The sequence below is a fragment of the Lonchura striata genome, chromosome 1 (assembly GCF_046129695.1).
Source record: "Lonchura striata isolate bLonStr1 chromosome 1, bLonStr1.mat, whole genome shotgun sequence".
Taxonomy (NCBI): Eukaryota; Metazoa; Chordata; class Aves; order Passeriformes; family Estrildidae; genus Lonchura; species Lonchura striata.
Genome location: NC_134603.1, coordinates 110,113,037 through 110,240,738, shown reverse-complemented (window position 1 = coordinate 110,240,738; position 127,702 = coordinate 110,113,037). Strand labels below are relative to the sequence as shown.

The following is a 127,702-nucleotide window of genomic DNA, read 5'->3' as shown; positions in this document are numbered from 1 at the left end:
ATCCCAAACGTCCTTGTGAGGTCGGGAAATGCTATTTTATAACCAGATTGGAGGCCACTGAATCACAAAGAATCACCAAATCACAGAATACTTTGGGTTGGAAGGGATCTTAAAGATCATCTGGTTCCAAGCCCCTTGCCAAGGGCAGGGACATCTTGCAGTAGGGTCAGGTTGTGGAGAGCCCCATCCAGCCTGGCCTTATAGCAGTACCCAGGATGTGGCATCCACAGCTTTCCTGAGCAACTTGTGCCAGTGCCTCACCACCTCCACAGTAAAAATTTTCCTCCTTGTCTGTTTCATCTAAACCTACTCTCTTTTTGTCTGAATCCATTCCCCCTTGTCCTGTCACTACATGCCCTTGTAAATAGTTCTCCATCTTTCTTGTAGGCTTCCTTCAGATACTGGAAGGCTGCAACGAGGTGACTCTAGGTTGAGCTGTCTCTTCATGCTGAACCAACCCCACCATCACCCATTTTTTCTGAGAGAGCTGCTCCATCCCTCTAATTAATTTTAGTCTTGATGGCCTCCTCTGGACTTGCTGCAACAGGTCCATGTCCTTCCTGTGCTGGGACCCGAGAGCTGGATGCAGCACTGCAGGTGGGGTCTCACCAGAGCAGAGTAGAGCAGAGGAACAGAATCCCTTCCCTTGCCCAGCTGTCCACGCAGCTTTGGATGCAGCCCAGGACACATTTGGCTTTCTGGGCTGCAGATGCACATTGCTGGGTTGTGTCCAGCCTCTCATCCATGGGCTCCCCAAAGTCCTTCTCCCCACAGCTGTTCTCTATCTGTTCATCCCCCAGCCTGTGCTGACACGGAGGGTTGCCCCAACCCAGGTGCAGCATCTTGCACTTGGTCTTGTTAAAACTCAGGAAATTCCTATGGGCCCACGACATCTCAGCATCACTCAGCTTGGTGTCATCTGCACATTTGCTGAGAGTGCACTCAGTCCCTTTATTTATATAATTAATGGAGATATTAAATAACACTTGTCTCAATATGGACCCCTAATGTTGCTCAAGAATTCTGTCTAAAACCATAAAATAAGCTTCTGAATTTCGAGGTATTTCCAGGTTAGCACTGCAAACTTTTAATCGTCAATGGGGTTTTTCAGTTGTTGGGAAGAAAAGGCTTTAAGGATAACCATCAAAGTGGATGGATAACATGACACTCAATAAGGGAAAAGTTCAGTTCATGATACTTCTACTGAATCTTTACAATAAACGTTGGCCTCATTAACTTGACAAAAATTTGGAAATGTTTATAAAACCCCAATTTGTCTCTTGAACAAACAAACAATGTTTCCTTCTATTCCCTTCTGTCATCAAACACTGTATGTAGCTACAGAAGGGTCAAGAATTTCAGACAGGTTTGATTTTTCCAGTAGATAGTGTCCCTTTAATGCCAAAGAATCAGACCTTTAATTAGGCTGGAGAGAGGCATGAAGAAGTTTGCTAATGAAGAGAGGACCATGAGGAACTCCAGCTTCTGAAGGGAAAGATAAAAAGAAAAGCCTGAAGGAATATCATTAGCCCCCAGGACCTAATTCTCCCATTTAAATAAAACACGGATGCAGACAGTTAAAGTTAGCATTTGCAGAAGCAGAGGAAACAGTCCTTATTTTTATGTTCATTGTCTTTTAATTACCTTTCTGTATGCCTTTGCAAACCTTATGGCTGAGATGGAACATGAGACCTCAGGTGTGTTCCTATAGCACCTGTTGCCTTTGAGATGGTTTATCAAATTGTGAATGTTGACAACTGGTACTTGACAGCGCCTTCAGCGACAATGCTTGACATGCTCATACCAGCTTCCCAGTTCCCTCCCTTGTTATATAGGAGCAATTGTTTGCTCTTGAAATTCTGATCATGCTGTTACTTCCAGAGCATGTTACTTGAAATTCCTGGGAGTCTCCAAGAATAAACTAGAGTTTCCAAACACTTGGCAAATATTTGTACATAAGGATCAGCTAGCTGGAAGGATTAACATGCAAAAATCAAGGCAAATAGTCCACAAAATTTTTCATTCAGAGTGGTTGAAATTTTATTGCTTGACAATTTGGTGTCGGTAAATACACACAGTATTTTGCCAGCACACATTTTAACTACTATACAAAATTTCAGACTTGGGATGACTGAGAAATCTCCTGAGTAAGAACCTGAGAACAGTAAGAGCTCTTTGGTGGTGACATTTTAGAAGCTGCATGGTGTGCCAGCTCTGTGAGCAGATCCCCGCACTGTGCACAGGCCCTCAAGTGACAGCGTGACACTTGCAACAATCTCATTTTAGGACTAAAAGTTAAAACCTTGTAAAAATGGTTCAGCATTAATTTATGCTCCAGAAAATCAGATTAATGGAATTATAGAATTATTTGGGTTGGAAGGAACTTTAAAGAAGATCATTCCAAACCCCTGCCATGGGGGCATAAATGTCTTATGAATATGTATTGTGAGGTATCATATGACACCAAGAGTCCATTTGATATTTTAACATGCAAGAAATTATGTCGTTATTCTTAATACTTGTCTGGCTTGACCTATCTTGACACATCCACAGTAATAATTTTGCATATTTGTATCATCTGTGACATCTCTGTAGTTCAGAAGAAAAATTATGGCAAATATTTAAGAATGCCAAAAATTTTCTTTTTTGTAAAGGAATTCATGCATTAAAATGTTACAAAAGACAGAGGGATAATCTTCTGACTCTTGAAATGTCTAAAGCAGGTACCTGATTTGACAATTGGGCCTTCTTCTACAGCCTCTAGCCTATCCATAAGGAAATTCATAGCCTACGAGATCCTGCATCTCCAAGCTCTTAACAAAGGCACAGAAGATACATGTGTGATTAAATTATTAGAGAACATCCAAAGGGGGCCATGATGATGGTGACCAGTCTAGAGAGGGAATTCATACAGAGTGGCTGAGGTCACTTGACTTGTTCAGCCTGGAGGAGACTGAGGAGAGCCCTGATTGCAGCTTCCTCACAAGGGGAAGCAGAGGGGCAGGCACTGTTCTCTTCCCTGATCAATGATAGGGCTTGAAGGAAAAGCATGAAGCTCTGCCAGGGGAGGTGTAGGCTGGACAACCACCAGAGGGTGGTTGGGCACTGGAACAGGCTCCCCAGGGAAGTGGTCACAGCACCAGCCTGACAGAGTTCAAGAAGCGTTTGGACAATGCTCTCAGGCACATGGTGTGACTCTTGGGGTGTCCTGTGCAAGGGCAGGAGTTGGAATCGATGATCCTTGTGGGTCCCTTCCAATTCAGGATATTCTGTGATTCTATTATTCCAGTCCATGCTGATATTCCTTTATCATGCTGGAATAGATCAAAATCTCAAGTTATTGGCAGTAAAATACCATCTCTGTTTCTTGATTATTTTTTTAAATTTATTTATCTCCTCATAAGGTAGTATAGTCTAAAAACTTGGATCGTTTCTTTCTTTCATTCCTCTGAAGAAGCCAACAGGGCACAACTTAGGCACAGTAACATGAAGTGAAATCACAGCAGTTGCAAGCTGAATTACAAGCTGAGTTGCAACTAACAAATTACAATCTCTGTTTCTTGATTATTTTTTTAAATTTATTTATCTCCTCATAAGGTAGTATAGTCTAAAAACTTGGATTGTTTCTTTCTTTCATTCCTCTGAAGAAGCCAACAGGGCACAACTTAGGCACAGTAACATGAAGTGAAATCACAGCAGTTGCAAGCTGAATTACAAGCTGAGTTGCAACTAACAAATTCAGCCTCTTCTGTTATTTATACTAATAGTAGGGGTCATGTGAAATGTCTGACCTGTATGTGGGATGACAAACAGAAAGAACTTGAGAATCTCTATGCTCAGACACATCAGATTTCTCCAAGACTTTTTAAAAACTCTGCCTTACCATGAAACAATCACAAGAATTCCAACATTTGTTTTCCAGAACAAATGAGTGAGAAAATCAGTATTTTAGTCCTTGCCAGATTTTTTCTTACAGATCACAGAATTTACATTTGAGTTAATGATTTGGAAAACTTGATTGATGGGGAAGAAAGAGTGTGTTTCTGCTGGTTTTGCTCCGTTCCATGCAGCCAGAGTGGTTTATTCCTTAAGAAAACTAAGGGAAAGGTCATGCTCACATGGGTTTTCTCACTCTGGAACTGTGTATCATCTCCTCAGTACTAGAAATATAACAATTCCCAATAGAACTATAGGAATTTCCATAATGGATTTCCGTCAGGAAAAATGTCTCTGTAATCCTTTTTGTTGCCATATTAACAACACTGACAAACAGGTTTGACTACATGTCTTTTGACAAGAAGTATGCGATTTGTCAGTGATATTTCTGATATTTCTGTAAGCAAACAAGCTGAAATGCATATGTTTTTAAATATAATAATGGGCTTCTCAGGATTTTTTTTTGGTCAGGACTTTTGCACGTATGATTTCTATATGTACCAGTTGATTCTTCCTCTAAACTTTTAACTCAGTGTCCAATTTCCATAAAACAAGGGGTACAGTCAGATATTACTTGAAGGCTGCAAGAATTACAGGGCTATTAGGAGAGAGAGAGAGAGAAACTTTACAAACTTGTTCACTGATAAGAAAGCTAATATTCTTTCTCCTTTCTAGCCAGCAGAGAATTCAAATGGAGCAGACTGAGAGGGAAATACAGAATTACTTTTTTTCACTTGCAAATAATGTAAAGAATGAGACCGTTTAAGGCCCCACAAGTCTGCAAGGGGTGGCAGTTGAAAATTTGACAACATGGAAATGGGCTTCTGAAAGAAAAAGAAAAATTATTTCAAATACTTAATTTAAAACACTGCTAAAATGGCCATGGGAAATCTATCAAAACTAGCTATTACCATGGGTTTTTTTAAAAGAGCATTTGTTTTTGTATAAAGTACTATTTCCATTTAGCAAATTCCTTGTCTTTTTAAATTTCAAATAATTCTAAGACACTATTAAGAAAAATCGGATTAAAATCAGCATTTCTACAAAGAACGGTCTCTTGCAAAGCAGTAAATACAGGAAAGTCTACTGATACAATTGATTTTTAACTTTCAAAACGCCTCTGACCTTACTGCCCACAAGAGGCTGCTGATGAGATCAGTGCTGTGATCCAGCTTCTGCTTCCATCAGTAGCATTCTTTACTCATGTGACACCCCATTAACATTAAGAGACCTGTCAGTCTGCCCACATGAAAGAAATTGCAGTCAGCTCCCACAAAGACACTGATAGGGTAGCATATGATAAAATGACACAGAGACCTGAAGAAGTGTTTCTCACTCTAAATGTTTCCTTGTTTTCTGCTACTTGCTCAGCTTCCTTTTGAGGTTTACAAGCTCTTTGGAGCAGAGATTATTCTCCACAGAGCCTGGCTGTAGACCAAGCAACGAGCTGGTTGTGCTTTATGGACATGTATGAAATGTGGGAGGTGCATAACTGTGTGCTGGAACTGGGGCTTCTTGGTGCATCATGGCACAGCCCATGCAGCCCCACAGTTCTGGGTCCATATCCATAGAAGATTAAACTTGAAAGGATCTCTCGTAATCTGAGAACAAAGTGATACTTAACTAAAATAAGAAACAAAGTGCGACCCTTTCTTTTTATAGTTCTTTTTACAACAGCGTATAATTAGTCTGTGAACGTGCCATGTAAAGATACTCCCAAGCCCCAGTTTTGAGGGCAGTGTCAGGAAGCATTTGATTAGGGAAAGGCATAGTTCATGGTAGGAAAGGAGTAATTTGGCCCCCAGCTAAGAACAGAACAAGTGGAGCCTGAAAAGGTGCCTGTTTAATTCTCCATAGCAAACAAGCTATGTTGAAGCATTGCCAACAAGAGTATAATCCATTTCACCTCCAGGAAGCAGTAATGGACTCATCTGAATCAACAGCAATGTAAAATTTACTGCCACTTAAAAGATCACTCCTTCCTATAGTCCTATAGTCTTATTTTTTTCTTTGAGTGTGTTCAGGGTTAAAAACCTAAGGGGAAAAAAAATCAAGAGACTTGATGGTAGCCAGAATTCTTCAGGCTCAAAAGAGAAGTTTCTCTGAAACCTGATAGGTTCCTGATTTACATTACAGGGGCTCTATCAGATATTTTAAAATTGTCTTACCTTCTCTTGTGTAAAGTTTGTGTCAGCATCTCTAATTTCAGCTCAGGACAACACAGGCAGAAAGAGATGCAGGCATCTCCTGGCACATGCTCAGATAACTGGCACCTGCACAGTACATGTGACATGCTCCAGATACCTTGGATTTTTATTCACTTCAAGTACAGTTGATCTATGTATGTGTGCTGGCCAGTTATCAGTTGATAACATCACTTGACCTGCACTACTGCACATCCACTGAGGTTGCTAGCTACACAGAAATTCCAGACATAAGACCAAACTCCTGGTTTTCTGTGTTAACAAAATTTCAGGAGTGAGGGCGAGAAAGGAAATGCATGGAAAGAATTAAGATATGTAGGTGAATACCCAGCTTTTCATGAAAGAAGGGATTGCTCTTTCACTAATCACTACAGAGGTGTTTGTTGCTGAGAGCCTCCCCAGCTCCCAGGACACTCAAGGGAATTATAAGGGTGGAGCAGTGCAGCACTGCCAGTTCCAAGCCTTCTTCACCATGCTCCATGCATGGTGTGGCCCAGCATCTTCTTTCAGTGGCACCTGTGGGACAAGGAATAGAATTAGGAGTGTGGTTATGGCAGAATTGTCATGATGAGAACAAGGTGTGGCAGGCTCAGTGATGAAAATGCTTTGAATTAGCAAGGCAGCTCCTCCCTGCTTGCAACTCTGGTGTATCCATTTCCTCCTGGAAGTATCCCTAGCAGCAATGCCCTTGGGATTTCTCTCTTCCCCTGTGCCATGTGCTCTGTGTGTCAGTGCCACACGGGTGAAAACAGCCACACAAGTAATTCATTAATCGGCAGAAGAATGTGAAATGCTGAGAATGTGTCTTTGTGAAGGGGCAATCTAATGATTATAAAATATCTCCATTCTTGTCTTTATATGCCTTATTATTATTTATAACAAAGATTACCAAATGCTTGCTAAGTTTTATCCAGTCCACAGAAAAGAAACCATCGTTCTTCAGAACAATTTACCATTTCTGAAGTTTCAGTTTTACAGGTTTGCAGATGTCACAGCACATGACTGGAAACTTACAGACTCTAACTAATAACTTTACTCATGAGCAGTCCCAGAAAACTTCATTCATCCATTTCAGTGCATAGGTATTTACAGAAACAAGATCCGGTTGTCCTGGAAATCCATATATTTTGTATATTTATATTTATTATGTCTGAGCCATTGTCTCATGTCTGTTGTAATGACACTCTCATATATTTTTGAGTGGAAACAAGCTGGTTTAGATTTTCCTTCCAAATATTTTGATTCCAAATGCTTTTCTATTCTTGTTTGTCTTTTTAGGTGTCATCCTGACATCTGTACTCTGAAAAATATAACCTTCTCAGTCTGAAATGCTGTTCTTGTAGCTAGAAGATTTTATAATAACATTTATCTCTGTCCAATAAATATCACACTCTTACTTAAAGAAAGATTTTGCAAGTTCTTGAATATCATAAGAAGAGTCTTGGGTCTGTTTAAAGTTTCAAAGGCTCCTTGCTCATATATGTGGAGCTTTACACTGTGTTCTGAGAATCTATAATCACGTCTCATTTACAATAGCAAGATACAATGAAATAACCTAGGAGGGATATTTTGCCTGCATTTCTTGATGTCTTGGCTTTTGTTTTTTCTAAAAATTGCAAAGGGTGAATTCAGCCTATAGGTTATGTAAGCAATAGGGATTAAACCTAGATATAATTTAATTCAAGCCATGCTGAAGTGGTTGCAAGAGGAAGAAAGACACAATTTCCTCATAGTGACACTTCAAAGAGAAGCCTTAGCCATGTAAATCTGGATGCTCCAGTTCTAGCAAGGAATCGTATGTGTGTGTGCAATCAGCCTTCTTCCTAGCAGAGCACTCAGAGCTTCCTCAGGAGCACTGCAGGTTACACAGCTCCTCCTATACCCACGGGGGATCGTGGGACTTCATGCACCATTTGTGGAGACCAGGTTCTACAAGCTGTCGTGAGGGTGCTTGGGCAGGGTCAGTTGCTCTGACCAGTCTTGATCCCTACAGTCATTTCATAACAATGCCAGACTTCCTATACTGACAGTCTCTTGTTTGACTGCATTTGCCTGAGTGCCTTTTGGACTGTTCAGACAGCTACTTGTGCAGTAAGTATGCCAGGTATTTTCTCAGTTTGCTGGCACAGACATTGTTGCTGCTGAACCTTATATGATTATTAACTAACAGAAGCTTGGTAAGAGGGAGCTTCTTGACATCTATTCAGGATCTAGATGTTACTGTAACACAAATGGTCTTTAAAATCAGTATTTCATGCACTTTCATTCCATTTTCACATCTGTCATTTTAAGTTGCATGAGCCTGAAAGGTTCTTTGTTTGTTTGCTTTAATGAGAGTCTTTGGCAAGACATGGACTTCCTGCAAGACTCCATGGTCCTAGGACATGCAAGCCCTCAGGTCACATAGCACCCAGGGTCTTGCATGTCAGGCTCCATTTTCAAACACCTGCATCAGCACACAGCCTACAAATAGCTCCTAAACACAAGTAAAGACCCTCAATAATTCTCAGGTCAAAGATTTCCATCCTCTTATTTTGCTAGGTTGCACCAATAACATTGTGTTGATGTCCAGAATGTTTCTCTGCCTTCTGCAAAGTAATCTGTGTTTGGTAAACACCAAGCTTGCTTCTCAACCACGAGATGTGTTTTCATCTCATGCTTGGGAAAATAAATGACACATGCTTAGGAGTGCTTATTCACACAGGTACCTAACCAGATGTCAAAGCGGTGAGTAATAGGGAGGCTCAGCAAGTTGCTAATCAGCTATTAACTGTGTGCTTCAGTAATTAGCTTCTGCTGAAAACCAGCTCTCCACAAGCCACAATTTTAGGATGGAAGTGGCAAGTTAAGTGAGAAGAGCACAGAGATGCTGTGGTTAACCTTGTCAGTCAGTAGATGGCTCTGTTGCTTCTAGCCACCTTCAGGGAACAACACTGCATTGCCGTGGCCAAGGACTGACAGTGCTCGCAGATCTTTTCACTTCGTTGTTTCCAAATGGTTCAATTTGCACACAGTATTGTCCATCTATTTATTTTTTGAAGGTATTTGTTAGTTGCACAAAACCTTTGTAACTCTCTGGTCGAGACATCTATGCACTGCTGTTTCATAGAGCTTAGCTTAAGTAATTATCTACTCTTGCCATTACCATAATTTCACAGCAACACGTTACAAATGCCCCACTGGGAAGGAACAGGTTATTTCAACTGTGTTTAGAAGTGAATTGTGAGTTTCTTCAGTTGTGTATTCATAGTCACTGTCCTGTTTCCTTCTCATTCTTACCTTGTGGCCTATTGTGCAAGTGATGGGCTTACTGTCGCCTTAAAACATGGCAACGCTCACATCACCAAAAAATTACAATTGATTCATTGATTAGCTCCAGTAGAGAGAATGAATAAATACAGAGTTCAAGCTACTCTTCCCTTCCAAAGAAACAGTCACACCAAATTGGAATTGCAGGGGACTGCCAGGGCATCAGGAGGAAACTTGGAGTGTTAGGCTCCTTCTATTCTGCAGATAAAAACAACATTTCAGTTACCCAGAAAATCTATTAATGAGTTTTCTCATGCATTAAATGACCACACAAAACCCTCTTCCCCTCTGTCCTAAAAACACAAGCCAGCATGATGCCAGAAGAGCTCAGTGGTGGCAGAATTTGCAATGGGCACAAGGAGATTATATTGGCTGCAGTGGAAAGAAATTAAAAAAGAGACAAGTTTAAATTTTGGCAGTTGTGGGAAGATACAGCAAAACTAGTAGCAGAGGTAAAAAGTTCAGGAAGAAATAGTTAACACTTTCAGATGCAGTTGGATTAATGTGCAAAAGGTGGTAATATTATCTGAGCTCCTGGAGCAAGGAAAGCAGGTTCTGTAGGCAGGATCTGCAGTCCTCTGGAAGCAGTGGGAATGTTTTTATGGGTTTCAATAGCCCATAGAGCTGCCAAGTGTTGTGCATTTCACTCAGGACAGTGAGGACCTTCTCACGCTGGCCTGGCTTTCAGCTGGTTTCTCAGGCACTCAGGATGGCAGTGGGAAAATGTGTCAGGCTTTTGGCTTGTAATTCTTTCTTTGGACTGTTAGGGGCCCCCATGGCTTTATTCCTGTGTAATCATGACCTGTCTGTAACCAGAGTATGGCCCTAAACAGTGGTCCTAATCCAGGACAAGGGTACCAGGATAAAGGTTCCAAAGCTGACACATCTATTGTCAGTGGTGGCAGGATCCCCAACATTTTGCTCCTCAGGTAAAGTAGCTTCTACCTCTGGAAAGCCCAAGTCAGAGTGTGGATTGATTTTCCCACACAGCAATGTCTCACCCATTCATCATCCTTCTGCACTCGTACCAGATGTACCAGTGGGTCTGATGTTCTCTGTGTTTCCTCCTGCTTGGTGACCATCTTTTCTCATTAATCCCCTTTCTACTTCCCAGCAGCATCCATCCAGTAGCCCTCTCCAGCACTGTACTACCCCACACCTCTGCTCTACACTGCTTAAAGTAATGTGTGTTGCCTGCTAGTCTGAAAATTGTTTGCAAACATGTAAAATTGCACACAGAGAGCATGGCATCTTTTGGAATCACTGTTTCAGTCCCAGTCTGGGGCAATGCAATGAGGACAATAATAATCACAAAATCAAAGAAACAAATTTTCAACTTTTGGAAAATGCCTGCAGTCAAGGAATGACTGCACAGCATGTGGAAATGAATGACCAAAGTCTGGAACAAGATAGGATTTATATTGCCATAGATTTCATACTGGATGGCAAAAAACATCATACAGATTGAAAGAGCAGTGGAATTTATGTAGAAAATGCTGCCTCACAGAGCTATAAGAACATGGAACGTTAAAAATTCGTATTCAATGAGGGGTCAAGGAAGACATTTAACCTTTCTTGGACTGTACACATACAAAAACTTGTGTTAGATGGTTACAAGCTTTAAAGACGGCTGACCCATTTTGCTGTTTAAAATATTCTGAGACTTCCATGGAGACATATCTGATGCCACCTATATATAATGACCTAGATTTTAAAAACAGTTGGGAAGCAGACGTCTGGAAATCTGCTGTGAATTTTAACATTTTCCATGCAAAGATGGAGTGTAAACTGGCAGTTTAATTTCACTTATGAAGGACCAAAATGTTTTTAGGGCTTCCCAATTATATAATTAGGAATGTCATGTTTGGAAGATGACCGTGAAGTGAAAACAGAGCCATCCTTTCCCTGCTAGATTCCTGTCCTAAAGGATGCTCAGGTAAGCACAGGTCTGAAGTCATTGCTATCTAATAACTGTATGGTTGTCTGTGTGCCATATCCTAATGGTTTATTAATAAATGGGTGTCAGTGGCACAAAAATCATGGGCAGCACTAGTGGCTGCTGGTTATGTTCTCGTAGTGACCGACTAATGGAGCAGTGAAGAGAATTAATTGCTTTGCCAACGTGAAGCACTCAGAATAAAACAGACGTGATGATAGAGAAGAAGCACTTTACAGGATACCTTCCCCTCTCCTCAGATTAACAGGCTTCAGGCTGCAGGTTTTTCTTCCCAGCTATATTCTCTGGAGCTCACTCAACCATTCATAGCGTGGACTATGTGAAGTGGCATTTCTGGAGTTCAGCAAGCAGGCTGCCAAAAGAATCTCTTCTACTGCTATTTTAAACTGAATTTCTATGAGTTGGGGAAACTAAATCAAGCAGTCATATGAAAGGGAATTGCTGGCAGAAAATATTTGGGGGAAAAAAATAAAGAAACTAAAATGTCCCTTTTCGTATTTTAAATAGGAAAAAATATCCCAGAGCCTTGTAGGCTCAGGGATCCAAAGGTCAGGAGAAACAATAAGTAGTAAGCCTTAAAAAAGCAAATAATCTAGTAGAGGGGAAAAAAGAAAATTTGTAAAAATAAGCAAAAGCAAGTTAAAGAGTAATTAGTGAGATAAATAATACTGATTTACAAAAAATATTTCAGCTGACAGCAAGGGGACACAAATATGTTTTTAGTGGAAGCTGACCAAAGATAACTAAAAATTGGTCTATGGGAGTATGATTGGCTTGATTGTCACAGCTCTTTAAATAAGAGTTTTGAGATTATGAAACAGTTGTGTGATACTACTGAAAGTGCTCATTAAAACAAAGCAGGCATTTCTGCAGGCTGCTAACAAAAAATTCCTATGAAAAGTTTTGAAACTCTCTGCACAGCTTTTGGAGGCCAGAATCTACATGGAGCCAGAGAAAAGTAGAATTAACTATGTACTTTCTCTCACAATTTCATCAAAACTTTAGTGAACAACATTATAATCACGTTATAAAATAAATGCTCATTTTAATCCCCTGAAAGTCTCACAAGTGCTATCCCTGTTACACAAACAAAGATGACTCCAGACACAACAGTTATGTCTTGAGAAATATCAGGATAGATCATCTTTCACCAGAGCAAATGAAGGCCAGAAAGATAAAATACTGTGAAATTATATGTTGTCCTTTTTTGCAGATGTGAAGGCAAATTCTGTTATAGTAGCAATACTGAATTAAGTCAGAGCTAAATACTAAAGTGATTATTGCTATGCAGACTGATACAATGGCAGACGTATGTGCTATGAATTGGAACATACCAGATGCTTGTTGAATCTTTGCAAAAATTGAGTCTAGTGCAATAAATTCCAGAGCTTCAGCTTCTCAGAACACACTTTTAATTATTTCTCATAAATACTTGGTGGTTACTCTTCCAACTCTTCTTATTTCCTGAGTGCAGTCCTGTCAGAAGGAGACGATGTTCCTCAAGTCTCTTGTAGTCCAGTATTAGAGGGGACTGCCACCTGTTTTATGCTGCCCTGTGGCAGAACAAACTGGTTTTGGATGGGGCAAACATCAAGAGCATTTGAATATCAACTGGAAGTACCAGGTGGAAACCCTGGGCAAAGGGAAGCTTGCAGTGGTGCAGCAGACACAAGGAACCTGAGTAGAAGGCAAGAAAAAAAGCTTGGGATGGACAGAGGACAAATGCTACCAGATGCTTTAACATCAGCTGAGTAAGAGCAAGTAATTTTCACTTAACTGCTCTTTCTTACAACTGCAACACAAAGAAGCTTTGCCAATGCCTCCCATTCTTAACTGCACTTTTGCAGCAGAGAATTTAAACCTCACAGAAGCCAATATGGTACTGCTGGCAGAAAAATGGATTTTGCACTTTTTTTTAATATACAAATTTGACTAAAGCTTTTTAGTGTATACTGTGATTTCCAGAAATTACTAGATTTCCAGAAATTGCCTATTTTTTATACCAACTTTAATTAAGAATAACTCAGGTAGTAAAAACCTATACCCACTTTATCATCTCATAGCTTGCAAAGTTTTCTTCTCAACAATTTTTAGCTCATGCCCTCCACAAACATGACAAGAGTCAATCCCCAGAAGTTAAATGAACCACATCCTCTGTGAATATACCATCCCCCAGCCATCTGCAGAAGGCCTGAGAAAATAGAGCTAGTAGTATAACCCAGAAGGTCAATAAACTGATTCTTTCAGATCTGCACTATTTTGGATTTGGAGATAAAAGCCAGCATGTGAGATTTCTGAGACTGTTGCTTCTATATGTAGAGTGTGTTCACAAACTTTCTAAAGACAATTCAGAGCTATGTTAGTCTTCAGCTTTTCACACTTATTTGATATTTCCTAATTACAATTCCACTCAGTGACAGGACAATTGAAATTCCTGTGATTCCTGTTGTAGCTATTTTGCAGGCTTCCTTTATCTACATAAACATTTCCTGTTCTGCTTTCTCATCCTCCCCCAGTGTCCTATAATGGCTTCCTATTGTAATTTTTACCCTTTCTTTCACTTGAGTCCAAATTGATTTTCACTGGTGACCACTCTGTCTGTGATATTTCTTGGGTTAGAAATACATCACAGCTCTCCCCAAGTGAAGAGGTTTTCTGTGTGCTACCTAATTATTTGGATAAAATATGTTGCATAATGTTTAAAATTCTTGACACATCCTAATTTGACCAGAGCTACAGCACAGCTAGTTCAAGTTCTGCATCTTTCCCTTTCATGATTTTAACTCCTGGGTGGTTTTTTATTTATAGGACACCATAGGTGCAATTTAGCTACTGTACAGGTGCTGTGTTTCTCTGTGATTTATACTTTAGCACTATAATGATTTACTATGGAGCCTGCAGTCTGACTGAGATAGTTACAGACCACATAGCAAAAAACAAGGGAAAGACCAGTGCTGAACAACAGTAGTATGGAAGCTAGTTCATTAAAGTCAAGTCAAAGTCAAGCCAAAAAAGAGGAGTCTTAAGGAGGTTCTTAAGTCTTTGTTATGTGGAATAAGAGTTACACCTCAGGAAGGTCTGGGAAAGGCACCTGAGTGATATTTGCCTATCCTCACCCCACTGCTGTGCTCTGACCAAAAAAACTTGCCTCCAGTGACTGTTTTGTCTCTCTCCTACTGACCTTAAATCATATTAGTCACTTTTATAGCCTTGCTTCTCATCATCTTCCTTTCCAGTCATAAAATTTATTAATATCCCCCAGATACCACCACTGGCTCTGTCCCCTTACTAGCTTTACCAGTCCCTTGTTTTTTCTGTGCCTCCCATTCTGGATATTACCATCACGTGCACTTAATCTGCAGAACATTTTGCTTCTAGTCACTCAAACCTGACCCTTGCTACAGGCCAAGGGATTCTCCCACTAACACTTAAGGGTGCTTTGGGCGCTCTTTGGTGCTTTTCATTTCAAAAAGTAGAAGCCTGGTTCTTTTCCTTTCCCTGAAGTCCCTTCATGAAATACAAGTGTCCTTCTCTGAGACAGGGAGTGACCCCATCCTGTACACCTGCAGATCCTGTTCCATTAGTGTGTCTCAGTTCTCAGGTTAGAGTGCTCCTCATTAACTCCTATGAATTCGCTCATAATTGTCATGATTGTGGATGCCCACCACATAAAAAAGTCTGCTTTACTAAAACAAGTGGGCCTTTCTTTAGGGTTCTGCATGTTGTTTAAGAGGAAGATGTTGTAAACACGGCTTCTCTTACATCCAAGAATTATGTTGGCTCATCCTCAGCTGGAGCATCTCTCCAATAGCTTTTGTGTTTTGAGAAATTAGTAGATATAAGGGAGGTAAGAGACAAGGAAGATAATTTAGCCTGCTTCTATTAAAGGAAAGTTTAGAATAGAATACAGAATATTTGATATAGAATATATAGAAGATAGAATAGAATAGTTCAGCTGGATGGAACCTAAAATTATCTTCTTGTCCAGCTGCCTGACCATTTCAGGGCTGACCAAGTTAAAGCACAGTATTAAGGGTTTAGTCCAAATAAATGCCTCTTGAACACTGACAACTGTGGCACATCAAGCATCTCTCCAGAAAGCCTATTCTAGTGTTTGACCACCTTCTTGGTAAAGAACTGCTTTCCAATGTCCAGACTAAACCTTCCCTGGTGCAACTTTAAACCATTCCCATGTCACTGCACCCCAAGGAGAAGAGATAAGCAACTCAAAGGATATGCCCTCCTAGGGATCTTCACATCCTTTTTAAGTTTCGGGGCCTAGAAATACACAATATACTCAAAATTAGGTTGCAGCAGCTCAATATAGTGGGATAATTATCCCTCTTGGCTGGTAGTTTGATGCACTCCAGGATGAGGTTTGCCCTGCTGGCTGCCTGGGCACATCCTACTGACTCCTTTTGAGCCCCCAGTCAATTGGCACCCCCAGGCCCCATTCCGTGGGGCTGCTCTCCAGCCACTCCTCTCCTAGGTTACACATGCTCAGAAGTATTCCCTCCCCAGTGCAGAATCTGGTATTTCAGGTGGCTAAATTTCATCCCACTAATCATAAACTAATGTTCTTGTCTATCCATATCTCTCTTCAAGGCCACTTGTCCTTCAAAACAATCAACAACACTTCCCAGTTCAGTATCATCAGCAAAATTGCTGATGGTGCATTCAACTCCTGCACCCAAATAATTGATAAATATATTGAACAGAACTATTCCCGGGATTAAGCCCTGAGGAGCACTGATGGTGACTGATCTCTATCTGGATGTAGGCTCGTTCCCTACAACACTCTCAGTTCTGTCCTTCAGTCAGTTAAAGCTTGAGTAAAAAATATGCACCTTGCCATCTTTTTTTAAAAAGCAAGCAATGATCTGCATTTTTTTTCCAGATGAATTTCTGCAGTAAATGTGTGTTCCTCACTCTAGTCCCCTCAACTGATCTGAGTTTCATTTCAGTCAAGACAATTACATCATCCCTTTTGAGCCAAGTATCCCTGGAGTGGTAAGGAGGGAAATACAGTCATTAATGGGGTTAAACCCTATCCTTCAGAAAGCCAAAAAGAAAAAGATAATTGTTCTAGTTTAAAGTAGTGACTGAATGGGGAATCACTAAGCTGCAGGGAGATACATTCTGAGCTGTATGTATTTGCCTTTACAGCTCAAGAGATACATAGCTGCACAGTGGATTGGCTAATGCTTCTGAACAGCTTTCTGGACATTTCAAAAGATAAAGCATTCCCATCTTCCATTTTAGACATAGATACAGGGATAAACGCCCCAGCCCCAGGAAGCAGGTTGGATTAAGACAGAAAGTGTGTAAGATGGCTTCATGGGTGTTCAAACCCTTATCAGAATTAAGTATTACCTGGGTGCTGGTATTCTTGATGCTCTCTTATATATAATCTCTCCTTAGCAACTGATGGAAGAAGGGGAAAATCGTGATTTCCTTGAAGTGCTGTACCATCTGTCAGCTCTACTCATCTTTTCTTCAAACTTATTTTGAGATAGCTTCGTTTCTCCTTCTGACATTCTCTATTCCCAGGCTTGCTATAGCTGGGTGATCGTTATGTTCAGTTACAGATTATGAGATACATACAGCTGTTCACTTTGGAAATCTGAGGTATCTCACCAAGTGACATCCCATTGACACAAATATTGACAACCAGTTTTCCACGAGGGGATGTGAAGCAAGAAGATAACCATTCTCTCAGAAGATTCTCTCAGATATTTCTGCAGGGAGTGCAGATATAGCACAACCCCATTGATCCCAGATAGCTTCTGCAGAAAAGCAGATGGATCTGAAGTTCATTTGTGTTGAGAGCTGATGACAAACCTTGCAGACTTTTACCAGAGGTAAAAGGATCATATTCTGTGATGGCCATAAACCATGCTTAGAAAGGTTTGCATTCCTGTGAAAGCTGCTAATTACTGAACCTGGCTTTTTCATATTTTTCTTGAACTTAATACAGTGATTATGCAACACAATAATTAGACTCTTTTATATTTAAATGTGATTCTTTCATTGAGTAACATCTGGATCATGTATGAGGGAAGAAATTATACATATTTTAAAACTTCATGTGTGTTCTATAATTTTAACCTTGCAAAGACTGGTTTTTTGCTTTTAAATTTTCTTCTTGCTGTTATTAGAACTTTATTTTAGGGTTTTAATTATTTTTACTTGCCCTCTGCAGTCTCTCTAATGGAGCATTAAGGCAGAAGAGGTTAAAATGACAAAAAAAGGCACATCCTTATACAATCTGGATGCTAAATCCAGCTGAGCAAAGCAAGCAGAGTGCAGATGTAAGACAGAAATAAAATATGCAGCAAACTCAGAAGTGAAAGAATAAAGAAGTCAGTATGGCAGATAGTGAGAAACTAAGCAAAGACACTGAAAACACAGCCCACGAAAGAAGCAAATATGCACCACGTATAATGAGGAAGGAAAAGTCAGGCTCAGGCCATCCCCGCTCGTTGGCAACACATGAAGAAAGTCAGCAAATGCAAGCTTTATGGGTTTCTCTGAAAACAAAGGCTTGATTTTCAGAAATGGAATTTTCTTCTTCTCATGAAGCAGCATATCACTTTGTAAAAGTCAGTCCCTCCAAAAAGTCAATGGGAATACCAGAATGTGGTTTAGGGTTTTGTCTTCTGGGGAAATGTTTATCCACACTAACTGGGGGTAATTGGAAAGGAATCATTATAAATTATCTGTGGGACTTTGAAATTTATCTCTTGCATTGTGTCATGTTCTGGCAGTAAAGTGAAAGTAAGTTAATGCTGGCGGTTCAGGAAAAAAGCTCTAACAGGAAATATCAGGAAAAGTGAAGGCAGTGAGTAGCTAGTCAAAGAATAATTTAAAATATGTGGATGCTACACACATACCTGGTGCAAGATATGCACATGTACACCTTTGCCATGCAGACACTGAGGCAAGAGGCCAAAAGACTGAAGCAGAAAAAAGCTTTAGTACTCTGAGCCCATGTTCACATGTGTTAGACCTCTGTCCCAAGCCCACCCACACCGAGCCCTTTTTGTTCACTTCGCTAGGCTTGAAAAATGTGACAAAGAGCCCTGGCATGTGGCTAGTGGTTTGCTAAAGCTCTTATGGGTTGGTCTGCTTTCTTTGTTAAATGTGATTGCAGCTCAGAATTCATCCTTTTTTATGTTTTACAAATTGGATTAAAAATAAATAAATAGCTAAAAATAGCTTGCTGGCAAATTTATTTTATCTCTGTGTTGTTATAACTCAGCTAGCAAACACCAAGTTTTTCAGAGGAAAACATCCAGGGCTCAAGGCCTAAAAGATCAAAAAGCAGAAACAAGGGAGCAAGGAACTACATCCTTTGCTACCATTCCAGCATCCATTACTAAGATTTTTATTATTAAGTTACACAAAGGCAGCAGTGACAAATTATGAGCTCAGGAAGATCTCATATATCACATTAATGGAACTAACAAAATTTTAAAATATGTGTAGTTTTAAAGGGTAATGAATAAAGATAAATGTGTCTTGTTCCATACTGCAGAAATGAGCAGCTATTCAGAATGGGGAACTGAATAAACCTATCGCTTCATGTCACTTTCAATTCTTCTAGCATAATTTTCAAAGCCAGAATAACTTAATCAGAAAGTGACAGAGGTCACCGATATAATAAAAAGCTGAATGTCAGATAGTGAGAAAAAATCCTCAGTGGTTTTAACAGAATCAAGAGTATCAGAGGCTTGGCTTTCCTGAAGTGAGGGCTATCTGCACCCAGCTCTCACAGCATGTGCGCTGGGGGAACTGCTGTTGCAAACCAGGCAAAGCAAAATGAAGTTCCAAGTAAAGACCTGTTTCTGAAAGGTGGAAAGGTCTACAACAGACGCCTCAGCTTGACAATGTAAATTCTGTAAGGATTCAAACAGAAAGGGGCAATTACTGCCTTATGCTCAAGGTCTAATCTCAAATTATAGGATAGTTTCCTAATGAGGGGGAACATTGCTGGAGACAGCCGTGGTGGATAGAAGGGAACACTGCTGTAATTACAGATCCTTGCACATCAGTGACAGAAGTTACCAAACTCCAAGGGGAAACACATTCATAATGTTTGTTTTTACAGAATCAAATATCATTCTAAGTTTGCAGTGGAATGGAAACATTCAAGTATGGGAGCTTTAAAAGTAGATTTCAGTCCTACAAGATATATGTTAGGAGCTGGACTGGATTGGCAGAGGTGAGTTAGTGTGCTGGGGTCTTAATTTGGCTTGGGTACGGTAACAATGGTCAACTAGAGAAATGCAAGACTTGCCAGTGACACTGGAGAGGGAGAAAAAAAGAAAACCAGCAGACAAGTCTTAGGCAGAACATCTGATATGGCATAATCAGAACAAACTTGTTCCCTTCTTTCAAGATGACTGCTAGCAGCAATGGCGTTGAATATTTCGTATGCTTTCTTATGACACAGAGCATGTTACTGGACCAACTGAAAATATGATTCTTGGTTTAACACTTTTTTTTTCCTTTGTGAGCTATACAGCCATAGACAGCAGTCTAAAACATGTGATCCGCAGACTCCCAGGGTTCCACAGATGACTTCCAAGGGCTGCAGCAGAAATAACTAAAGAACAAGTTGTTGTCTAGTCACTATTCAAGGATCTGCATGTCTCCAGTAAAGTTTACAGGGTCTACAGGTGAAGAAAGCTTCAAATCTTTGCATTTACACTATTACTATTACATGAGAAGAAATGGATTATATTTTTCCAATTAGTACTTCCATGGATGACTCAGCTCCTACTAGCATGATACACAACTATATTTTCAGAGTATCTTTGTTTCAGCCCGTACACAGAACAAGACCTGATTATGGAATTAGCAGCTACTTAATGATTTCTGTTCTACTGGTTGTTTAATGGGGTTTCAGACTTCACTTTGCTGTATTCTTTTGTAATGAAGGAAGGATTTTTTTGTTTCCCAAGATGCTTGTTTATTGGCATTTAACAGTATAAAATCTGAGTATTTCACAAATATTTTTTTAAGAAAACCTGTGAGGTGAGTGGATAAAAAAATGGGGGGAAAAATAAAATAATCTTGGCAACCAATGTGAGATATTAAAACCTGATCTTTTTAAGCACTTAATGTTTGGGATTTTTTTCCATATACAATAAACACAGCCCCCATTGACTTTGGTCACAGCTCTGAACACAGCACTTTCTCACTTTAGGAGTCACATTGACCACCAGGGAAATTAGGAGCTTCCGGGTAAACATATACAAAGTTTGCCTGGAATGCAAGGATTTCTGGAGCAGTGGGACAGAGTCCAAGGTAGCATTTAAACCCCGGGGGCCATTTATCCATACCGTATCTTCTCTTTGCCCTCTGCTTTAAGTCCTGTACTTCTGATTGATTCAGTCCTTACCTCCACTCTCCACCAGTCCTAATCTTACTGCACAGCAAAACCTAGGCCTTAGTAAATCCAAGAGTAATGGACCACAGACATCAGCCCCATGTACAGCTTGTTTCTTGGACCAGCACCGTTTCCCCTCTCCTTGTCTCAGCATCAGTTTTTCCATTGCCTTTCTCCCTTTCTCCTGTGTCAACTCAGCCAGGTTCAACCACAAGTTCTCTTTGTGGGTATTCCCAAGCTCTGATGGTCCCTTCCATCTTTTTCCTTCCACTTTACTTCATCACTAGTGTTCTCCCCCATCTCTGATTCTGGCTTAAAACTTTCATCCTTCCTCCTGCCACCTCCAGGATCACTTTCAACTATTTTGAGGGTTCTGCTGTGCAGCAGCTTCCCCTTTCCTCCATAGTGCTAGCCAGGGGAAGCTGGCTGAAAACCAGGCTGTGCCCCTCTCTCAGTTCAGATCTCAACATTATGTGTGACCTGCCATAGAGCCAGCCTTGTAACAGCTGTACTGGGGGAAAATTTATCTTAAATTTTGATTGGAGTGTGCTCTGGGAAGAAAAGACGTCTGGGAAGTAAGCTGCTAAAACCGTGAACATTTCTGTTGAATATTTGTGAGTAACAAGCCTTCAAGGGCCTCCCTCTGACTGAGTGAACTGTAGCTGTGTTTGCTGAAGGAGTGTAAAAGAGAGAGCTCTTTCAGCAAGACCACTTCTCCCTCCTTGCCCCAGCCCTCCTGACAGCAAAGGCCAAATCTCCATTCCAAACGCCTTTGACCTGACCAAGCCTTTTAGGCTGTGTCTGAAAATTACAGCCATGCGAACGTAGGTGTACCTAGTAGAGCCAGACAGTTCTGAACAGCTCAATTCTGGAAGCTGAATTCAGAAGAAATTCTAACTGGCTGTAAACAGGGCTTTGTGAGGTGTGCAGACAATTTTAATAATACCTGGAGCCACCAGACTCACCTACAATAACTGATTTCATTTAGAGAAATCTATACAAAAACTGTTTTGGTACAGCCTACAATAAACAAGCTTTTGTTTTATCTTCCTCCTCCCCATGTTAATTGTGACAGATACAGCCTGACATCATTGTAATCTGGGAAACAGATAGTTAGGAAAGGAATTGCAGCCACACCAACACCTAGCTTTCATCTGACTTCTTTCTGCTCTTTGATCTCTTAGCTGGCTAATTAAGAAGCTTGAATCAGCATCCTACCAAAATAGGTTGTGCCTTTTTTCCATACCTGTGACCTTCAGAAAGAACAACCAGTGTACTCATGTTCAGTGAAAAAGGCATTGCTTATGAGCCTTTCAGCTCTGTTCATTTAGATGACCATATAAATGTGTGCTGTGCTCTACTGTGTACCCTCCTCTTTCTGCATTTCCTATTCAAAGATTAATTGAGAGGGAAAAATACAAGCCTTGACATCACATTTTGCAAAGGAAGTGAATGTGCTCCTCCCTAAATCTAAATGAATGGCCTTTTAAGGTGACTGCTGAATTAAATTCCTGTATGATGAAATCAACAGGCATGAGAAAGTTCTTATTTCCAAAAAAGAAAAATGCAGCAGGGGAGAAAAAAAAAAAAAAATCAGCCAGTATGTGATTGCAGAGCTGAGAGCGGAATAGGAGCTGTTTACACTAACTTAGTAAAGATACTTTACTCAGCTTTGGTAGTAAGGCAGCTTCACAGGCTGAAGGGAAATGGGGATATACATATTCTGAGCCTGCTAAGCTTCTCTAATGTAAGACATGTGCATTTCACTGAAGTCCTGAAATACCTCACTTAGAAGAAAGATGATTGAAACCCCAAGCCCATCTTTCTGTTTATCATACATTACATATTTCTGACGTACTTTGAGCAGTCTGTATGTAACCAACACCAGTCTTTATATATGTATGCCTGTAAGGTATGCAGCTAAAACTTGACTTCTGTGAAGACCTAAAATACCCTTAAGACAGAGTAAAAATAATCTCATTAGGGGAATGGGGCACGTCTGGACATTCTCAGGATAGAAGCTCTACCCAAGCACAGCCTGTCACTTTACCCTTGCAAGGGGAAATCACAGGGAACCAAACCACCATGAAATGCAAAAATTAAACAGTCTCCTTGCAGTCTTGAAAAAAAGAGCCAGAGACCTCCATGAGGGCCATAAATTTTGTAGAGCTCAGGAGGTCAATAATGGTTAATTAACACTACTGAAGCACTTTTCTCTCATTTTTCACAGTGATATTGCAGAAATATGAGAATACAATGGACATGAAAATCTGGCTCCATTTTTTTACCTTTTCTTATACCTGCTTCCCCAATGGAACCCTAAAACTTGGGTCCTTCCTCCATGTCTTCTATTGCTGGGACTTCTCCTGTGGCTGCATTGTTGATAGAAATAATAGCTTTAGGGCAGAGAGGTCCTTTAAGGTGTTGGTATTTTTATTATTATTCTATCATCCAGACTTGCATTAAGTAAAGTTAGACCAAACAGTGATAAAACACCCGATTCTTATCTTAACTATTCTCAGTGTTGCTACAGGCAATGATGCTACAGTAGAGATAACTGAATGTTAGGGGAGAGTGGCTATTTTAGACAAGCTTACATGTGCAGGAAGGAAGGGAACGTGACACCTCGTTAGGGATTTAGTTTTAAGATAAATGAAGCAGAAAACAGTGATTTTCCTTTTTCGAATGCAATTCCTCCTCCTATCACAGATTTACAAGCAGTAAATTAATTACTTGGGCAGTACAAATAAGGAATGGAGAAGGAGCTGAATGATGAATTAAAGACCTTTCAGAGGTGAGTGATTTCTGTCACAACAGGCAGGGGTACACTGCAGTCAAAGCAACTTTCTGTGTCATAATCTGGAGCTAACCCTGAACTGGATGTCTCAGCAGGGGACATGACAGCACTACACCCTTTTAATTTCTCTTCTTCTTTGCTCTCTGTCTATTAAAAGAATTAATTCTGACTTTTGGACCCTACATATATCTTATCCATAGCAACGACAACATTTCCCTGGGATTTACTAAAATGCAAATCTTGAATTTAGATGGAAGAATATTGATCTTCCCCTGATACTCTAATTTTGAGCTTGATTGAAATTTAGAGGTAAACATCTTTGTCAGCATCAGGGCTTCCTGATGGCCCATCTTACAGCCTCCAGTCTCTGGCTTAGCAACCCATGACCTTTGCTAGCAATCAGTGGGAAAGCACTGAAGAAAAATTGCTGAGTGATGACTCACTCTACCAGAGCTCGGTTGCTCTATCATTTTCTAATTCTGCTGATGGGAAGGTATTTTCTATTGTGAGAGGCTTGTTTTCCTACTCCATAAGAACAATGATCCATAAGGATTTCCTGAGGAGTGACTTCTCCTTAGAGTAAGTATTCTTGTCTCTTAGCCTCTGGAAGACTAACTGAATTACCCATTACCCAGTTACTTATAACCTTCCTGTTCCCCCCTATGTTTTCAAGACCTGCTTTAATGTAGAGGACTCCTCATTGGACACAGGCAGTGGGGAACAGGGAACTAATGAAAAACTTCCATAAATCAGCAGAGAAGGTAGGAACATGTAGGACCCACAAGTGGAATTAGGGGATCCACTAGGGAATACAGCATGGGGGATTGTACTTAGAGTTGAGCAACACGGTTCTGGCAATGCTGGAGTGTGAACTCCAGCTTGGAACAGCTGACCCTGATGAGGGTCATGGCAGCAGACTTCTTTCTTCTCTGATCAGAAATAGCACTTGGGGCTTCTTAAGAAAGCAAAGGCACAACAGCAGTCAAAATTTATCTGTTTGGGCAGAAGTCCCAAAGCCACTACATTCTTCCCCTTTTATTTACAGCCTTTGGTGATGACTCTTCTCCTCTGATGGCTGCAGACTGTAATGTTTCACTGCAAGCACAGCTGGCTGTTTGGGGTGGCTGACATGCAGAGCTGCACCTGCTAGAATAGATGCTTAGACAAGAGATGTGTTCTGAGAGATACAAAGGCATTGTCTGACTCGTTATGGATTGCACTGGCAAAAGGGTTTGTTAAGACCATCCTGTGTGACCTCCTGCATTGACCATTTGCTGTCTCCTGGCTGGGTGACAGAAAGCCTTTCAAGATGCTACCAAACCAATAGAAATTACTCTGATTTGATGGTGAGTATGTGTGTGTGTGTGCCTTTAGATTGGAAGAGATGTCAGTCACACTGCATAGCTCACTATTGTCCCTTTTTCTACTCCCAGGAGGCTGGGAGAAGCAGCTGTACTGCAGAGATGCCAACCATCAGCAAAATACAGCAATTGTTTTATGAGTTTAATGCTATTTATCTTCTAATTTATTTACCAGAGATACATGTAATGTTCAATGAAAGCCAGTTTGCTGGGGAGAAAAGTCTTAAAAACACCCTTTCATTTGCTAATGTATTTTTCTTATTAAATAGATGTTTTGTTTGTTTTAGAATATTAAAAAAAAAAAAAGGAAACAAGCAAGTGAAGGTGGGGAGTTCAAGCTGAGAGAAGATGGGAGCAGGCAATGGAAAGCAGGCCAGACAGGTCTCATCTTCTTGTTTCTAATTACTTGCTGTAGCAAGGACAGGGCCCCCCGTTGGCCTGGAAGTGTTTGCTGCCTGCTCCAAAGGCTCACACGTTTAGGCGTGAATGGTCACTTTGTGTAACTGTGTGTCTGAAGGAGCTCACTCTGATCTCCAGACAAATGTGAGAAAGTTGCTGGCTTGGTATTTGCCAGCAAAGGTACTGCCATCTCCTCTGTGTTTACTACAGGTATTTGTAATTGCTGGGACTGCACTGCCAGCCTCTGCACCAAGTGGAATTAATTGCAGGATAGAGGCCCACTGAGGAACAGATAAGAGAGATCTAGAAAAATGATGGAGGCCAGACAGCATGAGATAAACAGTGGTGAGAAAGCCTGCATTAATAGCGGTAATGTAGCTGTGTTTCCTGAAAAGAGAGCAAGAAATTCCCCAGTGTGGACACACTTCTTGTTGGCCAAAACATTCTGAATTCCTCAATAATCAGGCAGGAAGTGGGGAAATCAATCAGACAAAATGAACAATATGTTATTTTTTCCAACATTAAAAATACATTTTAGGTCATAACTATTACAAAAAAAAAAAACAAAAACAAAAAAAAAACAACAAAAAAAAAACCAAAAAAAAAAACCAAAAAAAACCCCAAAAACATTTTATGGCCAATCAGATTTATTTTTTCTGACACAATTTTTCAGTGATGGATGTTTTAGTAGTTTCCCAGTCAAGTAACCAGAGAGAAAAGCAGAATTATAATAGCCATGAGTTTTGTGCTTTGTGTAAACAGCTGGAGTGAGATAATTTCCGATTTATTTTTGTCACTTTGTCTAGTTTGCACCATGACTGCAGCCAGTGTTCACTCTGTACCACAACAGGTCTACAGCCTTGTATCTACTTTGCCTTGGTTGGGTGTTCTGAGAACCTCCTACCAAGATTTCCTGTTGCCTCCATTTTAAAACATTTTCTCCAATGAGTGGAAGTTAGTAAAACCCAGCAGATGCTGCTGCCTGAGTTCAGTCAGCAGAGTAACACTGTGATTCCTTCCAGCTTCTTAGCTAGTACATCAAGAGGAAGGAGGATGCTAACTTTACAACTTCTCTCCATTGTGCCTCAGAGGTTAGGCACCTTGCCATATACAGATGTTATCAAAAGTGGAATCATTTTATAAATAAACTGTGAAATAACAACGGTCTACATAAACGTATGCTTTGGTTCAAGACCGATGTATTCCATTATTTGAAACATTCTCTAAATAAACGGAATGTTTTAATTTTATACCTTATTATGATTTATCACATTGTGGTTTATTTAAGGCTTTCAATGTTCTCTCCTCCATTTGCTGAACTATAGGTATGGAATTAAAATATGCTTGACTGCACAGTCTTCCTTTATATTCAAAGAAGAAGCCATGCAGCTATCACAATGGATTAAGACATCCTACTTTAAAACGTGTCACTTTTGCAACTGCATTTATGCAAGAAGACAACAGTAGCTAATGGGTCCATCTAAGACATTGAGTTGAATGGACAATTTTTCAGAGCTGAAAAAGGCTGCTTTGCCAGTAGTAGCCCAAGAAAATTGAATACTGTTCTCTTGCAAAAAATGGTCTGCAAGTATTCAGCCATCTTATTCCATTACATGCCATTACAAAAAACAGTGACTTGTTTATTCATTGGAAGTTCATGCACATACACTATATCTTTTGACAGTCCATAAATACTTCTTTAGCCTGCTTTCTGTCAGAGGCACAGGCTCAAGCTAAGAACTATTCCAAAGGATTACTTCTCCATTACTTCTCACGATGGACAGACCATAGCACTAAGAGATGCATGACCTCAAAATTAAGTGATCTGAATTCTTTCATACAGGTTCCAACAGCCAGCTGTGCTATCTAGGCTCAGGCACAACAGAGTTATGGGGTGATCCACCCATCTGCAGAGAAAGCTTTTCTTTTGGGGGACATCCCCTGAAACATCAGGACCAAATGTTCAAGTCTGTCCAAAACAACTCTTTCAAGAAGTAGGGGTTTCCAGGAGAAAATATTAATGGTGTTGAGGTATCTTCACAATAAACTTTCTGCTGTTACCAAACCAATTGACTTCCATTTGGTATTTAGTTGTGCTTAAGTCACTTATTTACTGTCTTGTAATGATTCATATAACTATATAGTGCTGCCAAGTGAATTCCATTACCATGGGGACATTTGCAGACATTTTAAATATTTGAGATAAATACAATAATTTAGAAAAAACACCAAGAAATAGATTGATATAAACTAAGAGATCACTGGCTCATGAACTGGCTGGAATGAAATATACTGCATTTTTGAACCAGCTAGGCAACACAACAGTAACTGCACAAGCTGCTTAATAATATACTACAGGTAGAACAATACTACATTCTTTCTGCAATAAAGAGACAAAACACTTTTTAAAGAAAGGTAATGTGGGCAAGTATTTGCTTCCTACACAATTGAACCCTCTTTTGATAACATTCAATTTTTCTAGGTATTATTAACTAGGTATTTCAAGAAAATAAAGAACACACAGGAACTGGCATGTAAGTGTCAGTCCAATAGACTATTTCTATCACAGTATCTTTGGTGAAAGTCAGCAATATCTGAAGACAGGCATGGCCATTACAAATAGTACTAAATTAATTTCATTTCAGGTCTGTCTATCTATCTATCTATCTATCTATCTATCTATCTATCTATCTATCTATCTATCTTTTATTTAGTATATTCTATAACAGAGGTGTTCCCATGCACTCCATCAGCACAAGATTAACTATCAAAAAGTGCTATCAGTGTAAAACCAAACAGTATATGCTTCTCATATATTTGACCACAGTTTTTTTACCATGGTTTTTACAGGACTTTGGGCATTATATTGGACTGTTGGGGAAAAAAAAAAAACCCAACAGAAGTGTTGGCAAGGAGTTTAGAAACATCCTGTGAGGAAGAGTTCATGCTGCCAGTTTATCCAAGAAGGACACTTAATGAGCTCATGACCCAGAAGTTGTTTCAAAAAATGTATTAGTGATATTATGCAAATAACCCCAACCCTTATTTTCCACACTTCCATGCAGATTATGTGTTTTGCATTAAAATTTACACACTGTAAGGAGTGTGTCTGAAGTCTAGCTCTGTAACAAACACATAGTTTCTTCAAAAACCCTCTAACACTCTAAGTTTCTGTTATTACAACAACACAAGAACTTTCCTTATCTGGAAGACTAAGGATAAGTTTTGGATTATGCTAATGGATCTACTTTAAAACAAGCTCTTGAAATATTCTTGGCGTATATAATGTATTCATCATCAAAAAGACCATTATCTCCCATTATGAATCCCAAATGTCTGTGTAACTAATTCTTTCAGAACTGTGCTCTATTTCTAGTATTGCTTAGTCATCATAGCAAAATCACTAAGTATTTTTCTCCTTATGTAAAACAGAAGTTCAGAATGTTGCAATTCAGAATATAAACACAAAGAAGTAATCTAAATTAAGTTGCAGCATTTTCCTTGTTCTATATTTCTAGTTTTTTTCCCCACATTATGCAACAATAATTTAACTAAGTGGATTGAACCATAATGTATAGTGAAATACTTTCTATGAAAGTTATATTCATATTTTAGCAGTTTGTGGTCTTCTTACAAAATACAGTTTTGAGATTTTTTTTCTGTTAATAATGAGCTTTGACTATTCAGGATTGAATAACCCTTAAATTGCAAAATTCTCACTATCACAATAGCATTCAGTGAGACCTATGTGCCAACTGTCACACATGGTTTAAGTAAAAATTAAAAAATAGTTTGTTTTTTACTTACTGCTAAGTATTCCATATCGCCTCTTGTTGCAAAAGACAAGTGAGTAGTTCTACTGGATTAACTGGAGCTATATGCATAGGTGTGTTCAGCTTAATGACTGCCACTAAATAAACTACCAGCAAAGCCCAAAAGACAGGGACAAATAAGTCATCCTCTGACAAAAGCAGGAGACAAAACCAAGCAGTGAACTATAAAAGCTTCTATTCATTTATTCTAGCCCAGGGATTCAATGGCTGGGTTTAGGCTGGAACCTAGAGATCACATGCATAAGGAGTACCTGAAATTTGCAACTGAGTGTCTGAAAAGTGACTTTCAGGAGGTTTTGTAAGGTTGATGCTCTGGTGCCAAGACACCAATAAGTTTGTTCATACAGGGCAGCTTCTCAGAAAAAACGGGAAGGACTGTCTGACTGCCTGGGACAAATTACACTGTGTGGTAGATTACACAGGAGTGGTGGTCCTATTCTGTGTGAAACCCTTTGCTCCTAAAAGTTGTGCCAAGCAATTAATTTTGCTTAATCAATTCATTTAAGTGCCAGGTGCAGCCTCCAAGGGCAGATCCGGGAGCCAAGTCACGTGCTGAGTAAGCACAGTGGCACAAGGGTTAAGTGCACTGGTGGACTCAGGACCTGCCTACCCAGAGGGAACAGAGTCCAGGCTGGTCCAACCTGAGGCACAAAGGGAGAGACTCATCACTTTGGAATGAATTTGCAGAGGATTCCAGATTGTAGGCATGGCAGAAACTAAAACAGAAACTACAGTCACATTTTTACAGGTAAAGGGAACAGAATGAAATGACAAAGTGATTAAAATGCCAGTAAGTGGCACAATCTGCAACACTTGGCTTCAGCTGTTCAGCATTTCTACCCAAGGTCTTGATGTGCATACTGCTACCTCAAGTCTAATGTCAAGTACTAGATGTACTGCTGCTTCAGTATGTGCAAAGACAAAGCCCAATTCAATGCTCCTAGGCTGATATAGATGTCCTTTAATCAAAATGGGACAGCTGCAAAACACAAAGCCGGACTGCTGGGGCCACAGTGGCACAGGTTACACAGTACTTGTTTCCCATCAGAACCTGTCATTCACTTTATTTTTTATAGAAACAATGTCCTGATATGAGTAAAGAGAATAACGAGCTGACTACTGTACATACAGAATTGACGTTTTAATTAGTTCTGTAATATTTGATTTATTCTCTAATATTTTCCTTCTGGAATTAAAAAAACCCACTGTCTAGCATTTATGCGGGAAATTAATTTTTAGCTCATTAATTTATTTTAAGAAAAAACACTTTTATTTGGGAAAGCATAACTCCTTTCCTGAAATTACAAAAAAAAAAAAAAAAAGGCAATAAAATGTCACATTGCATTGCATTTTAAGTATTTTTTTATCCCTAATCTAATATGCAAATTTTGACAGCACTGCCTTATTGTAGGCTAGGAAGCACTTGCTAACGTGAATAGGCAGCGAGCCGAGATGCCCAAAGGCCTGGCTCTCACAGCAGTGGCAGCCTGAGCAGCCCCTTCGTGTCCTGCTCAGACACAGCAGCCCATCAGCTGTGCACAGCTGCAGCACTGCTCATTAGCGATTACACATCTGGCTATAGGGAAAGCCTCACAAGCATCTACCCAGACCTGCCCAACCCTAGTGGGGCTTACTTATTAACAAATAATCAAATGGAGAACTGGAATTACAGGACACGTGGCACACACGATCACCTAGCTCCTGGTCATACCAGTAGTTGCTGCTGCTGCCTGCAAGCAGAGAGATGGAAGGGTGAGAGGGGCCTTTGCTCAAGGCTCTGGTTCCCTGATGTAGGAAATGTATTTTTCAATCTGTCAGCTCACCAGCTTGCATCTGTGACTTTTGTACAATGCATTAGATGGTGCATTTTTCAAACTGCTTAACACCACTGGAAACCTCCTATGTCTCCCAAGACACAAGTCTTTCACATGGATGAAGGAAACTGCCATGAAGGTTGTATCTCACCTCACTTAAGGAAGTAATCGTTGCTGGTGTGAGTGCGGGGCTAAGGGTTAGGCTGCCTTCCTTCTACTGAGCTATATTCCCTGCTACACCAATATAACTGCACAAAGCAGCCATTTTCTACCTTAAACAATAAGTGCATGTGTGTGCCTCTCACAAGGATCACATCATTGGGTCGTAATCTATCAAAGCCTCTTTCTTTAGATAATTGAAGTAATGGATGTATACCAGGACGATACAGTAAACACACTACAAAACAAGAGATGCTGTATTTTTCCTGTAGCAATTGTTCAATAGAAGCCTGTGTTCATAACTTTTACAGCATTCACTTGCTGGTGAATGTGGCTCTTTCTCATGGCTGCAGAGCACTTTTTAAAAAAGAAAATGGGAGAACTTAAAAAGGGGGCAAGAGGTGAACATTTTCTCTTTCTTCATTTGTGTATCTGCAGAATAATCTTGTAGGTGGAAGCCAAAGACGGCAGTCGTGATGCAGCAGTAATGATAGTTAGGGTAGAATAATAGAATGGCCTGGATTAGAAGAGGCTTTTAAAGATCATCTAGTTCTAAACGGCCTGTCATGAGCAGGGACATCTTCCTCTAGACTGGGTTGCTCAGAACCCCATCCAATCTGGCTTTGAACATTTCCAGGGATGGGGCAGCCATAACTTCCCTGGGCAGCCTGTTCCAGTACCTCACTACCCTCACAGAAAATAATTTTTCCCATATATCTAATCTAAACCTACTTTCACTTTGAAGCCATTCCCCCTTGTCCTGTCACTACATGCTCCAGTGAAAAGTCCATCTTTGTCCTTGCAGGCTCTTTTCAGGTGTTGAAAGCCTTCTCTTCTTCAGGCTGAAAAAACTCAATTCTCTCAGCCTTTCCTCACTGGAGAGGTGCTCCATCCCTCTAGCTGGTTACTGTGCTGCTTGTGAGTTTGCAAGGGTTGTTTCATGACAGTCCTCCGCCTCTGACAACAGAAAGGTGTCATAAATACAGGCCTGACTCTGGAAACATTTATTCAGGCAAATGACCATACTGTTCTTGGCATGTCCCCAACGGACAGGGTCGATGGACAAGACAGATGTGAAACCTAATGCCTCACATTACTGTAAGCATCTGTATTACTGCTGTTTCTTGTGCTAGAGAACTGAGAAAAATGGCAGCATTTACAAAGAGATCACCCAACAGGTGTCAAGGGGCAACACCTGTACAAGACACAAGTACAAGGACAAGAGACACTTCTGGTCAACATGACAAGCAGGGGTCAAAGAGGGGTCAAGATGCTGGTAGGCATTACTACAAATCTAAAATTTAAGGATGGGTTTGAAGGTGGATGCTGCATTCATTATTCCCCACTGAGTATCCTCAGCCTCCTAACTTGCAAGAGGTAGGCTGTAGACAGGAGCAGGAATCTGGGACTTCACCAGTTGATGTAAAAAACCTGTTTCAACAAGACATTGCTTGGTACACAAAGATCCTTGCATAACAGCTCCAAAGGATGCTGCATACTTTGGACTGACAGAGCAAGCATGATTCAGTCTGGAGATGCACCATGGGCCCTACCAACCCAGGAGGGACTGGAGTTGCCATGCAGGAGCAAGTCAGGAGACTATAAGCGCAGTTATTCCACCACATCTCATGCTGGAGCTAATGCTGTGTGCAAATTCACCTAGTGAGTCATGTCTGCTTGCATTAAGAGAAATACAAAAACAAAATAGCCTTCCTATGTCTCACTGGCAAGGAGAAACTGAAACTGGCTAGGCTGGTTGGAAACCAACTTGGAGGCAAGCCCAGTTAGTAGATTTTCTAAATAAGGTGAGTGGTTTTTGTTTCTATATCTGAAGACAAGAGGGACAGAGATGGGGGTTGAGTTATGGCAGGTAGCATCCTGCATTTGATTTGCAAAGCTTTTTATTAATTTCACAAAAAGCAGTCACAAAATTTTATCTTCTATATTTGAATCAAATAAATACAATCTGCAGAATCCTGAAATTTACTTGTTAAGTTTTTTAAAGTTAGTGACATATTTAATGAAGCCTTTGCTTTTGAAGGGGAGCAGCAGATCACCACAGGAATGAAAAAAGATTGGATTTATTATATTGTACACAGAACACAGTATTTTTCAAACCTCAGGGACCCATTTACATTTGCTTTATTTCTCAAAATGAACACAATTTTGCAGAATCTTCCAAAGCCTGTGAATTGCTGTATGAAAAGACACCCCCCACACTGCTATTCACAACCCAGAAAAATGGGACATTAACCTCACATAAAACCCATTGGGTTGCATCTTGCTTCCTCATTAACCCTGTGCCAGTTTTGCAGTAGGTTTCAAAGGTGCAAGCTCACTTTTTCCAACAATCAATCCACAAAGTACTGTTTTACTTAAAATTAAATCCCCCGAAATCATGATTTTCTACTTGAAGATATCCCCATCAGTTACATGCTATTTTCTCAACATTACATATCTGAAAACCAAGACAAAGCAATGTGAAGCCCTTACTACAAGAAAGAAAACAAGTATTACTCATATTGTTTGTTTTCCCACAATGTATTTTTATGGGAGAGCTGTGGGGACCATATTTTGCATTCAGTGAACAACTTCTGTGGTATAAAATGTCTCTCTTTGGTATTTGAATAACCACAAGAACAATGTAGCTCTATGTTATTGCCATGGACATTACCACCTAAACCAACCAGAATGAAAAAAAGGTTATTTCTTACATCATCCATTGTGAAAGACATGGATTTACGAGATAACATTTGGCAGTCCTGTGACCAACGATAACAAAAATCTCTTTCCCTTGGGCACCCAAGAACCACAGTATATTGTAACATTTCCAGTTCTTAAAGAGTGATGAACCACATTGTGAAGGGCTGCATACCTTTCTGAAAAGATTATGCATATTCCTTGTTGTCATAAAAAGTATTTGCTTATCAAATGCACACACACACAAAAAAATACTAGACAGGAAAGAATTGGATGGAACTCTGTGAGAAACAAAGGCAGACTTTGTGTCTTCACTGCTGCTCCTGCCTGCCTGGTTATGACTGCCTACAGAAATACTGCATTATTGAAAAATTTCCTTTGGCTGGTGAAATGAAAATTGCTATTTTCATCCTCCTGATACCAGGGCATGATGTTAAGATACATTTTTAATAATGGCAGTAACAAATTATATAATAAACAGTAAATTAATGTATTTTTACCTTTTTGCTAACCTGAATTCCTGAATAGAGAAGTGCACTGTGTCTCATGTGAAAGAAAAGGCCAAGAACGGACCATACGTGAAAATCCCTGACACAAAAGAAAGTATGCTAAGTTTCAAATCACACATCATAAATACAGGTCTCCACTATTCCAGTTTGAGCATAAAATATCCCAGATTTTAAAAGGCTCTTGGAGCCTTTGGACAGATAGCTCTCCAAAACGTAAAACAGAAATGCAACGTTGAGAGCTCTATTGGAACAGGAAAGGCAAAAGGCAAGTTTCTGCCTCTCTTGGAATCCATGTTTTCCCATGTCACTCCTGCACTGCAGTGGACGTTTATGTGTGCTGGCAGCAGCTTTTCCGAGGAGCCGATGCAGGCTCTCAGGGACGCACTAGAGCAGCCCAGGCAGCAGGGCACTGGCGTTCCCAGGGCACCCACGCATCCATCCCCTCGGCCCCCTGGACGGATTTTACCTAGAGCCTGCATTCAAATGGTTTGGTTGTGTTTTGGTCGGCGTTTTCTCACCGAGTCCTCATTCACTACGGGGCACTTGGGCACCCAATCACGACTATGCTGGGCGAGCAGCGAGCCGAGCGCCGCAGCCCGAGGCTCCCGGCGCTAAGCCCGAGGCCTCGCTCGCTCTGTCCATGCCGCGGGCAGCCGCGGGCGGCGCAGGCGCCCCGGCCCGCCCGGGCCCGCCCGGCGCGCGCGGAGCGGCGCCGCTCCGAGCACGGCCCCGGCGCGAGGCGGGGGCGGCGCGACCGCCGCGCCCCGCGCGTCAAGCCCGGCGGACATCTTTGATGCGGGCAGAGCCGGCCCGCCCGCCGCGCGGCCTTCGCGCTCCCGCAGCGTGCGCCCGGTTCCAAAATGGCCTCCCAGCGCTCCCTCTGTGCTCCGGCGCGGCGCGAGAGGAAATAACAGCGTGACCGACCCCGGGCTGGGAGGGGCGGGAGAGAGACGTGGGGACGGCGCCGGGCGGAGGGGCTGAGCCGGAAGCCGCTGTGTGCTCGGAGAGGCGGGCGGGGAGCGTGTGAGGAGCTGGGCGGAGGCGGCGAGGGAGAAGGAGGAGGAGCAGGCAGAGGCGGCGGCGGGAGCGGAGCCGCTAAGTTCGTCCGGCCGCGGGAGCGCGTAGGCGCTGCGTGCGGAAGGGCCGCGGCCCCTCGGCGGAATCGGCGTAGGGGGCGTTGGAGAATCGCCGCCGGGTTGGCTGGCGGGAGGCGCTCGGGGAGGAGGAGGCGGCCCGGTCGGAGCCGCCGCGGCTGAGGGAGGCAGGGCGGGAGGACGAGCAGCCAGCCGGAGCCCAGCGTCAGCAGCGGCAGCCGCACCGCCGCCGGCCAGCGCCATGGGTGAGTCTCCAGCCCGGGGCCGAGGCGCGGCGGGGAGGCCGTGACAGTGCGAGCCTGGGGCCCTGGGGTCTCCGCGATGGGTGGGCTGAGAGGCGGCGCGGGGTTGGGGGGGGGATACAGCGACACCGCCGAGGCTCCCATCCCGGCGGCCCCGCCGCGGGGCCCCCCGTCCCTTTGGCCGCCCCCCGCCTTCCTCGTCCTCCTCCTCAGATGCGGCTCCAGCCCCCCTGGCCGCCGCCTCTCCCCCCACCCCCCCCAGTCACTTCCTGCCTCGCCGAAATTGTATAATGCCTGCGCGGGGCTTGCGGAGCCGGGCGGCGAGAATACCGGAGATATTTCTTCCCCCTCGTTTTTCTCCCCTTCCCCCTCCATCCTAGTCCCTCCTCCCCTTTTTCTCCTTTTGCGCCCAAATTTGGGAGGGAGGAATTTGCTGCTGCAGGAATTAAAGCAGCCTTTCAAATATGCGGGAGAGGAGCGGGTGGGACTGGAATCGCGGGAGGAGGGGGAAGGAAGGAAGGGGGCGCCCGTGCGCGGTGGGAGCGTGTGTGGCAGCGGGAGCCCGCCAGCCGCCTGCCCGCCTCCCTTGCTGCCTTCTCCTGCCTTTTTTCCCCACCTTTTTTTTTTCTTTTTTTTTTTTTTTTTTTCTCCTTCCCCCCACCCCTCCGCCTTAGGGCATTTTTGGAGGGCTGTGTCTCGCTTGGGTCTGGCTTTCATTGGCCCCCGCACGGGCGCCCGCCCGCGCTGCCCAGCCCGTGCCCCTGCAGCCCGAGGGGTCTTCGGCCGGTCGTTTGCAAAAAGGAGAAAGTAGAAATTACAGTTTCCGAACAGCTGCCCCGGGAGTCTTTATGAAACGCCTTTTGAGCAGTTTCTGTTTGATCCGCTCGCTTAGCGAACTAGTCTTGCAGAATAAATTGGAGGGATACTTAGTGTTTCGGGGGGATGGCTGGGAAAAGGGAAGATTATGCACGAAGATTGTTTTAATGGGCGACTTAAGGAAAAGCAGCTAAACTTAGTTTAGCGTGAAGCTGTTGGCTTCACGCTGAACCAGTTATGTGCAAATGTAATTCCAAGAAAAGACAGCGTTCAGGAATCTTCTGCGTGCAGTTTGTGTGCCGCCTCCTGCAGATGAAATATCGCTGAACAGAAGACTGACAGAACTACCCATTCACTGAATGTTTTTTCCTGGCCATTGTAATCTCCCTCTGACTGACAGTGGCTTTAGGTTGTGCTTAGTGAAAGAAATGCTTCTATATGCAGAAATACCTCTGGTCTGTATTAATATCATGACCAAAAAAAAATCAGTTTGTGTAAAATATGCAGGTTTAGTTCCCATTAAAGTTAGATGGACCACTGCTGGACTTAAATGTAGACCGTATCTTCTTATGGAAGTGAGATTTTTTTTTTTTTTTGTAGTAATAGCTGCTCAGTGCTAAATTATAATTTAATTTGTATTTAGAACTTTCACTGAGGTATTAAATTAATATTATTTCTTTATGATTATATATATATAATAAAGTTTTTACCTGCTGAAATGTTAGGAAATAAAGGGAGATGTATTTTTGTGTAGTGTTTAGCATCTTTCACTTGATACCCGCTTAGTTTGTGGGATTACTAGCATTTTTAGCTGTTGATTTGGGGACATAAGAGCAGTAATTCAATCTGCCTTTGGATGACTGCAATTTTTTTTTTTTTTGAGCTGACTCACGAATAACAAAAACCAATAAATAGACATTTTTTACCTTAAAAGACTGGGTTTCAAGAAGCCATTGCTTTAAAGGTTAATTACTACCTTGTCTGTGTTGAAACCTCAGTTGGAATCCAAGAGTGTCACCTGTTCTGTGTTTGCTGCTATGGAAAAAAGGGTTGTTACTTAAGTAATTTTGAAATTGAAGCAGATGTAACAAGAACTGTGCATATCATCCATGCACTGATAATAACTCGCAGCATTTCCTTCTGCTTACCCATAAGGACAAGTAACTGGTCTCAGAACAGTGGTTCAGATACATATTCAGTGCATATGTGTTTCTGTGTATATAGGCAAAAAGTTGATTGATTATCTTGTGCAGAAATTAAAGGTCTGCTTTGTAAGCTGAAATACAAGAGTTTTTTTTTTTTTTTTTCTTGCATAGAAATGTCTAAACGTGCACAGCAGAATTTTTTTTTCTTTAACTGGCTGTCAACTTAGTGGTATTTGGTCTTTTTCATGGGGCAGACTCATGCCTTGTGTGCTTTATTTTTCTTCAGTTCTGGTAACTCAGTGCTGCTGTGGTGGTTTTTTTATTACTACCTTAAAATACTCATTAAGACAACAAATAGCTGCAAAATACAATGGCTGCAGTTTCAAAACCTTATTTTAATCATAAAGTTAGTGAAAGAAAATTTGCCTCAGAGAAGGTGTAGGAGAGAGGACTTAGTATGAGACACATTTTTAGCTTCAGTTTCTTGCCAGACTATTCACTTAACCTGTCTAGACCAGAGATGTGTATGTATGAGTGACGTTCTGTTTTCTGTAAGTTGGTGCTCCAGCTCTTGAAATGAGCTAGTTAATTGCAAATGTGTGCTCTGTAATTAGAATGGCATTTAGTCACCATTTAAGTAGTTTAGTTAAGCCTCGTTTAAATTAGTAATTCAAATTTGGGGTAGTGTTAAACTGTAGGTGGTCACAAACTATTCCCTAGGAGGGTTGAACGTCTTGAGCTGATGTTTGTGGAGTAGATGTCTCGCAGAGGTGGGGATGGTGGCACAAGCAAGGTGCAGGCATTTCTCAACTGCAAGGGCCAGGAACTCAGCTCACAGAAACCAGTGATTTCCTGTTCACCTTGCCAGAGTGAATTTCATGTATGTCAGGGATGAGTCAATTTTTTTTTCAGCCCTGGTTTAATCGCTGCATACTGATAATTCCATAATATCATCAGGTAGCTCTTTTCTGTTCTGCGGTGTTTCTAAATAGGAAACAATCAGGTCAGTATTTGCTTTCATAACTTTAGTTTAATGCAGCAGCCCTGTAAAACCAGGTATTAGCGTCATTGTGTGGACATGGCTGTGAAATTCCTGTAAGCCTTACTTTACATTAAAAATCAAAAAGTAGTGAGTAGGTTCATAAGCACTTCAGGAGCCAATATGTATCCACTTTCCTTTTGACAGAGTTTGAGTTAGTGTAAAACACATGCCTGACTAAACCCTGTTCTGATGTATGTCCTGGACTTCCTTCCTCCAAAAGCCACTTAATCTTCTGCTTTTTGTGCACCAGTGGAATTCCATGCTTCAGATATGCCTTACAGGTACCTGCTGCTCTCACTGGCTGGCAGGGCTGCTGCTCAGAGTCACTGCCCAGCAGCCCTTCTTAAAGCCACTCATGGGGAACAGAATACTTCTGTATCTTATTTTCAAATGGCTCTTTGTGTGGCTGTTTTCATGCCACACTTCTGTCATTTAACGCAGTGATAGCTCAGTACGCATTTGAAAATAATTTTGGAAGCAGTGTTGCTGAACAATATCATTCTGGGCGTTACATTCAAAAGCACTTAAACTAAAATAGAACTGAATTATTTCTTAGTGGTACAGAAGATTTAGAATTTTTTTGGTAAACATTGAAAATAACATCTCCAAATATAGCTTTTCTTAATTGCTTTTTTTTTTTTTTTTGCTTATTCCTATTACTGCTCTTCTTACTCAAAACTACTAATAGTTGTGTGCTTCTTGCTTTTTAATCTGAATACTTAAGGTGTTGACTTACAACCATGGGGAGGATTGATTAAAACGTTAGGTGGATTGCTTCTTCCCATGACCTGTTGTAGTTCTAGAGGGATTGATATTAAGATACAGCACATAGTATTGATCTGAAACTTTTAAAATAGTTTTTTAAATTGAAAGATTGCATCATACTCAAAAAATATGTGAGACCTGAAGAAAAGAAAAATTACTCTAGACTGCTCTTTTGTTTGATGAAAAAGATCAAAGGATGACAGTGGTCATTAGTAGTGTGCTCTTAAGGCAGAGAATGTCCCATATGAGGCTTCTTTCCAGTGCTGTGGGGTAAACCGTGACAGGAGAATGACCAGAAAAATCGAAATACAAACTAGGTATATGAGGTGTGCTCTGCAACATTGTTGGTGAATGTTGAGCTACAAAGTAGTAGTTTATCAAATTCTAATCAAAGCAGTCTCAATAGAAATCAGCCTATCATACAGTGATGTTATTACAAAGAAACCTTTCAGAAAGGCAGCTGAAGTCCTTGATGGCAGAATTTCTGGAGTGGCATTTGTCTGAAAAAGCATTGTAGGTCATTGGAGTTGATGCTGAGAAAAATGTAAGATGGCATGAAGGTTGGTACTGCTGCCAGTGATTGCCACTGAATCATGGGCAGATAGATTCTTAGAAGAATAATTCATTAAATATTGCCTGTTTTTATGTCTTGTACATTTAAAAGACCATTCATGTAATAATTCATACTGAACTTTAAATAAAATGAAACTTGACCTAGTGAGGTGATCGAAATTGCCAAGAATACTTAAGCATTATGTTAATGTTAACTTAAATCAAACATTTTCCAGTGTTGGCCAGTTGCAATGTTTGAATTTCATTTATGTGTAATTCTGTTACAGTGTGCAGGGAATTCTAGTGTGCCCAGGAGTGTCCTCTGCTTTTCTTTTTGTTCTTTCGTAAGAACCTTACCATATGATTTTACAGCCTAGACTGACATGTAACTGCACTGCAGTTGAAAAATCCTGTCTTGATTATATGTGTTTTCTATGCACAGTGTAGGAAAACTTGGAATATTCATATGGTGGTGTGACTAGATGAGCTTGCTGATGCAATGGAAAGTTAACCTTACAGTAGAGTAGTTTTTAACTGGGTGTGTGAGCTAATCACTTGTTTAATGTGCAGTTATCAGAACTGATAGGAAGGCAGCCTGCGCTCGCCCTGGTGGTGCAGTTCCTGCGTGAATCTTGGCCAGCTGCTTGAAGGGAGTCAGTTCTGCTGCTCTGTCCACCCTGGTGCCTCTCCACCCCAATAGCGGGTCAGTTCATGGAGCTCAGCTCACAGGGTCTGCCTATTCTTTCTTCCTCAAAATAGTTTTTCTTTCTATTAGTTGAGCTCCCTGAACCTTTCATACCATGTGATCACAGAAGTGTTGGCATGGAAAAAGAAATGCAAGTGGGGTCGAGGCAAGAGCTGGAACTTCAGCCGACCACTTGGGCAGCAGAGAGCTGCATGCAGCCTTGGTTTAGTGTGTGCTTTAGACTGGTGCAAAGAGAAGAGGCTTCATTTGCTCTTCCCACCCAAACACTGAATCTTAAGGTAGGCCGGCAGTTGCTGTGTCAATGTGCCCAAGGCAGCAGATACATGGTAGTTGATCTAGTTGTACAGTCTGTTTATTTCCACTCTGCCAGTGGTTGAGATAGGGAAGGAGACTGTATCCTGTTGGAAGAATTAGTGCTAGTGGTTGAGAATGTAGTACTCTCCTCTTGGTGAGGGCTGGTGACTTAACTGAGAATAAACTCAAGTGGGCAAAGTTTAATAGCTTTTGTTTCAGTTCCTGTCACTCACTCCTTGATCACTGAATGGGTGAGGTGAGGCTTTTTATTACAGGCTGTTGAATCATTGCCTATGACTTTTATGGTAATATTATGTTAGCAATAGGACTTTCCTAGAGTGGTATGAAAAACTAAGGCACTCATTAATGATGACTGCAGAAATCTCACAGTGCAGAGGGTCTTGTAGTCGTGATCAGATCCTGAGTATGGTGGTATCACAGTTTTAGCTGACTTCCTGTTTAAAAAAAAAAAGAAAAAAAAAAAAGAAAAAGAAAAAAAAAGGCAGTTCTGAGGCATTAAAAACTGTTGCTGGAGAAATGGAATTCTCTGGAAGCTTTCTGACAGCAGAGGCTTTTCTAAATGTGTGATCTTACCAATATGCACTGTAGTAAAATTCCAGATGCTGGCTTAAATGTAATTTAATGCTTTTACATTTTGGACAGTGAAAGTTTCCAAAGTAGATTGATGCCAAGATCCTCTTGTTTCTGCCCATCCATTGCTTCTGGGAATGAACATGTTCTAATTGTAGTTAGTAAAGGTGTATTAACAAACCAAGAGATTCAAGATTATCTTAGTTTCTTCTGGGGAGGCTTTGCCAGATGGTGTGAAATCAAGGTCTGAGTAATCCCTTGATGATGGGTAAAGGAAAGCCATTCTGTTAACTTCTGTGTTCTGTATTTTTGTAGCACTTAGTTGAGGGAGAACTTAGAGGACAATAGACTGCAAACTGCTGCAGTATGGTACTGAAGTTCGAAGTCACCTCCTACTCTTCATCTGTGCCAAATATTGACCTTCAGTGCTCTTATTTGCAGTTCTGTGGGCATCTGCAAACCAATAAGTTCTCGGAGCAGTGGAAAGAGCCTGCAATTTCTATCTGAGAGACTGAAACAATGAGGAACGAGACCTTAAAGCAGCTGGGGCAAAAACCATACTATGTGGTTGTTTGTTGACAGTTTAGGGTTGTGAATAAAAAAATATCTATTTCAATCAGTTAAAGAAAAAATGGCTAAATGTTACAAGTTCAAAACAATGCTGAAGACTAGATGCTAGAAGGGAGGAGAAGGTAAGGGTAATGAGCCCCCATCCCATAAACATTTGCTAAGGAAAGCTGGGAATTTCAGCAGGGAGTTTTTCCTTACCAGCAGTTTCAAATTTAGTAAGTTAATTTTTGAGCTGGGTGGTGGTTGGTGTTCCTTTTCATGTCTTTAATACCAGGGGCTCTGTAAAAGGTTGAGGTTTGTTGTGTTCAGAAGCCTTGAACAGTGGAATTTTTCTGCTGAGGAGTTTAAAATTTTATTAATATTCAGTATTTTTATGCAGACCAAGTTATTTGAATGTCAGTATGTTAGTAATGAAGGGCCATTGATGTGTTGTTTGTCCAAACACATGCAAGAGTTAATTTGAAGAAGACTTTGATAGTGATTGAGACACAGCTTCTGCAAAGAAGTATTAATGGATGGGCTCTAACCTGCTCACTGAAGGATTTTCACTTGCCCCTGGCCTTGTGATCGGCTTGCAAGGCTTCCAGTGTCCCCCTAGGTAAATGTGTTCAGTTCTTTGTGGCTGTGGGCATCAACAGTGAGCCTGGGTTTCCTGTTGCTGTGAACTGTGTTTCTGGCTGTGCATCTTGCCTGCTGAGTACTCTGGTGTGGCAGCAAGGTATGGAGAGGATTTAACTCCCACTTGAAAATTTGGCAGGGCTAATCATGCAGGATAGCTGCTCAGCTGGTGAACGTGTTGGACCATGTAGTGCATGCTCTTCACAGCCAGCTTCCTTACTAAAGCCAAAAACAAAAGGATTTGGGAAGTTGAGAAACCAGCAGCTTTGGTGCTGTTAATTGCTGGGATGGTTTGCAATCCAGCTGTGGCTTCACTCCTTACAGTCTTTAGTTTTGTCATACAAAGCAGTTTGACTGCTGTTGATTTGGTTGCTCTCAGACGTGTTGCCTTCCTCATTGAAAAACATATGCATTAAACACCAAGTTAAAAATTAAATCTTTAATATAGAGTGAATGAAATGAAACTTTAGGATTTCAAAATGCTGACCTATTTTACAGATGAATGGTAGTTTTATCAACTGTATATTGTAATATTTTTAATATTTAATCTGGATAATAAATTTTACTGTAGATATGGACCACTCTTTATATCAGTTGCCGTTGCAACTCATGGGGAAACAGTCTTAACTTTTACTTGATATCTTCCTTACACAGTAATTATGATGGGAGCTATCTTTCTGTGGTATCTCCCTAGCTTAAAAATAAAGATAATTAAAAACAATGCAGCCAGCCAGCTGTGTTTCATAACATCTAAATTTAACACATGGAATGGTTTTAATGCTTGGCTTGGCATAATTCTTTGAAATAACACCTGGGTCTTTTTTTAATCATCTTAGTCTCATTAGAATTCTTTATATTCTAAATAGAGAACTCAGTGTGGAAGTAGTTAAAAGGTAAAATTCTCGAAGTATTAGTAATGTAATATCCCTATGGACCCATCTCAAGGTTTGATGAACCTTGTAGTAGAAGATTTGAAACACAAAAATACGATTTCAGCATATCACGAAAATGAGAATTAAAAAGCCTAAATTCTGTGTTCTGGTATCATTAAAATATGCTTTTGTAGGGGGAACAGGGACTTAAAATTTTAGCTCAAAATATCTGTCATGGTGAAACCAGCAGGACTTTTGAAAGCTTCTCTATAGCAGAGGGTAAGGAGTTCAACATAGAAACTAGTATAGGAAAATATGAATGTACAGAAGACCAGATGACTTCCATATTGGAATGATTTGCATCCACCATACAGAAATGTATGGTAAAAGGCCTTCACCCTAGTTATTTCTCAAATGAGAATTGTCCACGTTGACAGAAGAATCAGGATGAAATACTGTAGTTTCTCTCTTTAAGGGGAGCACACTTCATTTAGACAATGTTGAATGTACTTGAGTATTTTTGCATGAATGATTCACCTCTCATTAGCATTTCTGCGCCTACATGTTCAAGAAATTTTACTAGATCTGATAGTAATCCTTTGGGCTAGAGCTGTAATAATGGTGTTTCTTGTCCTGCCATCCTTAGAGCTGCTTGATGAGGAGGGAGCATGGGATGTGCTGCTGGGGAGTTCACTTCTGTGGAGATTCCAAGCATTGAACAGAAGGAAGTGCAGAGTGCACACCTGCAAATGCCTTTTTCAGAGTCCCTTGGCTGAAATACTGCCCAGCTGGACTGCAGCAATCTGGTCTTGCTGAGAAACTATCTTCTGTGCTTGGGCTTACATCAGATACCTGTGCTGTTGCTGCTGCTTCACCCAGAGATTTGGTGTGGGAATCAGTTAGTTTGGGTTTATTCTTGGGTTTTTTTTGGTATTTTTTAAATTTTGGGGTTTTTTTATCATTCCCTGCTGAATCTTTCTGTGAACTGATCAAGCTGTATGCAAATTTTGAAGGAAAATGCAATGTTATGGTGAACCTGAAGGAACTGAAAAAGGATATCGCAAAGGGACTAAATGATACATTGCAGCATGACATGTTAGTTTGTTTCTTAGTACTTACTATGCTTTTTTCCTTTGGTGTTTCCAGTGCTAAGTGAGACTTTCAAAATGGTCTCCATGTAGAGGCACTGACCTACTTGGGGGAGAATTTCTATTTCCTTAAAAATGGCTCTTTTCAAAACCATTGTTTAGTTGATGTCATAGGAGATGAAAGTAGTGGGAGATAAAACTTTCTGAAAGATGCCACCATTTTGGTATTGGTTGGTAGGCATTTTTTGGGGTTTTTAAAAATTATTTTAAAAACTTTTATTTAGAAGTCTCTTGGGAAATATCCACAAGCTAAATAGACATGAGACATGTTAAATAGGAAGTGGAATAACAGATAGTTTCTTTTTGTTCAAGTTGTTTGTTTGTGTTCAGTATTTCTTTTTTCCTTGAAGGCTTTGTATCCAGGGATCTTCCATACTTGGGTTTGGTTTTTTTGGTGGTTTTTAATAATATTTTTTTCTTTTCTATCTTTCATCTTCAGCCCTTGGTTCAGTGTTTGTATTGGAATAAACATTCAAAGACAGCAAAACTGAGGGAGAAGATTTAGGGCAGCTAATGGTGGTGATCGACACACCAAGTGATGTGTGGTTGATGCTGTTCTTGACAGAAAGTCCCCAGCTGCCATTTCATTTCAACCCTGACTTTATAGAGTGGAAGATAATCGGTCACTTCACTGTCAAATGTGATTTTGAGTTGGTCATTTCAGTTGGATGAAAGTTGCTGTGTGATAGTGGTTTGTGTGCTGCTCTCTGCAGGCAGACTAAGGGGTTTTTTAAAGCCAGAATAAAGGGGAAAATGCACAAACACTCAAGAAGCTTTAAAGTAGTATTCTTGTACTTTAAAATCTCATCTAAATTGCAAAAAAGGTTTACTTGATTTTCAAGGAATTAATTACCTAGCTATTCCTAGTGGAGGCTGAACTATTACAAAAAAAGTCAACATATGTTATTGTAAATGCAGGTGAACCCAGTGGGAAGAAATGACGATGTCTGGCTTAATTCAGAAGGCTGAATGATTTCTTTATTATAACTATGTTAAATACATTAATATACTACATAAAAAAGAAGATACTAAAACTACATACTACTTTCTCTGACTCTTAACTCTAACACAACTTGTGATCCTCTCTTAAGAGTCCAGCCACAGGTGAATTGGATTGGCCATCAGGCTCAAACAATCCTCACCAGAATCCAATCAAGCAATCACTCCAGGTAAACAATTCTCCAAACACATTCCACATAGGAAAAACAAGGAGCAGAAATAGAAATTGTTTTCTCTTTCATTTCTCTCTGTGCACCTCTATGAAAAATCCTGAGAGGGAGAGAATGTACTTGCCACAATATGTGGCTGGCCTGAATTATTCTATAGAGTCATAATGGGTAGAACTTTTTAACATTGTATGTTTTAGTTATACAGGCCTACTTTTATAGTTTGACAACTTTCCTCCCTCTCTGCCCCTTCTATAACTATAATTAGTTACTACTTAACTGGCTTAATTTTCCTGTAGTTGTCTGCTTTCTTGCACTTTGGCTGCTCAAAGAAGTGCAGCACTGGCTGTTGGCTGTAGCTGCTGTGCATATTTATTGTAGACTGGCTCTGAAGTCTCTCAGATTTCTTTTTACTAGACAAGTTAAGGTTTAGTAGTGTGCCTACTACATCCTGTTTGCTTTTCTTTGGAGTTTTTTGCTATCCTCCTGAACGTGTTGCCTGTAGCTCAACAGACAGCTTATGCTCTCTACTCTTTCTGGTCTTTGCAGTGCAGAGTCCTTTAGCTCTTAGATACCACATGTATTTCAGCACAATTTTTAATAAACCAGATTATGGTGTTAGGAATGGGAAAGAAGTGGGATGCCTAAAGCTCATTCTTCACCTGCTCACTCATTATGCTTAGTGCGATTTTGAGGAACAGTGGAATTAGTGCATTCAGTGTATCAGTGCTTGAAATCAGTACTATTGACTTACTCAGCTTGCTACTAGAGACTGAAAGAGATCCTCATTTCTTAATTATGGTTGTGCACGGAAAGGATTTTTTTTTAATCCTTTATGAAAATATTTTTTTTCCTAATGTAGGCCATACTCTCAGTTTACACTTGGAAATCAAGTTGTTGTCTTGTGAAGAAAGGCTGCAGCTGATGTCTGTTTGAGGGAATAGAAGTACTCATTTCCTTTCCATTTCAGTGCTAGACTTCTACCATGCTGATTACAGCATATGTTACTGACCCAGCAAATATTTTTACTTTACTTTGAATAGTGAAAGGACAAATGTGTTCATAGATGCTCAACTTAAGTTTAAATTTGCAAAGAGATCTGATGAGTTTCCCTTTTATATTATTTCCATACTTTGTTCTTTTGTTCTTTGGATTTTTTTCTGTTGTTTGTTTGGTTTTTTTAGTATGGATTGTGTTTATCTAAAGTGTATTTGCAGAGGAAAAAGTCAATGCTGAGGTACTACATATTGTCTTAACAAGTGCTCATGGATTGTAGAAGCATTATTACACTAAATACTGCTACCTGAAGCCTGTATTTTAAGAATGCAGTAACAAAAACTGAGTTACAAGATGCATAGTTATGTCTCTGAGATGTGGGAGGACAAGATGGGGAGATGTCTTACTTGTTTTCTCTATGTATTGTCTCTATATTGACAGATTGGAAAAATGGAAAGTTAGATGAGCTGTAGAAGATTTGAAGGGGTTTTGAAGGTGTTGGTAAAGCCTTATTGCAAGTTTTGGAGGCTTCTTTGTATTGATGTGGAGACTTCAAGTAACTAGCAGTGCTAGAAAGAAGAAAATAACAAGTTACCATGTCAGGGATAGTGTAGGAAATAGAAGTAAACAGTGCTTGTAGACCAGTCATTATGCATAGAACCAGAAACTGTCAGTCTGATCACTCACAGCATGGTGGTAGGATATTGTATAGAAATACTGTGGCTAAACGGTTTGCAGAAATTCAGCTAAAAGTTTTAAAAATACTATTTTAATTCTTGAAATCATTGTTAGAGCAGGTGCAAATTCATGTGTTTTAGCAGCACTGAGTAAAATAAACTGTGTATAAAGAAGACTTGCCTTGCATCTAGTTACCTTACCAAAACAAATTGACACCATAGCAAATGTAGATAGTAGAAAAAAATACTGTGTTCATAGGGTGCTCCTGGTTTAACTGTGTGAAATGCATGAAGAATAATTAGCTTTTCTTTTCATTGTTGATGAAAACAAACATTCCTATCATATGCCAAATGCAGAGGGTATCTGCCTTTTCTAATATAACTTCGTGTTGTGGTCAGATTTCAACAATTTTTGGGTTTTCTGTGATATTCCTGGGTACTTCTAAAAGCAGTATTTCCTAGGAGGTGACTAGAAGAAAAGTAAGTATTTCTCTTAGAATAAGTTGGATTGAGAAGCGCTACAGCCAGCCTTGATTGGAAAGGACAGTGACTCCCCAATGTCACACTGCTGTTCTGTTTGGTCTTTTATTTTTTCTGCAGCTGTCTTTATTAATATTTGCTGCTATTTTGGCTATGTCATAAATCCTCAAAGAGTTTTCATAACATCATATTACAGGCTGTTGGTTGTTATCAGTGCACAGAAGCTGCACTTACCTGTGTGGAGTGTGAGCTGAACTCTCAGGTTGCACATCATAGAGGTAAACAAATGGCTTTAGCTCACCTCAGACTTCCATCCCCTTTTGATCAGAGGGATAAGGTATGCTCTTTTGCAGGCACTGGACCTTAGGCCAGAGACTCTCATCCTTTGGCCCAGATGGTAATACTTGAATAATGACTTTAAATTTATCATTCCTGAACACAGTCATCCCAGAATAAAGGAGAAATGTAAATTACAGTGTCTGGGCAATAACAAAGATGATAGACTTATTTAAAAAGAAACTCCTATTTTTTTTTTTTTTTTTTAAATAAGTGATTTCCTTTAGAGATGCTTGGGAAGCCACTGATGCCCTGTTTGTCTTTTCACTCATTTGCATATTTAGAGCAGTTTGCTGCTAGCTATTAATTCATTGATTCAAATGATGGATCCAAAAACACCAGCTCTGCAGCTGGTTTATGTGGGCTGTGACATTTTGCTTGAGGGAGATGTACATTAAAGCAATATTGAATACACAGAGTAGATGCACTGAAAGTCATCTAAGGCCAGATTTATAATTGTATGGCTTGCCTTCATTTGTGCTAAGTTAGATTGGAGATAACTGACAACTACAACAACATGAAAATATTAGAAGACTTGATATAAAATAATATCTGGAATGCATCTTGGGTGAATGTAAAGTGATGCACGTGGACTGCTGTGCTATATGCTCAGTGACAAGCTGTGAACATTTTTTAGAGCTCAGGAGTGAGGTCTTGTGTTCACAGTGTCATCAGCTCAGTGCTTGGAGGGAGTCAAATAAGTTACATGTTGGGAATCAGTAAAAGGATCAGAGAGTAAGAGACAGCACATGATCAGACATAGGATCTGCGTTTTGCCTCTTGGATACTGTGTGTAGCTCTTGCCCTGGCTTCTTCAGAAGAGTACAGAGCTAGAGTTATGTACTAGCAGCAGGAGCAGAGACATGAAATGGCTTCTTTTGAATGCAGTACGTTAGATGATTAGGGCTGTTTTCCAATGAAGATACTACTGTGCAGCAGTTAAGCTAACAGGAGGTAATTTTGAAATGATAGTCATCCTTTTAACCATGTACAGAGGGAGTCCTTGCTACAGGGACTTCTGTGGATGCTGTTCTAGTGATTATAGGAAGAGTGTGCATGGAAGAGAAATTGGTCAAATGCAATTTAAGTGAAGAAATACCCCATGCTAAATGCTTGTGAGGTAGATCTTTGGTGAATGTGGAGGTGTTAAGAGAAACACTGCTCTGTTTATTCTGCTGTATGTGCTACCTTAGATGTGGGTTTCCAGCCACTGTTGAAGGCAGGAACTTTGGTGTGATCCATGTGGCTGTTCTTGCTGGATGATAGGATTTGAAATTGTACTGCTTTTGTCCAGGGAAGGAGGCTCCTGTGTGCCCTTAGTGAACTAATTCTTGATGATGTTACCTTGTTTCACCGTAGAAAGTAGTGATGTGCAACATGATACCTGATAGTAATGTAGTACTTAAGGTGGTTGATATTAAAATCTTGGAGTACTGGGACTGCTGTGGGAACTGCAGTATTAGTTATGTTCATTATGTTACAGCCTGTACAGCTTGCTCCAGATCTGCTGCATATGTATCTCCCTCCTAAAACAAAGGGAACTTCTTCCAGAGCATCTTGTGCCACCTTTCTGCGAGGCACAGAGAAGGAATGGCATTGATCAGCAGTGCTTTGCTTACTTGTCCTCTCAGAAGAGTACAGCAGCAATGTACCCAATGTGCTGAGCTGGTATGGCTCTGGATGCTGACAGAACATGAAGGGGATTGTAAAATCAGAAAGCTTATATTGCATTAGGTTGAAAAACAGAAGGGAAACTGCTTTTAACTGCAGTTTCCATCACATTGATTAAAAATTAGATATTAAGGTGCAGAAGCATCTTAACTGCCAGTGTAGAATTTGCTATTAAGATTTTTTTTTTTTTACTTTGTTGGTATCAATGTCTTGAAATACTCAAGCACAGGAAGATGTTTAGTGATAAACAGGATATTTGTATTACAGCTTTTAGTTAAGGTATTGTAAGTGGTGTGTTGGAGAACTGTTGTAGACCTCTTGTCATGCACAGAGTTAGATGTTTTTGGATAGACACTTAGCTTGTGCTCCCTGCTTTGTTCTTTATTTTCTGACTGTTGAACCATGACAGTTGTGCCCAAGGTTGCAGCAGTGCTCTAATGCTCAGTGTTGCAAATGAAGTGAATTGGCACTGTTCACTGAATGTGTAAAGTGACTTAGAAATGCAGAATGCTGGGAGACATTTGCTGGGGTGATGGCTTTGATCTTTGTACCTTTTCCACAATAAAATAAAGATGTGATGCAGTAGTGTGGTGAAATGAGATGGTGTGTTCTAGTGAACACCTCAGAAGAAGAAACACTCCAGAACCCATTACAGGTTCAGGTAGCATATAGCAAACAAAAAACATGCTGAGTAATTGAAGTAAAAAGAGTTATTGTACAGCTGTCTGTACTGATCTTTAAATGGGTGGCGTTCATATACTATATTACCATGAAATTAGGTTGTCTTATGTATAATCCAAACTAAATTAAGGTTACTAACAAAGTAAATTAAGGACACCTTCAAGAAAGGTGAAGAGGGAATTTTAACAAGGGTATGAAGTGAGAGGACAAGGGGAAATGGCCTTCCAACTAACAGAGGATAGGTTTAGATTAGCTGTTAGGAAGAAATTCTTTCTTGTGAGGGTGGTGAGGCACTGGAATCGATTGTCCAGGGAAGTTGTGGATGTCCCATCCCTGGAAGTGTTCAAGATCAGGTTCGATGGGGTTTACAGCAAGCTGACCTAGTGGAAGGTGTCCATGCCCATGACAGGGGGTTTAGAAGTAGATGTTCCTCAATACCCCTTCCATCCCAAACCATTCTGTGATTCTGCTTAAAATGTTGCATCCTGAGCATACTAGATAGAAAATACTGTGGGTTACTTTGATCAAATGTAAGTAACTTTTTCTTCTTTTCTTTTCTTTCTCACACTGCCCCTGTTCCTCTCTCTGGATTGTGGCTGCACCTGTATGGACTCATTGCTGCAATGGTTCAAATTAATCATTTTACTGGACTACTTCTGGATGTATTCTCTTGATATCTTCAATTGTGAAAATGATGGAAACGTGTTGTTTACAAAGTAGCTGTAAGTATTACATTGATACAGATATTTTACAGTTAGTATAGGAATAGAAGCAGCATTTGGTTTTTAGTAGCCGAATTGAAATTGAGCTTAGGTAGAAACTGGTTGAAAATCACAAAGAGATAAAAATTAAGGGGAAGGTATTGTAAATATTAGAAACATGAGATCTCATTTGGTACCATGTTCAAGACAGTGGAAGCCAATTATTTTTCAAAAAAAGTACTAAGTTATTTTAAAAGCTATTGCAGGAGTTAAAGAAACTCAGTTCCTTACCTGTTTTGGTCTCTTTAGAAGTGGCAAGTTATGAACAAAGGCATCAATTTAAAATCCAGCATGCTGAAATCTTCAGTTTTAATTGGTATACCAGAAATATGAATCTGGCATCCAGCTGCAGGTTTTTAAAAGGCTCTTTCCTATTGATGGCAAATGCTCACATTAGACACAGCATTAATGCCCAGTGTAACATTTCGTGCATCTTCATTTTTTGGTTGCTACCATTTATATTTCATTATCTAAAATTGTAATTAATGTAGACCCACTTAATAAAGCAAACAACCCAAAATTTGCCATCTATTATTTTTTAGCATTTCATACTCAGTGATCTAAAAGTTCATAGGGGTAAAACTATCTGAAGTGTGGAGCTCTTTATAAATGGGAAGAGAAATAACTTTAGTTTGAAACAAGAATTATATGGAAACCCATTATTTTAAGCAAAAGAATTAGCTAATGAGGGGGTGAACTGTTTCTGGTAAACATGACACACATTGAAAGGTATGTAGATACTAAAAAATGCAGGTGGCTGACAAGTAGAACTATTAGGAGTGTCTGACTGTGATTAGATATTTCGTATCTGGTAGGATGAATAGGAGTTCCATGTCCTTAATCGTTATTAAGGACCTGCACTGTTAAGGAGCCCTTTAATATCTTAAACAGCACTGACCTGCATGTCATGCAATATCTCTGAAGCATTGGCTCCAGCTCGGAGTTTTAGATTGTGATAAATTCCATTCCTTACATGTAGTAATAGATTGGAAAATTAAAACAAATATTTGGATTTTAAATTCCTGGTTGATTTTTAAAATACTTCAAAACCTTTCAGATGAGATTATAGCTGCACCAAAGGCAAAAGAAACAAAAGAAGTTCCTTGATGACACAATACAAAGATTCCTACATTTAGGAAAGTAATAACCTTTGTTGCATTATGAGTGTTTAAACTTGAGCCTTTAACTTAGTCTTTGCAATGATGTAGTTTTGTTTGAGATTAATAGTTTATTTGTCAAATGGAGAAATCAGTTGGGTGACTTAAAACAGAGAGTCCATTTATTGACTAGTGCTGCTGGTCTGCCAAGAGCTTGCAGTCAATACTTTAAAGGTGATAGTGGTTTTATAGCCTTGCTTTAATTAAATAAATATTTTTAATTTCAAAGTTCTGAGTTATTACTGCATTGAACTTACTTTGTCAGTTTTAGAAAGAAAAAAATTCAAAATAAATGAGTCAACCACATACCAAACTTGAATTAACCATACTGTATCCCATACAGAGAAGTTCTGAGCCAAGAGTGCCTGCAGCATAAAACCTTCTTACAAATTATTTTTTAGAATTCCTCTATGCTCATAAAGATAATTTTAGGGAGTAGAATTTGAATTTGCAGATAGCACTTCAGCTGTGTGGGTATGTACAGCTCTCAAACTCTGCAACTGAGTCAATACCACCATCACATGACATCCTCTCAACTCTGCCTGGATGTAACGCCTAAAGGCTGAAATCATTGCTCCATGACAAGCAGTGCCTTGTGTTGTTTTTAGTAGACAGTGGTCTCAAGAAAGTGTTTTCAGAATATTTTTAAAATATCTAAATTGTCCAGTCTTATAAGACAATCCTCAGAGCTGATGTATTAATAAACAGACAGTTGTAGGATTGTGCTGGAAGAGTGGTGTAAAGGTTGCACAGTTGAGCTTTGAAAGATTGCTGGGTCTAGTACAGTGAGGAGGAGGCATTTTAAGCACCTCCAGCATTTTCATTAATGTGGTGAGAAGAAGTAATGGCTAGCATCCAGAATTCTTCTCTTATTTCACAGCAAGGCACTATTTTGGTAAGTTTTTCGGAGTACAAGACAACTGAAGTTTTGCCTCTAAGGAGGATTTGTTGGAAGGCATGCTGCATTACTGTAAGTCTGGGTTTTACATGAAGGCCTCCAGTTGAGTGACACAGAAGCAGAGGTGTCAAGTTGGTTCCCATCATGTTGAGGCAGTACTACCATGACTTGGAAGTATAGGAAAGATGCATTCATACTGCTGGCCTGTGTTTCAAATGGGCATTGGTACCAGGCTGATTATGTTGTAATTTTGCACGTGCTCACTGTTGTGTTTATACGAACAGTCATAATATTGCAATTGCACTTGCCCAAAATGCTATTATACTTGAGTTTCTGCGCCAGTTTTTTGGCCATCCAATCAAAATTTTTTTTTTTTTTTGTATTTTTTGCTGCAGTTCATTATACTGTCTTGAATGTAGATAGGTTGGGTAGATTGCACTTTTCTACAAACGTGAAAATGAAGTTAACATTTCAATAACTAAGAATACATGCCAATTAAGAAATTACTTGCTTTCCTTTTAACTTTGTTTTTTCTAAATATCTCTTGCTTTAGCAACAGAAGAACCTTGAAGGATATGTGGGGTTTGCAAATCTTCCAAATCAAGTTTACCGAAAGTCTGTTAAGAGAGGATTTGAGTTCACGCTCATGGTAGTAGGTAAGTTCCTTTATTTGTTTTGAGTGTTGATAGTTAGAAATATTTTGACGTAGTTCTTAAAATCTGTCATGGTGATATGTTTTGCATGATCTCATGGAAAAAACATGGATCTTCCCCTGCTAGACTGATAAATTCAGGTTGGTTAAAAAGAACATTCCTGGTCTGCAAGTTAATGAGGAGATTAATAAATGATGAAAACAGTATAGTTCATATAGTCTTAGGAAAACAGTTTGGTGTGGATCTGGTGTAAAATGCTACTTGCAAGTATGACTCAAGTAATTTGAACTGGATTTTCATTTGAATAAAAAAGAACTGTTTTTATGGTTGTGTGCAAAACGACAAAGCCTGTTTATAACCAGGCGGTGGGATCCTGTCTATCCTGCACTTCTGTGACCACAAAACTATGTTACAAAATCAAAGCTTTAATTTAAACAAACCTTTCTAGTCTGTATGGTTGTAAAGAAAACCAAATGTAAACAATTTGTTCCCTATGGACTACAGTAAATGGGAAATTATTGTTTGAATGAATAACACTATTCAGAACAGTTCATTTAGGCTTCAGTGATGACCCAAATTTGTCATCTTTCCTTCTAGGGAATCTAATTTCTTTCTTTTTTCTTGTTCTTTTGAGTACTTTTATGGTAGTAGACTTAGTAAAGTTGGGTACATTTGTGTGTAACTGATGCTACTGGATATGTTACCCTGCTTTGGCATGCTAATCAGCATCATAATAATAATAATAGTTTAGAAGTTTAGAAAGTGTTTTATAATAACCATCTGTCACTTTGTTATCTAATTCTATCTTTTGTAGTTTGGCTAGCTGATAGTGCTCTGTCATTGGCACAGTGGATTTCTTGTGCAGACTTTATGTGCATGTAACATAATTGTATTAGTGGCAGTTGGAAATCAAGGGCAAATTGGTGCAAACTCATTGTATAGATCATATATATTTTTCTTTTGATTACAAAAGTGAGCTAGAACTTTAAAATTTGAGGGTTGCTTTTTTCTTTTGGAACTTGATGACAGGTCCCTTTATAGTCTAGCATCCAAGTACATAATTAATTATTTAGTACAAAACTATTTGGATTAAAATTTGATTTTCTGTTATCTACAGGCAATAAAAAGGAGGAAGGGATGAAACTCTTAAGTGGTAAATGTAGGGATGTGATAGTACTGGAGAATGTCTGCAAAATTACATCAATGTCCTCTTGTTTCCCTGTACTATAGCTTAAAGCAATTACATTTAGGAAAGCTGTAGAAGATGGAAGATGCTCAAGAATAAAAATTAGTCCAAAATTAGATTGAAAATGAGATGTTGACTAGTTTTAATATTTTTGTGCTTACTACTAAGGCTTCATTTTTTTACATGGAAATTTGTGCCACTCTCTGGAAGCTTACTAGGAGAGGTGGCAATATTTTCCTAAATTAAAAATACCACTAATTCTCTTCTTTTGACCCCCAAGTACAGAAGTCGGATAGTTGAAAGTGAGTGTTTAAACAAAATGATGGCTGATCTTTTAGTATTCTGGGAGCATTTGGGGAGGGGTGGGGTAGAGAAGTTATTTTGTTTAAAAGTTAAGTGCCTGGTGATAGTGTGCCCTAAAAAAAAGTGTTTGTTTTTAAATATGAAGGTGAAATAGTTTGTGTATTACTGATCACTTGTGTTGGTAAACATTGTAATGTAATCTGCAAGGAGATTGTTAGGATTGTAATTATTTGTGGCTGTATTCATCCTGTGAGGTAGTGTACTCTTAACTTGGTTTGAAGTCTTTAGCTGACATAATGATACAAATCTGTAATAGTAAATGGAATTATCTATAATCTTCTTGGTAATGTTTAATTAGAATGTAGTGTTTATATGTGTATGGTCAGTGCTGGAAAAATAAGAATACTGGATGTATTATCTCTTGGAGATTATCTAAAATAGTCACTTGCTCTTTCTACTACTAAGAGTCGTGTGTGCATGGCTACCTTTTACTGCAGATTGCACAACTCCTGATCTTCTGGCTCTGCTTTATTTAACTCATAACACATAACTCAGTATGTTACCATTTGTTCTGAAAGGCAAAAAGAGAAAAACAATGCTTGTGGTTGCTAAACAGGTACAACAAGAAAACAAATCATATCTGGGATCTGTGTCCAGCCATTTTCAGGTGTCCATGAGATTTGATATTGCAGCTAATGCATTTGTATAGAAACTATTTTCCTGTTGTACATTTAGTCTGGAAATAAGAGTTAAACTTAGTAGATGTGCATAGTGTTATATCTGGCTTTTTTGTCCTTGGAATGCATAGTATGAAAGGTCACTAAAGCAGTATTGGAGGAGAATTTGCCAATATGGTTGTACTATTGTGTGTGTTTCTACTTCTGTAGAAACAATTCTGTTTTCAGTTTAACCGTGTAAGATTTTTCTGACTGAGCAAGTAGTAAGTACAGTCCCAAACAGATCTGATGTTTCCAGTAAGAATTTTTGAAAGGAAGTAATTTAATTTTGCAGAACATTTCCTGTGCCTAAAGTGCGAATGTGAGTACATAAAATGCGTATTTCCCCAGTTATTGTCATTGCCCTGGAATGATGGCCATAGCAGTGTGTGGTGGCTTCCTGCTCTTCTTTGTGCCAGTGAAGTTGGAGAATGGGTTTTTAAATGTGGGCATGCGTAAGGCTGAGTAGTTGTTGAATAGCCTAGAGAATGGCTTCTGGAGCAGGTTTTCTCCTCCTGAGCTAAGTTGGTTTGTGGCATTGCTTTGGACCCATGTGGACAGTTTTCCGTCCTGTAACTTGCTCTTTTGAGTCAGGACTTGGTAGGACGGATGTATTTGAGGCTTTTAGTTAGTGAGCTCTTTTCTGTGAAGTATAGTTGATGATTTCTGGGTGTTAGGGTGTTTACATTAAATATAACTAATGGGTGAAGTGATTATGAACTACACACATACAAGTATAAAAAAAGGATGTCAAAATACCTTTTTTTATCAAATGTTTTAAGAATCACTGAAAAGTAAACCTTAATAGAAACTGGTGTTACTCTATAATATTTAGCCATAATAAGCATTTTGACATTTCTATCTCTGTTTCTTTTCTCTAAATTGTATTGATTCTTTTGTTAGTGTTTATAAACTTGAGAAATTGAAGACTGACACAGCCCTTTCTTTTCCTTATTAATCAGTTTTCATTGATTTGTCTTTAATCTTGATGAGCCTATTTCATATCAGAAGCTAAGCAGTAGTTTTCAACATGCTGCTTCTGCAACAAGTTGGTTTTGCAGAATAAAAACTCAGAAGAACCTTCTCTGAAGCTATGACAAAGTGAGCAGAAATATACATTTAACTGAACTCTATTCTTGTTGCTTTCAAAGTAAGACATTTAAGTAGAGGTTTAAAGCAACTGATTCTACATTTGAAGCATTAAAGCTCAGCAGTGGAAAAAATGTCAAGTTTGCCTTAGCCTGCTTCCTTCATGATCTTGTGTCATCTCTTCAAGTATAAGATAGTTGTTGAAACACTTGAGAACCTGACATAAATATTTAGTCTGTCTGAAATCCAACGAGTATTCTCTGTATTTCTCTACTGTATGGGTTTTTTGGAGGAAAGTACATGTTTAAGTCAGATGCTTAAGAAAAGAAAACTTCCAAAAGTAATACCACTGTGGTTACTAACTCACAATTAAAGACAGTCTTAATTGTGGAATTGTAGTTCTGTCTATTTGTTAATATAATTACACTTGCTTAAGTAGTGGGTGTGTGTTTTTGCTTTAGTGTATATGAGGTGTGGTACAAATAGTTATTTTTCAGTGGGTCTTCCTCCTAAACACTGAGTCAGGAAATCCCTCTTTGTTGTTTTTGTACTGAAACAACACCATTAATGGGATTTGAACCAACACCCAAGTAGATGCAAAGTCATAATCGTTAAAAATTCCTTTCTCCTATAGACCTTATGTACTTAAGAACATGTATTTGTGATGACTTTTCCTAGAGCTGTGTTATTTCAAATTGTTCAGGCTTCATGTGCTGCATTAGAAGTTGGACTTTTAAGTTTGGGGTTTTTTTTAAGTCATCTGATTTCCAAAGTACAGAACACTTACAGTTGAGTGGCTTTCCACAAGACCTTTCTATGCAGTTCCTAGTTCTTGAGCAACTGTTTGGTAGCTTTGACTTTGAAAGCTGTTTTGAAACTTCTCCCATAGTAAATTGCCTGTTTTGTTTCCAAATTGTTCCTTTAGCCTTGTAGATCACCTGTAGATTACAACTGGGAAGAAAATGCCATGCAATATTGTTGGAGTCCTTCATTTGTAATTATATGCACACTCAAAGGGTTTGGTTTAAACATGGTTTTTGGCATGGATGCAAAGAAAAGGACTGTATTTTGCAAGACTTGAAGTTACGTTAAGGAAGCAGCACACCCCGATTTTAAAATGCTTTTATTGTTTACTGAAGAAAGCTTGGATTGGTTTAATACTTGTATCTTCTGGAGATAGATCGTGTCCTGATAAGAATTACCCCCTTGTTCCCTTTCTGAAGCAATTTATCAAACCAACCAGTGGTACTAAGACACTTAGCTACTCACAGATACTTTGTCTTTACTTGCTGTCAATTTTAATGCCAGGAACAAAATAATTTTTCACAGGGTAGGAAGAATAATTAAATGAAAAGTAACCTGTGTGTGGGCAGTACAACTAAGTAGGAAGAGTTTTGGGATGTTGGCAATTCTTGTTGCTCTGCTGTGATTTGAAATGCTCCTAGTTAAGGTTTCAGTCATGTCTCTACCACTATCTGAGTGGGTGTTTGGCCTTCGGTGTGACCTTCATTACTTGGCTGCTTAGGATCCTGTGCTGCCATTGCCGAGTGTGCAGTGCCTTATGCATACAGTCAGGGGAGTACAGTCTCGTGTACAGGACTGGAGTAGAGCTTTTTTGTTTTTTTACAAAGAAACAGCACGTGATGGAAAAAATGAGCAAGATTTCTTGCAGATGTCCTGCCCCCATTCCCCCTGTAAGTCCCTTTCTTCAGAATACCTGAATTCCTCTAATTCTCTCATCCTCTGAAAGCTGCCCTGTGCTATTGGACGCCTTTGGCTGCAGCCTGTTTTGGGCTGCTTGCATCGCAACTGCCTGGTACAGCTGTGGCTGCGTTAGCAGTTTTCCAGGTCTCAAGGTACTTCTTCTCCAAAGAAATGTTGAAGTCTGGGTTCAACTGTTGCAGTATAATGGAAATAGATCCTTTAGAAAAATAGATAAAAAATAAAATTAGGTTACAGGGATTCTGTTCATGAGGTTTCCATGAAGTATAGATATAGATAAGGTTGTTTTTAAGGTTACAGAATTCTTTAAAGAAGTAATTGATTGTATTCCATTGATGATGCCTACAAAGTGTAGGAATTGATGGCTGAATACTTTGACACATACCCACTGGGGATGCTGAAGCAAAATAGGCTGAATGTAGGAGAATTGGCAGAGGTGAAACCAAAGGAAATTGGAAACTGGTGGAACTCAGAATGAAGTTAGTATATGCCCACAGATGACATGCTTCTTTGGACTAATCTCTGTTTTGGAGTAATACCTCATCAGTCACCTGTCACTCCTTTTTGTGGACAGAGATTGATAAAAAAAAATTTGAGATGGCTGAATAGATGAACTCTGAAAATCTTTAATGAAGAAATAAGTGTCTCTAAGATGTGAAAGATCAGCAGCTTAACAGTGAGTTTACTGGCCTGCATGATTTTCCAGTGAGTTACTTTCAGATGGGACATTCAAGGACATATTCATGTGAGTACTTGGCTTCAGGAGAAAATCTCCCCTTATACATTTTTGTTGGCTTATGGATGGATTTTTTTTTTTTTTTCACATTTTTCCCCCCTCCTCTTTCTTTTGTAATGCAGTGAACTACAGTTAGCAACATACTGAGGCTGCTCTTGCCTCTTTTGTAGTATTTTGCTGTTTGTTTTTTTTTTCTATTGCTGGGAAAAGTAACCTGCACCAAGTCTACAACCTGATGGAAAAGAGAAACTTTTACAGTGGGTTACTGTTGAAACTTATTGTCAGGGAAATTCAGTTAATCTACCTATTTGAGCTTATCTAGAAACCATAGCTTTTCAAATACTTTCAAAAGTTGCTTATAGCAGAGTGGCTTTTAATCACTCAATGGGAAAAAAAAAATAATCTTAATTTTTGTTAAGCCCATTTTAAACATTTTCATCTCCGTGCAGTAGCTTAAAGGTTCTAATGAACAGAACTAAAGTTGACATTTAATAGGATTGATCTTCAATTCTCATTTTTTAATTGTTTGCAATTACAGCATTAATTGGAATTGTAGTGCTTACTGGATAACTTCTAAAGAGCCTTTGGATTTTTATTTTCTTATTAAGTGTTTGGATGCAAAGCTTCTTGAGTAGATTATATGAAAGCCAACTACAGTAAGGTACTTCTTATTGGATGCTTGCTGTTATATGACTCGAGTTCTGACAACTACCCTTAAGTACCAAGTATTGGTATATTAAAATATTACTGTGAAAAAAAAGAAAATATTTTTGTAAAGTTTTGGTGATTGTAAATGTAACTGATCTCTTTCTCATATTTTGGTCAGATCCTAATTTATCTATTAAATTTCTTTGTTTAATGACAAATTTTTTATGGAAAGAGACTTATATTTCCAAGTGTGCGGATGTGAATCCATAATTTGGCAAAAATCTGCCTGTAATCTAAATGACTTTTTTTTTTTAAAGTGATGATTCTGTTACAGACCATTTTTTTTCTATTCCATATATTGTTTCAATCTCATAACAAATGATGTGAATTATTTCACTGGATCTGTAATAGGTTAATTCAGGAAATTTCATAAAAACCATCTAATGAGAGACTGTGCTCTGCATTGTGTAGGTGTCATCTTCACTTCTGAAGCTTTGAGGATTTTTCTGGTGGTTCCCTGCATAATCAATCTTGTCATAGTACTAGCTGTCTTCAGGCCATCTTTGCTAACTACATAAATATTTTTCCAGGTGTTTTTTTCTTCTCCTACCTTACCAGTTTTTTGTTTTATTTCTAAATAAAAAGGTGTTTGCTGATTTTACACATTGAAATATGTGTGCACATGCACACAAATACACTATTTTTTTGATTTTTGATAAGGTGATACTTATTTTTTTGTAGTAAGCTTGTTCATTATGGTGAGATCAGCATTTGAACCTTGTCCTTGTTCAGGTTGATGACAGGGTTTTAGGTCACAATTTAACTGAAATTAATGTGTCTGGTCTTTTGATTTTAGAATAAGGATAATTAGTACTGTGCGAACTTGAAAGCATCTTAGAGAAGGTACCAAACTAATGGATGTTTTATTTTGTAAATTGATTATCGGGTGGCAACACTTGTTTTGATGCTACTCAACAAATTGTCTGTCCTGAGCTGTCACAAGCAGGAGCAGAGTGTGAACTAAATCTTGCACATCTTGTAAGCAGTGATGTGTTAAAAGTCAAATTATACTGTTTGCAGTTCCTTAGCTCTGGATAATCAGGTGAAACCATACTGCAGCATCATTGCTGCAAGCCCAGAGTGAGATTCAAAGTAGGAGGCAGTTTTTTGTATAGATAATATGCAAGATGAATTTAAAACTGCTTCTCATTTCTTTTTGGCTGAAAATATTAGTCTTGCCTGCTGTATCAAGAAATGCTGACAACTTTTTAAAGGAATAGGTTAATATTGTAACCGAAGTGATATTTTTGGATGGAGTATTTGTGATCTAAATATCCAGTTGTAGTAAAGCCCATGTGACCCATTAAATGTGATTCAATATGATTGTTTTCCCTCTGGCTGATTTTACAACAGTCAGTTCAGCTCTTCCTTGTCAATCCATTTGAAACAGTTAGGTTTTCTTCCTTTTTCAGTACGCAACTGCTTCATTTTGGGTTTTGGATATTGTTCTGTTGAGGTTCTGAGCACATTTACTGATAAATCAGTTTACACCATACTCTTGTCTTGAACTTTTCTTATTAAAGAGAACGAGCATCTTATAATAATATTTTTATCACTTCTTCTTGTCTATCTGATGGTATTTTCCATTAATTTTTACCATAATGCAGCACTTAAGGCAGACTATTTAGATTTATCAGTGGCTGGAGGGGAGAAAGGCCCCTGAAGCTGTTTAACCAAATTACTTTTTTCTGTTTGAGTTCTTGTCATCCTTTACTTTCATCCTGATTTTTCTCTGTAGGTAGTTTACCAACAGCACAAATTTGAGAGCTCTTACACTCTATCTTGGACTAGTGCAAATTTTTCTGTTGGTGTTGATTTTAAACTATGTTAAGTTTGTAATGCCATTTGATATAGTTCCTTCCCTCTGTTAAACTTGAATTGAGAGGTTTTTTTGAGGGTCCTGGTTTCCTAATTTCACAATCACTTCTAGCTTTTTATCAGTGAAACTTCAGTTTTGGTCGTAGATGAAACCTTAAGCCAGAATTGTGCTGATATCTTCAGACTGCAACCATGTGTCTGTCAAAGTTAACACAAAGTGCATCATTCTGGTCCTTCTCATGAAACTTCTGCGAAGGCTAAACAAATGTGTTTCATAGGGCAGAGGCTTCATCAGAAGTGCAGTGATTCAAGGGGGTTAAACTCAGCCTTCTGTGGAGTGAGAAGCAATGCAATGGAACGACACAGGTAAATGTGAGCTGGGTAAAAACATTATGTGTCAGTTCTAACAGCATCTGGCTATGCTGTTTTACTGCTTGGGGTATGTGAAGTGATGTTGCTTTCTGTATAAGGTGACAGCTTGTGTTTTTGAGAAGAATCTGGAGCATTCCCAGATGACATCTCAAACTGCAAGCAGCAGTGCCTTTTAAAATAGCAATCTGAGGTCATTATATGTTGAATTTTAAATGCATGGGCAAAGCCAGAATCGTGGGTCCATTTTCTGTTGCTCACATAGTGAAAAAATAGTAATTCAGTGGTCTGAAGTGGAAAGAAGTTGTTGGATGCATGTGGAACACTTTTCAGTACAGGATCATGAGCATTGTGTTAAACTGAACAACTGTGAAACAAGTCACTGCTGAAGTATATAATTATCAGATAAGCAGTTGCTGATGCTTAGTCTGATCAAATGACATGGAGTAACAAAGGGCATTCACGGCACACTTCCATCGGTTGTTCTTGCCTTCATGCACGTTGCTTGTGTCGTCTTTCAAGACAGAAATATTATGTGTTGTATTCACAAGTATGATAGGGAGGAATCTCAGGAATATTCCGATTTGGCTCATGAAAGATATGAGTGGTTCACCTGTGATGTAATAATCTGGTAAAGAGCTGGTTGATACTTCATCTATAACTATCTCCTTGGGCCCTATGATGTAAATCTGTAAAACATTTATTTTCTCTGTGTTAAACTGTGATCCATTAATTTGCCTTCATATCTACATGATTTTTCTGATGACAAGATATTGTTGAAGTTTCTGTCCCACGCTGCGGAGTATAAAGGGAGCTGTAAGTTTTCTGAGATGCTACTTCTTTGTCTCGAAAGTCAACAATTCTCTTTTACCATCTGTTCTTCCTTCGTTTGATGGATGGAGACAGTTTATTGTCAGTTTCTGGTTATTTTTTGCTCTGCTGTTTTCCTTATTAGCTATTTTCATCTGACATTGATGAAGATTATTTGGTTTGTTTTCTTTTTGTCATCCAAGAAAATGCCTTACATGACGTTGGCACAGTCTATCAAAGAAGCCTTTGAGTAATTAATGTAATACCCTGCAATAAAAATACCCTCTCTTCACATAGGACTGAATAACAAAAATAACACAAGGGGATTTTTAAGGACCTGAAGACGAGTTTTCTTGGCTCTTGGATGAAGTGTGATGGTGCTTTGCTTGATAGGCTAGCAACATAAAGTAATGTTCAAGTTCATTGTAATTATTTTTAAGGGGATGTCCCTTCTGAACATTTTGGTCACCAGATTCTAATCTTGCATCTCCAGACTTCTGACCAAAAACTTGGGGAATGTAAAAATATTTTTGATGTTTGCACAGGTTTATGACTAACCATTCTTCAGTGTTCTCAGCAATGGTAGTTATGAAAAGAAATCATATAATCTTTTCATATAGGTCCAGTGTATGAAACTCCCAGCTCTGAAAAAGCCAGAGGTAACCTTGTTAGTACAAATCTTCTGATGCAGAAAAAAGGAGCTTTAAACAAAATCACAGCCACCTTATTTCCATGTATTCTGAATCCTGTGAGGGAACTGATGCAGAGGTTGGTTTGAGCAGGATAAAAGAAACCACTTATCCCACACCCCACCTATGTTCCATGGCAGCATTTGTGAGACATTGATTAACTTGAGTGAAACTCCAGCCAAGTCAAACCTTGAAGAGTATGATCTTAGTTGCTCTGTCAAAATTCCTGCTATATGTAGGTTACTGTATCAATAAAAACAGCATTTTATGTTTGCTTATTCTGTAAAGTTGTGCTGGATTTTTTCAATTTTTATTCTATTACTATCTTAGAGTAAATAAAATTTTTATTTGAATTATTATTTCAAAGCTATATCTTGTCTCCTATTTCTGTCTGAGTAACTGAAAATAAAAAACTAAACCAATTACACTGCAGGACAATGTCTTCTGTCAGTGATTTTGCAATACCCACTTCTGCTTCAGTACAGGTAGACCTTAATCCAATAATGCATGGTGCTTACTAATCCACTTAATAGACCAACACTGTCTAGTGGTTAAAAAACTGAATCCATATTCTTAAGAAGAAAAACATGCTGTATTTCTGAAATACTGTTCTTGATCTGTACAATCTGATCCTTTTAGCCACTGTTATTTAACAGTGAAGTAATTTTATGACTTTTTAGTGATTGAATGCAGAGAAATTAGTTGAGACCTGGATGATTTGATCCGATTTTAGCTTTAAATATTTGTCAAATTGAAACAGTTTGGCTTGAATTATCACAGCTATTTCAGTCTACAATAAGAATGTGATTTTTATATGCTGTTTGGCTGTGGTTTGAACTGAGGACAGTGTCCACATTTTTGACTGTGAATATATCTGCTGTGGTTGATTTATGTCAAATGGCAAGCATTCAGAGAGCTGAATAAAGTAAAAGTGACTCAGAGGAAGTATTTTATGAGCTTTGCAGATACTTGGATGGTTCAAGGTTGTGCTCAAAAACAGCTTCTGCTTTAAATAACAGTAAATGTATTCTACAACTAGTTGCATAACATTTTTATATACACCTGTCTAATTAGAAAGGAGTTGAGACCTACCATTCAAGGCAGCAGCTGAGCTATGTAATCAACAGACAAACTTCTAGGCATTGTGTATTTATATGTATATATTCATTATTGTTCCCTGTTTTTGCACTCACCTGAAGTTTTCTATTTGGTCTTTTTTCTATACATAAACTTCATTTATAAGAAGTAATTTGCTTTTAGGGCACAGTGTAGAGTGTTCTAATTGTATTTCTAGTGCCTATTAAATGGTGTTGAGTGGCTGACTAAGACCAGGCAAAGATACAGACAACAGGGTAAGTAGGAAATCAGGAGGATCATCATAATGACAGTAAGTGAAATCATGTCACTAATTTGGAGAAAATGGCTCTCTGTAGAGATGGATGAAGAGGTCTCTAGTTTTGTGCCTCCTGCAGTTTCTTGACTCTTATCTATAGAGCTCTTTTAAAAGGCTTCAAAATAGCCCTCCTGCAAATAAATGTTAAGCAGCCATTTTGTGCTTGTAGTTTGTGCCTTACTGAAGTCCAAGCCTTTAGTTTTTGAGGAACAAATACTGAGTTTAATAGCGTGTGGGCCTGGCTGTTGATAGTTTTTTGTTTACTATTTATAACTTTTCAAAAACACATGTTGTAAAGAGGTCAAAATAAAGATTACTGTCAACTAGCACCATAAACTTTGGGAGGTAAGTGATATTTCATGGAAGCACTACTGTTTGCTAGCCTGCCTTTTCACAGAATCATGGAATAGTTTGTTTGGATGAAATCTCTCAGAAGTCATCTGGTCCAACCACTGTTCAAGGCACTTTCACGTGGTTTCTCTTGAACATCTGCTTTTGTCCTCTCTCAGGAGGAGGATGCTAGACTGGATAAAATAAGCACGGTCCCATTTTGGAGTCACACTTGATGATAGTAGTCTGGTGTCAGTTGCCTTCTTGAACTTATGGTGAAATGTAGGCTTGCTAGTCTGATTATTAAAATTACTTGACAAATGTTTCTGTCAAATTGATTTAAGGACTCAGTAGTCCAAGCCTTTCAGAGACAGCATTGTCAAATAGAGATGCATCATATGGATGAGATGCTGCAAAGGTATCTTTGCCATTCAGCTTTGTCATTTTACCACTGAGGTGGTTTGTTTTGGCTCAAAAAAGGCTGAACTACAAAAATTCTTTTATACCATTTCAACCAGAAGTAGAGCTCAGGAAGATATAAGATATTGATAGGACTCTGAAGTCTTTGTGAATCTGATACCTTTTAGAATCAGTCTGTGGTTAAATTTGTGTCCTGACATGCTTTGCTGGTGAAGTTAGGCCACTCACAGTATTGGGTTAATAAGAAAGTAAAAATATTTTAGCCAAAGATGAAATTGAGTTGCCTCAAAATAGATGGAAATTAATAGAAACTAGCATTTGATTAAATGGCATAAAATGACAGTTCTTATTTGAATTACACTAATTTGAATATGCAGATTGTGAAGATCTTTCTTGGTGTTTGTCTTTTTAATAAACTACTACAGAAAAGATAATGCAGTTAGTGACTAAATCCATAGTTGATTATCTTATTCTTCTAGCATCTTAGAACTGGCATATTATTGCATCTTTTCTTGGATTTTTTTTTTTTTTTTTGTGTTGCTGAAAAGCAGGGAGACAAAGGCTTCCCTGTTACTACAAGATGAACTGCTGGCAGATACAGAGAACTTCTGCTTACTCAAATAAGACTGTGTTTGTCAATATGTGTACTTAACAGTTTCCTTAAAACTCCTGCTGTCAGCTTAAAAAAAATCATTTTAATGCATGTTGAATGTGATTAATATTTAAATAAGCAAATTATTACAATGAAATAATAATAATAATATTTTTTAAAAAGCCCTGTAGCCATGCTTCACTACTTCACTAAACATATTGTGTTTTTTACTTGTTTGTATATTTCTTAGTGGTTTGATGTAGATGTATCACACTAAGGATCTCCTCAACTTGCTAAATACAAAAATAAATACTCAGAGCTCTAGCTTCAGTAAAGATGGTTCTCTTCTTACTGCATTTGATGGTTTTGGGGAGACTTTTCATAACTTCTATGTGCTCTTCATGTTTGTGCTTTACAGAACACTTGTATGGATTGTGCTTTTTCTTGAGAAAGTGCCTGCCCATATCCAAACATTAATGGAGTGATGGGATTTTTTTTTTGCTTTGCTTTTTTAATGTTGTTGTTTGTAGGGTTTTAACATAGAGCAGGATACTGCTTCCTAATTCTCCAGCTGCTGGGAGCTACACCTTTGCAAGTAAAGTAGAAGAGTCACATCCTGGAGAAGTGTCACATCTTAAGCTGCTCTTTTTTGTTCATGCAAAAAACCCAAATGTACTGTTCTAATAAACCTACTATCCATGCACTTCAGATGAAGCTTGAGGCTGGCTCTTCTTAGGTAAGAGGAGAGAGTCCCTTAGCACTTTTAACTCAACAGCAAGATAAAAGATCAACTTTGACATAGAAATAATGCAGATTGTGGTGTCTTTTAGAGAGGTGGGTGTATAAGCCCAATTTAGATTGGCAGTAATTGCCGTATATTTCCCCATAAAGTATCTATCCTGTTAAAACACCTGGGGTTTTTCATATCAGATATTGCTGTCACATATATGAATAGTATTAGCTGAATGACATGGACAACTCAGTTAATGTTGCCTATTTATTACAAAGAAGCATAAATGTGCAATTTCTCTACTTGTAGTAATCTGCAGCCTCTATTTGCTTATGTGCCTTTTTTGGTCTTTGTATAAAGCCTCTTTGTAGATGAAGTTCTATGGTAAATTCCGCTACATGGAGGTGCAAAAAGATGTAAACTCAGTTGGGTTTTCTTGATACAGTGAGAAGCTTTTAAATGAAGTGTCATTAAAATAATTATTAAAAATAAACCTTAAAAACTGAGGAATTTTTCTTTTCCAGCTAAGACTAAGACAGCTAGAAAGACTGTTTTTGTTTCTGTAGATATTCACATGTGACTTCTTGGTTAAATTGTATGTTGAAAATGTTTATGCTTCTGAGAATGGAAGATCAAGGGCTATCTTTTGCATGCCTTTCTACCTGTTTAGTTCAAGCTGCTGTGTCATAACAGTACTATTGAATGTATTTCACAGTCTTTCATGCCCAGTAAATTGTAGCGCTCTAGTTTCTGATGTTTCTGGCTGCAGCTTTTTTGTTGATGCACTTTGAACCTTCTCTGGAAGACTTTTTATTACTTACTGTTCAAAAACCATTTTTAGCTTTTTCCACATATTCTGACAAAGTGACTGCATATGTCAAAACATATGTATAGCTTCAGAGTTGTCTGCTTCTAGGAGCAAGCAAAAGCTGTGGTTCTCTGACCTATTCTTGGAGTAAGTGAGGACTTGATATACTGGGTGTGAAGGTGGGAAAGTACCGAAGGGGAAGGTGAAAACAGGAGACAAAGGAAGCTTCTTGTATTGTTCTTTGTGTTGAGATGTACATTTTGATTTGAAAAAATAATTAGTAATTGAATTTCCATGGATAAAAAGGTGAAAAAATATGACTGGGACAGATATACCTGCTGTGTGCTGTTCTCTTGGTTTGAATCCTGTGATTCATATTTAGCACTGGGGGCTGCTGAAGAACTGGAAACCATGTGACTGGTTGGTGATAGGGTGGGCAGGAACAGCAGAGAGCTGTGGCTCATGGAGAACCTTCATCTTTGGCTGAATTTGCTAACAGGTGAATTTTTGTTCAGCCTCTGGCAATATGCCACAAGAGGTTGTCAGATGGTACCCCATGCCCCACAAGGATTTCTCTTATCTTGAATCTGCTGAATACCACAGCGTTTTTTTCATCAAACTTTGAGATGAGATCACTTCAGAATCACAAAATTCTGTGAAGTAGTGGTGGTATGTTCCATGTTTCCCTAAAAGATTAGGTGCCACTTAATAGGTTGTTACAAAGCAGATTTGTAAGGGTAGGCTTGTGACCAGTCTTCAGTCGGGTGTGCCTGGGATATTGTGCATAGGCACTGTGCAGAATTAATGCAATTCCTTATATTCTACTTTATCTTTTTGGAAATGCTCTGAATAATGTATAATGGGGAATTTTTGAAAACATGAATTCTCTCTACCTCTTCTATCAGAAGCTTTTTTTGCTGCTTTTGCAGCTGCGAGCTGGTGGGTGTCACTGTTGAAGCCTTAGATGTGTTTTGGTCCTTCCCTTTCTGTCATCAAGTACGACCAAATCCATGCAGTAATACTCAAAAGTGACTCTTCATCTGACTCGTGTGATTCATGTCTTCCAAAGACAGACACTGTAAAAAGAAGTGCAGAATTTTCTTGCACAGATGTAGTGATCCATTGGCTCATGGTCATTCTGTGGATGTGCTGGCTGCTGCCGTTCTGAAGGGTTTTCTCACTTCTTGGCTTGCAACTCACTGAGATTGATTCAGTTTACTGCTTTCAAAGGGTGCTTGAATCTGAAGTCTGTCTAAAACTACAGATGGCTGAAAAGAATTCAAAAGAATATCTGGAAGCTATTCTGAAGCTCTTTGCCCTCATTAGCTCTCTTGAGACATGTAATCCCAATCTCATTTAATTATAGAGGCCTTGAGAGCAGGATCTGGATTTTTTTTTTTTTTTAACAAACAAGATCTGAATGTGGAAATCATGGTTGTGTTTTGCTTGTTTTTTAAGAGTCTAACAAAGTAGCAAAGAAAATTTTGAGTATTTTGTTGGTAACCTTTTTAATATAAAGTACAAGTTTTGCTAAAATGCAGTAAAACTTTCCCTTTTTTACTTGCTTATATAAGTTGTTGTGTAATGCTGTTTTTTAAAGGCTTTTGGGTGGTTTTTAGGATTTTTTTCAGCATGTCTCCATTTGCTCTTGGGCATATTTGAGTCTATGCATAATGACTATGACTTGTACTATGTTGATAATTTATCTACTCAAGCTTGTCGAAACTACTCTAGCTTGTCTTTCAGAACAGGCTTTTTAATATCTCTTCTAATCCTGCTAATTAGCAGTCAGTGTTGACCATAAATCAAAACCAAGTACTATTGTGTATGCTCTGAATAGTATGAATTAAAAAAAGTTTCTGCCCTGTCACAGACATGTTTTTCTTGGTGCTTCTTGTTTCAAGATATACGAACTGTAGTAGCTGTCTAATGTTGATCCTTCTCAGTTAAATGCACTGGAGTTTTAAAACAGTGTTTCTCCTATGCTCTAGGACCAACAGTGATTATGGAAAGAAGCAAGTTAAAAAGATAGATGACTTAAAAGCTGCAATGTTGTGGATTTTTTTTAATTTTATTTTTTCAGTAGTACTGATATATTTACTTTTAAATAAAACTTGTATGCAAAAGGATGCTCAAATATGTTGTTTATTATGAAGTTTCTTGAGATCTGTTATATAATGAAGCATTTATTGTAGGAGTATGTTTGCTATATACTCTGTCATCCTTCTTTTTCAGAATTTTAAGATCCAGAGGTACTAAATTCAGTTTCTTTTAAGACATTCATGTATACTTGCCAAAATACTACTCAAAATAGCCTAACCATGTTCTGCAGCATATTGCTGCCTGGGTCAATAGACCAATGTTAGAATTGTAAATGAAATGTATTCAGTGGCTTACAAAATCTCTGAGGGGAAAACTGTGGTTGCAAAAATTGCATAATTTTACATAGACTATTTAAGGTTTATTTTCTTGAATGGGATTCATTAGTAGAATGGAATAGAACTAATTTCTCATCCCTCCCTAATAGCAGAGTCAATGGGGTGCTCCTAGTAGTTATATTCCAAGGCACTAATATTAGAGTTCTCAGCTTTGGCTCTGGAAAGGAGGGCATCTCTGCTATTTTGTGTGAATGCTGCTGCTTTGGTTGGCAGACTAGCACTGTGTTTTGATGGGGTCAATAAAGTATCATGTAACTCACTGTTGGCTGCTTTAGGCTGTCTGAGGGGTTGAAGACTGAAAAATGTTGTTCTGCTGTAGATGAAACAATGCTTCTGCACCTCTAGGGGAAAAAAGTAAACAGCAACAGCAAGGCTCCAAGTAAGGAAGCTGGAGTCAAAAACATTAATACGCATATATATGAAATATAATATAAGGAAAAAACTGTTTTGGGTGTGTTCCTGTTTGGTTGATAAAGTTTACTTCCTCACTCCCAATTCTGGATGTGGGAAGACAGACCCTAAAGTTTTGAGGAAAAGGGAAGAAGGGAGGTTTGTTTCCTTTCTGGATTGTATATAAATAATCCCCCTATAATTAGATACTTTATCTACAAAAAAACTTTGAAATCACTAAGGCCAGCAACAGTGGTCATGCAAAACAGCTCCTTGAGACTGTGGAATTATTCTGCATTCAGTTTTAAAATTACTGCTCTGACCACCCAACTCAGGATTATAGATGTTTGTATGGAGTATTGGAGCTGTTTTCTTCCTATACCTTTTGTCTGGTACCAGAATACTTGTTATTCCTTGTGGATGGAAGTCACAGTGGTCAAGCTGCCTGTTCTCAGATCCCTTCTTTTCTACTACCTCTTGATGATTTTTCATGTATTTAAAAAGGTGCTGAAGACTAGAAATGTAAGGTAATTAGATAGACATTGTTACTGCACATTTTTTTTTGTACAATTGTATGACTGTCTCCCTGGGAGAGACTATAAGTAAGATTATTCGACTTTTGGTGTTAGTTGGACAATTAGTTAACACAATTGTTACTGGCTAGCAAGTCTTGCTTGTGTGCTAGATGGTTGCATGTGCAATTCAGTTTTAGCTGAGATTTAAATTCATCTTTTAAGTAGATCTCCCAGTTGTTTCCATTTACTGGGCTTTCATTCATATCATGGGGCAGCCTGGCAGCATGTGAACTCGATTTCTTTCAGAAAAAATATTAAATCAGAAGGTCCTGTCGAGGATTAGGGTTATAGGTAATAGGGTCAGTTTGCTGATTAGAGTTCAGTCCATCTGCCTTGAGGCTCTCATTCAGAAAGAGAAAGTCAGGAGGGCTGAGAGAGGAACCTGTGCTAACTGCCTGGGAGGAAGGGAAGACCACTGGTGTCTAGAAAACCAAACTTGGTTTTGTGAGTTGTGGAATAACGTGTAGTAATAGAATTTATAAACCTTTTTGTAAGTCTATATTTGCAGTTAAGCCCATAATAACTGCTTACAAATGAGGGCAATATTTCTGGGCATAGCTATTTCCAGTAAAAGTGTAAGTGTGGCCTTAGGTGTAGTAGTAAAGTCTTAGGTGTTGTACAATTTCTTATGCAAATTTTGCAGTTTGACTTTTTTTGTATGTAGGAAGTAGTTTGTATTTTCTGTTAGGTGAGGCTAATTTCTTTGAAAGGATATAAGGAAATAAGTTATCTAGTACAAGCTTTAGAAGTCTGGGGGATTTTTATGTGTAAAAACTCTGAGAAACCATAAAAGCACATGACATGTTTAACATGCAGGGTGTAAGCTAGATTGAATTAGCCAAAGAAGTTCTGATTGCATTTTATTGATAGATTACTTTGCCAAGTGTTGCAAACTTCTCAGTGGTAAAAGCTTCAAGCTTGTTCATCTTAATTCAATAAATGTCAAGGTGCTTAGCATAAAACAGGTTAGCACTTCAAGGTTTGCTATGGCTTTGCTGCATTTGCTTTTCCTAGTAGGAAATTAGCCAATAGTCTCCTCAGATGGATGATGGGATTTTAATGATTGCCCCATCCCAGGCTGTCCACATTTGTGACATTTCAAGACACTTGAGTAAGCATGAAGATGGATATGGGAACATAGGTGTGGTGTGTCTGCAGTAGACCCGCAGAGCTTACAATATTTGTTGAGTAATATTTGTATAATCATAATGATCTTTAAGATAAGGAAATTGATTGTGACAGCAAAAAAGCCAGTGAAAAGCTCTTAAAAATCTAGTTGATATTAAAAACATGACCAATTTATTTTGTGCTACTGTACAAATGCTGTGAAATGAATGTAGCTTGGAGCAGATCTGACCTGATTTGAAATTAACGAATTTAATGCTAAAAGCGTATCTTGTATCAGAGTCACTATAGCAGAAAATGTTTTTTCTGTTTCTTCCTGTGCTGCAGACATCACTGTTTATCACATTAGCGATCTTAATATAGCTCCTTGTGGGCTATTTATACTTTAATAAAAAGTTTAAAAAAGACATACCTGGGGACTTAAAGATGCCATCCAGATCACTTTGTGGTTTCCCCCGGTCATGGTAATTATCTCTTTTAATCATTGAAATTAATCTTTTCAAGTTAAAAAATACTGTGGGCCTCTCTCACCAAGAAAAACAAATCCAAAATACCCAACCTGGGAAAATGTATTTTGTTGGAGTGCCTTCAGTACACTTAGTACAAGGACTTCAGGGAGAGGTAGTTGAAGTACTTTATTTTTCAAGAGCCATTTCCATTTAAATCTTCAATATTTATCTTTTAAATGGCTCCTTTCAGAATCAGAGCTGGCTAAATTTTAGGAAAAAATTTAATGCAGGAATATGCCAAGATTGCATCCAGTCCTTCAGGATTGTTTCAAGCAGTAGAAAAGTCAGAGCTTGTGATCGTGATGGGGAGAACAGGAATATACATCTCATATTGTTTTTGCAGGGAGCTAGGGACCCCCTGGATACTCCTTTTCCAGTAATTGAGCAGTCATCTAACAGAGAAGGATAATTTTTACTTCTTTTTGGATTAACTGGTATGATTGTAGTGCAGCACCCTGAGAGAGATTACAGCCCTGCATCTCCAGTTGAGGGGGTAGAATGTGTTGTGAAATGTAACTCGCGTGTAAAAGTAGTAAATTGGGTCCAATTACAAATAACTTCTGTTGGTCACTTCAGTAACTGAATTATTTCTGGACCAATTTAGGCCTATAATTCAAATGAAGCATTATTACAGATGAATGGGAAGGAGAAAATAAATCCTAATGGAAATTTGGAAGAAAAGATGATGTTTTGCGGGGGTGATAGTGCCAGCCTTTGTCTTTATTTTACAGAATAGAAGAATTAAGATCCACCTGTAAGAACTAGTTAACCTGAAACACATTGTAGAAAGAGGAAGTTTGTTGTGTTTTTTTATGGTGAGTTTATTTCTGGAAAGAATGCTACTGGGAGCAGAGGGCTTATTGATGTACACTGATGTACACAGCTCAGCACAATATATTTTTGCTGAAGTTTGAATCTTGCCTAAAACCATTTTCCATAGCTTTCCAATTGATTTTTTTGCAGAACTGTCTCACTGCAGCATATAACTGGATGCTGGGATGACTGGTGCTGATTTCCTGGTATTATATTTGATTTGAGACTCTGTATATGTTTTTTCTCTGACCACTGTGCATGACTTGGGTGCTTCATTGTTGAGAAGTCTTGTTCAGAAGCACATAGATTTGGGCTGCCTATGTGTAACTGCTGTTTTCATATATAGCTAGCAGTTTATTTTTCCGTTTTCTTCAAACTGTCTTGTACTTTTTGAACACTTAGCAACTTCCCTTCTCACAATTCTCTTCACTCCAGCGCCAGGTTTTCTGTTGATTCTGGTATTTGCCTGCATGCTGGTTTACCAACACCTTACAGTGCAGCTTAATGACTTTGTGTTGGCTTCATCCTTTTAATTCCATATCCTTTAGGGTGCTTAGTTACATTTTCATTTTCGTTATGCTGACTTGGCTGTTGTTTTGCCTGTACTTTTGAGAATGGTGTTCCCAATAACACTAGAGGTATTCAAGTACAAAAAAACACGCTGTTTTTTTCATCATAGTAAATTTGAACAATAGCTGATGTTACTGAAATGGTAAAAGCCTCCCTATTCTCCACTCTTTTTATAAGGCTGTTATACTGCTAGTGATAGCATTTGGAAATGGCTAGGAAAACCCCAGAACTGGATCTTCCTTTTCAAAAGTATTAGATTCAGTGGAAAGTCCTTGTCAGTCAGTGACTTAGAACTCCAAAACAGAGTTGTATCTATATGTCATCTGGCTGCCTTTTTTTTTTTTTTTTTTTTTTTTTTAAATATCAATAACTGTAGATTTCTTTGATATGTCTGTTTTTTCCACCAACTCCTGGGATGGTGGCAAACTATGGCTTCCTTCAATCACTTCAATGTTGGTAGATCTGTAATGTGACCAGCATAAAGTTACCACTGGAAAATAACCAGAGCTGCTGTCTTCAAGACTGCTGGATCCTTTGAGAGGTTTCCCTTTAGAACATGGCAAGGATGATGAGCATCACAGATGTTAATGGATAAAACACTGTGAAGAAAGAAAACTATTTTTTTATTGTACCACTGTGCTCACTGTTAGACTTGTTTATTTCAAGATCCGTATTCTTCTCATTTTCTCCTACCTTTTCAATAATTGCGCATATTTAAAAACTATTGAACCTGGATGCATATTTTCATTTAAGTATTGAGTGCTTGTCAGCTGCTTTTTGTAGGCTAGGTTATGGTGGCTTTTAGGAAAATGAGACTTGAGTACTTTCCATTGCCAAAAGAACTACAAAACCAAAACACAAACACAAAAAAAAAACAAACACACAAAACAAAACCAAACCAACCCACATAAAACCACCCCAAAACGTAAAAGGTTTGCATGTTTAATGAAAAACAGAACAAAGTGAAGGGGGGGAAAATTATACTGTGCATTCCATATGTGGTCAGCCTACTTTTGACTAGTTTTTCTGTGGAGCACTTTTTTAAGTCCCTGATTTTTTTTTTTGCATGCTGTTTATTAATGTAGTGGATAACTCTTTAAAGATGCTTGGATGGGAAAATTTAGTTGATATAGAGGGTGTCAGTGGCATGAGTAAGAGAATGGAAATTATTCTTCATAATTTTTAAGTACTGGAAAAATCATAATATCCTCAGTGGCATTTATAAAGTGTCCTTCTGGTTTAATTAGAAAAACTGTGATCCAGCAATAGCAGCTGTTCCTCTAGGCTGAAGTTCAGATTTTAACCTGGCCTAAGTCTGTACTGCTCTTGAAGGAACTAATAGCACTTGGCCCGAATTGGATTAGTGTGCAAATCCAGCTGGAGTGTTTTCTGGGAGCTGCAAGGAAGGTAAGTCTTCTTGCACAGCTAAGGAAAATCTTGTGTCAGCACAAAGGAGGAATGGTTTGGAGGGTGGGATTTAATTTTTTTTCAGTGGCAGTACTAGTTGATATGACAGTCATGAGGCATTTGTTTCAGAAAGTTGTCAAACTGAGCCTTGGTTACATTGAACTAATGTTTTGACTAAAAATCCTGAGCATTATGTAATGTTGTGGTTGTAATGAAGGATCTGTGTTTATGTCTGAGATATTTTTCCCTGAAGAATTTTAACTCTTCCAATTGGAAGAGCAGCGTATCCTATGGGTAACTTCCTACTAAAAATACTAAATGAGGCTATGCAAAAGTCAGTCTTGTAGGGTGGAACTGAAAAATATTACCAGATAAATGTTTAAAAACCACATTTTGTGAATCCTTTATGCATCTGAAATTTTTGAGAGCTCAGGGGAAGCAGCTTAAGCTGTAGCACTGCTCAGCTTAAGTCACATATCAGGTCAGCTGATATTAGTGGATGCATGTAACTTTGGTAACGTGGTTTTGCGTTGACACTTCTTTTAAGCACTGGTTGTTGCAGCTGCTGCCTGGTGTGGTGTAGGATGAAGGCAAATATTTGTTCTTGGTTGTAAAAGTACAACTTAAATATTTGTAAATGACACATCCTTTAGTATAGTGCAGTCTTAGCTTTAAATTAGTTGCGTGTTTCCAAATCAGGATGTGTGTTTCCAAATGAAGTATTTGTGGAATATAGAAATCTTAGTAGTATGCATTTCCAGATGACTCTCAAAATGGGGATCTTTCACATACAAACTGTAAATAAATAACTACATGTAATACAGGTATATCTCACTTGGACTTCCATGCCTCACTGAAGTTTAATTTAATTTCTTTTTTTTTAAATCTCATTAATAAAATTACTATTTCAGGAGAAATGTGTATCTGATGTATCATTTTGGACAACAAACTTGAACAGGAATATGATAATTGCTCAGATGAATTTTTAAAATGGCACATGAGATGTGGGAAGATTTTTGCAATGGGAGAGCAGCATTAGACTTCTTCAATTCAGATTTTGAAGTTCAGATAAAACAAAAATTCATAGTACTGTAAGGGTGGTATAGTATCTAATTTAAGGAATATAGAAATTGAGACTGTTTCATGTCTTTCTAGCCCTATAGAAGAAAATAACTTTGAAATCCACAGTGCAACTCAGCCTTAGTGTAGCATAAATACTGAAATAAAAGATGAGGTGAAACTGTGATGTTTTGTATAAAAAGGTTAATTTAGAGGGATACCATTACATTGTGGTGGAGAAGAAAAGTGTGAAATATATATGAAGTTGCTAACTTAAAGGAAATTAACTATGGACAAGTATCTGTTCACTGCTTTTCTGCTACATCAGTGCCAGGCAGAGCAGAAAACAATAGCTGCAACTCAGCAGGCATTGAGACAGAAAAGAACATGTCAGTTTTTCACTTACTTACATAGTAGGGAGTTCTTTTGCATTATATTTGACTGAATGATTTAAGAATTTATATGAAAAAATATTTAAGAATTATGATTTCTATCCCTTTTAACTAAACTCAGTGTGTATCATTCTCACCTTCTGCAAAGGATAAGCCTGTCACTTATCAGATGCCGCGTCCTTGGCTCTGGGCTGTGTCCTCTGTAGCTGGCAGGAAGTCCAGAAAGATTCCTGGTCCACCTCCCATGTCTGTCCTTCAGACTTATCCACTGCAAAACACAGCAAGCATTCTAGACAGGTCTTAGGATATGACCTTATCAGACCTGTCTGTTTGCCTTTCCACTTTGTAAACTGATGCTTCTGTTGTCTATAAAAGCAGCTCGGTTTTCTTCTTAGTCATTATTATAAAACTGAACAGTGATGGCAGCAATTGGGAAACAATGGCTTAGCACTTAAGCAGAACAGTTGTTGCCATATTAAAAGGGGTGTAGTCTTGACAACACAAGCTTATTCCACACCCTTTTATAGAGCTAAAATAACCATTTTTACAATTCCAGTGGAGACTGTCTTAGGGAAACAAAAGCAGGTTTTGCCAAGGTTGCTTAAAAGTGGCAACAGTGTATGCAGGAGAGCACATCCCTGTGATCCTCTTGCTCCTTGGTTGGCCAACACCAGATCAAAGCAGATTTATCATAATTTGCAAACAACATTGCCTTAATTTCTCATTCCTTATTGCCACAAGAATCATATCACTGGAGTGTATTTTCAGAATTCTGTCTAGCTATCTGCATCTTCCTCTTGCCACTTGTGCCAGTTAAGGGGTTTGTCATAACATAGTTTCCTGTTACAAAATGTGCTTCCAAGGATATTAAAGAGAGAAGGCAGCAAGAGGGAAGGTATAAGGTATTGAAAGAAATTTTTCCTACTGCAGGAAATATTCTAAGTTAAGTCTTCTGACAAAGTTTTATGGATTTACTTCATAGCAGAGTGTCCCATCTGGGGTATTTTGAGAGCACTCGATAGACTTCCAATAGCTTTTATTCTGTTATAATGTAAATTTTCAAGGGAAGATATGATGAAGAGTTGAGTAAGTCAATCTAAGTGCTCTTTGTACTTTTCTGTTGAGACTTATTAGGTCCCATGTAAGTAAAAATAATTTTGGTTTTTATCCTTCTGAAATTTTCTGTTGTACTCATGCTTTAGATGTATCAGTTGGGTGGTGTTTTGAGGGAGATGTTGCTTAAAGTGCTTCACCTTTCTCTCCTTTTACTCAAGTTAATGTGTAGAGCTTCTTGTTCATGAGTTGCATGCATGCCGCACTCAGATGTTGACCCTTTATCTGTACCACTTGTTTTAGTCTAAAAGATTACGTAAACCCCATCACTCTTTCTTATTTTTTCATTAGCATTTTGATAGCTGTGTCAGTTTTGTTTCTGTCCAAATAATGAAAGAGCCTACTGTGACTAAGCTGTGATCTCTGTTCATTAATTTACTTTTTATTCTTTAGTCAGCAAATGTTAGGCTTATACTGTACAATTGGTTGTCAGCAGTAATGTAGATATGACAAATTTCATGTTCCTGTAATCTTACCCTCTTTTTTTTTTAATAATTCATATAATCAGGGAATACAATTTACCTATCCCTGTATTTGTCTCCAGAGAGTAAGTCCAGCTCTGCAGCAATATTGGTCTCACATGTTTGCTTTCTTGCCTTAAACAGAGCATCCTGCTTTATCATTTTTCACAACAGTTTCTGTTCCTCTTGATTTTGGAAGCAATAAGGTTTTTTTTCTTCTCTTGTGAAGGATCTTTATTTTTGCTTTGGCAAAGCCTGTGAAAATTGAAGGTGTATCCTGGTTATGAGGTTTCAGCATAGAAGATTTGTCCTGGAACTCTGCAGCTTCTGTCATTTCCAGCTGAATTCTTTAACCCAGATACTTCACAGTGACCTTGTGCATTGAGATTGCCCATGTAGGTCAGTTTTTACAACTTCTTGTTGCTTATAATGTCTCTAAAGCTGCATTGCAGTATGACTACAGCTTAATCAGACATAGGAGTTTTATTTCACCTAACAAAGAAAAAGCAAGTTAAGCTTTGGTGAGCCTGGACTGCAGCTGCTAATGGTGGGCTTGTAACTCTGAAGCTCAGATTGTTGCATTTCAGCTGTTCTTGGTACTAGATATGAGTGGACCAATACTATGCAGTTTTTTGTCATCTGCAGTAATATTGAAGAACTAAAAGTGAAGACAAACTGGGTTTGGTTCCTTGATTTTACTGGGCTGCAAGTTTTTTGTCCAAAATGCTGAAAGATTGCTTTCTATGCCTCATGTTAAGATGTCCTATTTTAAGTGGCTACTTTGCAGACACGCTGTTTATCAGGAGCAAAACCTGTGTATGCAATTAGAAGAAATAAGACTTTCTTCAGGAAGTGCCACAAATTCTTTGACTTATGAATTGTTGATGATTCTTTTGTGACAGAGAAGAGGTCTAGTTTTAAATGCAGATTTTTACACTTATCCTTGTTTCCAATAAGAGAGGAGAGCATTTGACTTTGCTAATTTACCTTTTGTCATCTCCCCCTCATTTTCCCATCCTGAAGCCCTGTGTGCCCTAGTTTGCTGGATCGCTTCTTGCTTCACATGCTCCATTGTGAGTTCGAGTGCAAGAGTTGGATTGGGAGTAGGGGACCATATTTCTTGCAGTAGCAAAAATCTCACCTGTGAAGTTAAACCATTGTTATATGGCATCTTTATAATATGTCAGTTGTGGAAAGCTAGACCTGCTTCTGCTTTGAGGGGAAACAATAGTACTTGGAAAATGCTGTGTAGAATCTGTTGCAATATTCTTCTGAGATATTTCCCATCCTTGCTAATGGGTTTTCTGAATTATTTAAATATGTCATCTCTGACAAGAATGATATACCAAGAGTCTGCCCTCAGTTATTGCACTTTAAATTCTGCTCTAAGAAAATTGATTAAATTGTCTTGCTGTATCCTAAATGCTGAAATTATGCTGCTGTTGATGCTGTTGCTGACAGGCAGAAATGGATTTATTTGCTGCTAGATTCCCCTGTTCTTCTGTTTTGCTAGGGGCATCTTTGTGGCTCTAACATATGTTGCTTCCATAATTTATGCTTCACATTCAAGTTGTGAAATGGTGGAGCTTTGACTTTCTTCCCCTTATAAATGCTATAAAAGACAGATTCGATAATTTGCAAGATTTCACATGACACCATCCTACATGGAAAAGTAGATGTGTGGTAGCAGCATGGTCCTGCTGCCATCCTCTGCCTGACTGGTTTCATTTGGATGTTCTTACATCCAGTTTATTGGACTGTTGGTTTGTATTTTGTAGAGCACTGAAGGCAGGAACTAGCCTTTACGAAAGCTTCTAAAATCAGACTTGAAATTAAAAGCATCTTGTAGTCTTCATTTTTGTGGTTGTCTATAATGACATGGCAGAGCATCATTTCCCTTGGGCAAGAGGATGGTTCTTTCATACCACTCACCGTAGGTCAGGCTCTCTGATTATTTCTGCATGAAAGCAAAAGCCTACATGTTACAGTGCCATCAAAGCCATTGCACATTTGCATAAAGCTGCAGGTGTTGTCGTGCACATAAACTGTGAATTGTACAAAGATGAAAGAAGATGAAATGCATTTTTTTATGCCTTCTGACAAACTTTTTACCCTTCTTTGAGTCACCAGCATCAAACTAATGGGATTATATTTTAAGCAAAAACTGTCACAATAATTAGAATTTATAAAATCAAAAAATTCCATAAAAAAACTTGTTCAACAGCTAAAAATATGCTCTGATATAAACATTCTGTATAAGTAGGTTGTGGAGAAGTGCAGCATTTTTCTGTTGAATTTTATCCCCTTGTAATAACTTTTTGTGGCTATCAAATGTGCTATTAATTGCCCTTCACAGAAGAAACGTGTTGTTGGATATCTTCATTCTGAAAAAGCAGTGAAGCAACTGCAGCTTATGCTTGACCATATCAAGGAACTTGAAATAAAGATGTCTACTTAAAATGCCATGGAAGCTTCCAAAAACCCTATGCAATTTGTAGAAACCTGGTTACCATGGGACTTATTGGCAGCTTTTCTCTAATGAGCTACAAGTCCACTGGAATGAGTTACCTTCTCTCAGCCATCAGAATTAGCAGTTAATGCTTCTTCTCAGTCTGCAGTTCTCGCTGTGTCCGGTTAATAGAGACAATGACAGAGAGACTGGGCTGTCTTTGAGCAGTTTAACTGAAGTCTTGGCTTCCAGTGCTGCAAAACATTCTTCTTGCTGGTGGGTGGTTCCTTGGCAGTCTTGTAGTCCCACCTGGAGTTTGGGAAAACAATTTGAAATTCCTAAATACACATAGCACTTGTGGTCATGTTCCCAGTGGTACAGTTGACTGTCACAGGGCATAAGCATGAAATACTGTTTCACTGGTAGATAGCCAAGTAATTGTTAGTGAAGAGTAGAAAACTTCTGGTTATTTCTGCAAGAGTAACTTATAATGAAGAGGTAGAAAGTCATGCAGAGAGCATGCTGAGAATGTTCAAGATTGGTTACCTTGATTACTTTATATGTTTAATGAGCTCTCATGTGAGATCATAAATCTGAGAATGCAATTCATGCTTTCTTTGGGGCTTGAGTTTTAGAAAACAAGATCCTAAAAATGTAGAAGAGAAACAATATTGGATTTTTAGAAAGATGTATCTACAAGATGTAGTGTGATGCATTTTTGATGAATGAAAAAACTGTGGTCTGCACCAGAAGTTACAAATAAAGCTGGGAGAAAGCTAGGACTGGACTTCTTGTCCATTTTGCTCATAGATATTTGAGTTTGATTGGCAGAGGCTGGAAAGTTAGAGGAGGTTGGAAATAAGCCACATTCTTAATGTGCTACAGCAATGAACAGTGAAAAAAGCATCTTTAAGGGTATCAATTCACTTCTGTTATCACAAGGAGCAGATGCTGGGAATTTGAGGCTTTTTGTAGTAATAAAATCATAGCAAGAACTGATAGAAACAAGTTATCTGTGAGTAGATTTTTCTAGCTGATTATCATAGATTAGGATTTCTTAGGTTCATTTATGAGGAGGGATTTGGAAATGAAGGTGAAAGATTTATGTAGCTCAGTTGAGCTAGTTACTTATTTTTTTTACCTGAGCACTACTTTCCCCCATTCACATGGATTTCACACCATTGTTCCAGTTTTTCAGTTGTTCATTTCCTTTAGTTACGTGTTTAGTGCTATTCTGGAAACTATTTACATGGTTTGCAAACCATCCCAGTGGTCTCCTCTGATCCCCAGAAGTACGTTTGAGGTCTGTATGCTTTATATATTAAAGAGGAGACTGAATGTGGGTTTTTGGTTTTTTCCCTTGGTTTTTCTTCTCATGTTAACAGCTAGTCTTATATGTGTAGGGAAAAAGGAAAGTACTTGATCAGTGTTCTGTTCACAGGTATCCAAGGTTAATTTAAAGTAATGTGCTGTGAGCCATCTTTATGAATATGCTAATGGTCAAGAGGTAATTGTTAACCCTAGTGTATAAGAAGAGTTCCACTCTATTTGTTCAGCCATTTCAAAATTCATGGACTTGAGAAGAGTTGGAACTTTTGCTAGTCCTTTGAGGGCCATAGAAGGTATTCCTTCACAAAAGTATGTTAGTGAAAATATGTGCTTATTTCTACCAGCAAGGGTGGCCAGCTCCATGTGTTTGAATGTGACAATAAGAACTGCTTGCTAAAATGTTAACATTTGAAAATACTAAGTTACTCATAAATATAGGACACAAAATAATGAAGAAAAATAACAATATTCAGAGGAATTTGAAGCCTATGTGAAATATTTAGTGGGAGAGAGGGCAAGGTAAAAGGCAGTACCTGGATACCAGAAATAATTAACATTATGGAGCCAAGATTACAAAATAAATGTTTCTTTGTTTTCTTCTTTCTAAAACACATTTCTAAAAATTGCTCACTCTAAATCAGGCACCTAGGTCTAATAACAACATAATTCATTATGTGATTGGGAGTTATTGCTGTTTAAAAGTTTCTATTACATTGCATCCTTTTGCCAACTCATGCAATGGTCAAAGGGCAAAATACATCAGAAGTGCTCGCTGAAAGTGGGAAGATACATTTTATTTGGGACGTATAATTTTGTTTCTGGAAGGGCAAATTAAATTTCACTTGTTTTCCCTTCTCCCTTGTGGTTTTGTTAGTCGTATTCATAGCCTGTTGCATCTGTGGAAGCCTTTCCCAGCCTTTTGAGTATGCAATCCTTTTAGGTAGTTTTGGGAAGGACAGAGGGTTTTGTTTGGCTGTGGAGTTAAGGGGTTTGTGTGTGTTTGTTTGGTGGTTTGTTTTGGTTGGGGTTTGAAGTTTTTTTTTTGTTGTTCTACTATTTAGCAAATTTCTAATGAAAATGAGAATATTTTAGTGTGTCCAGAAAGGCTGCTAGAATGTTCACTTACAGACTTACAGTTGATCTCTCAAATTCTTCTTTCACAGAGAAACGCTTGTTTTATTACAGTGGAAGCAGCATGGCTTCCTGTAGTACAATATTAAATATTCCAGTTAGAGTTTTTTGCCTACATTTCAGTGCAATTGTTTTATCTGATTATAGCCTCTTACTGCTGTTGCAGATGCAGAACCATACATTGTCTAAGCACAGCTGCATCCTGGATAGGTGCACTGAATTGAGATATCACTCTTATATGTGATAACTCAATTGCTGCTAGCAGTTAAGCAGTTTAAACTGTTATAATCTGCACTGGCTGATTAAAGTTAGCATGATGGGCAAGGATATCCAGGATGCTGGGCACCGTTGGGAACAAGATTGAGCATAAATATCCTTAGCATAGTTTATTTTCACTAATATCAGCTCAAAATTATCTTCACTTCCTTGCAGCTGTGAAGGGTAGTGAAGGGTGAGGAGGAGAACATACCTCAGATCTCTCAGGGTGTGACACTTCAGCAGTTCAGAGACTGCTTGGTATGGAGTTAGACAGATTCCCAAGCCATCTAGGGCAAACTGCTGGTTTTCCATTACACTCTTTTGAAGCTGAAAATCTTATTTCCATAAGTTAAATTTCAATGACAGCTTGAAAGGCACTCATTTTTGGGAGAAGTGGTTGTTTCCACTGTTTTTAACCTGAAATTCTTCAGTATATTAAGACTGGCAGTAACCCTAATAGAAGGGAGAAAGAAGGATCAACCCTTTTTGTCTACTTAAATAGAATCTGATGCTAAAATCTTCCTTCAGTACTGTAGTAGGGTGCCTTTTACAAGATTATGGTCAAGTTAAAAAGTGAAGGTAATGGAAAGGATATGAATTGTCCATTTCAAAACCAGAGCCACCCTCTTGAGGGCTTCAATAGAGTGGATTAAATCCTTCAGTTTAACTGGAACGATGTCTATCTCTTGAGCAGGCTTGTGAGATGGAGGTTAAGCTTTAACCAAAATGCATCTATGAGAATGGAGAGTTGGACATTTCAGAAGCTTCTTTTTTTTGCAGAATTGATGGGGTGGCCTCTCAGCTGCAGCTGACCCGGCCCTTTAAGTCTTGCAAATGCAGAGTAGAAAATCTGTGTCCAAACCAGTTGAAATTCTGTGTCCTTTATGACCAGACTCGGAGTGTTTACTGCATAGTTTGTAGGTGTCTCATGCATCTGACCACGGAAGAAGGCAAAATCTGCAGGGCAGTGGTGAAGGCTTGTCAACAAGCGTGTCCCTGCTGGCTTGCATAAACGTGTCCTGGTGGGGTTATTGTTCATTGCTATCTCGACACCCTACGTTGAGTATCTATCTCCCTTTCCATCCGCCTGGCCGTGGGCAGCCCTGCTCGCAGCGCGGCTTAGCTCATCTTCTCAGGAGGGTGGGGTTTGAGGAGCAAGCGCTGCTGAGAGCGCGGACAGCCGGCAGGAGCTCTGGTTGCAGTGTTTCATCAGCTGCTAATCCGTTTACAGTGTAGCTGATGAGATTGCTCGGTGCTGCAGACTGTGCTACACCGCTGTAATCGAGATGGCCGCTGTGTATGAGCCAGCTCGTCTAGGAAACCCAGATACCTAGTGCAGGGGAGGCAATTCCTAACTACTTTGTTACATAACTCTATTGCATTAATCCAGGACTTTTACCTCGAGAAGTTGGAAGTTTTCTCAGTTCAGTCTCTAAATCAGCACAATGTTTGTTGGGGCTGGAGTGATTAGTGCTTTAGTTAAGTATTACCTTTTGATTATGGGCCGAGTTCAGCTAATTTTCCTCCCTCGGTGAAGGTACATGGTCTGCCCTCCAATTTGTTAGTTTGAAAGCAAATTTCCCTGTGTCGGTTTCTGTTTAGGTCAATGTACTGACAAACTGCATATGAAACCTAAACAGAAAAAAAGCAGCATTTTTTTATACCTTTTTCCTTACATTCATGCTGCAGTGAATTGTTATGTTGAAGTAGTTTCTTAGCAAAAAACCAAAAAAACCCAAACACCCACAACAAAAACACCAAAAAACTAAGCAAAAGACTTTTATTTTAAAATAATAAATAGTTTATCTGAAATTCTTGCCCTTGTCTATGTAGAGCTGTAAATGGAGGGTAATCTTTGCTGTGGTGTGTTTAGCTGTATTTGCTTGGATTGTCATGGCAGTAGTGTCTCCAGATTGTTCAGCAAATATGATTTACTGTTGCTTGTGAAGAAATTATCAAAAAATTGCCTAATAAAATCCAGCTTCCTCTGTACCCCAACAACAATAAATTCCCAGGCAAGCCATGTAGTTTGAAACTTCATTTTCTCTTGTGGCTTTAATAGTTATAGCAAACTAATCTCATCCTTTCTCCCCACCCCCGCTTCTTTTTCTCCTTCCTGATAATAAAGACTCTCTAATAAATAATATTTGAAATAAAGGAGAGAACTTAATCTGCTTTGGCATTATGGTGAGTTATACCAGGAAGATAGCTTATGTATAAAATCCAATGTAATATAATTTTGTATGTTGTAATGGGAGAAATGGACAAAAGTGCTGAATGCACTCAATACTTAATATGATCAGAGAAATTGTCTGTAGAGCCCAACAATGACAAATTGGATTTGAAATGTTTTCCTTGAAATTGGAAAAGATTATAGATTCTCAAAGTCTTAGAGTGAAGTGCGTGTTTTCAGGTACTATGTTTAAAGAGTATTTGAAATGTGGATCTAAATGTTTATATTTGATGTGATACTCCTGGTTTTACTGAAACTGTTCTGTTTTCTTCTAGGTGAATCTGGACTGGGAAAATCAACATTAATCAACTCATTGTTCTTAACAGAATTGTATTCCCCAGAGTATCCAGGTCCTTCACACAGAATTAAAAAGACTGTACAGGTATGTCTGGGGAAAAAAAGGTACAACCTGAATATTGTAACTTGCAACTTAGTAATGTAAGGTGATGTACAGGTGTCACATAAGCACCTGAATTTCAAGATACATTTAGTGATTATATGAACCACTAAGACATATTCAGTGTGTATCTTAACAGCAAAATTTCCAGGTTCTCAAACCTGTAGCCTGTAGAAATGTGGGAGCCCTGAAGTGTTTTGTGTTTTGCCTGTAGATTAAAACGCACATATATGTGCAGAACTTTTTGAAAATGTATGTAGTGTTTATTATCAATTAAAATAGTGAGTAAATCTGTAGAAATACATAGATGTGCAAATCTGGCTGTCTAAGGCAGGCTTTTAGAGACCAAATATTAAATTATTTGACAGAAGTGCAGGGACCTGGGTATAAAAATATCTGTGAGTCTTCTGCAGACTGTATCCTTAGTGGTACCTTGTTGACCTGTTTCAAGTTGTTATTCTGAAACATCAGGGACTAGGGTGAGCCTGCCTGACTTTAAGCACTAGGCTTAGTTAAAGAGGATATTCCTGCAAGTGCATGATGCAACTGAAATATTAAGTCAACGACTGGAAAACTGAAGCTGAGCCATTTGTTTTGTGTAATAACTTGCTACTGATCAATTACATTTTCTCTTAAAAAAAATAACATGTTTTCAGGTTATAAAAAGATTACTAAAAATAAGTTAACTAATGCTAAGAAATAATAATGCTATAGGTAATTTGTGAAATCATTGTGTTTGTGAGATACTTCTGCCTTCACAGCTGAACAGCTGAATAAGTATGCATGAGCTCTGCTTACATCCCTTGATGTGCACTTACTTAAGACTTTGGTGAAGATAACTTGTGATAATCTAACCTTGTACAGGTGAGGACCAAGGGTGCTCACCATTGCTTCCATTGTCCAACAGAGTTAATCCAGCTGCAAAATTCAACTGTGGCTGAAGGGACTGGGCAATTGCAGAGTTGTGATAAAGGGATTGAGCACTGTGTTGAGTTAGGAGGGTATGCAACGTGCTAAACAGAAGCTGTAAAATAGAGTGCTTTTTTACTCATTGGAATCGAGTAATTAAACTCTGGTGCCATGAACCACTGTCCTTATGCTTTGTAGGACCTTGGGATTTTTTTTGTTTGGGGTTTTTTGGGAAAAGTCCTTGGAAGAATTTGTACACAAGCTAACAAAAAAACCCAAAATGAGATATCTTTTGGAGAACACACTTCCCTCCTAGTTAAAGGTGCATCAGTGTAAGAAAAAATATGAAGATCTGTGTGGAATTTCTGGAATTTGAGTTAAGTACTTTCATCTGTTAGGGGGCAAGATTAGATGATCTGCTGTTCATTCTGACCATCAAGGTGGTTTGATTTTTATTGATTTACTGGTGTAAGAAAAAGACATACTTTTCAGAAAGCCTCACTTAATGAATTTTTTTTTCCTATGTAAAGCTGGAGAGGGAAAGAAAAGGGCTTGAACAGAGCTCAGGCTGAAGAGTCATTGCATTTTCTTCTTACTTCTACTGTGTGGGCTAAAGCTTGAGGCCAAAGAGCTGTTTTCAATAGTGAATCGGAGTTTGACGTTACTTAGAGAATAATATGGTGGGAATGAAATAGATTTAAAGAAGGTCTTCCCCTCTAGAAACTAATTCTCACTTTATCTAATAAGTACTTTTTTTAAATAAACTTAAAATGCAGTTTTGCTTTCAGTTCCTTTGGATTAATGAAAAGTCAGTGTAGCATTTTAAGAAAGAAACTGAAACTGTCTTATTTCATTGTTAGTGTAAGTGAGGATAAAATTGTTTCCCCTTGCAAGTTCGAAAATCATGTGTGGTAGCAATGTGTATGATGTGGAGGTGTTTCCTGTCAAATATTAAAGAATAAGCAGTGGGAGTTGCTGTTTGGATCCACTGGATTTGTACTCTGCCAGTGAAAACCTTTTTAAGTTGAGGATTGATAAAAGGGTTTTGTAGGGTAGGGATGAGAGAAACCACCTCACTTGAGCATCCTCAAATCTAGGTTGTTATATCGTGGGAACAGTTTCCTGATCAGGAATTGTGTAAGAGGCTCTCACATAGATACACACAAACTATGGTTTGGGTTTGAAAACCATTGCAGTTTGGAGTTGTTTTGTGAGGCAGCTCTTTGCATTTCTCATAGAAAATCCAGAAAAACTGTTGAGAGTAAGTGATGTGGTATCAGAAGAATTCAAAGGAAACATACTCAGAAATGAGAGGGTATTAACTGTGTTTTTGCTGATCATTATCTGACTGCCTTAAATGCAGGATGGCAAAGGCATGTTTCATCCAATAAAAAGCAGTCAAGCTGTAACAAGCACCAAGTGATGAACACTGTGTAGTAACTGCCAAGGAGACCCGTGTGACCCAGCTGACTGGAGTGCATGGGAAAATAGCTGTTTGGAGGAGACTTTTCTTAAAAAGTCTTGAATTCCAAGACTTGAACTAATGTTTTCCATGAATCCCTTGGGAATACTTGTAAATCAGATGATGGGATGTAGTTGGATGCTTAACTGTGAATGACACTAGTTTACAGTGATTTTCTGGATCTTTTCCAGATGTTGCTGCTTTCTGTGCCTTTGACCATGTATGGACACATCCATTTAGGTTAGAAAAATGCAACTTTGCAGAAGTTTTGTAGCAGGGTCTTCATCCACTGTTTCCTACCAGTAGAATCTACTGCTTACAGTATATCCTGGATGTGGTCTGATTGTCCACAGCACAAGCACAGGGCTTTTCATTCATCAGCTAATGTTTCTTGTTCTGTAGGTTTGTGAAAACCCTGCTCTGATAGCAAGATACCTACATGAATTTATGAAAATTTAAATCCTCACAATCCAGTAATGTATTAGCACTGTCTGCAGAGATTCAGTTGCTGCAGACCATTTGTCAGAAGGTGACTTTACAAATTCAGCCACACTTAGATTTTACAAGCATGCAGAATCAGGGAGAATGTTTGGCATGACATTTCTGAGATCTCCTGACCTTTCTTTCCCTTTGTTATAAACATATGTTCAAGATAATGATTTATTAATTGCTTCTTTTGAGAACGCATTCCCCTGTAAGCCCATAATAATTTAATGACTTTTGCTGGGATTTTTTTTTGCAGGAGAATAAAGCTTGCAGCTGGAGAATAAACCTTGCAGCTCTTGGCAAGAGTACATCTCTTAACATTATCATCTCTAGTATTTTGCTAGTGCTGTGGGTTTTGTATACTTGCAGACAGCGTGGTAATAGGAGGGCTGTGTTGTTACTATATACAAGACAGTCAAAAGAATGCAAGGAATCAGAAGTTAATCTCTTGTGTGCTAAAGCTTGTGAGTAGTAAACTCTTGGCTGAGTTGACTATGGCAAGGGATTACTGTCTTGAGTTCTGGTATCAATTGTGTACAATAAAATTTCTTGATAGATCTCCAGAGGGTGGGGGGAAGTACATTCAACCATAATTGAAACGTACATTTCAAAAGCAGTGCATGTATTCCTAGGTTCTCATGGCTTTCAGCTGCATGCTTTTGGAAGGGCGAGAGTTGTAGTTTGTGGAAGAGTAACTTGGTGGTGGCTTAGGCTGGTGTGTGCAGTTTTGTTTGGTTGGTTTTAATTCTTGGTTTTTTACACCTTCCTAACCTTGTAGTAAGGCCTCTTCATGTTGGAGTTTGAATTAGGTGGTCTTGAAGTCCAGCCCAACCTGGATGTTTCCATGACTAGTATCCTGGTAGCCATTAACTGAGAACTAGCAGTGATAGGGACTGATCTGACTTGGGTAGGATCACTACTGATGAGTAGATAAAAACAGCATCCTGCATACTCAGATGTTAAATATGAAGCTTCCTTTGTAGGCAGTTACTGTTTTCTGTGATTCTGGATATTCTCTTTTGAATTGGAATCAGTTGTGCAAGAGGGATTTAGTTTGACTTTTTGCAGTTTTAGTTTATCTTGTTGGTTTACACTGCATCACATAAGCAGTGATTACAGAGCATTTGCAGCAATGTTCAGGTGTGGCTGAGAGTCTACTTCACTTACACAACAATTAGAGATGTGCAAGAGCTTAAGAAGCATTAATATGATATTTCTCAAATCTTGAACTGGTCAAGAAATCATCCAGATAGGGTTTATTATAAAAATAACTTTATTTTCTCTCCCCAGTTAGGGTTTGTGATACTTAAGAAATGTTAAGCAACAAGTCTTCCAGCTCTCATGTGGTTCTGGACAAATGGCTTACGTGGCTGATTTCTTGAATCCACATCTAGAAAACAGTGTCACTAGTGATTTAATAGGAATTGGTTTAATATCAGGGGGGAAAAAAGGATGATTAAATGTCTAAGCAATTGGAATGAAGCCAACATGGGTTTGTCATTTCACACTGCTGTGCATCTCACTTATACTGCAGTGGTGTACAGCACGTTTCCAGTCAGATGGACCTGACATTGGTGATAATCAATAATTACTGAAACATTAGTAGGACGAAGGGGGTAGCAGTCCATGTGTTGCTTAGCCTAGTTATTCTCTGTCATGACATGCTTAATCTGTTGGATGACATGTTCACTGCAAGCTGCCTGAGCTGTGCTGTGGATGGGTGATCACAACTGGAGGCATGAAATCCCATGCCCCGATCTTGCTTCATTCTTTGTGCTGATGCAGTCGCCTTCTGAGGCGGGTTTCCATCAGTGACTTGAGCTAACAGGAACTCAATCCATTACAGTCACACAGGTCTAGCTCAGCAGATTGCAGCCAGATTGTATCACTTTCCAATATAATTCTGTTTGTAATAGGAAACCATCACTTTGAGATTCCAGTCCCAACCATTATGCTAGCTGAAGAATAAATGTATTCTTAAAAATACATTAACAAGACTAGAAGTGTCTAAGGTGCTTGAGGAGAGGATTAGTTTTGAAAAGTATCATTTTCTTTGAAATGACCAAGTTTGCAACTTTATCAAGTTTAATTCCTGGTTAAGGTTTTTCCTGTTTATCAGGAATTTAAATATTACGATGTCCCATATACTTAGAGGATTCTTTTATCAGTGACTTTATTTAAATAATGACCTTCTTCTTTAAAAAAAATATTCATTATTGTGAAATTATTGGAATTTTATAAGCAGAATACAGACACAGTGTCTGTGAAGCAGAAGAGTTAACAATTCTTTGTCAGGCTTCTTATCCATTTAATGTTTTTCCCAGTGTTTAAGATAGGTGACTAAACTGCTGAAAATTTAATCTTACTGTATTCATTTCATAGGTTGAGCAGTCAAAAGTTTTAATCAAAGAGGGTGGTGTTCAGTTACTACTTACAATAGTTGACACACCAGGATTTGGAGATGCTGTGGATAATAGTAATTGGTAAGACATTCTTTCTATCTTCTTCCATGATAATTTGCAACCTTTTTTGCGTTTTGTGTGCGTGTGAGGTGTCAGACCTTGTGACATATTTTAAAATGCAGACTTCAATATTCTGTTAAAATATTAACACTTCTAAACTTTTCATTTAGGTGAAAACTTTTAACTACTGTAATTCCAAATACCTTTATAACTTGACTGAAATGCTGTCAGCCTTTCCCCTTAAACAGAATGGTGCATTTGGCTCTTTATCCACATATGCAGTGTGCAGAACCATCTTCTGTGCTGTCACAAGGTGCGATCGGTGAAGCATATTACCTTAGCTACAGTTCTTAAGTATTCTGTTTAATGCTTTTACAATGAAGGTGATTGTGTTTGAAAGGTTTTTTCAGTGGACTCTCACTGTATCTTCAGAACTATGTAACTTAATTTTAGGTTGAGGAGTTAGTCAGTTGCAGTGTTGAAGTACCTTAATTAAAGAAAGCAAATGAAAAGCAAAAAAACACACCCCAAGCTGTGGGGAAATTGTGAACATCTATTTCTTAGCAAAACCAGGATTCTTTCCGTAAATAATGTAATTTACAAGTTTTTATTCCTGTAATCCCTGCAGCTGGCAGCCAGTTATTGACTACATTGACAGTAAATTTGAGGACTACCTGAATGCAGAATCTCGAGTGAACAGACGCCAGATGCCAGATAATAGAGTGCAGTGTTGTTTATACTTCATTGCTCCTTCAGGACATGGGTTTGTATTAGTCTATTTTATGTTTTCACTCTCTTATCTCAGATAAATATGCAAATTTGTCAATCCGAGTTCCAAATTGGATTTTCTCAGTGTCCTGCAGATCATGCTTCATTTCAAATATCAGTTTACTTTGACTTGTCAAACATTTGCAAGCCAAACACCAGAAAATACGATTGCATATTAATTGCATAACAAGAGAAATAGAATTCTAGCAATGAAAAATACAAAGACATTTACAGGTGCCAGGTATGTATGTGATCTATATATCTTTAGATCACATTAGGAGAAAGTGGTTCACATGTCAAGCAAAAGGATTTTTCCTTTCCATTCTTCCTCCCTCCCATTAATGTAAATTGAAGATGGGAAGTTTCATGCATCCATGTAAGCATACCATAATTCACTTGGTGTGTAGTATTTTGTCTTGTGGCAATTCCAGTATAGACATTGCAGATTTTTTTTCTTCAGTTATTATGTTATCTTCCACCTTTGCATAGTTTTTACTTGATCAGACTTCTATCTAGTGGTAGACAGGGAGAACTGCATTTCCAGGGTGTGTTGGGTACAAATTAGCTGTCTGAAACTGGTTGTGTATCTTTTTATCATGGTATCATGACTAAATTTGTCAGACTCTTGAGTTATACCTTTAAAACCAGAAGGAAACAAAGAACAGTTTAAGCCTGTTCTATTGTGTTGGTCAAAAGTAGTGATACTTGTTGAAGGGAGAGTTGAAGGGATTTAAAGAGTATTCCTCAGGCACTAAAAAATGACAGCTATTATCCTTAGCTTCTGTAGCTAGCTTTGGAATGAGCCTAATAGTTTTGAACTGTACAGATACTTCCAAATATGGAAAGAAATATCAGAGGGTGGAGGTTTGTTGTGTAGACTTGCCTTTAAAAAGCATTTTGTTGTTGTTCAACAGACACGTTTGTAATGCCAGTTTTGCTCAATATGCATGTCAATTTTAAATGCAAACACTTGAATTCTTGACATACTGCGTTACTACTGGGCAAAATCCAAAATGTAATTTAAATAAAGGGAAGATGATTCCTTGTGTTAGTCATTTGTTTCTGAGCTAATTTTCAGATTCTTCAAAAAACATGTCTTCCCTGCACACCCCCACATGTGTTAGAACTTCCTAAATCAGTGTGAGATACAAATTTGTTCATAAGGAAAATGAAAAGTAATTTTTCCAATGGATTAAGATTTGGTCACTAAATCTGTGGGGCTAAAAACTGTAAAAGTACATTCCTTGTACAGGTATTTAATGTTATATTTAGGAGAGAAAAAGGTGTAAAATTATGCTAAGTTTTCATACTATTTTTCAATTCTTCGAATAAATTATTAAAATTGTCATCTCAGTAAGGAAGTTAATGAAGAAAATTGGTGCTGCTTTTAGCATTCATTTCCTCTTTTAAGTTGCTGCCCTCTCTGAAAGGACAGAGCTCATGTCCTACCTGGTTTTTGTGGTGATGCAGTCTTTACTTCTGTTTCCTGTGCAGACAGCAGCACATCTAACCCACCAAGTAGTGTCTTTTTTACTCTTAATGCATGATTATATTTACATTGAGTTAAAGCATTTGTAGGTGAACTTACTCATACTTGGTGTTTTAATACATTTGTAAAAGCCTACTTTAGAGATTTAGCAATTAATAACAAAACAGTTGAAGTCCTTCTATTTAATGCATCCCACCATTTTTAGCTAGTTTTCCCATAAACACCTGAAATTTATTGAATTGGTTTCTGTGGAAGCAGGGGGAGAGAGTGGAGAGGCAGGAGGAGCCTTCCAGGTAAGTGAATGGGGTGATGATGGAATTCAGTCTTTCTGCAATTTGGAACCTTTATGTAAAGCTTTCCTGCTTCAGTCTCCACTGTAAACATTCAGGTCCTTAGGTGAGCAGACCTTTTGAACAACTCTGCTTTGGCAACTGCCCTTCAAACCAGTGTTGCTGCCCTAGGTAGCTTTTTGAAGCGTTGAGAACTGGTGAAATTATTGACAGGCAGAAATTGTTTAAATGAACTTAATTCTTTTATGTATGGTTTTCAGAAATATCAGGACCAAATGAATCTGGTTTTAATGTTCCTAATACTAATTTGTTTTAGATGAAGAATAATCTTGTTAAATCCTCTAAGTGAATCCTTTAAGCCAGACTAAACTTGCTATCATTAATGAATCAAAACCTCTCTAGTTTTACTTCAGGAAACAGGAAATACTGACCACTTTGATACACACAGACGGTGAATATACTACCACACAGCCACCCTATACCCATATGATGGTTTAGTTTTTGTTACTGTCATCCACTTTCATAACTGTATTTTTGTTTTACCTACGAATTTAGAGATGAGATATTTCTAATTCATTTGTACCTAGGCCACAGAGGTTACCATCTTCAGCAGTCTTAAAGTATTAAAAGTCTCCTAGCCCATTCTCAAGAGAAAGCATACTGAGACATGACTTTCAGAACCTGCAACTGTATGTGTGAACAGAGCATAATTCGCAACTGTGAGCTCTTATCACTCAGGTTTTAGGTGGGATTATCTTTACTACCTTCATAGAAGAGTTCTTACCTCTTGCTTAAATGAGTGTACTTTCAGCTAGCAGAAGACTCACGACTGCTAGTAATATTAACTTACCACTTATTCCTCTTGTATTATACAATTTAGGGGATTTGCTATAATAATTGCAGGTAACCTTTTCATTTTCAGTCATATGTCACTCAAAAATCTGTGTCTTAAGAGTAGTTGTCAGGACAAATCTCATCATTTGTACAATCTTGTTTAATTAATATAAATTGCAAAGCTCTAATGCTGTATTTCAGACTTAAGCCTTTGGATATAGAGTTTATGAAGCGCCTGCATGAAAAAGTGAATATTATTCCACTTATTGCCAAAGCAGACACACTTACACCCGAGGAATGCCAACAATTTAAAAAACAGGTGAGTTTTATATTTACAACATAAGATAATTTAGTTAGTTGGTTTCTATGGAAGTTGTGAGATTTAACTTACGTGCAAAGTTTAAGCCCTGAAGCAATAACTTGAGACAGCAAACCTAAGTAATTTATATCTCTAGATTTAATTATAAATCTTGGTGAAATAATCTTGTTTGTGTCCTCAGGGGAAGTGGTTTCAAGTATAGGATGTTTCTTGGCAAGTGAAATAATTCACTGCTAAGATAAAAATCAGTAAGGGAGGAAAGAAGCTTTCAGGATTTAGGTGCCTAACGGAAGTGTGTTTAAAAAAATAAGGTATTCAACAATATCACAGTTTTACTGATGGCATTGAGGTATTCACTTCCATGTTAATGCACTGTAATTATTAAAGATACCTCAGGTATTGTATGAGAATCAGTAAAGCTGTTCACTCTTGGGTCTGGTAATGCATTTTAAAGATGGTGAGGTAATTCTAACATTGATACAACTGATATAATGTCTTTGTATTTGTAGAATGTATTTGCTGTGCATGTCTACAAGTAGTTTATGTTTTCTTTTCAGCCACATTATATTATCAGAGTAGAACAGTTAAGCTTTGTAGTACTGTATGAAGAGGACAAGGAGGACCCAGAACAAGACAAGACATAAAGTTTGTTTTATTGAACTCTGTCCAGTCCTAGTGTAGAAGAACACAGAGTTCTGAAAAGAAGGTGGCATTAAGCGGTGTTATGTGTAAAACTCTTGATTTTGTTAGATAAGATTAAAAATTAGATAACAGAAAGGAAAAAAATGGTAGGACACAGAATACTTCTAAATATTTATCAATGAGTGGATGTTAAATGGGAAGACTTTCCCAAACCAAACTTTCAAAGTAAGTCCTTGCATGATTTGGAAACTTAACTTCTCCTAAGACTGCAAACCTGTGAGCCAGAAATATTCCCCAGGGCTCCGCAGTGCAGCTGTCAGCTAAATGGTCTAATATTTTTCCATCCTAAAATTCTGCAAAACTAATCAGCTTGTTTTTAAAAATACCCTTCAGACAAATATAGCATCAAAACAGGACAGTCACTTTATTTTCATTATTGCTTGCAAATATTTTTCAACAGTACTAACTGCTAGAGTTAGTCCATCCAGTCACAAGCTCTATTAAAATAAGCAGGTGATCCTGCTTCAAGCAAGTGATGCTCAGGTATGATGGAAACTGCAAAACTGGTTTGACACTTTGTTCTATTAGGTTTTGCACCTAATTTTATGCAGGCAGAACTCTCATTAGAGTAAACCTCTTGTTTGTTTTGTTGTAGAAAATTGGTATTAATTTTTGCTGTCTTATATTGGTGAATAATATTCTGGTAGCTGGGAGGCTACCAGGCTCTCTTCTTTTGGCTAAGGAGAGATGGTTACACTATTAACCCTTTGGGTGTCACCTGAGGGTGTTAAACATGCAAGTTGTGTTGTAGTTTAAGTCAGGGTGATCTAAAGGATTTTACGTATCTAACAAAAGGAGAAACAAGAGACTGCATCAAAAAATCAGACTGTTAAAAAGTATTAAATCCTCAAGCTAATAATAATTTTGTTTTTAGATAATGAAAGAAATTCAAGAACACAAAATTAAAATATATGAATTTCCAGAAACAGATGATGAAGAAGAAAATAAGATTGTTAAAAAGATAAAGGTAAACTAATTTTCTTTTGAAAAAGTGCTTATGGAGGTGCAAGGTTGGGGGGGGGGGGGTCAAGTTTGAAAAGCATTCTGTCATTAATGAGGAGCCCACCAAAGTGTTTAGTATATAGAAATCAGATGTAAAGCTGTCCTAAGGGTCAGTGTTCCTTATCAGAAGCAGTGAATGACATTATTAAATCATCTAAGTCCTTCAGTGGCTAAAATTCAGAATGAGAGCACTAGATCACATGCTTGTTAATGTACTCTTAAAGATCACTTTTTAAAATTCATCCTTATTTGACTTCTTTCCACCCTCCACAGCCTACTTTTTTTTGGGGGGGGGGGGTCTGAGCTTTGAAGGAGGCAAGGGTTTTCTTTCAAACAGAGGTGTACAATGGCATAAAGTGTGTGCATTACAGCCAACAGCTCTCTGGCTGATTGATACACTGAAACCCTAATGGAGATAAATGACTAAAGAAAATCAAAAGGACTGTAGGGCTGTTGAAAGGCTTTTTCTTAGTTTATTCATGTTTTCAGTTTGTTCTTTCATGTTGGAGTCCATGTTGTGTTTGTTTCTTGAGCCTTGCTTCTGTTTGTTCAGTAGCTGTAACAACTTGTAAGAGCTTTTACATTTTTTTGTTACTGGGGAAATCTCCTAGGATAGATAAACACAAATAGGACAAAAATGGAAGATGTTCTGGGACAAGCCTAGAGAAGAGCAGAATAAAAGCAAAGATAAAAGTGCAAAATACTGAGCTTAGTAGACTGCCCTTTCTGCCCCTTGACGCTGCTCTTGGCTTCTTTGTTACTTGTTACACTGGAGGCATTCTCAGTTCAGCTGAAAACAAGAACTTGACGTAATTCTTTGCCAAACCTTTGAAAACTGGGTACAAGATCCAGTCAAAGTAACAGCTGTTGTAGCCAGTGGGTATATGATGTGGTAAATAATTGTGCAGTTGAATAAATAGGAAATGGTTTGCCTCTTGCATAGCTTACTAAGTAACAGTAGTGTCTGTTCCTTAACTAGATTTACAGAATGTAGCAGCATAAGGAATTCAGGAGTGTGTGTATACAGAAGTCATTAAACTGGGCAGAGGTCAATAAACATCACTATTCTTGCACTTTTGGGTTAGCTGCATTGCCATGTTGCAGCACTGACCTAACTTATGTCAAGTTGATACATGGGCATGCTTTCAGTATCTTTTGACAGCAGATTTTGATTTTTAAAGTCATACTTTATCTTGTAGGACCGTTTACCTCTTGCTGTGGTAGGTAGTAATACGATCATTGAAGTCAATGGCAAGAGAGTTAGAGGAAGGCAGTACCCATGGGGTGTTGCAGAAGGTAAGGCTTTCTTGTGATTTTTTTTAACCCATTTGAAACTTACTAGACATGAGACTGTATTTGAAATGTTTGAAATGCTTAATTTCAATGATATTTCGCCTGGAAATTAATTGAATATACCATTTTGTTATTGTGACAATATTGGAACAAGGTAAAGGTTTCAGCAACATGTAACTTTGTGAGCAGCTTTCTCTTGAAGCCTCAGTGAGAAATTTTAAAACCTGTATAATTTATTGCAGGTAATGATGTCACTTAAATTACAGTTGTTTTCTGGCTTTTTTACTTTAATTATCTTAATCTAAAACCTGTATATTAAATTCTTCTTTCTAGAGCATTCACATTATAAATATTAATTTGATCAGTTCAATTGTCATAAATAATTTTTTTCCCAAAACATCTGAGTCTTAAGTGCTGGGTTGTAGCAACGGAAAGATATCTGGTAATGAATAGAATACTTTTAATTTTTTAAAAAAATTTGTTTAAAACTTACTTTCTATTGCTGTAGAGACTTTAAGATAACTGCATGTTCTTCTGGCACGCATTTCTTGTGCTTTAATGCCATTCGTGTATTGCCACATGGCATGACTTGGACCAAGCTCTGTATTAAGCAATCACTATAGACTGTTTTTCCATGATCATTGAGGTTTTTTCTTTGCTGTGCATGTATTGAATAAAGAGAAACTTCTTTCCTTCACTATTTCTACCTTCCAAGGGCAATGGACTATAAATTGGATGCAGTGTAAAACAGACAAAAATCCCAGCCAACAAGCAGTGTATGGACCAATATTTTTTAAAGGAATGCTGTAACACTTTGAAGTGCATGTCTGGCAGGAAATGAGGTTTGGCAGAAAGTAAAAACCAGCTGCATCAGAGAAGATCAAGCTTTATTTCAGGCTCTTCTGTTGGCATTTGGAGATGTGCAAAATTGTGCTGCTTTTCTTTACTTTAAAACAAATTTCTGAAAGGTTTCATGTTCACGATTGTATGACTTTTGGAAGGGAAGAGCTAGCCTAACTAAAAGGAGCCTCTTGGAGTGGCTTTCAGTCTGTCAGCTAAGGACAGAGATGATGCTTTTTTGAGAGTATGACTTCATGTACCATCTGAGTGGAATTTACCAATCTGTGTAAAACCATGGAATAAAATAATGCAGGAGTGCAGATACAAGAACGAACACACAAAGTGGCTATGTTCTGCATTTTTCTGTAGGATTCACTGAATTTACTTGGGCTATTTTAATTCCTTCATCTTGTTTTTTTCCCTCCTTGCCATGGCAATGTCTGTCTTTACTTCAGAGGCACATGGAAACATGCCCTATGCCTTTCTTTTGTGTGCGCTAAGAGCTTTGTGCGTTGCCTTCTCTGTCTGCACATCAGAGAGTTCTGGAGTGTGCATTTTTCTCCAGTGTCATTTCATGATCACTCAGGGAAATGCCACTCACAGCATCAGCTTCTTCTACTTTTGTGGGGTGATAGGCACAGTGGAATAGGTGACATCTAACGACAGCTGCCAGCTCTCTCTTGATCTGTAGGTCGGTGCATCAGATTCAGTACACAACCTTCCTTTGCTTCATTAATGAAGAACTAAATCTATATTAAACTCAAAATGAAGACTTCTTGGGCTTATTGGGCAGGGACAAACAGGTTGAGTTTGTCTTTTAAAGGTTTTTGGATATAGCTGGATCTAGACTCAAGTCTTCACTTAGTGTCTGATCCTTACACAACTGTGCTATCAGGCAGCCAAAGGATCAAACAGTTAAACTGGCAAAACTGTGCTTCTGTTGTGGTAGCTTATTCTGCTGCACTGACTCAGAGTACAGTTTGCCAGTATGGCTTAGGGGAGCATAGGAACTCTGCTAGTAAGACACATTATAGTTATGTTAATGCTTTCCTTCTGTTAACACACATGTTGTTTGAGTAAGGCAAGACTGTGGGAGTAATTTGTTGTTGGAATGAATGTAGACGGGTGACATCTTACCTCTGTGTAAAGCACAGACGTTGGTTGACATCTCAACAAAAGCTTACTTCTTCTTGCAGTTGAAAATGGTGAACACTGTGACTTCACAATTCTGAGGAACATGTTGATAAGGTAAGTAACTGACAGGTAGCATTAAGTTTTCTGGTATACGTGAGAGATTGGGAAGTCATATATTGGAGAAAAAGGAATTTGAGATCATGAGTTCATATGAATTCCTATATTTTTAATTGTAAACAGTTACCTTACATTTTATGATAACTTGTTTAACCACATACTTAGCAATCAGTGCTGTTGGTAGTGAATTTTTTGTGATTACTTCTTCTGTTACTAGTCCATAGGAACCTGAGTTATCTCTTAGTGCTGATGTGTACTTAGTTGTAAGCATTTTCTAAAAACTTTACACTGAAAAAAGCAAGACTGTGCTTTGTTGTGTTAGGTGCCGAGTCCTGTGCTCCCAGCAGTCCACTAGGTGATATCTGCTGTAAAAACTGTTAGTTTGATTCCTAAGCTTTGCTTTTCTCCAGGCTGACAGTGGAAAATTTTGAAGAGACGTGAATGCTTTTAGCTTAGTCTTGATGTAGAATTGCGTAGCTTTTGTAGAATTAAAAGATAGAAACTAGGAAGTTTTGGCTTGTTGTTTCTTGCCTGACCTGCTTTTTCTCACCTACTACAGTAGAAAACTACAGTTTTCTTATCTACCTATCAAATACCTGCAAGTTTATCCACAGAACTCAAACTTCCCAAAGACTGGTTCTGTTAAGTTAGTGTTAGGAATATTGCAAGCTTTAGATAGTTTGGTGCAAAATAACCTAGTATTTCTATGCCTTTGCTGTCTGGAGAGCTCCGATTTAAATGGTAAAAACATTGTAAATAATAGGACATTAATGGAGAGATACAATTTAATTCAAGCCAATCTGCAAAATAAACAGGGTCTGATTTTTCAGATAGTATTTTGTATTTGTGCACTAAGCTAAATTACACTTACACTAAGATAAATTACACTTATTGACAGAACTCATATGCAGGACCTGAAGGATGTTACTAACAATGTACATTATGAGAACTACAGAAGCAGAAAACTGGCAGCTGTTACATACAACGGTGTTGACAACAACAAAAATAAAGGGCAGCTAACAAAGTAAGTTCCTGTTAAGGCTGTATTGCACTTTAATTTTAATCTTTTTACTCTCCTTTTTTTTTGGTTGACTGGTTTTGTGAATGTGTGGTGGTATTTTTGGTTTTGAGTTTCTTGGGGAGGGGTGCTGGTAGGTTTGTACATATGTAGCCTTCAGTCAGTTATCTCTTTGCTGTGTCTGAAACTATATGCCTCTTGTTTACTTGTAATTTGGGTTTTTTCCCCTTTTATTAAGGTTTACACTAGTTCACTGAACGTGTTAAATGATAGATTCCATTTTGAAGAGAATTGTTACACTTACTCAGAGTTTTATTTCACCGGTACTGCAAAGTTCTTGTGCATTAGTTTCTATTTTGGTTTATAGGTTACTTGTGGAATTTTTGGTTCTTCTGTGTGAATAATCAATACTATTGTGTTAGGGATGTTTTTGAGAAGAATAGGTTAATATTTATTTAGAAACTCTGAAAAAGCAGACTTGGCTACTGTCATCTTTGAAATGCTGCTCTAGCAACTTATAAGGCTGCTTATCATGGCAGGGGAATTATTGCAACGTCATTATCTTTTGTGAGAAGAGAGTTGCAATGCAGTGTTTGGGGGCTTTTGTAGCTTTTTTTCAAACTCTGATATGTCATTTTTATTACCTCTGACAAGAAGTTATTTGCCAACATGATGAAATTACTGAAAGATTGAAAAGTAGGCTCTGCTGTATTCTGAATTGTATAATGCTATTTGAGGATAGCTACATTCACATATCCTGCTCTGCATGTAGTAACTGCATCAACATTAATTAGTGATTAAGTAATTATTAATTAATGGTGCTCTTATTTTGTACTATATTTAAGTACAAATTTCTCAATCAAAATATAGAGTACTGTTCTTTTCAGCTAATAGTATGCAAAGTTGCAGTTGTTCTTCCGGAAAAAGATTCCTGAAATTAGTTGGAAATTCCTGATATTTGCATCCATTTGACAGCTACAAAACCATTTTTCACTAAAGAAATGTCTGTTCTACACTCTCTTAATGCTTTCAAAGTTGTGAGGGAATGATTTAAGTGGACGTGATTTAGTTTCATCTAGTGTGAGTCTACATGAGACTTCCCTGCTCAGCACTGACAAAAAGTGTAATAGTTTATGTCAGTTATAGCAACTCTTCAGAAGTGTACTTGCACTTACATAGAGTTTCTAGTGAGGTCAAGTCTTAAAAATACTTGTTTTCAAATATATGTGTCCATAACACTGTGGTTACGTCTTCTCACTGTCATGTTTCTTGCCATCATGTTATCCCTGACTCATAACTCAAGGCTTCTGAATGCACACAAGCAAGTATGTCAGGTGAAAATGTAGTAATAGGAGTGCAGAAGAGAAAATTCTGCATTTTCTTCAGGACTTCTAACTTGCTATTACTGTGCTTTTTACTGTATTATTATTTGCTATTACTGTACTGAAAAGTGAAACTTTGTTTTCCCATTGTTATTTGGAATATCAAATGAAGTTGTTTACATTTTCTGTGTATGTTGTTAAATACTGGGGTTTCTTATATACCTTTCAAAATCTTAGTATGTTTCCCTTAGATTTTGGAAAATATGAGTTTTAGTGACAACACTTTCACCATTTTTATTGTGTGCCTGCTTAGATTTGTGTTAGTCTGCACCTACAAATTCAGTCTGTTACCTCATCTGTATAAGAGGACTGGTTCTTCTGAATTCCTAAAAATAACAGAGTGGCTATTTTAAATTATTTTTATTCCATATTGCAGACACAATAAGATGTTATTTTGTACAAAAATACATCTATGAGTAGGTTTCAAAACTCTTCGTGACCTTCACTCACCCCTCCACCCCACTCAGTTTCTGATAGCATTCCTGATACTTCTTTTTGAGCCAGAACCTCCACTATGAAGGTCTGGAATTACTTTGCTTTCTGAAGCATGCTCACTTTGCATCTCCTGTCACTTCAGATCACTGTGCTGTCCTACCTGAATATTTCCAGGTGAATGTGTCTTCTGGAACTATTTTCTCCTTTAGAAATCTGTTTCTTGGAGCACTGCAGTACTGCAGCTCAGAGATTAATAAATACAATTGGTGCTCTTTGCTGTCAGGGGTTTTTTGTTCAAGAGAATGAGGAAATAATTGCAGTTTGATTCAGCCATCTGAAAAATGACAAAATCTATTGCAAACTTACAAAGACTATTTTGAACATTTTGTAAGAGTTGATTCCCCAGAACACAGGGTGACTTAATAAGTAAATACATTAAATTCTTGAATGTGTGTGCTGATTATGAAGCAGCTGATGCTATTTTTCTGGCTTTATCTTAACCATATGTTGAGTTGCAGGGGTTTTTTTTTTCAAGTTTTTACATGCTTTTTTGACTTCAGTGTTTTTTTAGCTTTTGGGTTTTTAATCTAGTACAGTTGAAACAGCGTAGAAGGAATCTTCCTAATAACCATGTGCTTCCTGGAAACTGAGGGGGAGGAACAGATATTAACAGTTTATCTGTACTTCCCCTTAGGAATTTTATGCTTGCCTGCTGGCCTTTTGAAAGAAGCGTCTGTGTCTCAAATTGGGGCAATATTGATTCTTTCATGGGAGACAGATTCTGTATCTCTGTGTGAGAAAAGAGACGTGCTCTGATGCTGTCTGGTGGTATTACAAGCATATGGTTAAACACAGATAGACTCCCTGGCTCTGGAAACTCCTAAGCTGCTGGTTTTTGAGAGACTGGGAGGGCAGACATACCAGGAGACATGCAGTGGTGCTTGTACTTTTCCAAAAGTATCTCCTGCTGGCAGCTGTTGGAGCTGCTGGACTGACCTTTTGTAGCTTTAAAACAGCTGTATTTTTATGATCCTAGCATATCTCAGTTTTTCACGCAGCTGTTAACATATTTCTTTAGACAAAAATGCTAATGTTAAAACAAATAGAAGTATGTGCTACAAGTTTTAATAACATTGTGCAGATGAATTGAAGCATTTTTCTGTCCAGTTAATAATCTTAACTCTGATTTGCCTCCTTTGATTTGGTGAAACATGACTGTTCTGTAAGTAACTTGTTAACTTGGGAGCAATCCAATGCATGTGTCTTTCAAGGTTATGGAGGTATTTTAGGTTTAGTCTGATCACTCAAATTTTCAATATCATCCTAACCATTAAAAAAAATACAATGTCAAGGTAGTCTTCACATATAGAGATAACTTGTCTGTTTAAATCATGTGGTAATTGTTTCACATGAACTATGTAACTTGAGAAAATTGGAATTTGCTCTGAAGTTCAGATGTGGTAATTAGAGAAGTCTTTTTGGTTCGTTCAACAAAGCTGCTATCTTCAGTGAATTTAAAAGTAAAGTCTTATTTCTATTGAAAGTCATTTTATACATCTTAAAGATGGGCCTTATCCATCAATGATCCAGGGTAACAAAATACACCGTGCTCTGACTGATAAGCCTGGAGCGCTTCCAGCTCCTTTTGCCTGTATTCTTGGCGACTTGTGTGAAACGGCCTTAATGCCCTGAAGCCCGTGTGAGAGGATGGGAGGTCAGAGCTTGTTTCCAGCTCTTTCCGCGGGGCCGAGGCAGGCTGGGTGCAGCACCCGCGGCCGGGGGAGGTGCCCTGCAGCCGAGCCGCCGCGGAGACCCCTGCTGGCCGTGCAGCCGAGGGCGCTGCCCGCGGCATTCCCCGGCCTTCCGTACACGGGCCTCTGCTGGCTGACACGTTCTGAACCAGGAGATGAGCCTCAGGAGCCATCGGCTTCCAAAAACCTGTGCAGAGCAAGCGGTGCTGCATGTTACTAAAATATTTAAAATCTTTTTGAAAGCATAGATGTTGTAAGAAAACTGTTCCTGAAAGCATCTGCACTGTGTTAATATTGACGTGATGTAGTGATCAACTAACTGAATTAGAAATAAATATAACAAGCTTTAACTAACAATTTTTCCTTTTAGTATGAAAAAATTGCTTTTGGGAGAGCACATAATTAGCTTTAGGAATCTAATACTATTGAATTTACTTTTTTAAATTATTGCTTTTTGGTTTTGTGGTTTTATTTAAGCATGCTAAGCTAAGCCTCTGTATTTTTTGTTTTTTAGATTTGACACAGTTGAAGGCATGTAAGTGGTGATTTAAATTTTTCCAAAAAACTTAAGACAAAAATTCTATAAAGACAAAAAGGATTTCACTGTTTGATGTTTCAAATTTAAAACAATTTCCTGGTATCCTGCTCTTGGCATTGTTTTTTCCACTAGCAGCTGGTTTGGTTTTTTTTTTTCTCAAGCTGTGCTACTGTAAATTTTAGGCATTTATAAATGCTTACAGCAACAAATACCTCTGTAAAAGCCCATCCTCTTTAGAAACCTTCTGGCTAAGATTCAAGTCAAATTTGGTCAAATTTCAAAAATCAGTAGAAGTGCATAAATTATGGAATTCCCCCAGTTTCTATCCATAGCTCAGTCATCTTTATATGGATGCTTATAAAGAATTTGTGGAATTTTTATCCATACCTGTAAATTCTTCATTGAATTTGGGACTTAGTAACTTTAATAATTTCTGACCATTATTTTATCTTACTACCTTCTTGCAGAGATTCTACTTTGCACATATCTAGAATAATTTTTAATTTTTGCAGAATAACTTAGAGGACTATTATTAGAGCACATGTCCTCTGAAATTAGTTAAATGTTTTATATCTTTGTTTAGTGGTTTTTGAGGGTTTTTTTCCGTTCAGCTCCTTTTATTTGTGTTTGTGTCTAGTTTTTTGTTTGTTTGTTTTTGTGTAAATCCCTCATATAATTTCATCCTGAAATACAGTGTGATGTGCATTTACCTGTGTCACATACTTAGGACTTAACCAGTTGTGACCTATGTTGTAAAGCTCTCAGCTGTAAATGCTCACTTGTCAGTTAATCAGATTTTCTGTGCAGACTGATTTTTACTACTTTCTCAAATACAGCTTGTATGACATCCCCATTGGATTTCCTAAGTTTTCAATCAAAGGACAGTTCTGCACCTCTTTCAAGTTAAAACTGCAGCAAGGATTCCTCAATATTTATTCTACTTTGTAATTTTTGAAGAGCAGATGCATTTGAGAACTTTACATCTCTAGAAGAAAATAGTATTGTTTTGACAGCTGCTTAGCTTCCACAAGTACTGCTATTCACCTCTTCTTTCACTTCCTTAGTATTTTTCTGCATTATTGTACCTCACCTGCGATTAACCATTAATTTTTTCCTTGTAAAAGATTGCTAGCAGCTGGCCTTTTGAAGGACTAAAGTAAAAATTAAACTGAAGATCAATTTCAGCTCTGTATGTTATACAGCATTTTACTCACAAGTCCAAGCATTGCATCTATTAATTCAGATTTAGTTTAATATATACATTAGATATCCTCTGCTGATTGATTGTAACAATTCCAAATATAATCAGTTCTTCATTTTCACCAACACAATAGTTAAAACTTTGTCCTTTTAAGCCATAGATAATCAAAACTGAAATAAGAGGCCAGTGATTTAGTTTGATTGCTCTTTGTGGAACAGCAGAGTCTTAACAAAACTCTGTAGCAATCATCACTAGACCTCAATAATCCTGTTTTATTAGATGTTCACAGTGAAAGCTACTATTTAAAATCCATATCACCATAACATGGATAGCAGGCTTATTCAGCTTAAAAATTCAGTACAATTCAGGAAAGTATACCATAAAGTGTATGAAAAAAATAAAAATAATGTACATTATTTTTATACATTACATTTATTAATAGCTTTCTAAAGCAAAGCCTTCCAACTAACCTTTTGAAATACTGATGTTCACTTGCCCAGACCCTTTTTGACCCTTTTTTCAAAGCTGATCTCTCTTTTAAAACTATGACCAGAGCATTCAACACAGTTGCAATGTTAAGTGTCTCTTAGGCTCACTTGGGAACAATGAAGATTTAGAGAGAAAACAGAACTTTAGTCTGCAGTGCTCCTAATTTTCTTATTATGTCCATTAATTTTTTATATATATTTGAATTATGGGGAAGAAAAAGATGCATGAAGATCACTTGGAAGATGCTAATTTTCTTTTTCTTTTTTTAACATTGATTTCCTCTCTTCCCATGACCAGGTGGTTCTGCATATAGAAAGTCAAGAGTTTCTGTTAATGTAGTATAAATCAGTTGTGGGGGAGGAAGACATTGTATGAAATATCTTTTTGAGTAAAGCTTATTTAAACAGTTAATATAATAATGTAAATTGAATTTAAGCTAGCAGTGCCTACAGCAATGTGTTTCTGTTACTGCTTCAGCATTTTTATCTTGCTTTTTCCAGATGTCCTAATGTAACAGACAGGGAAAAAAGTTCTTACTAGCTAACTGCTTCTTCTGGATTTATGGCAGGAGCCCGTTGGCACAGATGGAGGAGGAAAGGAGGGAGCATGTAGCCAAAATGAAAAAAATGGAAATGGAAATGGAACAGGTGTTTGAGATGAAAGTCAAAGAAAAAGTTCAGAAACTGAAGGACTCCGAAGCTGAGGTAATCAAAATGTTTTAAACACCAATGGAACTTGAGGCTGAACAAGTGTAGAGATGGGACTTTTTTGCCAAGACTTTGCAACATAATTGATTCCATAGTTGGTTTATATGTGTAAAGACAACACTCTTCTTCTTCCTCAGCTTGTTGTCTCTGCTGAAATTGTGTAAGTCTAAAGTTAAAATATGATTTAATGTTCACATGCATTCTATTTTTATTTTCAGTCATAGCATGTTAAAATACTCCTTAAGTTCTTTACACTCTTCTCCCTTTTCTTTGGAATATTTTGTGCTTATTCTTCCATGCGATTTTAAAAGTTCTTGAGATTTTTATGGCTTATATAAGCTAATGCAATAATGATCATTTGTTGTGAGTATTGAAAAAGCATTCAGGAATTCCCTGTAGGGAATCACCTAAGTGAGAATTACTAGGCTAAGGAAGAGTCAGGTATTTGTTTTTGTCAGTAACCGGTATCATTTGAACAAATTTTATGGGTACTTAACTCTAATTTCTGTAATCTCCAGGTGAAGTCTTCCCAGTGAAACCGATTTTTCACAGGTTTTGAGGGGCTCTGAAAATGATCTTTTTAAGTGAATTTTATAATTAGAATTTTAAATAAAACTTCTGAAGTAAGAGTAAAAAATTAAGTAGTTTTTTAAGTTTTGGGAAAACAGTTTCTCTCAAGAAGCCTAATAGAGAAGTTCAGAACTGGCAAAGATCCTTAAGAAAGTTTGTCTCCAAATCTTAGGAAAAATGAGGAAACTTGGAAGGGTAGTTGAAATGTTTGGCAGCCTAAGCACTGTAAGGTGCCAAGGCATACTGGATCAAAGGAAAAAAAAATTAGATTTTTTTTTTTTTTTTTAAGAACTGAATAGATAGGGATATGAACAGTAAGATACGCCAGTCAGCAATTTGAGGATTTTAAAGCTATATGTTTTATCTGGATCTTGGTTTTTGTAGTCATGTGATTTATCCTTTTTTTTATTTCTGTCTTGAATCTTTTTGAACCCTTTAATACTTCTGGTGTCCACATTCTTCTCCTTGCTATGTGAAATACAAAAATACTGGTTTTCATGTACTATCACATGACTTTTTGACTGAATGTATCCTGTGATACCAGTTTTTTATGTTCATGCAATTCATTATTCTTTTTTCTTTTCAGTTTTGTAAATTTCTGTTGTATTTATCTAAATATAGAAAAGTAGGCAACAGACAGTGCCATGTAAAAATGTGTAAAAGGAAATAAGTTTTCAAGGGCTGTGTAAACCAGGCTCATGCAAGAGAGTAAGGAAAGAGGAAGTTTTATATCACTTTCTCTGAAGTGTGGACATGAGGTCGACTGAGGGGATATTCTGCCCCTCTGCTCTGCTCTGCTGAGACCCCACCTGCAGTGCTGCATCCAGCTCTGGGGTCCCAGCACAAGAAGGACATGGGGCTGTTGGAGTGAGTCCACTGAGACAATTAGAGGGATGGAGCAGCTCTTGTATGAGTGGAGGCTCATACAGAGTCAAGAGAATTGGAATTGCTTAGCCTGGAAAAGAGGAGGCTTCGTGGTGGCCTAATTGTGGCCTTCCAGTATCGAAGGGACCCAACAAGAAAGATGGAGAGGGACTATTTACAGGGGTATGGAGTGACAGGACAAGGGGAATGGCTCTGAACTGAAAGAAAGTAGGTTTACATCAGATATTAGGAGAAGGTTCTTTATTATGAGAGTGGTGAGGCACTGGAACAGGTTGACCAGAGAAGTTGTGGGTACCCCAACCCTGGACATGGTCAAAACCAGGCTGGATGGGAGTTTGAGGTCCCTGCCCTTGGCAGGAGGGATGGAATTAAATTATGTTTAAGGTCCCTTCCAACCCAAACCATTCTATGATTTAACTCAATTTAAAAAAAACATTACACCACACAAAAGGAATCACTTCTCCTGACAAGTGTTTCCATCCTCACATACAACACATTTGATTATCAGTCTGTCCCATCAACTTGCAGGAGAGAATTCTTGTTTTGGAATATAGACAATTTACTTCCTCAATAATACTAAATCATTTAATTAGTGAATAAATTAATCTACCTTTTTTTTTTTTTTTTCAAATAGATCCAGAATATAGTTACTGCTATAGCATGAAATCAGTATTTTGGGGTTCCCCCCTCCACCAGAAAGTCAAAGATGCTTCTCTTTTATGCATTAGTGATACTCAAATGGTCTGCAATTTGCTGCTTAATGTTTGTGTCAAATACCAAAGTATTTTTAAATTTCCTTTTATTTGCCAAACATAGCTCCTTACAAATTCTGCTTGTAAACTGGGTAGCACTTGGGGCATTTTCTGTTTACTGTAAAATGAAGCTATGGGATTAATAATACTTTGGTTTCTGTTACTGGCAATACCTATCACCTTAGAGTTTTTAGTCTGAGCTACTTTATCTGAAGAAAAATAGAATACATAATTTTGTTGCATTAGTAAGTTTAGTTGCTGATGTTTGTACTTCCAAAAGTTGCTGTGTTTTCTGCACCTACAGACTCTGTTTGTAATCCTCTACAGCTGCAGCGACGCCATGAGCAAATGAAAAAGAATTTGGAGGCACAACACAAAGAATTGGAGGAAAAGCGTCGTCAGTTTGAGGATGAGAAAGCGAACTGGGAGGCTCAACAACGTATTTTGGAACAACAGAATTCTTCCAGGTAAGTTGGAGTCTTGTCCTGCAGCTCACGGTAAAAGTTCTGTGGCTTTCTGCCCAAAAGTGATTTCTGAAACAGTAATGGTCCATCCATAGTAGTTAACCACTACTGAGGTGTCACTTAAAAACCAAGAAAAATCTTGAACTGCTTTTAGTTACAAATGACCATATTTCAGCAATAGTGGGAAGATTATTAGCCTCTAAAGTGGGTTTTAGCCTGCAAAAACATGGTACCCACACATAAATATATATATATGTAAATAAATAAATGTTTATATTGATAGACTGCATCAGACTTCTGGGTGATGAGGAATTAAAGTTCCAAAAATTAAAATGTTTAATTCGCTCCATCCTTGGGAGAGGAAATCTGGTGAGAACTGCACTGCTTGATTCACACATTACAAGTACTGTGTACTTAATAACTTTCATCCATTGTGTTGTAACCTGTAAAGCCTTATTAAAAGGCCTGTTTTAAAAGGTGTATATAATTTTTCAAAAAAATCAGAACATGTATGCATTATTTAACAAACTTTTTCTTTTAATGTCATTTTAGAACCTTGGAAAAGAATAAGAAGAAAGGGAAGATATTTTAAATGCATCATTTTGACCACCAGTTATGTATTAGTTGCCAATATGCCAGCCTGGACATCAGTGTTTGTTGGATCCGTTTGACCAATTTTGCACCAGTCGTATCCATAGTAATGGATTTAACAGCATGACAAATTTTTGTTAATTTTGATGGAGAATGAGATGCCTTGAATTGTCTAGGGTGTTGTGTACTTGGAAAAATAACAGCTCTAAGTACCTTTTTTCATTAATTTTTTTTTTTAAACAGGTGTCATTTTAATGCAAAAGAAAACATTTTACTGTTGTACAATCATGTTCTGGTGGTTTGACGGTTTACAGGATATCAAAAAATGCAGGACTCTAGACGGTTTTTAGTGAGGATAAATTGCCATAATATGATGCAAACAATGCTTCTCTATTATTATAATAAAAATTCCATTCAGTGCAGCATATACAATAATGTAATTTAGTCTAACACAGTTGACCCTATTTTTGACACTTCCATTGTTTAAAAGGACACATGGAAAAACAAAAGTTGTAAGCTTACAGTGCACCTAAGCTTTTTATAACAACCCTTTTATGTTTTGGATTCTTTAAATATATGCTATTCTCATTTAGTAACTTCTTAGCCAGAAGGATCTCATTACTGCTTCATTTTTTGTAATAATGTTTAATTTAGATATTTTTCCATATATTGGCCCTCCTAAATAGAATATAGCTTCTTTCATATGGTAGGAACCAGTGAGTAAAACTTTCCTTTAACTCCCTTTTTACGTTTTATGGTAAGTAGCAGGAAAACACATTTATAGGTCATTTCTAGGCAAAATTGTGGAGTTAACTACCAACCTGTTTCTACCTGTGTGCAGTCTTTCTTTATTTTACTAGAAATGGGAATATGGCCTCGAGAAAAACATCACCATTTTGCATTTAGCTGTATTCATATATTGCATTTCTGTATTTTTGTTTGTATTGTAAAAAGTTACATAATAAACAATGTTGTGATGTAACACGCTGCTGTGTCAAGAATTGTAATGGAGTTGAGCAGCTGAGTACTTCTCTGGAAATGTGTGAACTTTCTCTCTGATTGACCTGTGTCTTTGATTTCATCCGAGGATTCAGTTTAAGGTGAAGAAGACCCCATTTCCATGGCTCTGAATTGGCTAAACGAGGATCTTTCTGTTATGCCCAGGAGAGGGCACCAAGTGCCTGCACACCCTGTGCTGTGTCCCACCAGCTCCCCTTCTGGCAGTCCTGCTTTTCCCACTCTTCTTACTGCCTTCTGCAAGCTTTTGGGAGGATCTGGTGGGTGGGTGGGGAACAACACAATTGTAAATTGATAAAAATTGATGGGGATTTTTTATGTCTGTTTGCCTATGGAAAAATGAAGACTATCTCAAATTTTTTGCAGATGTTCCCTGTATTTTCCGGGATATCACTGTTTCTGTTCACTTTTCTTTTACATGAGTTATGATTACCAAAATATGATTTATTCAGCTAGCTTCTCAAAGAAATTGCATTTTCAGTAGCCTGCATAAAGGCCTCCTTGTAAGTCATTTTGCCTATCTCTTTTTCAGAGAAGACACTGAGTATCAGTAAGCGGACATTTCTTTCCCTTGCAAGTAAATAGAGTTACAAAATCTGGTTTGTGATACATCACAGAGGATGTACTTTGCTTGCATCTGCCCCTCAAGTTTCAGTTTAATTCAATAAATTGAATAATTTAATAACCAGATAACAGTTACCATCTAGGACTCATCAAAACTGAGGATGCACTCTATGTGGGTGTATGCTGGTACTTTAGCATCTCCATTTGCTCTGAAATAGAGATGTCATTTGTAAGGAAACTTGGTTTCACTATGCATTCTTCATTCTCCTCCTCCCTGTTACACTCTAGCCTGTCACACACAGTCAGGGTGATCAGAAACTTGTATAAGCTCGTTAGATCTTCTGTATTAATCATAGAACCACGGAATGGTTTGGGTTGGAAGGGTTCTCTTAAGTTTAGTTCCAGCTCTCACATCATGGATGGGGACACCTTCCACTATACCAGGTTGCCTATCCAACCTGTCCTTTAACAGTGCCAGGGATGGAGCATCCCTAGCTTATCTAGGCAATATAATCTATCACACAGCATTTGTATTGGAATGAAAATGCACAGCATGTTTGGAGTTCTCTTCTGAAATAAAGCATTGCCCTTTTGGGGAAGACTTCTCTCACCTCAACTTTTTTTTTTTTTTTTTTTTAATACTTTGGCTTTTCATGGTGAGTTTGGGCTGCACTAGGGTTTTTGTATTAAAAAAGTAAAATTGAGAATGATGTGTGAACCTCTGCAATAGTAGCTGTGTAGCCAGTACAAAATTTGTAAGCTAAAGAAGCACTATGAGACATCCCAGGTTTGTATTTTTTTTCTTCCACTGAATAAAACATAAATGTGTTATTTCTGCAAAGCCAAAACTCATTTTACTTGCTAATATTTGGGTAGTAAAATTTCCCTGAAGTAGTGTCAGAACTCCGAGCACATGCAGCAGAGGTTTTGTGGTGTGCATCAGATCAGCCATAAACCTGTTGCATCCAGGTGTCACTGGATAGTACCAAACTTGTCTCGTGTTTCTTTTAAAGTGTGCAGGAAACACCACGTGCTCTGCAGAGGCACAGAACAAGAGCTCTTAAGGAGCAGTTCTGTGCATCTGTTGGGTGTTCCTGTATCAGGAGTTGCTCCAATCACATAGTTCCGGGTAGTTGTGGGGCTGGAAATGTTGCTGCTTTCATATGAGAATGAAGATCTTCATCAGCTTAGTGCATGTTCTGTGAAAGAGGTAGTGAGGGAGATAAAATAATCCTGTTCCTGCCAAGCATGGCACTGCAAACAGCCCTTTGAATGTGCAATTCCACTTAAATATAGGGGGTAGGTATATTTCATTTTAGATAAATATAAGTATGAAAATGCATTTATACTTTTATATATGAAGAAGTGAGTAAAGACTGCAAACTTAGGATTTTATTCTGGTATAAAATACATTACCAAATTGAGTAACTTATCTGGCTGACCGTAATGGAGGTTCAGCATCCTGATACTGAAGATGCTGAAATTGCTGCTTCCAGCATGAAATACAAAGTTTTGAGGAAGTGATATAGTTGTTTTGGCTCTCACTGCAGTTTTCCCATTGATAAGCAGTGAGCTTAGTGAGCTGCTGATGCCCTGACTCCTTGAAAGGCCACATGTTGGACCTCTTTGGGTCAGGTGACACTTTTGCCAGAGTAGTCTTGTGGTCAGGCTGCCAAAAACCCCTCAATCTGATTTAAATATAAATGCCTTAAAATAATGCTTTTAAAGGTTTCAATACAGATAAATCAATATAGAAGTCAAGAATTGGGCTGGATCACTGGCTCATGCTTTGACAATAAGCAGAAAGCATAGCTGAATTTGTGGAGCAAGCCAATACATGTAGGGTTCATTCTCCTGGCTGTGTTAGTGCCCCAGGGAAGGATGTACTTTTCCCTGCAGATTACCTGATGAGGTTGTTTTTGCACACAGTTCTTGGGTTTCCAATCCTTGGTGTTTACCAGCCTCTCAATGCAGTTGATGTTTGTCCACTGCTGACATCTCTGTTTCATGACATTACCAAGGCTCAGCAAAGGCACTTGCTCCCTTCTCCATAGCCCACATCTGCCTCATCCTACATTCTGGTGAGTATCCTGTTCTCCTGGGTGGCTGGTGGGTTTGGTGGCCAGCCATCAGGATAGCCTGCTCCTCACACAGGTTCTGCTGTGCTACTCTTCCTGAAAATGGGCTGCCCCTGCCAGCACCTTCAGGAATGGAGCACTTCTGGAGCTTTGCTCCATGCTATGGGCTTGCCCACCCTGCCTTCCTCTTGCCACATGGTTACTTCTCCCAAGAACTACTCGGCTTGTTCCTCTTGGCAGCTTCCCTTGCTTCTAGCTAGTCATAAGTGTTCATCATTAGAAGTGTGTGTTATGGCACAGTAAAAATGGCACAGGTCACCTTCAGGGGGTGCCAATGGGATTCCTCCCCCACACCCGGATCGAATGCCTGCTGGTGCTGGGAAAAAGCACTGTTCCCATGCTATTGGCTTGATGGAGGCAAGAGAGGAAGCCCAGTGAACACAAGGCCTTCCCTTCCTGTCCCAGGAAGGGACTGTGAGCCTGGAGAGTTTGATCCATTCATGGGGTATCCACAGCTGCCTGGGGTGTCTCTGTGTGAGCAGGAGGGCACCTGAGACCACAGGTGGGGACCCAGCAGCAGCACTGGGGGACCTGCAAGTGGCCTGGGTGCCAGGCAGTGCTGCTGGGGTGGCTGCAGCTGCAAATAATTCCTGCATGCTGCACCCTGTTCTCTTCCCTTGCACTAGGGAATGACCCATGGAACAGATTTTTGAGCAGTATCATAAGGAACCGCTGACTGACAGGAAAACAAGTCAAAATTTTTATCCATTCCCCTCCTGGTTGAAAAAGCTCTGGTTCTGTAACATATCACTTCTGCACTGTCATCTGGAGAGGTTTCTGAGGCAGCCAAGATGTTTGCTTTGTGCAGACAAGGCAGTTTTTTTAATGAAGGCGATCATATTTCAGCTTGCCCTGGGACAGCTCGACCACATAGGTCAAGATAAAACTCGTGCTTTTGCTTTACTAAGGGAATATAATTCCTCTGGCTTCTCAGATACCCCCTGCCCCAGTCTGCCTTTCACAATGAAAGGAAATGGAAAAAGGAGTCATGTCACAGTGACCAGATTTTTGTAGCGCAGCAAGATTACAGAGGGGCAAGAGGAATCCCTTGTCTGCTCTCAAGACTTTCTCATTTGGAAACCTTAAGAATTTCCTCTCTCCTTGGGGAGAAGGAGAATTACTTCTCCCCCGACTTGACTCATCTGAGGTCCTGCAAGTGTTGGGGCAGCCCCAAGCAAAATACAGGCTGAGCAGAGGAGCAACCCTAAGGAGAAGGATTGGGGGATGCTGATGGATGAGAAACTGGGTGTGATCCAGCCATGTGCCTTTGCAACCCAGAAAACAAACCTTTCCTGGGCTGCATCCAAAGCAGTGTGGCCAAAGCAGGGAGAGGGAGAGGATTCTGACCCTTTGCTGTGGTGAGACCCCACCTGCAGTGCTGCATCCAGCTCTGGGGTGCCAGCACAGGAAGGAAATGGACCTGTTGGAGGAAGTCCAGAGGATGTCACAAAGATGGAGCAGGTCTCCTGTGAAGACAGGCTGAGGGAGTTGGAGATTCTCAGCCTGGAGAGGAGAAGGTTCCAGAGAGACCTTAGAGCACCTTCCAGTACCCATAAGAGAGCTGGAGATGGACTTTTAATAAAAGCAAGGAATGATAGAATATGGGGGAATAATGGTTTTTAACTGACAGTAAGTTTAGATTAGATATTAGGAAGAAATTCTTTGCTGTGGTGGTGGTGAGGCACTGGCACAGGTTGTCCAGAGAAGTTGTGGGTACACCTCCTCTGGAAGTGTTCAAGGCTGGGCTGGATGGGGCTCTGAGCAACCTGGCTTAGTGGAAGGTGGTCCTTCCTGTGGAAGGGGGTGGACCTAGATGGGCTTTAAGTTTCCTTCCAACCCAAACCATTCTATGGTTCCTGGTGAAGAGGAAAGCTTACTGTGTATGCGCCATGCCTGAGAACTGTGTTGACAGCATTCAGGCTTCACATGACTAGTAAAGGCCTCTGAGAACTTTGGAAAGTCACCTAAAATTGTAATTTCCCTCAATTTTCCCTCTGGAAACAGATTTGTGCCTCCCTGCAGAAGCAAAATTTTCTTTACTTGCAGGAGATGTGAGCAGGGCGATGGGGTCTTGGCAAAGTAGATGAAGCTAATTTGGCCAGCTCCAGTGAATGAGTGTTGGGTCACCTGGCACAGCGTGAGCTCCCCTCCCTTTCTGCTGCTATGTTGGTGATTTTAGACCCTGCATGGAGCTGGCTGAGCCCCCAGAAAACAAATATTGCAGAGTAATTTCATCATGTCTGGAAACCTTACAGAAATTAAATTCAGTTTAAATCAGTGTAAATCCCAAGGCTTTGCATCTCCATTCCGATGCACTGGACCCTAGTGGGGTTTCACCCCACAGATGGTGTAGTACAGTCCCTGCTAATCCTTCCTGGTCACAGCCACTGGTCTGGCTGCTCAGCTCTGTTCCCAGCATCCCAACCACATCTGCAGCTGAGGCTCCCTTCCAGATGGTTGTGATTAATAGATTTTTCCCCAGAGGCATTTTACCAGGGGGAATAGAAATTCAGTGCTGCTGTTTCATCAGCTCTGACTGCAGAGCAACCTGGGCTCATTTTATTTCACTTCTCATAGTCTGCCAAGCTACTGTCTCACAGAAACATCAGCATTTTTATTTAATCCTGCACAAAGAATGTATGCTCTAATTCTCAACATTAAAATCTAATTCTTTGAATTGCAAATAAGGGCAGTGGTTTCACTCCTATTCCTAATATGTGTAGTCCACAGGTTTGCAACTCATGCTAGGTTGAGAGCAGGGAAAAAGTGGCAACTAAGTACACAGCTGGGCTCATCGGAAGGCTTTTCAGGTGATGTTTACTTGCTGTGGTAGCCCACCTGATGTGCAAACCTGATTACAGTAAAAACTGCAGAGAAAGGAATGTTTTGTGTTCTGTTGTGTTTGCCAGCAATACAGTGAGCACCTGCATTATGACCAGAAAAAAATAACCCATTAGTCCCTGTGCAAAAATTCATGCACAAGAATTCAAATCCCAGGAATGACCCAAACCATAGGGAGCTGATGTCTGCCCTTATTTAAGCAGCAGGTGGCAACATCCTCTGCCTGATGAAATTCATCTTAGGTTTTATGAAGGGTTTATTTTTCCTTCTTTTGGAACAAGAGAAACCTCAGGCTCTGTTTGCAGCTCTGCCTTTCTTGGGAGTACCTTTCTTTGGAGACTTTCTCCAAAGGAAAGTCTGCAGAAGCATAGTAGGGAAGTGTCTTGACTTTTGTGCTGTAGTTCCTGTTTAGAGAAGGTGTTTCTTCCCCTGTGGGTTTAATGGCCTTCACTGAGCGTAACCTGAAGTCAGTGACTGGAGAAATCATGCAAGGGCACACAGGAATGCCTCCATATGTACTGACAAATGCTTTCCCTACATGGTGGCTTTAGTAGGTATGGTAAAGATGAAGAAAACAAGATTTCCCTAAATACAAGGATGAGAGCAGCTGTGTGTTGTAGTGGCTTCTCAAATCAGCAATTGAGAAAAACATCCCTGCTTTCCTATTCCCAGCATTTCCCAGCTTCATGAGCCCCAGGACTTTCCTCATCTTGCCCTTGTTTCCCCAGCCTCCTGCTGCCTTCCCTGTGGTCATGCCCTGATTCTCCTGCCCCAGCCTCTTCTTCTCCTGCTCCTACAGTGACTGATGTGTTTGTGGAAAAAGACCCCACTGAACTGCTCCTCCCCACACATCCTGTTCTCCACCACCTCCTGGCTGTCCTCTCCTGCCATTGCCTCATCTTTCCTCTCCTCACTGTGCCTGGAAAGAACTCATTGTACTGAGGGTTTTGTTGCTGGAGTGAGCAAGGGGATAATGAGGGAAAACCTCTTGACTGCTGTGCTGGGCAAGCAGCACTCAGCCCTCATGTGCTCCTGTTCATGGCTCCTCATGTGCTCCAGCTCTCCACCTTCTTTTTCCAGCTGTTGGGCACAGGGACTAATCAGCTCTCCCAAGGCTGGCTCTGGCCTGCAGGGAGAGGTCCTGAAGCTGAGATGGGAGGTAGCAGAGCTGTGGTCCCATGTGTTTGGGATGCATCTGATTACAAGCTGGGCACCCATCCTGAATGATGTTTTAAAGCATGACTCTGTGTGTCTTGTTCATACTGCCTTTAATGAAGCATCAAGTCTGTTGTTTAAAGGCTGTTGCTGCTGCTTTCTTTCTGCTTCCACTGCTAAATCTCAATATGCTCCTGAAGTCTTGTGTGGGCCTTAGTGAGCAACTAACAAAATACTTGTAATATGAATTAAAGCCCTAACTTGAAATATCCTGGTATCAACTCTGATATCACAGTGGTTAGGTCTGAGATATGGTGGCTTTATTGCAATCCTTGGGACCACAAACTCCTAAGACCACAGCCCAACTCAGGCATCTTTGAACCTCAGCTTCTCAAAAAAGCTTCTGTAGACCCACTGACCCAATTCACTGTTTGTTTCTGTGTTCTTCATTCACCACCTTGCTCAGTCTCAGTCTGATGGGATGGGGAAAGACATTTGGGGTTTATCTCTAAGTGGGGAAGGCTAAAGCTAATTTTTAAATGAAACCTGCTGGAAGAAGCCTAAAATTATGATATTCCTGGTATAGGAGGACCCTGAGTCCAGACCAAGTGGTTTAATTGTATGATTTCTAATGAATCAGAGAGAACCCCAGTAATTTCTTCTATGTGCTGTCTTCATCTTACATCTGTACTCTTATGAAGCGTACCTGGTCTCTACTCTCAAACTCTTCTTATTGATGGAGAATCTTGAGGGCCAGAGGTAAGGTTATATATTGTTTTAAACACAGAGGAACAAACAAATGAAGTGAGTCTATTATGGAGAAAGAAGCAGCCAGAGAATTATGTCAGATCACAAGACTGTGGTACAACAAAGATTATGTCTGTAACTGTACAGACAGTAAAGGCAGCCCAGAAATTCCTGGAAATTGGAGAAGAACACACATGACACTGATTTAAGAGATACTAAAATATTTCTGTCTGTAAAGACAGATGATCAACAATAAATGCCTGGAAGCTCAGGGGATTTCATTTGATCTGGGTGAGGAGGCCAACTTATGAAGTCACAAAGTGATTGTAAGCAGTGAGGATTGCTGTGGGCATTGGCAATAGACCTGCTTCTACTTTCACCTTCTGCTCTTGTTGTGGTTGTATTTCTGGTGTGTGATTCATACTGCTGTTTCCCATTTGTCTTAAACTTTTCCTTTCTGAAACCTCCTCTAACCATTGTTCTTCCTATATTCCTATATTCCAGGTTTATATGTCTCCCTGTCTTTCCATTTATAGGGACAATCCCTAGCCACATGAAGCTAGAGAAATACAGTTGCATTGAGAAAGCATGCAAAAGAAGTGGTCTTGTGTACTTAGAAATTTAATTTTCACATTCAGAAAAAGCAGGAGCAGGTGTTAAACCTGTTCCTTCCTACTTGCTGCAAGGAGAGCACACCTGGGGCAGGACTGGCCAGGGAGCAGTGCTGTGGAAAGTCCTGGGGGTGGGACAGGAGCCGAGTGTGTGCTCCCAGCGTGCCCTGGCAGCGATGGAGAGCAGCACCTCGCAGCCCTGTGGGCAGAAGCATGGCCCGTGGGTCAAGGGAAGGAGTTCTCTGCCTCCACTTGGCACTTTGTTAGACCATATGTGGATACCACATTCCACATTTCACATTCCACTGATACCGATGGATGTCAATGAACTGCAGCGAGTTCAGGGTGGCCTCACAGTGGCTGCGCAGGTGCCCAGGAGGCTGGGAGGGCTGGGAGGGCACCATCCCTGGGCGTTTTGCAGCCCAGCTGGATAGAGCATACTGAGCACCCTGCTCTGAGCAGGGGATTGGAATAAAATCATGATCCTTCTGCCTGTCTTACTCTGTGCCCCTCCGGTTGCTCCAATGGAAGTGGCAAAGACAAAACCCTGAACTAAACCTGCCTGAAATCCACAGCCACGTAGAGCAGCCCAAGCTGGCAAGAGCATTGCAAAATGTCAAGAAGGGACCACCTGACAGTGCTGCTTGCTGCTGCTCTGCAGTCAAGAAAAAAACAAAACAAAACAAAAAAAATCAAACCACAAAGAAAACCTAATTGCCTTCTCACGACTGAGAAACAAGGAAATTTGATTCTGTTTACAATGCTAACCAAGAGCAATGTCCTGTATGTCTTTATTTATGTGAGTTTATATAGAGACACTGTTTATGTACGGGATGTAAAAAGTTGGCCCTGGTTTTGCATGGTGAATAGGAATGTCCCTCAGCAGCTGGTGTTCCCCTGCCCATGGGCTGCTCCCGTGACCAAATCGGTTTTTCTGAGTTCCCGCGTAGCTCCTTTAGCCAATGCCTCCTTTCTGGCAGTTTCTCCCAGTTTCCCGGGAATGTTTGCTCCCGTTTGCGCTGGCTCGCAGGTGCCTGACCCGGCGGCCGGCCCGGGGCAGGGCAGCGCCCTGCGAGCAGCCGTGGCCGGCACAGGAGCTTGGGACAGGCGAGCGCATCCTCTCTCCTGGGAGGGCCCCCGAGCCCCTGGACCACAGGGAGAGCGCAGATGTCCAGGCAAGCTGCGGCTCGGGGCTTTTATGCCGCCGTGCCCGAGCGGCGCCTGTGCTTAATCCCCGCAGAGAGGCAGCGACGGGGCCAGATGTTGCAGCGACGGGGCCAGATGTTACAGCTCCGCCGACCTCATTGGGGATCTGGGCGCTGGCGCCTGCCCTCCCCGCCGCAGGTGCATCCCCTGCAGGGCACCTTGTCCCGGGGCACCGCTGTCGAGCCCCGCGTGTGCCCCGGCAGCAGCCCGGCTGCCCAGCGCCGCAGGACGGGCACACGCCTTGGCTTCCAGCGCCCGGAGCCGATTTGCTGCGCGCCGCGAAAGGATGGATGGCGTGCTGGGTTTTCGTTGAGGGCTGATTTCCCAGAGGAGGGATTTCTGTCAGGGATATTAACTCCCTGCTGGTTCAGGCTGAGTGCTTCGAGTGGCTCTCGCTGATGTCTTAAAAATAGAGACATCCTTATTAATATATCCCAAAGACGGAAAAGGTTCTTGTTCTCTAGCAAAATATGTAGTCACCCTTGCATCAACCTTGCTGGCCTTTGGCTTCGTCCAAATGAGAGTCAGGAGGCTGCATCCTTTTCCTCAGGATCATTTCTTTGTCAAAGAAGGGTTTGGGCAGCTTGAAACCCCAGGGAGTTTCACAGACCTTGGCTTTATTTTGATACCTCTCAAGAAAGCGAATTCTGTTCCAAGTATCAGTCTGAATGAACTAGCATCCAGCGTGGGCTGGGCAGTGCCTACCAAGGAATAGGTGTGCAGAGAGACCCTCACAGAATCACAGAATCGTCATCAAGGTTGGAAGAGACATTTAGGATCATCCAGTCCATGTGTCCACCCAGCACTGCCACTGTAACACCTAATCCACATCACCCACAGCCAGATCCATGTGCCCTCTAAATGGTGATTCCACCACCTCCCTGGGCAGCCTATTTCAATGCCTGACCACCCCAACAGTGATTTTCTTTTTCTAATCTGAATCTCCCCTGTTTCATCCTAAGGCCATTCCCTCTTGCCCTCTCACTGCAGGCCCGGTAGAAGAGACCGGCCCCCACCTGGCCATGGCCTCCTTCCAGGTGCTTGTGGAGAACGATGAGGTACCCCCTGAGCCTCCTTCTCTTGAGACTAAAGAAGCCCAGTTCCCTCAGCTATTCCTCACAGACATGATTTCTAAACCTTTCAAAGCCTGGTTGCCCTCCCAGGACACGCTCCAGCCCTCGGTGTCCTTTTTAAAGTGCGAGGTCCAGAAGTGTACGCAGCGCTCAAGGTGTGGCCTCACAGTGCTGAGTGCAGGCGGCGATCACTGCCCTGGTCCTGCCAGCCCCACTATTCTTCTTTTTCTGTGAGGACTTAGCCTTGCAAGGACCCTTGCAATGCATGGCTTTCTCTGTCACACCAAGGGCAGCAGCATGGGGACAGGGAGGCTGGATTTGAAGGATTTGGGGTGCTGAGTGCTGGCTGAGGTCTGACCCCCTGCCTCTCATTTGCTGTTTTATTGGCCAGCTCAGCATCTGGAGTGGTCCGTAAGAACCCAGCTCTGGGTATAGGAGCTCAAGCATGTATGGGAAAGACTTTGCACAGCAGGAGAGCTGTGGCCAGCCTTCACATACTGTATCTGAATAAAAACCACATGATTTTGTATTGTTTTTGTTCTTAATTCACATTTGCTGCTCCTAATCTTCTCTGATATTGTTTACAGAAGCACTGGGGGAGGATTTCAAGCACACTGCTGTGCCTCTGACCCCAAGGACTAAACCCCATGGGGAAATGGGGTGGGTTCAGCTGCAGGGTCCCGGGCTGCTGGGAGATGGAAGTTGGCAGTCCTGGCAGCGGGCCCAGCTGCTGCTCCTGGCTCACAGCAGCCACCAGTGACTGGCTCACACTGCAGAGGCACCCGCTGTCCTGCCTGGAATGCTGAGGGAGGAAGGTAAAAATACCTCTTGTCACACGCTTGTGAGATTCTTGGATGGAAGATGCTAAAAGCAGCACAATGCTTTTGGGCATGTTGGGTTTCTGAGCAATGCTGTCAGCAATTAGTCTTCCTCCTGGCTTTGCACTGAAATGGAGGCGTGGGGGTTTAGGGCTGAGAGAAAGCAGTGCTGCCCTGGGGTTTGTGCTGGAGGATGCAGGGATGGAGCAGCCTTTTCCCAACTTTCCTTCTGCCTTAATACATCCTGGCAGAAGACCTTCATGGCCAAAAGGAGGATGCCCTCAAATCATAAGTCTGGTTGGAGCAGAACAGAGGCAGGGCTGGACCATCCCATACTGGTTTAGAACATCAAAGGGGAAAAGGCATTGTAATGGTCAGACAAGGGCTGAACAGATTTGCCCCATGCATGTAGGAAAGAGAAATTCTCAAGAACACAATATAATGGGGGAAAAGCTTCAGTTTTTTTCCACAGCCCTGCAAACCCCGACTGTGGCTGCTCAGAGCCCTGCAGCTGGGGCTCCCCACAGTATAAATGCAAGCAGATTTGGTAGGTGTGCAGCCAAATAAAGCCTGAAGAAGCTGGGCTGTGCTGAGACCCCAGGGGCTGGGGCATGGGCAAGAGGTGCCTCTTGACAGTGCTGCCCCACACCAGTGATGGCTGTTGTGTCACTTCCCAAGCTTGACAGGGAGCACAGAGCAGTGAGAAGTATTGGAAGTTTGAGCTATTAGTAGGCAGCTTCTCATCAGCTCCTGGAAGAGGAGTGTGTCCCTCTCCCTAGCCAGCAGGGCTGCAGCCAAGAGAATAATGTGGTGAATGCCATTTTCTTGGCAACTCTGAATGCTGAGTTACTACCTCAGGGAGGAAACAGCCTGTGAAAAATGTCTTTGAAAACCAATTGCTAGATAATCATTGGGTGAAGAAGATGCAGCTTGAGTCACCTGCCTTTGGGCTGAGCTGCTTTCCACTGCTCATTCTCACCCAGCAGCTGCACAGCTCCATTCCAATGATCTGGAGACATAGCTGGCACTGCTGTGGGATGTCCAGCTCCCAGCAGTGCTGCTTTGGCTCTCCATCACCTCCTTGGGAGCCCTCAGGAGCTTCCTGCTCCTCATGCAGTGAAATGGTCTCTTTGCCCAGTGGACACAGCTGAGATACCCATCATGGATGAGAACACCACAGCCTTGCTTTGTGCTTAGATATGGGGTTTCTCAGCAGTGCTGGCCCTGGTTATCATGCCTAACATGCATGGACAGGGGAAGCCAAATAGCTTTAAAAACACATCTACAGGCTGTGCAATGTCAGTGGCTGCTGTCTTGGAACAGCTGCTACGGAATGTTGCCCATCCCAGCTCTCACAGTGCAGGAATGAGCCTGGTGGATGGGAAGTCACAGGAAGGAATAGTAAATCAGGAACCAGCACCCTTCCCATCTATTTTTAGCAGCAGTATCCAGTGGTGTTTGCAGGAATTTCCTCCTCTTTCTCTGTGTTCCTGTTGACTTCCTTCTCAGTGATGTTACAGCTCCAGTCAGCGTTACCTACAAGCAGATGCAAAGCACTGAACAAGCCCTTACCTGGCCATGGGGAGGTGTAGGATGAGGGGTTCTGCCATGGTGGAGGATGTGGGATGTTTCCATCTTTTATATGCCCATTCTTACCCTGAATGTCTTAATCCTCAGTGATGCTTTCTTTAGGTCACACATTGCTGAGAGTTCAAATCATCCCTCTGGAACTGTAAATGTCCCCAAATCCCTCTCTCCACCTGCCTGTAAAAGGGAGCGGGCCAAAGCAGTGCTGGTGGCAGGAGCTGCTCCTCTGCTGGCCCTCAGTCACTGGTGGCAGGTGCCACAGGAGATACTCCATGAAGATGCTCTCTCCAGGCAGAAGTGGAAAAGCAATCACAATTTTATGATGTGTTGGGCCTCGCTGCGCATCTGTCAGGCTGATCCAGATTGTGCAACTTCAATGCTGCTGCCATTTAGCAGCACAGCCTGTTTAATTAGCCCCCACCTGCTCAGCAGTGGGAAAGAGATGGCGTTCACAAGCCTTGTACATCACCTTTTCTGGGCTCAACAAAGCCTTTGCACCCAAGAGCTGGCAGGGAGCACACCAGGCAGCAGGATGATGTTCCTGCTTTCCCTATACTGGCAGGCAATAGCCAGCCTTGCCTTCCCCCTCTACCAGCCCTTCCTTCTTCCCCTCTCCCTTTCTGGCAGGGCTGAGAAAACCCACATACACCCATCCCTGGCACAACAGGACATTCAAATCCCTGCTCAACCCATGAGGGCAGCAGTAGGGCAGCCAGACTCCCAGCCTAGCACACAGACCTTTCAGAGTATCACGATGTCAGTCATGATTTGCCATTTTACCCTCTACCTGGTCTTACTGATCAGGTAACACAGGCTGACCTTGCTTCCTGATGGGCTTTGCTCTAGGGGCTACAGAAGGAATAGACAGACTCAGGGCACAGAGAAACCCATCCCTGTTCCATCCTGGTGGGGCCAGGGTGTTCTCCTGCTGCTTTCTGGCTCAGTTCATCTGTCCTCTCCTGGCACAGAGACCCCAGTACCTCCCTGGAGTGGTAAGAATGAGTTACTTCTGATTTCCTTCAGCTGGGGCTTAATCCCCAGCAGCTGCCAGTTGTGGGGCCAAGTGATATAGGGACCAGAGGACCCTTTGCCAGGTAAGGAGTTTGAGATTGTTTTGTTGCTGTGGATGTGTTTCTGGTTTGTTCCATATTGTACCAGGGACCTCAGAAGATATTTCAGTACCCGAGAGCAGGGATGGCAGGTAAATCATGCCCCAGAGAAGAAAGAAAAGTAAGGTTTTCAACAAAGCATACTGTTTCCCATTTTTGTTTCCTGTAGATTAAACCCTAAAATTTGAGGTGCTCATGTTCTTATTGTAAGTGCTTATTTGTGAAAGATTTGGGCTGTAAGCTGTTGTGTTAGAGCTCCTCTCACAGCATACTTTACCTTCTAAACATACCTGTGGGTTGTTATCACTGTAGTGGAAGCCAAAAAGAAGAAGATTATGAAGTCTGGTGGTAAATTGAAACAGTGAGGGTTAAGGTTTTAAATCCCTCCTGCAGTGGGTTAGCTGGTACATGGCTCAGAAGGGTTTGTTTGGGCATTGGGAGGGAGGACAGCATGGTGTAGTGAAATGTTTTGTGGCTCACCTGGAAACCATTTCAGAAAGGTGTAAAGGGTGACAAATTTCTGCATGGAAAAGGGGCTGAAAATAATTTTTCAGAAAACAGTCTTGGAGATGTAT

The 127,702-nt window shown here is 39.4% G+C and overlaps 1 protein-coding gene across 2 annotated transcripts; it reads left to right on the top strand.

Moving 5' to 3' along the window:
- Positions 1-51,537: 51,537 nt before the first annotated feature.
- On the top strand, positions 51,538-113,243 carry SEPTIN7 (septin 7). 2 transcript variants are annotated; one of them, XM_021553263.3, is made up of 14 exons: positions 51,538-51,556; positions 54,204-54,306; positions 87,250-87,356; positions 92,611-92,711; positions 93,319-93,453; positions 96,273-96,390; positions 97,967-98,059; positions 99,294-99,390; positions 101,424-101,475; positions 102,377-102,502; positions 106,579-106,599; positions 108,861-108,996; positions 111,534-111,673; positions 112,223-113,243. In XM_021553263.3, exons 2-14 carry the CDS (start codon positions 54,297-54,299, stop codon positions 112,260-112,262), a joined length of 1,176 nt encoding a protein of 391 aa, XP_021408938.2. In that variant the 5' UTR covers positions 51,538-51,556; positions 54,204-54,296; the 3' UTR covers positions 112,263-113,243. The 2 variants fall into 2 exon arrangements, with proteins under 2 accessions (XP_021408938.2, XP_021408937.2); XM_021553262.3 differs by lacking the exons at positions 51,538-51,556; positions 106,579-106,599.
- Positions 113,244-127,702: the final 14,459 nt, after the last annotated feature.

Excerpts from the sequence above, each read along its gene's own strand:
- SEPTIN7 (XM_021553263.3), top strand. Across the intron at positions 98,060-99,293 it reads AGATTGTTAAAAAGATAAAG|GACCGTTTACCTCTTGCTGT; the intron begins GTAAACTAATTT and ends TTTATCTTGTAG. Across the intron at positions 111,674-112,222 it reads GAACAACAGAATTCTTCCAG|AACCTTGGAAAAGAATAAGA; the intron begins GTAAGTTGGAGT and ends ATGTCATTTTAG.